Consider the following 144,179-nt stretch of genomic DNA (forward strand, 5'->3'; position numbering starts at 1 on the left):
CAACAGGGTCAGCGCCAGTGTCCTGCCCTTAAATGCACACATGTTGAACAAGACATAAAAACAGGCTCACGAATGCAAGTTAGTGGGCATATTAAAGTACATTTAGGTAGAAAGCAGTTTTTAAACAAGTGCATTTGTTTTCAGCTGATCCTTGTTTGTTTCCAAACGACTAACAAGGATCAGCTGAAAGCACAAGGGCTTTCAAAGTAAATTAGGATCGGATGAAAACAGAAAACTGTTTTCTACCCTAATCTGGTTTAATATGCCCACTAACTAGCATTCTATTTCGGCAGCTCGTAACTTCACAGGCTAGACACAAGTATTTTAACAAAGACAGCCTTTTTCCACTGTCTATAGTAATTATTTTGGGAACTGCTTTCCTAACCTGCATCCCGAGGAAACTCACGGATCCTGCCTCTGCCCCCTCCGCCTTGTCCATGACCTGCCTGCTTGCGAGGCTCAAAGTGGCAGAAGGCAGGTATTGGGCAGCAGCGGAGCACTGACTGCAACCGGAGAAGAGTCTGCTTACACAAAGGCTCACTTTCCCAGAATCTGGCCCGGTCGACTCAGGCTTTCATCATACTGAGGTCAATAAAAATGAATACTGTTGAATGTAGTGTCGGTAACACCAGATGCATTCATTTTGTAAGGGAACGAATACTCCAGCTCAATACTTTTAATTTTACACACATTTGAAATAGAAAAAGTTAGTGGAACTGATCAATTATGGTTTACTAGAATTTCAACTTGTCTAATGTATTCGGCTGTTAAGTGAAAGTACGCTCTATGGATTAAAAGAAAGGAAAATATGCTTATCATTTTTTGCTGCTCCTTCTCGTCTCTTTCCTCCTTCTAACCATTTTTATTTGATCATTTCACTTATGCCCTACTGCTTCTTTCCTTTACTTCCTGTCTCCACTCCCACAATGCCCTCTTTGAATGCAAGGAACCTGAAGACTGAAAAAATGTTGAATTAATATAAAACAATATTGAGGAAGAGGTTGTGGTCTGATTTTTTAAGAAATATAAGGATCCAACAGCTGCTGGTTCATACAGACCTACAACTCTTTTAAATATAGACTATACCATTTTTATGAAAATCTGGGCAGTAAGGTTGACTCCGGTTGCACAACAGATCAGTCAGCTTTTATTTGTAATAGATCTATGGCCTCCAATACATATTTTTTGACACAAGCCATTGATTACCTGTCAGTTAACAAGGTTAAGGCAGCAATCGTATGCTTGATGCAGAAAAAGCATTTGACCTTGTTGACTGGCAGGCTTTATATCTAAGTTTGGCTTCTCTGAACATCTGGTCAAAATGATAAAGGATGTGTACTCAGGATCAGAGGCGAGAATCCTGATTAACAGAGAATCGACGTGGGACGAGACAGGGATGCCCCCTGTACCCCCTGTTATTTGCACTTTTTATAGAGCCCCTAGCAATTTTTATAGAGCGCCTAGCAATTTAAATCCACAGTAATCTCCAGATAATGCCTCCAATAGTGGCTATGCCAAAAATGAAATCATTTGCAGATGATGGTATTTTACGTTTATCAGTAGAACCATCTAAAATCTTAAATGCATTCAAGGAAGTAGACGAGTTTACAAAAATAGGTGGGTATAGACTGAGGTGCTTTGGTTCAACGCCCCATCGGTGTCGCTGCCCTTTCTCCCTCAGCAGAATTCATCTAAACCTATTAGATATTTAGGTTTATATGAAAATTGTCATAATGAGCATCTTTTTAGGCTAAATTATGGAAGCACCCTGAAAAAAACTAACAGGCTATTAAATAGATGGTCTCTTCTTCCTTTAACTTTAATAGGCTGTGTATCATTGGTCAAAATGTCTATCTTGCATTATTTGTATTTTTATTTACTCATCTTCCGATTAAAATTCCTAAATCACACTCCTCGGAAGTACATGCATTAATTCGGAATTTTATATGGGCACAGAAACAGCCTAGAACCTTTTTAGCAATTTTACAACTAGATAAGTCTCAGGAGGGGCTCGCCCTCCCCGATCTCGAGCTTTATTTCAAACTGCTTTATTGAATTTATTGGTTCAACTCCCATTGGCAGCATCAAAATTTGAGAATTTCTTATTAAAAATTATGGTGCAGGAGAGTGCAAGCCAATTACCCATTTATTTACGTTTGCCAAAATGCCCTAAAAAATCGAGATACAAGGCATTAGCTGACTTGCTTGTCGCATACAGGTATTTTTTAATGTACATAAAATTCCTAGATACCATTTATATAAAAAAATTAGTGAGTGTCAGTCCTTTGGTTTGCAGCTTTCTTGGGGGTCTTTACAATTATGGCAAAGATGGTTAAGACATATATATAGGAGGAAGCATATGCCAAGCAAATAGGGTCTCTTAGAAGATTTGTAGCAATTTGGTCAGGGTTTTTCAACAATGCATGTTAATAAGTTGCTGCTGTCGTTATATTGCCTGACTTTGTGCTGTTAGCACTATATTTCTATAGCATTTGCACTTTATTGATGTATTCATGAACAGATGTTTTTATTGATTATATGTTGTGACGCATCTTATGTCATCGATATTTTGGGTGTTTCTTTTTCAGAACTCTATTGATATTCTATCAGCCCTTTTTTGGGTGGAATTTTCCATCCGGCATGGTTAGCACCTTAGTCCGATTGCACTAGCACAAAATCATTATAATTACGAACTAATTGTCAGTCTGGATATAAGCTGCTGAGTCGTTTTTGATATCTTCTGATGCACTTTTAGCACTTTATTGCCATCGCATTCTTGTTTCACTTATGTATGCAGGAATAGATGTTTTCATTGATCAAAGCTGTATCACGCAATTGAGATCGTTCTCTTTCTTGTTGCAATCCACTCGATAAAAAAATAAAAACAAAAAAGGAACCTGAACACCTGTTCTTAGTTGCCTGCATGCACAGAGACCTCATGTGGTCCAAGGTCAGATGCTGGCAACTAATAGAGTAAAGTTTTGTTTCCACTTTGTATCTCGGAACTCGCATTGTTGTCATCATTAATGCAAGGCTGCTAGAATAAAAATACACTGAAACACGGTCTGGAACCTTCCATCTAGAAAAAACTGGAAATGATGTAACCAAGTAAAGACTAACAACCCTTTAGAATCCTCTCCAGGTCATATCTGACGCTAACTCTAGGTTGCATCTCCCAGAAACCCTTCTGAAAGGGATGGTGCTGTGCTTGCGTAGGCAGACTACCTAGGTGGGCCCTTATGGAGGCAGCTGAGGCAAAAGGTAACCTAAAGAAATTAATCCTGTTAGAAATCACTGCTAGTAACTCATATTATCCAGATTCAATGGAGAGAAAGATCACTTCAGTCACTACTAAATATGACTTATACCCCCACAAGTTATTCCAACTTAATAAGATGAGTTAAAAAGAACAAATCCACACAAAAAGATTAACTGCTGCCCTCTTCACATAAAGGTGCCTCTAGTTCAAGACTAACAACCTAAAGAGATGATATCTTAACTCCAAACACAAAGAATTCTTAATTGAGATTTAGACTTCTGAATGTTTCAACTGTACAAATTGAGGTTACCTGGATAAATTATAAAAAGGAACAAACAATGTGGCGTTTATGAACCAGATGAAATAAACCTTGCAGAACATTATCTAAACTGCTACACATTAAAAAAATACTTAATTCAATTATTCACAGCTGCAAACATGAGAACTGTTACAGACATCCTTTCAAACCAATTTCAAAGACACACCAATGAGTTTATTGCTTGTTTAATTAAATTCCTCGGTATTTACATATAATTATCTATTAGTACAATGAGAATAAAGAATAACATTAGTTTACTTTTTTATCAATAGCCCCATAGCCTAAATTAATTTATCTTAATGTAATTTTCCCTAAAAAGATAAAAAGACAAAACCTTTAGTGATGCTTAAGCTTAAATCATACCATTACATCTTTATATCCTTTAAATTAAATGCTAATTTTAATGTGCAATCTGTGCAGTTACATGTATTGTGGTTAATTTTATTTTAAATCTACAATAAAACATTTAAGCTCGAAACAACTGCTTCCACCTTAAATACCCGCCTCTTTAAGTGGTCGTGCCAAAAGATCCTTAGTCCATAGTGGAGATCCTGGCGCGTCCCAGATTGGAGCAGACCAGCTTAAGTACGGAATTTTTAGAGCCCTTCTAATTATGTACCATGAGTCTGCCATCGACTTTAAAACCTTCAATCTAACATTCTTAAAATACTTCGGATCAGCAAATTTGAACATAAAACCCATTTCTGCTCCCTCTTCTTCTTTCAGCATTTCTCTAAACATCCTGCCTATCTCTGTATTTGTAGGGGAGACTAATAACATCCTACCATTCTTTAAGAAAAATGCCCAAGAATAAAATAACAGGTTGGGCAAAGCTAAACCCCCTTTAATAAGCCTCCTTCTCAGTTTTTTCCAGGAGAGACGTGGTCCTTTTGATGCCCAAATGAATTAACTGATTTCGCCTTGCAGTCTTGTGAACCACTCTTTATTGAAATGTTAGGGGGATTGTTTCAAACGAAAAAGTTATTTTTGGTAAAACCATCATCTTAACCAGGTTTACTCGACCACATAATGTGAGTGGAAGATGCATCCCTTCTTGTAAACTCATACTGACCTCCTTCTTAACTTTATCAAAATTCACCTTAGTAAGGTCTGTAATATTTTGAGTAATCCTGATCCCCAAGTATCTTATTTCCAGCCCTTCTGTCTCCATATTCCAGGCCATGATTTAAGTTTTCTGCTCATTTATACTATATCCCGAAATCTTTCCAAAGTCATTTGTTATACCCAGCAAACACTCCATCGACTGTTGTAGGTTCGTGGTGAAAATTAAAATGTCGTCAGCATAGAGCCCGATCTTTTTGTTCCAGCTGTGAAATTTAAAAGGCAATATATCTCGACTATTCCTAATTTTTCTGGCCAGGGGTTCTATATATAAATCAAACAAAAGAGGGAACAAAGGGCATCCCTGCCTAGTTCTCCGTTCAATCTGTACCGGTTATGTTAACATTCCATTAACTAACACTCTAACATTCGGATCTTTGTATATAGCTTTTAACATTTTACAAAAATGAGCACCCAACTTCAAATATTTTATCAATGGCTGCAGGTATATCCAATTTACGAGGTCAAATGCCTTAGCGCCGTCTAACGCTATTACTGCTAAGGGAAGGTCGTATGCCGTGGCCATATCTATAGATCCTATTAAAGAATATTTCAATTCCTTCAAGGTTCTTCCTTTAATAAAGCCCTTCTGATCCTTGTGGACTAATTTAGGCATTACCACATTTAACCTTATTGCCATCACCTTCGCAAAGAGCTTGTAATCAGCATTTACAAGAGAAATAGGCCAATATGATTCTACATTTTTTAATGGCTTTACAGGCTTTGGGATTAATGTTATGTAAGCCTCTTTCCAAGACTTCGGTACTTCAAAATCGAAAAGAAAAACCACATTAAAAAGCTGTCTTAGTATAGGTATTAATTCATTAGCCAGTACTTTGTACACCTCTGCTGGAAGGCCATCAGGCCCTGGAGCCTTCCCCTTTTTACCTGCCCCAATAGCCTCCTCCAGTTCCTCATCGGAGATCTCTTTATTCAATGCCCCCATTTCTTCTTCTGATAATGGGTCTATGTCATCTAACCAGGTCAAAACGTCATTCTACATAACAACCAAATCTTCCTTGTATACCTTTACGAAATATTCATAAAAGGCTAAAGCTATTCCATTACCATCACTTAGAACCACGTCTGACTCGTCACACCTTATTTCTTTAATCAAATTTCTAACCTGTTTGCTTTTTGCCTTCCAGGCTAGTAGCTTACTACAGCCCTCACTATATTCAAAATGTGCCAACTGACTAGTCTCTAATTTTTCCTTTACTCTATCCCTTAAAAGTCCTGACACACTTGCTTTCAAATCATCCCTCCCCTACCCTCAAACCTAACAGAATTGCCGAATGATCTGAAAGGTGTGCGCCAATATGCTCCACCTCCACAACCTTATCCTCTATTAGACGATCTACCAAAAAGTAGTCTATTCGCTACTTATGTTTATATTTTTTATTATGGTATGTGAAACCCTTTTTTTGGCTAGCCTTACATCTCCATACATCGCATAAGCCCCACTGCTGCATCATTAAGTGGACTCTTTCTGACATCTTGGGGTAACTTCCGCTCTACTATTTGACGATCTATCTAATTTATGATCCAATACCATATTAAAATCTCCTGCCTTAATAATCTGACCAGTGAACCCCAACAATTCATTTGCTATTTCCTCTAAGGGGTTAGTGTCATCTTGATTAGGACCATAATAGCCAACCAGTAAAATATTCTGCCCTTAAATCTTTACTTTAACAATTAACCATCTCACAGAAGTACTTGAGGCACTCCCTTCTATCACTATACTTGTACTATGCTTTACTAATATTGCTACACCCTTAGTAACTGCTGTTTGTCTCGTGTACCTTGCATGTGCAACCCATTTATATGCCTTAAAAATTACCCTACTTTCTTCTTCCGTCAAATGTGTCTCCTGTAAAATAATAATATGTGCCTTACAATCCTTCAAATATTGCATTATTCTATCTCTCCTATCCCTCACCCTAAGCCCATTCACATTCCACGTCAAAATTACCAGCTGCCTACTACTGTTCTCGATCATCTAAGACTTCACGTACACATCCCCACCCTGTGCAACCCTACAAAACAAATAAACCTGTGAAACCAAGACATATGAGCTATTTTTATATATTTTCCCCATTCCCCCTCCCTCCCCCTCCCTGCCTACACCCCACCCACTCACCCCTGGAAAACCTTAACCAATTTCCCATGGCAATAAGCCCTATGAGTGCTCCCTCAGCATGTGGCTAAAATAGAAACAAATAAATGTGTTTTTTTTGTTTTGTTTTTTATATCCTTTTTTCCCTGTTTTTTTTTCTTTTTATAACAAAGCTCTAAAGCAGACAGAGTTTTCTACATAATTTTCTAGATAGTTACTTACTCATTCCTCGCCTCAACTTGTTCAATAAACTTATCCACTTCTTCAGCAAAACAAAATGAGTACATCTTGTTATTTAGCATTACTTTGAGAAGGGCTGGAAACCTTAATTGAACTGACGCACCTAACTTCCATAATGACTCCATTCTTTTACCTAACTCACATTGCCTATTAGACGTTGCCACAGACAAATCCAATCTCACTTCGACCCTAACACCATCTACTTCGAGTATTTTTTCTTTAAAGCCTTCGCTAGTATCTTCTCTTTCAAGGTGTAGGTAAGAAAGTTCACTAGAATTTTCCTGGAATTAGTTCGGTTTGTAGTTAACCTGAAGGGGTCCCTATGAATCCTTTGAATGTTCCGGGCTATTTCTTCCTCTGTTTCTTCCAGCTGGAGCTCTCTTTTTAGCATCTGAATCACAAAACCTTTAATATCTCCACCTTCTTTTCCCTCTGGAAGTTTTAAGACTTTCAGGTTGTTTCTCCTTTGATAGTTCTCTAGCCTCTCAACTCTGTCTTCCTGCTCCCTCTCTCTGGCCCTGAGTTCCTCAATCTCTTTCCTGTTAACCTGCGCTATCTCTCTTAGGTCTCTAACTTCTGCTTGAAGCACGAGTATTCTCCCACTTAAATCATCGATCTTTTTTCCACCACCTCACATGCAGACTTAATATCCTTCTGGTTCAGCTCTGATGTCTCGAACCTGTCTCACATCTCTCTCTGAAAACAGCATACCTATAGAGGGGGCTCCACTCATTATCTGTTCCCTGAGCCGCCTGAAGCTGCACCTCAGTTTGCACCCCACCAGGATCCACACCAGGATCCACATCGACTGCATTATCCTCATGACTCTCTAAGGGGGCCTCCTCAAGTGAAGTTCCCCCAACTTCCACAGCTTCCCCTACAACTACCCCCATTTGTGTAGCTAGGACCTGAAAACGATTAGGGCTTAAAAGCACAGACCAATCCTCAAAGTGCCCTGGACATTCCACTAGCCCACCCTCCGTTTTATTGCTTTTTTTATTTCGTTGGGGCTCCACTTCCGCTATCATAGTATTATTTCTCAATACCAGAGTTTTTGGTAGCACCTTGAATTTTTGTTCTCAGAGACGGGGTCACCCTCACATTGTGTTCTAAGGATCCTCCCTTTGACTGTTTGTTCTGGCTTACAATGTATTTGCTAGATGAGCTACTCTTAGCCTTTGCCTCCTTCCTCTTAACTCCTCTGACCTTTTCACACTTGGAAGGAAATTCCCAGATTTCAGGGTACACTGCCCCCCCTTTCGCTTCACTTCTCAATGTGTATCTAGAAACTCCTCCCGGTCTCCCCCTAATACACTCAGGGGCGCTAGGGGCGCTAGGGGCGCTTTTCTCCCTCCTGTTTCTTCTCGCAGAGACCTCCGTATACTGCTTCTCTAGGCTCACTCCCCACTTCTTAGCTGAATCCGATAAAGACTGTGAATGTTCACCCGTTACCTCCGTAGTCCCAGGCTGCTCCTCCGGATTCCTGACATTCACCTCTCGACTTCCTCGTCCACTCCCCCGTCCATTACCTCGGAGCAGAAGCCTGGAAGCTGCCCGACGCCCACGACGCAGCTCCAGCACCGCTCTAACCCACGGCTGCTCCGCTGGGGATGCCCCTCCTCCTTCCAGCTCAAAGCTCCAACGCGGCTACAGGATTCCCTGCTGCTGGGTCCACAACGTACACGTTTCCGCGTACAAACAAATTTAAAAAAGCCTTCTCTTCTGTACTGCTCTAAATGCTCTCAGTAATTTAAATACTAGAATCGTATTATTTAATGCAAACTTCGCGTCATTTGCTACAACACGCCACATGACTTCGGAAGCTCCCGTGAACCGCCGCTAGCTGGCCGCCATGTTTTCCCCCTCCATTTGGTTTCTTGAGCCTGGTGCGAGCAAGAACTGGGATTGAGTTTCTCAAGATTTAAATCTCTCCAGATCCAGAGTTGGCATATAGCTTCGGGTGAAGAAATAGGGGGATCAAATGCATTGGAGGAAAAGCTTCTGTCTAGCTTTGTGTTTAAAAACGGAAATGGCTCTTTGGTATTGACTACTACTTGAGACGGAAGACGGTGCTTTCACGTTACCTGAAGATCTATGGGGAAGATGCTTGCCAGAGACTGCGATGAAAGACCAATGGCAAGTATCCATGACTATGCTTTATAAAATAGTTAAACCTGCGTATCTCAGGAGGAACCATTTATTTACTATGCACAGGGCCTGTTGGTCTCCACGAAGGCTGTCGAAATTTGGGGCACGAGAAGTGGTGATCTTTTCTAAGTGTGGCGGTCCTAATGAAGATGACATTCACATGTTTGTACGCTGCTCGAAGATTCAACCTTTTTGGGAGGCCATGAGTAATTGCCTGTCTAATATCCTGAAAATACAGAACAAGGTAAGCGTTGAACTGATAATATTTGGGAGACTGGATCTGCAAAGTAATAATTCTAAGGATGGTGAAAAGTTAGTATTTTACGCTATACTCTTGGCTCGCAGAGAGATATGTAAATTATGGGTATCCCCTGTCTCACCTATGGAATGTGACTGGCTTCAATCGATGAAATATATTGCAAAGCTGGATATTTCGGTTCAGACGAGAAAGAGATATGAATTCTGGACTCCCTTTCTGTCTTGGTATATTTGATGGTTGGGCAAATTCTTTTTTAATTGATTCAATGATTAAGCCTTTTATCTGCTTCTGCTGTTCTTTAATTCTTCCTGTGTAAGCGGGAGGATTTGGGGGTTGATAGGTGGCTGAATAGGGGATGAGGGCCCTGAGAAGGAATACAAGGGTGCATCAGTGGGGGGGCCTCCTCTTTGGGCTGTTGCCCCTCCCCCCCCCTATTTTTGTCCAGTATATATGAGGAATGAAACCCGGGGCTGGATAGGTTAGAAGAACGGTGAATAAAAAGGCATATGAGGAACAAGAAAAAAAAAACATTTAAGCTCAAACACACCATTTGATGTCTCTGCTCCTGACACCATACAACTTTTGGAAACCAAAACAGTACAACTCTCATGTAACATCTGACTGTTTACGGTCTCTGTTAGTTCCTTCCTCACGTGTCTTTTTTGTAACATGTTCAGTGTGTTTCATGTTCCTCTCTGGGTCCGCAGCTCATAACTCCATCTGTATGTGTCATGCCAAAATCAAGCTGTGCTCCCCAGCTTCTCCTTGGAGTCCCTTTTTAAGTCTTGCCTAGTGTTGCAGCGCAAACACGCTGCCATCGCTTTGCGAGGCATGCAGTATATACTTTAGGGGGGAAGCTTCGCATATGCTCCGCCCACTCTCCACCCATCTTTTTGTTTGGCTTACAGCCTAAATGCTGCCTTCTGATTGGCTTTTGACTTGTTAGTCCCTGATCCTGACGTCCATGTCGTCATTTGCATACTTCCGAGGCTATTGGCCCCTTTTCTGAAACACTATTTTGGTGCCGATTACGATCCGGTAAAAAATGTCCCCGTACGACTCGTATCCGGTATTTTTACCGTACGAATCGTACAAGTGCCGTACAAACTGCCAATTACGATTCGCATGGGAAAAAGACCATACGAATCGCATTGGGAATCATTCCCCACACGTCCTCGGGTCGGAAAATGTGTCCGACACGTCCCCGGACGATTTACCGTACAAATGTGAAAAGTGAAGTCCGACCGCGGAATCACGATCCATCCCGTGTGTCTGATGTTACAACCGTATGGAAAAAACACTGCCCGCACGAACACCCATAGCAAACATGGAGACATGTGCCCGCATACGCGCCGAACACCCCCCCCAGCCCCCGTACGTTCGAGTCATACCCTCCGTGTATGTACACCCCCACCCGTGTATGTACACCCGTGTACGTGTCATACCCCCGAGTATGTACACCCGTGTACGTTTGAGCCATACCCCCACCCGTGTATGTACACCAATGTATGTGTCGTACCCCTGTGTATGTACACCCGTGTACGTGTCGTACCCCCCGTGTATGTACACCCGTGTACGAGTCGTACCCCCCGTGTATGTACACCCGTGTACGTTCCAGTCGTACCCCCCGTGTATGTACACCCCCACCCGTGTATGTACACCCGTGTACGTGTCGTACCCCCCGTGTATGTACACCCGTGTACGAGTCGTACCCCCGTGTATGTACACCCGTGTATGTTCGAGTCGTACACCCCGTGTATGTACACCCCCACCCGTGTATGTACACCCGTGTACGTGTCGTACCCCCCGTGTATGTACACCCGAGTACATTCGAGTCGTACCCCCACCCATGTATGTACACCCGTGTACGTGTCATACCCCCCGTGTATGTACACCCATGTACGTGTCGTACCCTTGTGTATGTACACCCGTGTACATGTCGTACCCCCCGTGTATGTACACCCGTGTACGTGTCGTACCCCGTGTATGTACACCCGTGTACGTTCGAGTCGTACCCCCACCCGTGTATGTACACCCGTGTACGTGTCGTACCCCCGTGTATGTACACCCGTGTACGTTCGAGTCGTACCCCCACCCGTGTATGTACACCCGTGTACGTGTCGTACCCCCTGTGTATGTACACCCGTGTACGTTCGTGTCGTACCCCCCGTGTATGTACACCCGTGTACGTTAGAGTCGTACCCCCCTCGTGTATGTACACCCATGTACGTGTCGTACCCCCCGTGTATGTACACCCGTGTACGTGTCGTACCCCCGTGTATGTACACCCGTGTACGTTCGAGTCGTACCCCTACCCGTGTATGTACACCCGTGTACGTTAGAGTCGTACCCCCACCCGCGTATGCATGGAGCATACCCCCACCCCAACATTCTAAGTACGGAGCGCACCCCAGGCCCCAACATCACCACCTTCACACAACATCGCGCATGTACGAGTCGTACCAAGCCACACACAAGGACAGCACTGTACAACTAAATGGCCCATGTACACACCGTACACACGCTAAAAACTCACGTACACAACCAGGACAAACCAAAACAACACAAGAATACACCATTCGAATGGCACAAAGCCACAAAACATGTCCAACAACCACTAAAACAACACATTCACTGACCTGCAACTGCCAAAAACCAAAACAGAGGCCCAAAACACTACCACTCCTTATAACACACCCACCCAAAGTTCAAACACAGCCACACCCACCAATGGACCAATAAAAAGGGCCCACACACACAAACCATGAGCCTTTGCAACAGACTCACTGCTGCCAGACCCCACAGACAACCTACAGCACCATACTAGAACCTTTACTACACCTTACACTTGCACACCTTCACACGCACACCTTCACAAACACCCCCTCATCACATTCACACACACACCCAAACAACCACACCCACACACCCACAACCATCCACCCCCCCCACCATCCACACCCACACCCCTCACCATGCCCACTAACAAGAATCCAAAGTTCACTAGCCGAGAGTTGGAGGTCCTTGTCGATGAAATCCTCAGAGTCGAGCCACAGCTCTTTGGAACATTGGTCAGACAGACCAGCATTTCAGCAAAAACAGCCATGTGGCAGACGATCGTCGATGCTGTGAATGCTGTTGCGGACACCAGAAGGACCAAGCATGAATGCCAAGCCAGGTGGTACGATCTGCGGAGGAGGGTCCGAGCCAAAATGACTGACGAACACAACCAGGCCAACGTCACTGGAGGAGGGCCGCCCCGCAGACGCATTGAATACCATCCCTGGGAGGAGAGGGTGATGGCCATACTGCCGGTGGTGGCAGTGGACGGAGTAGATGGACTCCGAGAGCCGGGTGAGTACACAAACAACTCACCTCACATGGGGGGAACGTCATCCACAACCAAACTCACAAACAGGCACGCAACCACCCCAAGCTATCGCATGACTCAACCACACTCCATGAACACGCACATGCCACTGGCGCCACCATGCCCCATGCACCCAGCTGGACAATGTCAAGTCACAGGCCACAGAAAACACCAACACATGACACGGTAAGCCGGATGGCGGGAGGGTGGGCCCAAAAAATCACATAGTGCAACTCAGAAGCAGACAACAATGCCCCCTGCCCATATGGCCTAGGTCACAGCCAGACAAACAGTGTGTCCCAACACAGGAATGACTTGCCAGCAAATGGTGGATGCCTTGCATCAACACATGGGGGTGACGGCACGTTCTTGCACATGACAGCAGCTAATGAACAGCCAACACTGTGAAAGAGTGGCAGCACACACCACCACAGCAGCAGTGCAGACAAATACACTACACCCAATGGGTGCCTGGAGATCAGAAACAAACTCACATCAACAATCCAAGGGCCATTCAAAGATCTGCTAACAGTGTGTGCCCAGGAAGCTGGGCTGAGGTGACAGAGGGTGACACACAGAGGGAGGGAGAGGGGGACAGAGAGGGAGGGAGACACAGGGAGACGGACAGAGGGAGGAGGCTGACACACAGAGGGAGGGAGAGGGGGACAGAGAGGGAGGGAGACACAGGGAGACGGACAGAGGGAGGAGGCTGACACACAGAGGGAGGGAGAGGGGGACAGAGAGGGAGGGAGACACAGGGAGACGGACAGAGGGAGGAGGCTGACACACAGAGGGAGGGAGAGGGGGACAGAGAGGGAGGGAGACACAGGGAGACGGACAGAGGGAGGAGGCTGACACACAGAGGGAGGGAGAGGGGGACAGAGAGGGAGCGAGAAAGGGACACACAGGGAGAGCAAATCAGCCTTGTGGTGTGTGGGAATGTCTGCTCGTCAGCAGGTGGACTGCGTGCATGTAGACAAGGGTGGCCAGTGCCAGAACCCCCCCTCTTCTCCATGGCAAAACACAGGGCCATGTCACAACCTGTGCACGAGCACAACGACAGCTACCTGCATCATATAAGTGTGTGTAACAACTCCATGTGCCCACGTACAGTGCTACACGGAAGGCGCCAATGCATGGCTCGCCACACCTGCCCACTCCACTGCTGACTGCAGTCACACTTGACGCAGCAAGTAAGACTGTGCCACACATAGGTAAAGTCGCAAAAGCTGTGCCCAAGGGACATACCCATGCACAAGTGCACTGTGAGTGGAATGCAAGACATATCCAAATTCCCAGAGGAAATGTGCCAACTATGAAAGCAATGAAACATGGATGTTGCATGGAACAAAATTAACATTGTCTCTCTCACACACAGGTCAACGTCGTGGATCACCCCCCAACACTGGGGGGGAAGACTCACAGGACCCGGCTCGGCGGGATGACGGAGCCACCGGCAGCGACGACTCTCACCACTCTGTGGACGAACCCGACCCCGACCAACCTGGCCCCTCTGGTGTCCAACGACCTGCAGCACCTGCGTCAGGTACAACTGGGCCAACCACCACCCCCACTCCTGCCACATCCCAGGAGACACCCAGGATCCCTGCCCCACCACCACAATGCAGCCAGGCTGACCAGGAGGGACACGGTGTCCCGGGCACCCAGGAGGAGGCAGGCGACAACGCCAATGCCACCCCTCAGGGGTCCCGGAGACCCGATGTGCCCACAAGGGCAGGCCAGGTGCAAGTGGGCAGGGGTGGTGGGAGTGGAGGACGGCGGAGGCGCAAGCCTGACCAGTTGGCTGGGGAACCGGTATATTCCCATGTCCGAAACATCCTGGACACATACCGGCAGGACACCCCGGGCATGGCCCAGGTTGTGTCCATCCTCGAGGAGATCAAGACCCAGCAGGCCCAGCAACATGCGGAGCAACATGCCTGTCTACTGCAACACCAACGGCGGATGGAGGACAGACAGGCTGAGCTCGTGACGGTGTTCACGGGAATTCACAGTACACTCCGTCGGATGGCCGACAACATGGGCAACCCTCCCTGTGCCAGCAGGCGTAGAACATCACCACCCACAGGGAGGGATCAGGAGGAGGAGGAGGAAACATCCGATGGAGCATCCCAAACATCGTCACGGCCTGCTTCTGAGGGTCTCCGCAGGAGGGCGGGTCGTCCACGGAAAAGACCGTGAGGGTCGGCGCAACAGCACCATCTCCCAGGACACCTGGCCTGGCACCTGGCCCACTGGAGCAACAGCAGCACAGCATCAAAAGACATTCTCTGCCACATGGACTTGCTGGTCACTGTCTGACCAATGTTGACAAAGACTGTGGCATGGACTCTGAGGATTTCAAATGGCAAGGACACCAACTCCCCTAGTGAACTTTGGATTCCACACACCCGGAAAGCCCCTCATGTCATACCCCCCACGTACCCCAACAAAAATAAAAAGTTACACCATAAAGTGAAGATGCCTACATTTTGCATTATTACCTTACATGTGTCTTGTAAAGTCTAACCATGCCTGAGTTCTCATTTGACTTCAACCATCCACACCCTGGGGCCTGAGTCTGGCACAGGACACACATGGGTCACATTGTATTAGGCAAGACAGACACACCCGTGATGGGCCCAACCATCTGAGGGGGTGGCCGCACAACCGTGCCGACAGACATATTATTGAGTACAGCGACAGCCATGCGCAGAGGTCAGGGATCATGTGGAGTGTCCTGTGGGGCACCCAGGTATGTGTGGCCTGGTGGCAGAACCATGTCCTGCAAGCTTGAGTCAGGTGGATGCAGAGAATGGTGGCCTGGCCAACGTTGGATGCATGGGGATGGCACATGTCACAATACCCACACAGTCATGGACATCATGCACAATACACAGTCTAATCCCACACAAACAGCTTGCATCTTGCTACTCTACACATAGACACATAGCCACTATCACGGAAAACCATGCCAGACATGCCGTATGCCCCATGGCAACACACCAGCATTGACTGAGAAGAGGCACCTTGGAGGCATAGGGACACCTTTATTAGTCATGCATTTGGGATTGCAGAGGCAACTCGGAGTACACATGAACAGGTCATGTGGAGTAACATGTGGGTCCAACACTGGCACCCCCCTTCTGCAGCACAAATGCGTGATAGCCATGGAACTGGCACACAAGTGTCGGCTAACAGCTAAACACCCCCTGCTGCTCACGGAGAGCCTGCCATACACCATTGATCCGCTGATGTGGAAGTCCCACACCATGTCAAGCCAATGCAAACCGTATGTGTCCGAGGGCAGTGTAACACACATTGATGCCATCATCACATTCCACAATCCCATCACTGATGACTGTCAACAAGTCTGACCATCTATTCAGGTGTACCCAGCTGCATGTCATGTGTACCATGGTGATGCTATAACAACAAAAGAGGGGGGGACCGAAGAGCATATTACGGTCCAGTGTCCATGCTCCTCAAATAAAGTACTGAAACCAAAAAAGAGGACACTGTTCCAAAGGCAGGGCGCCGTAGGTCACCCACTAGCCTTACAACAAGAAAAGAGAGAAAAGGGTAAGAGATCTAGGTATGAAAAGGACCCCATCAAACAGAGGAGACACCAATCTTGCCTCTTGTTGCCCTCACACACCCTGGAAGGATGTCATGCTTCATCATCGGGCATTTGCTCCTCGCAGGGCCCGGCACTGCAATGCCCTGCGGGTCCCCCGAAGGGTCACTTTGTCGGAGATCTTTATCAAGAGAAATGCCGGATGGTGTCTGTGGGTGTCAATATAACGGGGTAGTCTATGGAGCCCTCGAAGTCTCCATCCATACATGCGAGTTATACAATCACGGGACTTACAAACGTACATACTCGTATCACGTGGTGTGCTTACCCAGCTCTGCCGGGGAGAGGGTTGCTAAGGCAAGAGACGCCGGGAGACCTACGGCGCCCTGCCTTTGGAACAGTGTCCTCTTTTTTGGTTTCAGTACTTTATTTGAGGAGCATGGACACTGGACCGTAATATGCTCTTCGGTCCCCCCCTCTTTTGTTGTTATAGTTTTGGCACGGCGGCTCAGCCGAGGGACTTCTGTCTATTTCCTTTTCTTTTTCTATTTTTCACACACATAACCTCACCACAAACACTCTGGGCAAGTCTTTGGAACGTTCTATTATGTCTATTACTGCTGATATCCTACACCTTTTTCCCAATCAGGGCATGCTGACGCATGCGCGAGGGAGTAGTTCCCCGCTCCGTGGGACTGCACATGCGCTTTTAGACCATTATTGCGCAAGCGCAGCATCCAATTAGGAGGTTGGACGTCCCCGGAAATGGGTGCCACCCATAGATCCTCAACTAGGCTATTTTACCATGCCCCGGGCTCCACCATGATTCTCGGGCAGACGCACGGACAGGGCAGGTAAACTGCAGCCCGCACCAGTCTTCTCTGTAAGTAATGTCGGAGCGCCCGTTCAACAGAACGAACACGACGAGCAACTGTTGCTCGACTTGTATAGTCCAGGGTGTTTATGGACTTTTTTCTCTCTTCCCTCGTTGCTCCAACATAGTCAGAGATGGTGCGGGATCCCGGCGTCTCTTGCCTTAGCAACCCTCTCCCCGGCAGAGCTGGGTAAGCACACCACGTGATACGAGTGTGTACGTTTGTAAGTCCCGTGATTGTATAACTCGCATGTATGGATGGAGACTTCGAGGGCTCCATAGACTACCCCGTTATATTGATCTCTGTGCATCTGTATGGGTTTTACTATGGGTGGATATAGACCCCTCTGATCACCTTTGAGGTGTTGAATTCCGGTATCATACTGGTGGTGTGGGGGGAACGTTTGCTTTGTCCCATTAGTGTGGTATGTGTGTCTTTTTCATTGTGGCAGGTCGTGCACACGATTGTGGCACGCGTTGATGCATCAAGTTGTACTGATGCACATACTGTTTGTACTCTATCCTGTGTTTCTTTTCTAGGTATCCATCAGGAGCAGTTACAACCTTTTGCCACCCTGTATGAACTACAGGAAGCTGGCCCACCCTGATCCATTATGAGGGTACACACTTTTTTGTATTCAATTCACTGCTATCACGTGCACTCCTTATATTTTATCTCCGATCCTGAAGAAGCGCCAATGACCTCTGTGGCGATAGGGGCGCGAAACATGTCGATCCATGATCTATCACAGGCATATAGAGCCTGTCAGGGCATTTTTTACCCATGGGGTACTAATTCTGGTTTCTGACTATCTGAATCCATTTCTATTTTGTTTGGTTTAGTAACCCCTGATTGTAATTTTAACTTGCACACACTCTGTTACCCTTAGCACTGGACCCACACCCCTCACACCCACAGACACCATCCGGCATTTCTCTTGATAAAGATCTCCGACAAAGTGACCCTTCGGGGGACCCGCAGGGCATTGCAGTGCCGGGCCCTGCGAGGAGCAAATGCCCGATGATGAAGCATGACATCCTTCCAGGGTGTGTGAGGGCAACAAGAGGCAAGATTGGTGTCTCCTCTGTTTGATGGGGTCCTTTTCATACCTAGATCTCTTACCCTTTTCTCTCTTTTCTTGTTGTAAGGCTAGTGGGTGACCTACGGCGCCCTGCCTTTGGAACAGTGTCCTCTTTTTTGGTTTCAGTACTTTATTTGAGGAGCATGGACACTGGACCGTAATATGCTCTTCGGTCCCCCCCTCTTTTGTTGTTATAGTTTTGGCACGGCGGCTCAGCCGAGGGACTTCTGTCTATTTCCTTTTCTTTTTCTATTTTTCACACACATAACCTCACCACAAACACTCTGGGCAAGTCTTTGGAACGTTCTATTATGTCTATTACTGCTGATATCCTACACCTTTTTCCCAATCAGGGCATGCTGACGCATGCGCGAGGGAGTAGTTCCCCGCTCCGTGGGACTGCACATGCGCTTTTAGACCATTATTGCGCAAGCGCAGCATCCAATTAGGAGGTTGGACGTCCCCGGAAATGGGTGCCACCCATAGATCCTCAACTAGGCTATTTTACCATGCCCCGGGCTCCACCATGATTCTCGGGCAGACGCACGGACAGGGCAGGTAAACTGCAGCCCGCACCAGTCTTCTCTGTAAGTAATGTCGGAGCGCCCGTTCAACAGAACGAACACGACGAGCAACTGTTGCTCGACTTGTATAGTCCAGGGTGTTTATGGACTTTTTTCTCTCTTCCCTCGTTGCTCCAACATAGTCAGAGATGGTGCGGGATCCCGGCGTCTCTTGCCTTAGCAACCCTCTCCCCGGCAGAGCTGGGTAAGCACACCACGTGATACGAGTGTGTACGTTTGTAAGTCCCGTGATTGTATAACTCGCATGTATGGATGGAGACTTCGAGGGCTCCATAGACTACCCCGTTATATTGATCTCTGTGCATCTGTATGGGTTTTACTATGGGTGGATATAGACCCCTCTGATCACCTTTGAGGTGTTGAATTCCGGTATCATACTGGTGGTGTGGGGGGAACGTTTGCTTTGTCCCATTAGTGTGGTATGTGTGTCTTTTTCATTGTGGCAGGTCGTGCACACGATTGTGGCACGCGTTGATGCATCAAGTTGTACTGATGCACATACTGTTTGTACTCTATCCTGTGTTTCTTTTCTAGGTATCCATCAGGAGCAGTTACAACCTTTTGCCACCCTGTATGAACTACAGGAAGCTGGCCCACCCTGATCCATTATGAGGGTACACACTTTTTTGTATTCAATTCACTGCTATCACGTGCACTCCTTATATTTTATCTCCGATCCTGAAGAAGCGCCAATGACCTCTGTGGCGATAGGGGCGCGAAACATGTCGATCCATGATCTATCACAGGCATATAGAGCCTGTCAGGGCATTTTTTACCCATGGGGTACTAATTCTGGTTTCTGACTATCTGAATCCATTTCTATTTTGTTTGGTTTAGTAACCCCTGATTGTAATTTTAACTTGCACACACTCTGTTACCCTTAGCACTGGACCCACACCCCTCACACCCACAGACACCATCCGGCATTTCTCTTGATAAAGATCTCCGACAAAGTGACCCTTCGGGGGACCCGCAGGGCATTGCAGTGCCGGGCCCTGCGAGGAGCAAATGCCCGATGATGAAGCATGACATCCTTCCAGGGTGTGTGAGGGCAACAAGAGGCAAGATTGGTGTCTCCTCTGTTTGATGGGGTCCTTTTCATACCTAGATCTCTTACCCTTTTCTCTCTTTTCTTGTTGTAAGGCTAGTGGGTGACCTACGGCGCCCTGCCTTTGGAACAGTGTCCTCTTTTTTGGTTTCAGTACTTTATTTGAGGAGCATGGACACTGGACCGTAATATGCTCTTCGGTCCCCCCCTCTTTTGTTGTTATAGTTTTGGCACGGCGGCTCAGCCGAGGGACTTCTGTCTATTTCCTTTTCTTTTTCTATTTTTCACACACATAACCTCACCACAAACACTCTGGGCAAGTCTTTGGAACGTTCTATTATGTCTATTACTGCTGATATCCTACACCTTTTTCCCAATCAGGGCATGCTGACGCATGCGCGAGGGAGTAGTTCCCCGCTCCGTGGGACTGCACATGCGCTTTTAGACCATTATTGCGCAAGCGCAGCATCCAATTAGGAGGTTGGACGTCCCCGGAAATGGGTGCCACCCATAGATCCTCAACTAGGCTATTTTACCATGCCCCGGGCTCCACCATGATTCTCGGGCAGACGCACGGACAGGGCAGGTAAACTGCAGCCCGCACCAGTCTTCTCTGTAAGTAATGTCGGAGCGCCCGTTCAACAGAACGAACACGACGAGCAACTGTTGCTCGACTTGTATAGTCCAGGGTGTTTATGGACTTTTTTCTCTCTTCCCTCGTTGCTCCAACATAGTCAGAGATGGTGCGGGATCCCGGCGTCTCTTGCCTTAGCAACCCTCTCCCCGGCAGAGCTGGGTAAGCACACCACGTGATACGAGTGTGTACGTTTGTAAGTCCCGTGATTGTATAACTCGCATGTATGGATGGAGACTTCGAGGGCTCCATAGACTACCCCGTTATATTGATCTCTGTGCATCTGTATGGGTTTTACTATGGGTGGATATAGACCCCTCTGATCACCTTTGAGGTGTTGAATTCCGGTATCATACTGGTGGTGTGGGGGGAACGTTTGCTTTGTCCCATTAGTGTGGTATGTGTGTCTTTTTCATTGTGGCAGGTCGTGCACACGATTGTGGCACGCGTTGATGCATCAAGTTGTACTGATGCACATACTGTTTGTACTCTATCCTGTGTTTCTTTTCTAGGTATCCATCAGGAGCAGTTACAACCTTTTGCCACCCTGTATGAACTACAGGAAGCTGGCCCACCCTGATCCATTATGAGGGTACACACTTTTTTGTATTCAATTCACTGCTATCACGTGCACTCCTTATATTTTATCTCCGATCCTGAAGAAGCGCCAATGACCTCTGTGGCGATAGGGGCGCGAAACATGTCGATCCATGATCTATCACAGGCATATAGAGCCTGTCAGGGCATTTTTTACCCATGGGGTACTAATTCTGGTTTCTGACTATCTGAATCCATTTCTATTTTGTTTGGTTTAGTAACCCCTGATTGTAATTTTAACTTGCACACACTCTGTTACCCTTAGCACTGGACCCACACCCCTCACACCCACAGACACCATCCGGCATTTCTCTTGATAAAGATCTCCGACAAAGTGACCCTTCGGGGGACCCGCAGGGCATTGCAGTGCCGGGCCCTGCGAGGAGCAAATGCCCGATGATGAAGCATGACATCCTTCCAGGGTGTGTGAGGGCAACAAGAGGCAAGATTGGTGTCTCCTCTGTTTGATGGGGTCCTTTTCATACCTAGATCTCTTACCCTTTTCTCTCTTTTCTTGTTGTAAGGCTAGTGGGTGACCTACGGCGCCCTGCCTTTGGAACAGTGTCCTCTTTTTTGGTTTCAGTACTTTATTTGAGGAGCATGGACACTGGACCGTAATATGCTCTTCGGTCCCCCCCTCTTTTGTTGTTATAGTTTTGGCACGGCGGCTCAGCCGAGGGACTTCTGTCTATTTCCTTTTCTTTTTCTATTTTTCACACACATAACCTCACCACAAACACTCTGGGCAAGTCTTTGGAACGTTCTATTATGTCTATTACTGCTGATATCCTACACCTTTTTCCCAATCAGGGCATGCTGACGCATGCGCGAGGGAGTAGTTCCCCGCTCCGTGGGACTGCACATGCGCTTTTAGACCATTATTGCGCAAGCGCAGCATCCAATTAGGAGGTTGGACGTCCCCGGAAATGGGTGCCACCCATAGATCCTCAACTAGGCTATTTTACCATGCCCCGGGCTCCACCATGATTCTCGGGCAGACGCACGGACAGGGCAGGTAAACTGCAGCCCGCACCAGTCTTCTCTGTAAGTAATGTCGGAGCGCCCGTTCAACAGAACGAACACGACGAGCAACTGTTGCTCGACTTGTATAGTCCAGGGTGTTTATGGACTTTTTTCTCTCTTCCCTCGTTGCTCCAACATAGTCAGAGATGGTGCGGGATCCCGGCGTCTCTTGCCTTAGCAACCCTCTCCCCGGCAGAGCTGGGTAAGCACACCACGTGATACGAGTGTGTACGTTTGTAAGTCCCGTGATTGTATAACTCGCATGTATGGATGGAGACTTCGAGGGCTCCATAGACTACCCCGTTATATTGATCTCTGTGCATCTGTATGGGTTTTACTATGGGTGGATATAGACCCCTCTGATCACCTTTGAGGTGTTGAATTCCGATATCATACTGGTGGTGTGGGGGGAACGTTTGCTTTGTCCCATTAGTGTGGTATGTGTGTCTTTTTCATTGTGGCAGGTCGTGCACACGATTGTGGCACGCGTTGATGCATCAAGTTGTACTGATGCACATACTGTTTGTACTCTATCCTGTGTTTCTTTTCTAGGTATCCATCAGGAGCAGTTACAACCTTTTGCCACCCTGTATGAACTACAGGAAGCTGGCCCACCCTGATCCATTATGAGGGTACACACTTTTTTGTATTCAATTCACTGCTATCACGTGCACTCCTTATATTTTATCTCCGATCCTGAAGAAGCGCCAATGACCTCTGTGGCGATAGGGGCGCGAAACATGTCGATCCATGATCTATCACAGGCATATAGAGCCTGTCAGGGCATTTTTTACCCATGGGGTACTAATTCTGGTTTCTGACTATCTGAATCCATTTCTATTTTGTTTGGTTTAGTAACCCCTGATTGTAATTTTAACTTGCACACACTCTGTTACCCTTAGCACTGGACCCACACCCCTCACACCCACAGACACCATCCGGCATTTCTCTTGATAAAGATCTCCGACAAAGTGACCCTTCGGGGGACCCGCAGGGCATTGCAGTGCCGGGCCCTGCGAGGAGCAAATGCCCGATGATGAAGCATGACATCCTTCCAGGGTGTGTGAGGGCAACAAGAGGCAAGATTGGTGTCTCCTCTGTTTGATGGGGTCCTTTTCATACCTAGATCTCTTACCCTTTTCTCTCTTTTCTTGTTGTAAGGCTAGTGGGTGACCTACGGCGCCCTGCCTTTGGAACAGTGTCCTCTTTTTTGGTTTCAGTACTTTATTTGAGGAGCATGGACACTGGACCGTAATATGCTCTTCGGTCCCCCCCTCTTTTGTTGTTATAGTTTTGGCACGGCGGCTCAGCCGAGGGACTTCTGTCTATTTCCTTTTCTTTTTCTATTTTTCACACACATAACCTCACCACAAACACTCTGGGCAAGTCTTTGGAACGTTCTATTATGTCTATTACTGCTGATATCCTACACCTTTTTCCCAATCAGGGCATGCTGACGCATGCGCGAGGGAGTAGTTCCCCGCTCCGTGGGACTGCACATGCGCTTTTAGACCATTATTGCGCAAGCGCAGCATCCAATTAGGAGGTTGGACGTCCCCGGAAATGGGTGCCACCCATAGATCCTCAACTAGGCTATTTTACCATGCCCCGGGCTCCACCATGATTCTCGGGCAGACGCACGGACAGGGCAGGTAAACTGCAGCCCGCACCAGTCTTCTCTGTAAGTAATGTCGGAGCGCCCGTTCAACAGAACGAACACGACGAGCAACTGTTGCTCGACTTGTATAGTCCAGGGTGTTTATGGACTTTTTTCTCTCTTCCCTCGTTGCTCCAACATAGTCAGAGATGGTGCGGGATCCCGGCGTCTCTTGCCTTAGCAACCCTCTCCCCGGCAGAGCTGGGTAAGCACACCACGTGATACGAGTGTGTACGTTTGTAAGTCCCGTGATTGTATAACTCGCATGTATGGATGGAGACTTCGAGGGCTCCATAGACTACCCCGTTATATTGATCTCTGTGCATCTGTATGGGTTTTACTATGGGTGGATATAGACCCCTCTGATCACCTTTGAGGTGTTGAATTCCGGTATCATACTGGTGGTGTGGGGGGAACGTTTGCTTTGTCCCATTAGTGTGGTATGTGTGTCTTTTTCATTGTGGCAGGTCGTGCACACGATTGTGGCACGCGTTGATGCATCAAGTTGTACTGATGCACATACTGTTTGTACTCTATCCTGTGTTTCTTTTCTAGGTATCCATCAGGAGCAGTTACAACCTTTTGCCACCCTGTATGAACTACAGGAAGCTGGCCCACCCTGATCCATTATGAGGGTACACACTTTTTTGTATTCAATTCACTGCTATCACGTGCACTCCTTATATTTTATCTCCGATCCTGAAGAAGCGCCAATGACCTCTGTGGCGATAGGGGCGCGAAACATGTCGATCCATGATCTATCACAGGCATATAGAGCCTGTCAGGGCATTTTTTACCCATGGGGTACTAATTCTGGTTTCTGACTATCTGAATCCATTTCTATTTTGTTTGGTTTAGTAACCCCTGATTGTAATTTTAACTTGCACACACTCTGTTACCCTTAGCACTGGACCCACACCCCTCACACCCACAGACACCATCCGGCATTTCTCTTGATAAAGATCTCCGACAAAGTGACCCTTCGGGGGACCCGCAGGGCATTGCAGTGCCGGGCCCTGCGAGGAGCAAATGCCCGATGATGAAGCATGACATCCTTCCAGGGTGTGTGAGGGCAACAAGAGGCAAGATTGGTGTCTCCTCTGTTTGATGGGGTCCTTTTCATACCTAGATCTCTTACCCTTTTCTCTCTTTTCTTGTTGTAAGGCTAGTGGGTGACCTACGGCGCCCTGCCTTTGGAACAGTGTCCTCTTTTTTGGTTTCAGTACCATGGTGATGCGACATGTCTGCAGAGGAACCAAACATCGACAGGGGCAGTGTGCATACATCGTAAACAACTGCCACACCCAATACACCCCTGATGCATTCCTTACCCTAAGGAGACTTCCAAACTTGTCCGTGCGTGTAACGCTGAGTCAGCACACGATGACTTGTCCATGAGGAATAGCAGTGCCACAACAATGCAAGCAGCAGACGGCATGCGCAAGTACCTGGGGAAGAGAGACACACAAGAAGTCAGCCACAAAAAGCACAGCCACTTGCATGTGCATGTACTCGACACATGTAAGGATGACAACATGCTAGGTCACAATTATGACTGGGGAAATACACATCACTGGCACCATCACTCCAGTGACACATCCACACACACCTCTGACTCACGTGGCATACATGCAGATGGACACACACATCGCAACACATGCCACACGGGGACCAATGCGTGCACACACAGACACTGGTACTCACCTAAGCAAAGAAGTCGCGTATGAGCCGAGTCCGGATGTCCTCTTGCGGCTCCACATCCTCCACATCACTAGCCCCATTGCCAAGCCCTTCGTCCTCCACGGGTGGATGGTCCTGATCATCTTGATCCAGGATGAGTGGCACAGCTTTCTAAACTGCCATGTTGTGCAGCATGCAGCAGACCATGAAGATTTTGCAGACCTTTGCCGGGGCATATGGGAGGGCGCCGCCGGTCTTGTGGAGGCATCGGAATCGGCTCTTCAGGAGGCCAAATGTCCTCTCTATCACTCGCCTTGTCCGGCCATGGGCGGTGTTGTAGCGGAGTTGGGCCGGCGTGATGGGGTTGCGGAGAGGTGTGATCAGCCATGGCATGTTGGGATAGCCAGCGTCCCCTACATGGAAAGCACATGGACATAAGTAGGACAGGAGAAGCGGTCATGCTGGAAGTCTACGCAAAATACAGGACAGACAGAGTGTACCCACCAACAACACATGCTCGTTCGTTGCGCAGCTGCGTCATCATTTCAGGCACCCTGCTACGCCTCATGATGTAGGCATTGTGTGCTGATCCTGGAAAACGAGCACAGACATGTGAAATCACCATGTTGGACAGACACACCACAAGGGCATTGATGGAGTGGTAGTGCTTGCGATTCCTGTACGCTACCTCCTGTGCCTGTGGTGGTACCAAAGCCACATGTGTCCCATCTATGGACCCAATGACATGGGGCATCCCTCCCAGGGCATAGAATCCACGCTTGACCCCAGTCAACATTTCAGGGGTTGGGAAATGGATGAACTCATCCAGGTGAAGCAACATGGCCTCTAAGAAATCATGCAGCACACGGCAGAACATGCTCTGGGACATGCCACCAACATGAGCTATGGTATTTTGAAAGGTACCCGTGCCAAGAAAATGTAGGGCTGCCATTACCTTCAGCCTGGGTGTCAGTGCCGTAGGATACCTGTGCAGTGGTTGCAGGTGTGCTGCCAGTCTCACCGTCAACTCCAGAATCAACGGTTGGGGGAAGCGGTAGCACCGGATACAGTCATTCTCCCGCATGGCAGCCAAGTCCGGAATTGGTCGGGGAAGAGGCGGCGCTCTGCAGTAATTTGGAAGTGACAAGGAAGAGTGAGTGCACTACAACAACAATTTATATGTACTGAGCACATGTTAATCTGTCAATACACATATGCGACATACGGAGTCAGGTATGTGCCACATGCCCTGGAGACGTATGGCTGGCAGGTGACACTCCTACCAAGACCCAGCTACACACGGAGATTGTGAACCTCCACATGCCATGGCATGGGATTAGCTGTGTCCCAGTGTAAGTGAACAGCCAGACGCAACACAGGAGTGACATACATCCACACATCAGCAGAAGTAGGATGTCGATTTCAGAGACTGGTAGCGGAACAATAGAAGCACAGGTCACATGACATTACACTAGGACAGCCCACACACCTTGCCATGAAGGTGTACATGTGATGACTCACCACACATTCATAGAGAGGATGCAGACATGTCCTTGTTACGCTACTCTGTGTCCCATGCATACATACGCACCTCACATCCGATACCACATGTGGCCTGGTGTGCGGAACAGTGTGCCATGTCAATCTACACACAGACCCATGTTGGTTGCTGCAACAGCTGATGCTTTGGAGGGAGCTCCAACATCAACCTAATGGGAACCTCCCACACATACATGACATAGTCACATCGTGCACCGTGGGTAGTGACCTGTCTGGTGTGGTAACCCCTGTAGCGGGCATCAGGGGACACTTGCGTGTGTTGTTGACCGTGCCATGCCAGTGACGCTCATCCCAAGTGTGCAGTACGACATGCACACATGTCAAAGGAGTCAAGGGCATGCTTGGCACACATTGCACGTCACACATAACATCTGTACACATCTCATCATACATCTGGTGCCTTCTCCACTCAGGAGTAATGTGCCACATCACAGCCTTTCACACCTGTGCCCCACACATGTAGTACTGGCCAGACAATGCCTTGATGTCCATCCATGGACAAGTATGTCAGCCCTATTCCTTCCTGTGTGCTGCCTGTCACCACTGTGATGTGTGAAAGGCACCGTACTTTCGCTAAGAGGGCCTGTGTACGTTCCCTATCACTATGGGAGTGATGCCATATGTGTACCCATAGTGATAGTGAGCGTACGCACGCGTGTACGGTCCGTCTCACTATGGGTGTTCTCGCGTATGCGTACCCATAGTGATAGTGAGCGTACAGGCGTGTGTACGGTCCGTCTCACTATGGGTGTTCTCGCGTATGCGTACCCATAGTGATAGTGAGCGTACAGGCGTGTGTACGGTCCGTCTCACTATGGGTGTTCTCGCGTATGCGTACTCATAGTGGTACGGACCGTACACACGCCTGTACGTTCACTATCACTATGGGTGTTCTCGCGTATGCGTACTCATAGTGGTACGGACCGTACACACGCCTGTACGCTCACTATCACTATGGGTGTACTCGCGTATGCGTACTCATAGTGGTACGGACCGTACACACGCCTGTACGCTCACTATCACTATGGGTGTTCTCGCATATGCGTACTCATAGTGATAGTGAGCGTACAGGCGTGTGTATGGTCCGTACCACTATGAGTACGCATACGCGAGAACACCCATAGTGATAGTGAGCGTACAGGCGTGTGTACGGTCCGTACCACTATGAGTACGCATACGCGAGAACACCCATAGTGATAGTGAGCGTACAGTCGTTTGTACGGTCCGTACCACTATGAGTACGCATACGCGAGTACACCCATAGTGATAGTGAGCGTACAGGCGTGTGTACGGTCCGTACCACTATGAGTACGCATACGCGAGAACACCCATAGTGATAGTGAGCGTACAGTCGTTTGTACGGTCCGTACCACTATGAGTACGCATACGCGAGTACACCCATAGTGATAGTGAGCGTACAGGCGTGTGTACGGTCCGTACCACTATGAGTACGCATACGCGAGAACACCCATAGTGAGACGGACCGTACACACGCCTGTACGGGCCGTTGCTATGCCTTTGGGGTGTCCTAGGGCCCCGGAACGCACCGTACCTGTGTGTGAAGCTCCAAATTACATAGGGGACACATGAGGGACAAGTATAAAGGCCTACATGCATGCTGGTTGTCATGGAGACCAAGTTTAAAGTTTGAATTTTTTGAAGCAGGTGCACAGCAGTAGTCAGTTTGAATGAATCTACTTTGTTGCAATGTGCTTCTGGAGTTGACATCATGCTCAAGAAAAAAAACAATTTAAACCCACTGACTGTGCTAGGTTTGAAGGGATTGGAGGAAACATAGGATGCAAATGTGAGTGACCAATCACTCTGTACTCCTGTGCATGAAACAGGCCAGCAAGGCAGATATAAGGCAGCCAGGTCCCATGAGGGAGCACTTGCCTGCACATCTTTGTATTCGACGACCCAGCTGCTGCTACTGATTCCCTGGAACCATGTCAAGGTCTGTGGAGAGGTCACAGCCTTTCACCCTGGAGGAGAACCTGGCTTTGCTGGATGTGATCCTCCCACAGTACCCCATGCTGTATGGGCGACCAGGGTATCAGGTGAGTGCAGAGTCCACCAGCACAGACTGTGTCCCTTTTTTGTGAGTGTGACTTCTGGCATTGTGTCCAGGTGTGGCACACATGCTATGTACTGTAGGGGGGGTCCCGGGGGGGGGAATGCCTGATGTCTCCCAGCCAGTGCATGCTGTGGTGCATGTCTGCCGTCCTCACTTGCATTGTGTTTACTGTGACAATCACTGCATGGTGCATGCCACATTCTGCCTGTCTTGTCCTCCTGGGAATGTAGCCTCTACAGTCCTCATGTGATTATGTGGTCAGCCCAGTGTGACAGGTGACTGTACCCACAGATGTGTGTTAGTTCTGTGTACCTGTGCTAGGAGTGTCCACATGATGTGTTCGTACCCTGGACATCGGTGTGTGTGTAAGTCCCCTGTCATGTGGGTGGGTGCATATGTGGAGTGTAGAAGCCGGGCTGCATGAGGGATGGATATACCCTGCCCATGTGATGTGAGCAGGGAGCAGTGCTGTGTGTCTGACGTGCAGAGCCAGCCCCACACCTGTGAGCCCCCCCCCGTCTAGTGGCACATGTGCAGAGTGTGTTTTGTCGCAGCATTTGGCTATGGCAGGTGAATGTCCTGTGCCTGTGTGTGTCTGTGTACTCAGCTGCGGTGGCGTCAGTGGCCTGTGGCATGTGACTGCTTAGAGGTGCTGCACATTATCCTGGTGTAGCTTGTGATGCACAGTGTGAGCCTGGATCATTGATTGTGTCGTTGCCCTCATTCCACCTGTGTACTTTCAATGGCACGTACTGCTTTTGCCCTTCCCCAGAAGATCATGTCCCTATGACAAAGGTGCAATGCGTTGGATGCATACTATGCCTTGTTGTAAACAGCACATTTGTTCTAATATGTCTCTCTGTGACATGTGCCTGGTGTATTGATGTAGTGTCACTTGTTCATCCTCACAGGTAGGCGCCTCAGCCAAGAAGCAGATATGGCTGACCGCCGTCAGTGCCGTGAGGAGTGCGGATGGTCGCAAGCGGCGCCTGGCCCAGGTGAAGAAACGCTGGCAGGATATCCGGTGCTGGACGCAGAGGATCGCACGGGTCCTGCTGGGGGACTCACCTGAGACCCATAAGAACCGGGGGCGCCGCCGTCTGACCCACATCCACAAGCGTGTGCTGGCGGTGGTATTTCCAGACTTGGAGAGGCGCTTACAGGAGAAGCAGCAGCAGGAAGGGGGTAGGTACATGTGTGTTTGTTGTGTGTCACCAGCATTTGTGAGTGCACAGTTGCATGGATACACTGCCAGGGTTTAAAGGTGCTGTGCAGATCCAGTCACCCACAGTATAGCTGTGCTCTCCTGCCTCCCTTCCCCTCCTTGCAATGTGTTCCCTGGTCTGTGTGTAGTCACTCCTTCACAAGGTAGTGTAGGCTGGCGCTTTCTCCACGTGAACTATGCCTGTAGCATCATGTGTGGGGGTGGTGTGTAACAGGTTTGGGGACCTTGCCTGTGCCCTGTCCAGTTTAGTACATGTGGGTTCCATGTCAGTTGGCACTGATGCTGAGTCCAGACATGGGAGTTAGTCTCTCAAGTGTCATGCCTTACAGCGCGCATGTCCTATGTTGTGGCCTGTGACATGATGTGCATGAGTGTGCGATACGCATAGTGCAGGGATGGTGGCGTGTGTTGCAGTCATTCCCCTTCAGGACCATGGAGTTGTGTGGCCACTGCTGTCCCCTGGGGCATATGTTCATAGGTGTCATGTGTGTCATCACAAAACGTGGACACTCTCAGTGTCTACAGCATAGGTTGTGCTCTGTGCCATTGTCCCCTGGCACCATGTATATTGACGTGAAATGTAGTACAAGTGTCCACTGTACAGCCTGACCTGATTTTCATTGTTCATAGTCACAGTGGCCATTACCTGTGTGTCTTGTTACAATCATCTGATGATGACCATTTGTACATGATTATTTGGACAGGCGCACCTTGGGAATTTGGCGTCCAATCTTGCATTTATGCAGCCCCTGTGTTTTTTACCCAGACTAAGAGATGTAAGTGCCACCTGTGTCTCAACTAATTGTCTCATGTAGGGGGTGGTTGGTGCGGGCCAAGCCTACATGTCAAACCCAGAATTCACCTTGCTAGGTCTGGCCAGTGTGTGATGTTTGTCTGGACATACACTCAAGGTGCAGTGAGCCAGTCATGGTGGGCATGTTTTCAGTATTACCTATGCAGCATCTGCCTCAAGTTCATGGATATGGTCCCTCCTCATCCCTATTTTCGGCAACGCTGTGTGGTGCAGATGCAGTGCTGGATTGTCCCCAGGGCCTGGCTCCTATGTCAAACTCCATTTCATGTCATTTGCTATTGTGTCATGCTCTCCATGGATTTTCTTTGGCATGGTAGGTCAACCAACTGTGTGTTGCATGCCCTACATCTGTACCTTGTTTTGTAGATGTTACTGATCTTTCTTTGCAGGCTATGCACTGTAACCTATGTAGATTGGACTCATGTGACATATGTATACAGATGTGTGATTAATTGCTGTCTCTTCACCTTGCCCACAGCATCGTCGGGGGACACGGAGGGAGACATGAGCACAGACGGAGCGGAGGGACCGAGCACCAGTGCCAGCGTTGACATCGGGGCTGGCACATCAAGTGGTACTGAGGCGGAGGAGAGTGAGGCCGAGGACCTGTCCACTGGCACGACAGAATATGAAGCTGACGGGTCCGAGGATGATCTCTCCGAGTGGGCGGAGGCTGCACCACCAGCTGACAGCGGCACAACATCGCACCCCGCCCCCTCCATTGCCATCAGCCGCCTCCCACTTGCTCGTGTCCCTTCCCAGCATGCCCGGTCACCACATGTCTCCTTCCTGCCAGGCACCGCACCCCCTGCCCCTGTCTCCACTGCTGCCGCCAATGCCGAGTCTGTGGACATCCAGCGGCAGTTGCAGGTTGGTCAGGCTGCGATCCTTAATGTCCTCCATGGCCACAGCCAAGTGCTGCACAACATGGAGGCATACTTGGAGGGCATTTTTTCATCGCAGGCTGACCAACGCCAGTTGCTGAGGTCCATCGACTCGACACTGACTGCAGCAGTGGGTCTTCTGCAGCGCTACGTCCCACCCCCTACCCCTGCCCCATCCACACTTCCCACTCCCATGCCTGTCCCACGTACACCCAGACGTCAGCATGCACCCACCACAACAGACACAGGCACCACACCAGCAGGGAAGACCATACGCACACCTCCTGGCACGCACACACAGGGTGAAGTAGGCACACCCACTGGGTCGGGGGGCAAACGTAAGTCATGCAGCCAGAGTGGGAGTCCGCATTCCACCCAATCCACTCCCTCCAAATCCCCTCCCCTCAGCTCTCCTGGCCACATATCCGACAAGGACTCCTTCATGGCCGCTCTGTCCCTGAGCCCCACTGTGACACCACCCCGCAAGTGGTCAAGGGAGTCCCCGGTCAGGGTGGTTGAGTCCCCCCCCTGTCCGCACCCTCCCCCAGTGGCGCTGCGACCCATCCCTCCGCCCCCCCCCCCTCCTTGGGGCCTGTGGTTCCTTCGGGTGCAGGGGAGACGCTGGAGGACCTTGCTAAGGTGTGCAGCGACATCCTGGCCTCCGCCTTTGGCCCTGCCCCACCCCCTGTGGTGGAGTCCTCCATCCCTGCACCCACGACGCCTACCCTTTGCCCTCATGTCCCTGCGGTGCCTGGTCCTTCCCCCACACATGATGCCCTCCCCGCTGTGGAAGACGAAGGGGTCTGACTGTGCAGGCAAGCTAGGGGACACGCGTCCCACTGTGTCCCCCATCCAGCTGTGACTCATGGACTGCCCTATGGGCTTTGTAAATATTGAACTTGATCCACACACACATTATTTGGAAATGCTGAATAAAGCCTTTTTTTTTTCCTTAGAACACTACTGCTTTTGTGGTGTTGCTGTTGGTGGGGCTGCTATGTGATTTTGGGTGGTGATCATGTGTTGGGTGTGTGGGAAATGTAGTAGTGTGCTGGTCATAGGGGGGACCCCGGTATCTGTGTGCCAGCACAAGGTGTTAGCTAGGTTTCTCTGTTCATGTAAGCAGTTACTGCATGGTGAAATTGTCCCAAGGTGTATTCCTTCCTCTGTGTGCCCTGACATCTTCCCTGCAGGGTGTTCCCAATATTTAGCGCTGAGCTGTGTCTACATTAGCTGGGTGTGTGACGGACCCCTTCAACTTTGGCCATGCATTCAGAGCGATGTCTCCACCTGCATCATTCGTGGCATCCTTGGTGATCACTGTACTTGTGTATGTAGTCTGTTGACATGATTTCATGTGGACATGTTCCCTTTTAGGCTGTATGCAGGTGTGTACTCTGTGGTAAATATTTCGTTACCGGTACTATTTTTTATGCGGTAAAGTCTTAGTGAGAATAACTCAGTAAAAATAAGAGGCAGAATCCGTGGTATTAGAGGTTTTAAAGGGCTTTATTCCTATACAAAGGAATCCAATTCGAATTGTGGGCCTTCTATTCCATCACCACGAAAGTTCAGGAAGGAAGGGAGCATATATTATTGACAGTTAAGCAGTTTTATAGAAAATGCATTACATTGAAACAGATGCAAGAGGCGTGACAGCTGATAATACAGAAAAACTGTGCATACGTAACTAATAGAGGCGTAAACATGGGTGTAACTAAAATACGTCATTAAACATGATGTCACAAGTGGGTGGATCCATAGAAGAATCCTGCAATGTCAGCAGAAATATTTGGCAGAGATGCGCGCGCAGCCGCATGACGTGTGATTGACGTGCAACTAGAGAGTGAAGGGGACTTGACATTTAGCTCTACATGTGGAGACAGAAGTCTGGGGTTATGTCAACCTAATCCCAAATCATATCTAATATCCTATGTTTAAAGAACTGTGTTATCCAAAAGGAAAGGTCTCTTAGGATAGAATCTTATTCTATACTGACTATACTGACTGTTAGTGCGTGTACAAGCGTCTAAGTGTCTACACTAGATGCGAGGGGGTAGGAATATTCCATGGTAACGGGGCTATGAATTACTTGCATGAGGACAGCGAGGCCTGGCCCCTTTGCACGGTAGCTGGAGGAATGTTTACCTAAACTGCTAGACAGGAATGCATCGGATGAGGAGCGAAGGAGATAATCTCGAAGGTGAAATACAGTTTTTGGCAGGCGATAGGCTGGATCAGGCACCGTTAGCCGCGCAGGGAGTAGGACAAAGTTCATGGTCACAGATGCAGGCTCAGACTGGAGCTTTCAGAGGCAGAAGGCAGGAAAGGCTTGATGACAGAATTCGGGCCTACTCGCCTGAGTCTGTAAAATGTGGAAAGTGAACCATATAAAGTCGGTGGCCTTTCATACTTAGGAATGGAATATCTGACCCATTCATGGCGGGTCTGAAAGAGGACATGTTGACGGTGGACGCACATATATTTGCGTCTTCAAAACTGGAGTAGGAGGGAACATACATGTACTTATAGCATGTACATGGAGCCGTTGGGGTCTACGATAGGGGACATAACTGATCACAAAATTCATATTTCCTCATTCCCTCCTTGTCCCCTACGGACCCTCAGGAGATATCGATCTTCATCAATCCATCGATCTGTTCATATAGCATCATTTGTTCTTCTTTCTTCTTCCGGGATCTTGAATGAAAACGTAGATGTGGGATACACGATGTGGCACACAGACCACAAATCGCTGGCCCACATTGTAGACATAAGCAGCAACTGAATAGTATGAGAAAGCCAATACCTAGGAAGGATAGGATTCTCCATCCCCAGGCTGACAACACGCCCCAGAACCAACCGGACCAAGTCCAGGTGCCTGGACTCTGGTGTATCTGGCTTATAATCTTATGAAGGCGGGTTATGGCTTTATATACTGACGGCGAATTTTCTGGTATGAAAATGCAACAACTTGATCCGATAACCCTACAAGCTCCGCCCCTATCGGCCAGGATGACGTCAAGGACAAGACGATTTTGAAGCACAACAATCCGCATAGCAGACTGCTCTTCTGTTAAATTGCCTAAGGCGGAAATAGTTTCGTTCACTACTGCTTCAAGGGTTCTGGTTAATCTACGTATCAGCTTACTATTAGTGACTGTACCTATATAGGGAAAGAATCCTTTATTGAAATCTGTGTATTTTTCCCATGCTGTTTCAGTGTAATCGACAATTGGGAGATCTCTCTGTTGTCTATTGTGTACTAAATGGGTATTTCTATGATAATCAGGAGGAGCTAGGAAAACAGGTGGCAGAAGGAATGCTATGTAACAAGTACCATCCCAATCTAGAGGTAGACATATATATGTGGTCTGGCCACATATGAAGTAGGAATGATGGGAAGCTCTAAATGTAGACTTGCCTTGATCACTGAATTTTATTACAGTGGTGCATTTACTGTGGCCCATGTGTATGGAACCATTCTTTTTTATACATAATTCCCCTTTTACTGGGAATACTGACATGGCGGGCAAGATTGGTGTAGCTTCAGATTCAACGTTCAGGATCATGAGGTTAAGTGTAAAATTACCTAATCCATATACTTCATTTTCTAGATCAGTTCCTGTTCTTTTGGGGAGTCCCTCCTTGTTAGGGTAGCAGACCTTAAGTAAAACTAGGTTCAGGTTTCCCCAAACCCAGTTGTCTTGATAAACTGCGGAATTTGAATCTAGGGAATTAATCAAACTAAACCATGCTCCACAGGAGCCATTGTGTGTGAACGGATATGGAAAGAGGGGCAAAACTCCCTTATAGTTTTGATAGGGAGGGAGTCGGCCACATATCCAACAATTTGTGGCATTGCTGGTCTGATGGGAATGATGTAACATACTAATGAATGTGTTGTTGCGCAGCGCAAATCTATATGACAACTCATGCGGAGGAAATTCGCTAAAAGAATGTTCTGCAGTTATATTGTAAGCATGTTTAAGAATAGGGTAATACATATGCAGTAGTATGCTGAAAAAAATAATCAGAAGACTTAGAAAAAACAAAATTAATAATGTTACTGTGCAGTGACTACGAAGCGATTTACAATACGCATGCTTTTTCAGCTGCATTCGCTGATTTCTTTCTCTATTCCGGTCTAGAGGATACATGTCAGAGACAAATTCAACCGATTCACCTTGGAGAGGACTTAAACAATCAAATTGTCTGACTTACTAGACCTCAATTTTAGTTTATAAAGTTCTGGTTTGGTTAATTCAACCAAGGGGAGCTTTGAGTCTGTCTTTGAGGGAATACAGGGTTGAGTATTTATACTGGATGGTAGTCCATAAAATTTCTTGATATGACTCGAGTGCAACCACCCTTTGCGACCTTCAATCTTCACGGCAGTCCTTGTAGTCAGTAGAACCAACTTAGGCGACTTCCACCTAGGATCCAGTTGGGTCTTCCGGTCGAAATTCCTGACCAAAACCAGGTCACCAGGAACCACGTCATGGGGCTTCACCTCAGTATTATCGGGAAAAGCTGCGGCTACCTGTGAACGACAAGATTGTAGTGCAGACATCAAGGAAGCCAGGTAATCTGTCAGCATATTACAGTCAACATCAGTTATTTTGCGAGGTATAGGCGTCCCCCACATATTTGGTGGTCTACCGAAGATCACCTCGTACGGGGATAGCCCAGTTCGAGAATGTGCTACCATTCTCATGTAAAAGAGCGCAACTGGTAAGGCTACTATCCAGTCGACACCTTTTTCCCTACATATTTTGGACAATCTAATTTTCAGAGTTTGATTATGGCGTTCCACGAGACCTGCGGCCTCGGGATGCCGGACACAGTGAAATTTCCATTGGTAGCCTAACAAAAGGGAAACGTGTTTCATTAGTTCGGATGAGAACGGCTGGCCGTTATCTGAGTAGACAACACGTGGTAAACCGTACCGTGGGAAGAATTCTCGAACTAACTGTTTGGCAGTAGTCGGAGCAGTGTAATCTGAAACCGGGTATGCTTCTGTCCAACGGGAAAGAGCACAGACAACTACGAGAACATATTTGAATCCTCGACATCGTTCCATCTGGATATAATCCATCTGGAGGACTTCAAAAGCATGATCGGGAAGTTGAAATCCACCCTGCTCTACTGGGATGCTTTTACCTGGATTAAACTGACAACATATCATACAGGTACGAACTTTTTGTTTAGCTGCTGCTCGTAAGTGTTTGTTGAACCAAATGTGTTGAATGCTGTCTAGCATAGCTTTCTCTCCTAGGTGCGCTGGACTATGTATTGTGTTAATGATGACTTGGACCATAGAGTCGGGAAGAAACCATATAGATTTTTCCTTCGTCATCCATCCTTGATCCGTTTGGATCCCTCCTAATTCAGTCCATTTCTTTATTTCTTCTGGTGTAGCATGTGTCTGTATGTCAATTACATCAAGGGCGGGATCCTTAACTGTCATGCAATGTGTTAGTGTCGGGACTATTGTCTTTGTCATGTCAGTTGTGAGAGTCTGATTCTGAGCAGTCTGTTTAGCTGTTCTGTCAGCTAGGTCATTACCCTGAGAAATGATATCGGCAACTTTTGTATGGGCTTTGCATTTCATAATCGATATTGCAGTAGGTAGATGAATCGCGTCTAATAGGGTTTGAATGAGGGGTCCGTGCTGGATGTGGGCACCGTGAGAAGTTAAATAACCTCTCTCTCGCCACAGTACGCCGAAGTCATGGACGACTCCGAATGCATAACGTGAATCTGTGTATATGTTGACTTTCTTATCTTTGGCTTGAATACAGGCTTGTGTCAGAGCGATGAGCTCTGCTGCTTGAGCTGACAAAGTGTTAATACGATTTGTTTCAATGACTTCAGTGTCTGTTGTGACTGCGTAAGCAGCCACTAACTCTCCTGTACTTGTTCTCATACATGACCCATCTACATACAATGTCAAGTCTGGATCTGACAAAGGGATATCTGTCAAATCTTGTCTGGGTTTCGTCGTGATAGTAATAATTTCGACACAATCATGTGCCAATGGATCTGTTCCGCTCACTGGTAACAGTGTGGCAGGATTTAACGTATTGCAACGTCTGATTTCTATGTGTGGCTGAAACAATGTCAGTTCGTAACCGGTGAGTCTCGCTATAGTCAAGTGTTGTGTTTGTGTGCGGTTCAAGAGAACCTCTACTGCATGTGGTACTTGTACTGTCAATTGATGTCCTAACACTATGGCATCGCTTTGTCTGATTGCTAAAGCTGTTGCTGCCACCGATTTCAGGCACGCAGGAAGAGCCTGAGCTACTGGATCTAATGTACTAGAGAAATAAGCACATGGTTTGTGTGATCCTGCTTGTTCCTGAGTGAGTACTGACAAAGCAGTACCTTCGCGTTCTGTAACAAAGAGTGTAAACTGTTTGCTGTAACATGGTGTTGCTAAAACAGGTGCTTGGCATAAAGCTTTCTTTAAGCTTTCAAAGGCGTGTGTATGTTCTTGAGTCCAAGGGAGGACAGTCGATGTGGCTGCCTCCTGTGTTGTCAACTGGATGAGTGGTTTTGCTAGAAATGCATATTGAGGGATCCACTGCCTACAGTATGAAGTGAGGCCTATAAAAGCCCGCACCTCCTTTTGTGTCTTGGGTGGTGGCATGTTAGCGATTAACTGGATGCGGTCGGGTGTAAGCTGCCTTCCCTCCTTGGACAGCGAGTGCCCAAGGTAAACAACTCGCGGGACACAGAATTGCAGCTTAGAAGGGGACACCTTGTGCCCTTTGTCGGCCAGAAATTTCAAAACCGTCAGTGACGCTTTTTCACATTCAGGTTCGCTTCGGGCGGTGATCAGCAGATCATCGACATATTGAAGCAAGGCAGTGTTAACTGGCATGTGGATACTGTCAAGTTCTCGTTTCAGTGCTTGGCTATAGATGCTGGGGCTTTCTGTAAATCCTTGAGGTGCGCGTGTGAATTTAAAACTTCGTCCATTTAAACTGAACCCGAACAAGTATTGACTTTCCGGATCGATAGGGACGCTAAAGAAAGCATTCTTGAGATCAATTACAGTGAAGAACGTTGCTTCTGAGTCAATAGCTGTTAGTAATGAAGAGATATCTGGGACCACGGGGTATTGTGGTACAATACATTTATTTAATTCGCGCAGATCAATAACTAATCGATATACTGGTGGTGCCTTTGGATCCGTTCTTTTAAGAATCGGAATTATCGGGGAATTACATACATTGGAGTCTGTTTCGACAACCACTCCTTGTGCAATGAGCTCGTCAATGATTTGCAGCAAAGCCACAACAGCATCGTGTGGTAACTTGTATTGTCGCATTCGTGGTAGTATTACTCCTGTTTTTAGTGTGACACGATATGGTGTAATATTCATGCAACCAACATCAGTGGGGCCTTGTGCCCATAAATGTGTAGGTAAATTCTGCAGTCGGTGATCCATGTCTCTGGACACATAGTGACCTTTAAAATCACGTAAAAATAGTCGTACTCCTTCCGGAGAACAACATATTATAGCTCCTAGAGCTTTCAATGTTTTTATACCTAACAAGTTTTCTGGACATGATTTAGTGAGCAATAAATCTGTAGTACGTGTCAATGGACCGACTGTGAGTGGAAGAGGTTGTGTTACGTCATTTATTATAGGTTTTCCTGAGAATCCAAGGGAAATATTTTGTGAGCCTGAGAGGGGTGCCCCTGGAACTTCACTGCGTCTTATAGTTGTTCTGCTTGCCCCTGTATCAAGTAAAAACTTTCTGTCTTCCCCTAATAGTTCACTATGTACATAAGGTCCCTCTTGGTCTACAGGAACCTCAATAAGGGGTAAGCCAACTTCCCTCTCTAGGCTATCTCATGAGTATCGCTGATAATCGGGATAATCTGCTTGTGCATACTGATACATCTGTTGTGTTGTCGCTTGTGTTGCAGCAATAGGCTGCGCTTGTGGTGGTGCTACGGTCTGTTGTGGAGCTCCCTGTTGCGGTGCTAATTGTTGCGGAGCTAACCTAGGTTGTGCATGCTGAGGGATTTGTTGTTGATTCTGATCCTGTCTAGGTGGACGTGGTCTCTCCTGAGTTCTACCTGTAGCAATATTATGTTTCAGGACTGGACAATCGTGTATATAATGACCTAGTTGTTTACAATAGTTGCATGTCCCTTTCGCAGGGCCTGCGGAATCACCCTTTTGATGACTGTCGGCTGGAACTGACTGTGCAACAAGCATTTTCATTTTTGTATCTTTCATACGTCTTTGTTCGTGTTCTTGTTCTTCTCTAATTCTATTGTGGTGATATTGTAACATCTGTAGCATCTGTGATGGGGTATTACCTTGCCAGGTACTTTCGAATTTCAATACTCTATTCTTAACTTGTAGCAGAGAATTTTCAACTAATTTTGTCACGAACAGATGTGGATATGACTCACTACTGGCTTTTATGCCACTATTTATACCAAAACATTTTTCAAATCGGGAATAGAAATCACTAGTGTCTTCATCTGGTTTTTGTTTACAGGCTGATATTGCACCCCAGTCTTCCTTTTTCGTAGTTAATAAACGTGGCAGTACCTGTACTAGTAGTCCTGCTAGTGCTGTAGTCTTTTCCCCAAGCCCTAATCCTGCAGCTCGGGCCTTTTCTTCGTTTTCTAATGCTGTCCAATCTATCTTTTGGTCTCCCACCTCCCATTCCTTTTCTTTGAGTTTCTCATAAACACCGGAGGGTAATAGGACTTTTAATATTTTCATAATATCGGGGTAGGTATACTCTCCCATGAGTAACATGTCCTTTATTTCACGGTGGAAACCTGCTGGATCCTTGTCATGGCTGGGTACTACTTTCTTCATTTCTAATAATTCCAGTTTAGTTATAGGCGTGTACACAAACACGCGTGTAAAGTTATTACCGTCACCTCTGATTGGGTGTACTTCGCGTAACGGATTCTGTCTATCTATGTGATACATTTTTCTTCCCATAATGGGAACTGGAACGTGTTCTGGGCATACGAAATTTAAATATTGGTTCCGGAATTCTAGAATTTCTTTAATCAAATCAGTACTTGACCCTCTCCATATGTTCGTGAGTAGTTCTGTCAATATGTCAGGTAAGGGTCCTGGATCGGAGTGTTGGCTTTTATATAATATAAGGAGGTGTTGAATCATGTATATACTAGCTAAACGCTGTTCGTATGGGTCAAGATTCAGAAACGTGTGTGCAAGTACATCATCATTGTATTCGCTGGGACTGTCAGCCCATTGTACTGCTGACCTAGCTAATTCTTGTTCGTCCATGGAATCGAGCACATGGTACCCTCTTCGATCTCGGAGTAATTTATCAACGGCTTGGAATAGGTGTTCGGGGGATTTTGTATTTGACATAGGGTTTGGAAAATGTCTATTATATTCTGGACGTATTGGACGTATCGGGTCATTAAAGTCTCTAGTATTTTTATGGGGTCTTCCTCTACCTACATAAGCTATTGTTTCGACTTGTTCTGATTCTTGCTCCTCCTCCTCTTCTGATTCTACTCTATCTGTCTCTCGTCTTTCTTTATGTATTCGTTCTACTTCCTTGCGGATCTTTCGACTCATGGCGATTATACACGCCTGTCTATCGTGTTTCTCTTCTGATATGTTCTGACCCCATTTGACAAGTCTTTGCATGGTATCATGATCTGCCCCGGGCCTGTCTTGATTCCTAATTACACAATTTATGAAAAAACGTAGTAGTTGTCTTTGGACATCCACTTTCTGATATTCCATAGCTTCGTTAATACTTTCTGGACCTCGCCCTGTGTGGACAAAGCGATATATTTCGTCTAGGTGTTCACCCATTCCTGGTATCGTCATTAAATATAATGTAGCACGTCTTATACGTAGTGATGATATGAGCAATTTATCCTGTCTACCTGGCACTGGGTCGTATCTACAATCCACAAGCTGTTCTTTAAACATGTCGGATGTCGCTAATTGGGGTGTACGTTGGAGTGCTAAATCTCTAAGGGTCTGTTTATTTCGCGGCGGGGTGGCAAACATGTCTGTCGTACCTCCTGTAGCACCATCTGAGGCGCTAGGCACAAAAGGATTCGTTGGGCGTAGGATAGAGATTGTGGATGCGGGAAAAACTGTAGAAACGGACGGACCTGTGGGAACTTGTGTAGGAGTTTGTAGTTGTGGGGGTACAGACGGATGCTCTTGGTGTTGAACACCATCGGCAAGCGGTGAGTGTGGTATGGCATTAGCATACTCGGGAGCTACGTCATCTAAATAAGAGGAAAGGAAAACGTCCTTTGCTGTTTTGGGATGTGTTTTGGGATGTGCTTTTATCGGAAGCAATGGAGGAGTTAAATCTTTTGGTATTTCCGGGGTAGCCTTAGGTAACCCTTCGGCCAAAAGAGGATACATACCATTCATAAGAGTGTTTCTTTGTCTATCTACTTGTTCTGAGTTTACTCGGGTACCTTCCTCAAGTAATAGATTTTCTCGAGTTTTATTTGAATTCTCTCTACCTTTCTCTTCCTGTCTGTGTGCTTTTTCTGTACGTCTGTATGATTCTTTACGCCATAATTCAATGGCATCTTTCTGTGACTGTCTGGCTTTCTTTTTCCATAATTCTTCTTCTACTCTCATGATGCAATCTGCGTCCCAGGTCCCCGTTGCGGGCCATCTCTGACTCTCTGGTAATTCTTTGGTGTAGTCCACCCATAAATCAAGAAAAAATACGGCATCTAGACCATGCTTATGATACATAAAGTATCCTGGAGTGTCCCTAGGTGGGATGGGAACAGCTTCTTCGAGTACCCCTTTTCTAGTTTTGATCTGTCTTAGTTTCGAAAAGAGCGGCATTTTTAGATCTTGTTTCTAGAACACACTTTATACGATGAACACAATAATGAACAGTCATTCACACCACAATGTATAGAACGTATTAAAACATTTAACATTTAACAGTTTTAACGAACAATGATAACTAATAGAAAACTAGTTACTGACATAATACTGACACTAGATAATACTTATTTATATGCAAGACATACTATATATACTGCTAAACAGTACAGATACACTGCTGAAACAGTGCAGACCGGATTTGTGTACCCAAACCCGTCTTGACCGGCACAGACTGTGTGCACGTTAAGTGCCTCCCCGGTAATGGTACTCACCGGGTAGCTCGGAACGGAAGGCCTCGGAACGGAACTGAAACTGGACCGGACTGGACTCGACTCGACTGGACTCGGAACTTCGGAACCTGGTGGGCCTCTGTATACCTCGGATCTTGCTCTCTCAGCTAGGCTCTGGTTGGGATACTTCGCACTTCTCACCGCCTCGTCTGGGTGTTGATCGCAGCCTCAGTCACTCCCGCTTGGCCGGAGGGAGATACAGGAAATCCTGCAGGTACGCGTTTTTGTCCGTTCAGCTGTGGCAGGAGACCGGGCCTGCAACGCACCGCCGGCGCGTGAGATGAGAAAGTGTCCCTATTCGGGCGCCAATTTATGTGGTAAATATTTCGTTACCGGTACTATTTTTTATGCGGTAAAGTCTTAGTGAGAATAACTCAGTAAAAATAAGAGGCAGAATCCGTGGTATTAGAGGTTTTAAAGGGCTTTATTCCTATACAAAGGAATCCAATTCGAATTGTGGGCCTTCTATTCCATCACCACGAAAGTTCAGGAAGGAAGGGAGCATATATTATTGACAGTTAAGCAGTTTTATAGAAAATGCATTACATTGAAACAGATGCAAGAGGCGTGACAGCTGATAATACAGAAAAACTGTGCATACGTAACTAATAGAGGCGTAAACATGGGTGTAACTAAAATACGTCATTAAACATGATGTCACAAGTGGGTGGATCCATAGAAGAATCCTGCAATGTCAGCAGAAATATTTGGCAGAGATGCGCGCGCAGCCGCATGACGTGTGATTGACGTGCAACTAGAGAGTGAAGGGGACTTGACATTTAGCTCTACATGTGGAGACAGAAGTCTGGGGTTATGTCAACCTAATCCCAAATCATATCTAATATCCTATGTTTAAAGAACTGTGTTATCCAAAAGGAAAGGTCTCTTAGGATAGAATCTTATTCTATACTGACTATACTGACTGTTAGTGCGTGTACAAGCGTCTAAGTGTCTACACTAGATGCGAGGGGGTAGGAATATTCCATGGTAACGGGGCTATGAATTACTTGCATGAGGACAGCGAGGCCTGGCCCCTTTGCACGGTAGCTGGAGGAATGTTTACCTAAACTGCTAGACAGGAATGCATCGGATGAGGAGCGAAGGAGATAATCTCGAAGGTGAAATACAGTTTTTGGCAGGCGATAGGCTGGATCAGGCACCGTTAGCCGCGCAGGGAGTAGGACAAAGTTCATGGTCACAGATGCAGGCTCAGACTGGAGCTTTCAGAGGCAGAAGGCAGGAAAGGCTTGATGACAGAATTCGGGCCTACTCGCCTGAGTCTGTAAAATGTGGAAAGTGAACCATATAAAGTCGGTGGCCTTTCATACTTAGGAATGGAATATCTGACCCATTCATGGCGGGTCTGAATTGAAAGAGGACATGTTGACGGTGGACGCACATATATTTGCGTCTTCAAAACTGGAGTAGGAGGGAACATACATGTACTTATAGCATGTACATGGAGCCGTTGGGGTCTACGATAGGGGACATAACTGATCACAAAATTCATATTTCCTCAACTCCCAGCCTCGCACACATGTGTTACATCTACTGCAGGGTCTTTGTGCACCTGACTGACAATTGTGGGAATTGGATCTGTGGGTACTCTACCCTTATTTTTTTCCATGGGCAATGCTGGGAGGACTCTGCACCCACCCATCCTGTGTCTGGGCACTGCGGGGAGTGATAGGCACACACCCCTCCTGTCTCTGGGCACTGCAGGGAGGACTCTGCACACACCCCTCCTGTGTCTGGGCACTGTTGGTAGGACTCTGCACACACCCCTCCTGTGTCTGGGCACTGCTGGGAAGACTCTGCAGCCACCCCTCCTGTCTCTGGGCACTGCTGGGAGGACTCTACACCCACCCCTCCTGTCTCTGGGCACTGCTGGGAGGACTCTGCACACACCATTCCTGTGTCTGGGCACTGCTGGGAGGACTCTGCACACACCCCTCCTGTCTCTAGGCACTGCTGGGAGGACTCTGCACACACCCCTCCTGTGTCTGGGCACTGCTGGGAGGACTCTGCACACACCCCTCCTGTGTCTGGGCACTGCTGGGAGGACTCTGCACACACCCCTCCTGTGTCTGGGCACTGCTGGGAGGACTCTGCACCCACCCCTCCTGTCTCTGGGCACTGCTGGGAGGACTCTACACCCACCCCTCCTGTCTCTGGGCACTGCTGGGAGGACTCTGCACACACCCCTCCTGTCTCTGGGCACTGCTGGGAGGACTCTGCACACACCCCTCCTGTGTCTGGGCACTGCTGGGAGGACTCTGCACACACCCCTCCTGTGTCTGGGCACTGCTGGGAGTGATAGGCACACACCCCTCCTGTCTCTGGGCACTGCTGGGAGGACTCTGCACCCACCCCTCCTGTCTCTGGGCACTGCTGGGAGGACTCTACACCCACCCCTCCTGTCTCTGGGCACTGCTGGGAGGACTCTGCACACACCCCTCCTGTCACTGGGCACTGCTGGGAGGACTCTGCACACACCCCTCCTGTGTCTGGGCACTGCTGGGAGGACTCTGCACACACCCCTCCTGTGTCTGGGCACTGCTGGGAGTGATAGGCACACACCCCTCCTGTCTCTGGGCACTGCTGGGAGGACTCTACACCCACCCCTCCTGTCTCTGGGCACTGCTGGGAGGACTCTGCACACACCCCTCCTGTGTCTGGGCACTGCTGGGAGGACTCTGCACACACCCCTCCTGTGTCTGTAACTGCTGGGAGTGATAGGCACACACCCCTCCTGTGTCTGGGCACTGCTGGGAGTACTCTGCACCCACCCCTCCTGTCTCTGGGCACTGCTGGGAGGACTCTGCACTCACCCCTCCTGTCTCTGGGCACTGCTGGGAGGACTCTGCACACACCCCTCCTGTGTCTGGGCACTGCTGGGAGGACACTGCACACACCCCTCCTGTCTCTGGGCACTGCTGGGAGGACTCTGCACACGCGCTTCCTGTGTCTGTGCACTGCTGGGAGGACTCTGCACCCACCCCTCCTGTCTCTGGGCACTGCTGGGAGGACTCTGCACACACCCCTCCTGTGTCTGGGCACTGCTGGGAGGACTCTGCACACACCCCTCCTGTCTCTGGGCACTGCTGGGAGGACTCTGCACCCACCCCTCCTATTTCACGATATGTACGCTTAGAACATACACGTGTGTGGGTTCGCTCCATGCATACGAGGTGGGGGTACGTGTCGTACATACACGGTTGGGGTGGGGGTACGCTCCATACATACGCGGGTGAGGGTACGGGTCGTACTTACACTGTTGGGGCGGGGGTACGCTCCATACGTCCGCGGGTGAGGGTACGGGTCGTACTTACACTGTTGGGGCGGGGGTACGCTCCATACGTACGCGGGTGGGGGTACGGGTCGTACTTACACTGTTGGGGCGGGGGTACGCTCAATACGTACGCGGGTGAGGGTACGGGTCGTACTTACACTGATGGGGTGGGGCGTATACATCCGCGGGTAGGGTACGGGTCATACTTACACTGTTGGGGCGGGGGTACGCTCCATACGTACGCGGGTGAGGGTACGGGTCGTACTTACACTGTTGGGGCGGGGGTACGCTCCATACGTACGCGGGTGGGGGTACAGGTCGTACTTACACTGTTGGGGTGGGGGGTACGCTCCATGCATACGCTGATGAGGGTACGGGTCGTACTTACACTGTTGCGGATGGGGGTACGCTCCATACGTACGCGGGTGAGGGTACGGGTCGTACTTACACTGTTGGGGTGGGGGTACGCTCCATACATACGTGGGTGAGGGTACGGGTCGTACTTACACTGTTGGGGCGGAGGTACGCTCCATACGTCCGCGGGTGAGGGTACGGGTCGTACTTACACTGTTGGGGCGGGGGTACGCTCCATACGTACGCGGGTGAGGGTACGGGTCGTACTTACACTGTTGGGGCGGGGGGGTACGCTCCATACGTACGCGGGAGGGGGTACGGGTCGTACTTACACTGTTGGGGCGGGGGTACGCTCCATACGTACGCGGGTGAGGGTACGGGTCGTACTTACACTGTTGGGGTGGGACGTATACGTCCGCGGGTGAGGGTATGGGTCGTACTTACACTGATGGGGTGGGACGTATACGTACGCGGGTGAGGGTAGGGGTCGTACTTACACTGTTGGGGCGGGGGTACGCTCCATACGTACACGGGTGAGGGTACAGGTCGTACTTACACTGTTGGGGCGGGGGTACGCTCCATACGTACGCGGGTGGGGGTACGGGTCGTACTTACACTGTTGGGGCGGGGGTACGCTCCATACGTACGCATGTGAGGGTACGGGTCATACTTACACTGTTGGGGTGGGGGGTACGCTCCATGCATACGCGGGTGAGGGTACGGGTCGTACTTACACTGTTGCGGTTGGGGGTACGCTCCATACGTACGTGGGTGAGGGTACGGGTCGTACTTACACTGTTGGGGTGGGACGTATATGTCCGCGGGTGAGGGTACGGGTCGTACTTACACTGTTGGGGTGGGGGGTACGCTCCATGCATACGCGGGTGAGGGTACGGGTCGTACTTACACTGTTGCAGTTGGGGGTACGCTCCATACGTATGCGGGTGAGGGTACGGGTCGTACTTACACTGTTGGGGTGGGGGTTACGCTCCATGCATACGCGGGTGAGGGTACGGGTCGTACTTACACTGTTGCGGTTGGGGGTACGCTCCATACGTCCGCGGGTGAGGGTACGGGTCGTACTTACACTGTTGGGGTGGGGGGACGCTCCATGCATACGCGGGTGAGGGTATGGGTCGTACTTACACTGTTGCGGTTGGGTGTACGCTCCATGCATATGGGGGTGGGGGTACGGTCCGTACATATGCGTCCCCACGCCATGTGATGCTTGTGCGGGCCGTACCCAGGCCTTTGCCACGTGGGTACAGCCGTCCCGCCATTGTTGGGATGACGTAGGTGTGGGCGGGGTACGACTCGTACCCACGCTCTTAAGGCATGGGTACGGGACGTACCTGTATTGTTGTGTTGCCGGTTCGCGTCGTCAAGCACTTCCGTTGTGGCGGTCGCTGGCTTTGCTGGACACGCCCCCACCCCCTCGTAGTGACCAGGGCCTGGGGGTCAGGTATGTCCAGGGCATGTGTGCTGTGTGACTTTGGTGGGGTTTTTGTGGCCGGCCCCTGGTCCTGCCCCCCCCTTTCCCCCCTCCCTTTGTTGTTCTGACCTTCTGCGGCGTCTGCGTCCGAACCTGTAGAGGAGGTCGACTGCTATGAGGGCCGGGATGACACGTAGGTTCGGGTCCATGTCTGTCCGTCGCGTACAGGTACTCCTTGTTCGCGTCGTCCTGATTTCCCGGCAGTTTTTGGCAGCCGAAAAATATTCACCGTGCGGGATGACGTCGGTGCGAATCGTGATTCCTGGTTCGTGAATGGCAGGCTGCGTGCGTCCCGACGTCACGTCGGCGCTTTCCCGGATCGCATTTGTATGTTTATTTTCGTCGGTCGGGGTTTTGTACGATTCGTACGGAAATGGTGTTTCCGTGCGAATCGTAATTCCATGTTTGTATATTTTGACGACCGGGTACGCGTCGGACGGAGAATATGCTCCGTCCGACGGTTCGTACCCGGTTTTTACAGGATCGTGATCGGCACCCTTGTGTCCTGTGTCCCCTCCGCACCCTCCTGCAGTTCGTAACAGGAAGCTGTAGTGTACCGTTGCTACCCTCATTCCTTATGTAATTTAATTTGATCTATTGTAAAGCGCTCTAATACTCTGGGTAAAATTTGCACTTTATACAAATGCACAAATAAATAAATCTTCATCCGAATCCAAAACTATAATAAGATAGGGTGAAAACTTGTTTGCATCTTTCAGAACATATAGGGCCCTTAAATACTTTAAAAAATCATAGAGAAAAGTTTCCGTCCACAAGTCAGCGCTGACCCCTTCCCCCCTACAGCGTGCTGTCGAAGACTAACATGATTTACCCTCCTCGTTGTTGTGCCCTGAAAACATCATTATAGTAAAGCCCCACTCAGCCCCTCATTTCCCTCTGAGAACAGTGTCAGGGGGGCTCTTGGGTTGAGTCTCCACCCTTGGTATCCCGTGCAGTTTGTAAATCCTGCCATTAGTTCCGCTGGTAGGACTGCTCGTTAGGCACATGTACCTGCTGCGCAGATCGTCACATCTTGCAACCACGCTGAGGCCTACTCGCCAGTCATCCTTCTAAGCTTGATGAAACGAAAACCATTGAGAGCATAATGGCAAAGTTTGCTGTTAATTAAGACTTTTTTATGTTGATGGGTTAAACTCAAATTTCTTGGTCTTTTCTACCCCTGGATCCCAGAGGCTCTGATCACCATCGGCCACCTTGATGACACTTATTTATCAGGATTATGGAAGGGTGAGTCGATGCTACCAGGACCTGGATTTATGGACATGATTTTATATTCTCATTTCTGAAGCATGCACAAAAGCACACACCAGCGCACAATGCTTTCAAAAACACATCCGGCCCTGATGACGAGTTGGGTCGAATTCTACGGAAGCTCCAGCGGCTGGAGCTACCTCTTCATGGAATCCGCTTATTACGAGATGAAACCGTCCAAATAGGAAATAACTGGAATTACACGTGGAATTCTACAGGGTATTCTCTACTCCATATATTTGTCCCCATTTACCACCTGCTGTGAGTAGGATGTAAATGGGTGCAGTGACCTACCTGTGGGGCAGACGTGGAGGGAAGGGGCAGGAAATGCAGGGGGTGGAAAAAGAAAAATAGCAGTGCTTCATTTGAAAAAATGAGGTGTGTGGCCATCCTCGAAAGGCCACTGCAGTCTGCATCCCCCATAGCTCCTTCAAGGTCTGTCAATGGCAGTACCAACAAAACACTCAACCATCACACTCCTACAAGTGTGACAATTCAGACTATTTCAGGCCACACAGTGCTAAAATAATGGTGTGATAGGCTGCTATTATTCATTTTCAAAGCAAATTGACTTAATAAACATAGTTGTTGTGCTCCTTTCAAACTTAAAAAGGACAGTACCACCATTTGGTGGACTGTCACTAGGGCCGGTGCTGACAATTATGTGCTGGTGCGAGCACCGGAAACCACTGGCTCAAATTAAACACTGAAATAGGTTTGGCATGCATGCTCCTTCTTTGCCGAAGAAAATGTTTCCCGAGGATTGGAGCATGAGGCAGGACTGCAGAGACAGCAAAGTAACAGGCAATTTTACCAGCTATAATCACAAGTGGGTAAAATTGAGTAAGGTGCTCCCAAACCCCGTAATCTAGGTGCGGGGACACTGTGTTAGTCACAGACGAATCCTAATTGGTTATTCTGCCCTGCCTGACTCATTATAATCATAACCCTAGTAAAGAAACCAGCCTATTAATCTAGTGTGGTACTGTTGGGCTTTCCAATGACTAACCTGAAAAAAAGCTCACAAAAGAAGATTTGAAGAAAGATAAAAGCTCAAAAACTGTTTTCTCCTTTAAATGTATATATCTTCATGTTTTTGACAATTTTATATATTTGTGTTTGCTGGTGCTTGTTTGTTATATTTACATTGGACCAGCCAATGTCTAGTTTAATGTAAAAAATCCTAATTTAAATATAAAGTGATTTTTTATTTTTTTATTGTAGTGGATTTTAATGAAAATGCTACTTTTTTACTTATCAATGTCCAACTCCCTATTCTAAACCCTCAATTTTATTTCATAAACTCTTCCCCCCCCAGCCTTCACAATTCAGGGGCATATTCTCAAGGATTTATCGCTGAGTTATCAACACTTTATCACAGCCAAAGTGGCGATAAATGTATCTCCCCATTCACAAGCTGGTGCTAAGAGCCCATATTACCAGTTTACCTGCGAAAGCAGCCTAAAAAAACATCGCCACAGGTGTCCCCGGCAACTATCGCCAATGAGATGTAGAGTAGGCGTTCCCGAGCAAAACCTGCGACAACACCACTTTGCAACATTCTCAACCACCAGCCAGATCGGCGAAAAGATCACAAAACAGGCGATAAGGCGTGTTAGCAGCAGGTAACTAACACCTGCTCTTACCTGGTGTAAAGTCAGATGACAACCGGCACCAGACAAGGGAGCACAGCCCAGAGCCACTCATGAAGAACAACAGATGCCCAGGAGCAACTGAACATGCAGCCCGGAGCCCCAATCGGGCAACAACACCCACCGCCACCACCCCAGGACCCCCCCGGGTTCCCCCCCATTTGGACAAAAATATTGCACATCAACTCCACGAAATCATGAACCACACAATTCGCCTGTAGTCGCACAATCACAACACCTAACATACATGTGTGGTCAGAAAAAGGAGAATCATACATTCATCTTAGAATATCCAAATAATCTCTGTTTATTATAGAGTAAACCAAAACAACAATTCAGAAGAGTCATGTCGGGGCTTCTCAGGACATTCTGTAAGTCACTGCCGGTAAGACAAAAACCTAGATAAGAAGGTGTTTCATGCGCTCATCAAAGTACAGAGAGAGAGAGAGAGCGAAAGAGAGAGAGAGCTAAAGAGAGAAAGAGAGAGAGAGAGGGAGAGAGAGAGGGAGAGCGGGAGGAAGAAAGAGAGGGGGAGAGAGAGAAAGAGAGAGAGGAAGGGAGGGAGAGAGAAAGTGAGGCGAGAGAGAGGGAGGGAGAGAGCGAGAGAGAAAGAGAGGGAGAGACAAAGAGAGGGAGGGAGAGAGAGAGAGAGGTAGGGAGAGAAAAAGAGAGGGAGAGAGAGAGAGAAAGAGAGGGAGAGACAAAGAGGGAGAGAGAGGGAGGGAGAGAGAGAGGGAGAGAGAGAGGGGGAGAGAAAGAGAGGGCAAGACAAAGAGAGGGTGAGAGAGAGAGAGAGAGGGAGAGAGAGAGGGAGAGAGAAAGAGAGGGAGAGAGGGAGAGAAAGAGGGAGAGAGGGAGAGAGAAAGAGAGAGAGTGAGGGAGAGAGAGAGGGAGAGCGGGAGGAAGAAAGAGAGGGGGAGAGAGAGAAAGAGAGAGAGGAAGGGAGGGAGAGAGAAAGTGAGGCGAGAGAGAGGGAGGGAGAGAGCGAGAGAGAAAGAGAGGGAGAGACAAAGAGAGGGAGGGAGAGAGAGAGAGAGGTAGGGAGAGAAAAAGAGAGGGAGAGAGAGAGAGAAAGAGAGGGAGAGACAAAGAGGGAGAGAGAGGGAGGGAGAGAAAAAGAGAGGGAGAGAGAGAGGGGGAGGGAAAGAGAGGGCAAGACAAAGAGAGGGTGAGAGAGAGAGAGAGAGGGAGAGAGAGAGGGAGAGAGAAAGAGAGGGAGAGAGGGAGAGAAAGAGGGAGAGAGGGAGAGAGAAAGAGAGGGAGAGTGCCGACACTGCGGACCCAGGCCTCACTGCTCACCTTCTGCTACCGATGTGTCTTCAACCACATGCCAGTACACACTGCAGTCTCCCAGGTCCCTCATCTGAAACAGTTTCCATAGACATGAATGGCAGAGTCTATACAGTAGAACATGCAATCATCGCCTGCCCGCCCCTGTGCACACAGGCTGATGCACCCCAGCCCCTCCCGCCACCCAGCGGTGATTGCCCGCCACTGCGCAACCAGGCCTCACTGCTCACCTCCGCCACCGGCGTGTCTCCAAGAGGGCCCACCACATGCCGGTGGGAGCTCCAAGCCCAGGGCCCCCGACCTTGGCACCCTCCATATCGTGCAGCCCGCACCGCAGACCACCAGGTCACACACTTGATTCTGGGTCTTGTTTTCGCTATGGCAGAGAACATAGTGCACACAGCATCATCGCACGCTGCACACCCACTCAGCTCTTGAGGTGCTACTAACTCTGTGAACCGCGAGGCGACACCACGTGTCGGTAGGCCCGCACTGCCCGCTGGCTCAGGCCTACACTGCAGTCCAGCAGGGCTCACACTAATCCTACCAGTCTGGATAGCCAGGACAGCACATCATCGCAGGCTGCATTCCCGCTCAGCACTTAAGGTGCCCCTACCTCCATGCACCGAAAGACAACATCCTGTGGCAGTGTGCCTGTGCCTGCCGCAGTGTATCCGGTGCCACCAAGTCTGTGCACTGGGAGCCATGGACCCATTATGATTGAGTCTCGTTGTGCCGATGCCATCATGTCACCCCCGGCACTGGGCAATGTGCTGTGGCAGGGCCTTAGGCCCTCCTGCATATATGATAACCACACGGAGACACCCAGTTACAGAGTGGAAATGGCATCCAGCACGGGTGGAATGCCCTTTTTATTGGCAGGGTCACATGTCCTGTGACGGCTGGGCTGGATGGGTGTGGTGTGGGTGTAAACCCGCCATGAGGGAGTGGCTGTGGCATGCTGACAACTAGACCTGTGAGCAGCAGATCCCTACAGGGAAGACCTGGGACATGTAGCATTGTCGTCCCCCCTGTGAGCGTAAGCAGAGTGGGCTTCCCTGGCATATGCCAGTCCAGCATAAGGGTGTGAACAATGACCCCCGGGCTCTGGGCGTGGTTACGTTCTGGGCTGGACAAGGAAGTAACTAATGTGTGTGTCTCCGTTCTAGTGTTGGCACCATCCGGACCGCAACCGGCAATGTGCCACCCTGTGACCCAAGTCCCACAACATGAGCAACATGGATGTAAGAGAGAATCATTGACCCTACATTCATCCATACCTCCACACTGGCAAGATCATAGACATGACACATCGGTGTGAAAATGAATGTTTAATGCACATTCAGTGGAGCGTTGTAGCTGGAGCAGTACAGGGCCATGCAAACCCCACCTTGCATTGTTGGCCCGTGGAGGGCCAGCCAGAGTCCTTCAGGGAATGACAAGTACATCAGAAGAGGAGGAGTTCAGTCCTCAGTCTGATAGCTGTGTCATTGGTGACCAAACAGAATATGGCAGTCCATGTTGAGGTCCAAGGTGAGCCGCAGAGTGCATCGGGGGACAGTGGAAGGTGATGATGCAGAGGGCAGAACCAAGCAGAAACAGGCCATACGGCGGAGATGCATGCTACTGCATCCTTCTGACCACGGAGGCAGATTCATCCGCATCTTCGTCCTCTGCTGTTGCATGTGCCTCACATGTGGGTGGTGGTGTTCTGACTCCAGCACTGTATGGCAGTGACCCCTCAGGGACCGGAGGTGGAATGTCCACCGGATTGTGTGGCACTGACACATCAGGGGCCGGAGATGTCGATGGAGTGGTAGCAGCAGCATTCATCAGCACCAGGCCTTGTGGCAGCAATGCCATGAGGATAGTCTTTAGGGCATTGAGGGACCCAGCTACCTCTCGCTGGTGTGCAGCCATGGCAGCAGCTCTTTCTGCCCGTGTCCACTCCATGTTCTCCATGAGCCTCCGCATGAGTCCCAACTCCCGGGCGAGCTCGCTGGCGCCACTTTGACTAGACAGTTGTTCTTGTCTCAGAGTCAGGACTCTGGTGATGTCAGCCATGGTTCGTTGTAGAGGATGGAGTGGACTGTGGGTGTCCGTTAGGGAATGTGAGTGGTCCCTAATGGGACTTAGACACCCACGTATGGCGTCTAGTTTGTCTGCCATGCGATCGAACCCCACCTGCACCTGTTCAGCCAGCTTCTCCTGGCACCCCAACACACGGCGTTGGAATGCCATGGGTTCGTTGTGGGGGTCCTTGGAGGCAGCAGTGGTGATGTGTGCTGTCTGCTGTGTGTTCTGTACAGGGGTGGAGTCTGCTCGTAGCAGCTGGGCTGCCCTGCTGCTGGAAGTGGGCTGCGGAGGCTCTCCACAAGTTGTTGGAGGGCTTCGGACTCAAAGGTATGGTGGTCCTCTTCATCATCGGAGAAGAGAGGTTTGGGCTGCTCTGCAGGAGGTGTTGGATTTTCCCCTGCAATTTGAAGGGGAGATGCAGTTTAACATTGTGTTCACATGTGTGTTAAGGCATTGTACATGTTTACATTCAGACTGCATGACAATGTACATTGAGACTGTTTGGGGGGAGCTGCCTATTTGATGTGGGACAGTGGACATTTCGACAACATCACGGATGTGTGTTTGTACTTGTACATCATCATCTCACATTTCCCTGCTATGCCAAATGTGATTGGCCAGTTTCTGCACACAAACTGCACCAGTTGTGTCCTCTGTTCTATTGTGGACGTGTTGCGGTTTGTACCACATTGTTGTCAATGTTGCTGTGCTCTGCATGGTGAGCAGTCAAAATATCGAAAATGAAATATCGACCTACACTAATATCGAGTTGACAATATCGAAGGGACAGAATATCGATGTTAAGAATATCTATGGACAGAATATCGACCCTAAGGTAAGTAATATCGATTTTTTTTATATCGATGTTAATAATATCGAAGTTAGTAATATCGATATCGAATATATCGATGTTACTAATATTGATGTTACTAATATCGATATTTATATTATTGGTATGTATTTTAATATGTATTTAATATGTATGTGTTATATGTTTTTTGTTAAGTGTTCTGCTGGTTTTAAAATAAATGTATACATTTTTTTTATATTTTAATAATGGTTTTTTAAGTCAATTTTGTGTTTTAGAACCGTAGTGGGTTGTGGGTTTATAGGGGAATAGGGGGGAAGTAATTTAATTATATGAAATTAATTATACATTTTTAGGAATTATTAATTAATTGTAATTAATTTTTGCGTTTAAGTTCTATAGCGGGATGTGGGTTTATAGGGGAATAGCGTGGGAAGTAATTTATTTGCAATTAAGTAATAATTTATTTTCATTTATTGGTATTGATAATTATGTTATTGTTAATTAATTATTAATTGGTAATTAATTTGTATTAATTGGTAATTCGTTTTTATTAATTGATTAATTGATAATTATGTTAAGTGTATTATTTTATTATTGGAGTGTGTACAGCGTTTATAGGGGAATAGTGTTGGAAGTAATTGAAATCTAATTAAGTAATTATTACATTTGTTGTTGGGTATTGATAATTAATTTATTGGACATTAATTATTAATTGGTAAATATTTTAAATTATATAATATGTGGTTATGAAAAATAATTGATTGCTTATTAATAATTAATTGGTAATTAAATATGATTCAATATTATTTATTGAAATTTCTAATTAATATATTAATAAGTAATTATTAATTGATAATTCATGTTTAATAATTAACATTTTTTGGTATAAAAATATTTATTTGTTCAATATTTTTTAATTGGTAATTAATGTTTAATAATTATTATTTTTGGGTATAACACATATTTAATTGTTCAGTATATTTTTAATTGGTAATTACTTTTTAATAATTAATATGTTTTTGTTATGAAAATATTTTATTGTTCAATAGTTATGTTGTAATTAATGTTTATTAATTATTATTTATTGGTATTTATTATTAATTTATTGCTAATTAATTAATCATTGGTAGTTGTGTTTGTAATAATTATTTATTGGTATTTGTAAATAATTTAGAGTTATTTAATAATTAAATCAATAATTATTTAAAATAATTAGTTTATTTATCAGTATGTTATTTTTAACTTCTACGCTATCCAACACTTTCCCTGCTGTTGCACTCTCTGCAGTTGGAATAGTAATTTTTACCCCTACGCTATCCAACACTTTCCCTACTGTTGCACTCTCTGGAGTTGGAATAGTAATTTTGACCCTTACGCTATCCAACACTTTCCCTACTGTTGCACTCTCTGGAGTTGGATTAGTAATTTTTACCCCTACGCTATCCAACACTTTCCCTACTGTTGCACTCTCTTGCGTGGGAATAGTAATTGTTATCCCTACGCTATCCAACACTTTCCCTACTGTTGCACACTCTGGAGTTGGATTAGTAATTTTTACCCCTACGCTATCCAACACTTTCCCTACTGTTGCACTCTCTGGAGTGGGAATAGTAATTTTTACCCCTACGCTATCCAACACTTTCTCTACTATTGCACTCTCTGGAGTTGGAATAGTAATTTTTACCCCTACGCTATCCAGCACTTTCCCTACTGTTGCACTGTCTGGAGTGGGAATAGTAATTTTTACCCCTACGCTATCCAACACTTTCACTACTGTTGCACTCTCTGGAGTGGGAATAGTAATTTTACCCTTACGCTATCCAACACTTTCCCTACTGTTGCACTCTGTGGGAATAGTGATTTTTACCCCTACGCTATCCAACACTTTCCTTACTGTTGCACTCTTTGGAGTTGGAATAGTAATTTTTACCCCTACGCTATCCAACACTTTCCCTACTGTTGCACTCTCTGGAGTTGGAATAGTCATTTTTACCCCTACGCTATCCAACACTTTCCCTACTGTTGCACTCTTTGGAGTTGGAATAGTCATTTTTACCCCTACGCTATCCAACACTTTCCCTACTGTTACACTCTCTGGAGTGGAAATAGTAATTTTTAGCCCTACGCTATCCAACATTTTCCTTACTGTTGTTTTTGTTGGAGTTGGAGTAGTAGTTTTATTCTCTCTGATATTTAATATGTTTTGTATAATTTTAGCTAATGTAATATATAATTAATAATTAAAAATATTCAAATTAAATGTAATTTTTTTATTTGTTATACGTAATTATTTAATTTTTATTCATGTTATTGTTTTATGTGTATAGATGTACTGGTAATGTATAATATTTTTTTAATAATTCATAAGTCATTAAAATAATTAAAACTAATTATTAAGTAACTATATATATTATATATTATGTATATATGTTTAATTAATGTTTTATTAAATTATATATATATGAAATATTAATTTTAAACATTATAAAATATATTTAATTGTGTTTATTATATTTATAAGTATTACTTGGTTTATTTTACATATTTTTTTAAACTAAAGAAAAAATGATATTTGTTAATAACAATATTTTTGACATCGATATTTTATTTTCGATATATTTGTACTTACCATGTTGTAGATAGGATGTCGATATTCTTGACATATTTTTGCTCCGATATTTTTGTAGGTCGATTTTTTGACCTTCGATTTTTTGTCAGTGATCCGCTCTGCATGTTATGTGTGTGTGCTGCATTTTAGGAGAGTCACCCCTGCAGCTCTGATTTGGATGCCCCTTATCCCTTTTATGCGGTGTGCCTTTGACTTCTGTGCTTATACAGTGCTGGGATGTTGCGCACTAGGGTACATTGGGTTCTTGATGGGAGATGGGACTCTGGGGCATGGTTTGTCCGCAGCTGGTCTATGCTTAATTGTGCTTGTGTGCCATTGTGGCCATCTCCCCCCAGTCCATGGTCGTTACTCACCCTGTTGCTGTTGTGTCCGGTTATGTTGAGCAGTGTGCAGGCCCCCAACTCCTGCCACCGTCTGCCCACTGATGATTGTGGACACCATTTCCTCAATGTCGTCCAGCTCCTCCTGTGGCGCTGGACTCCCACCTCCAGTCTGAATTGCTGCCTTCCGGTTGTTTGCAAGTTTCTGCATGGTTTTGCGCTTGACATCATTCCAGCGCCTCTTGCCCTCTTCCATTGTCCTCTTCAGCACTATGACTGCATTCACCTTGTCCATGATGGTCTGCCATATTCCTTTTTTAGTTGCCAGTGACGCAGTGGAGGTGACGAACAGTAGTTGATGGTTTTTTATCACCTCCGTTATCAGGATCCTGTTTTCCTGCGGACTGAACCTTTTCTTCCTACTCTTCTTGTACTTCCCTGACCATGAGGTCCCAGGCTGGTCATCCTGGGGGCTTGTGGGGTTCTGGTTGTCCTCTGCACCTGCACACTTCCACCTCCATTGTGCTTCGCTGTTGTTTGACTTTTGTATGTATTGTTTTTTACAACTTTTATAGTGCATTTTCCCGGTTGAAGCGTGGGGATTGCAGGCCTGTGGCTGGTTTTCGCAGATTTTTGTATCGCGATTGGCGTCATTGTTACTATTTTCGCGTTTGTGTTTGGTGCTTTTGCGGCGTTGTGTTGATTTTATTGCGTTCATTTGACGCGTTATCATGGGTCTATTGCATGGTGCCGCCGTGTTTAGAATACCACGTTAACACGGAGTTATTTTCCCGCTATAGACTGTGATGTGGAGAGTTGCGTTAAGCTACTTTTGCGGTAGTTATCACACATTCTTGAGAATATCCCTCTCGGTTTCATATTTTTTTTATACACCTAAGCCCACCCCATCACGTCTTGTGTCGCAAAATATTACTCTCACCAGTCTCACACTGAGACTTTTTTCTCCTGGAATTCCCCCTCCCCCTAATTTAGCTTAATATTATGGCCTTGTGTAATAAATGTTACCGTCTTTTCCCACAGCACACCATTTACTAATTATGTGCCATATTGGCACTTCTGAGAGTCTATCTGTTCAGACTGTCATCTGAAATGTTGGTGGTTCATTCCCAGCAGCGATGTGGGAGGGGTAGAGGGTGAGGGTGACAGAGAATGTTGCATTTATATTAAAATATTGAGTTGCCTGAATGTCATGGAAGTTTACATTTAAAACAGCAAATACAAACAAGAAATATAGGCCAAACTAGTTTAGAGCTTAGCCTCTCAGTAGCCCCGTTGTTGGCACTGAAGGGTGTAGGGCAGGGCGAGTGGTGGAAACTACTGGCAATAAACAGGGCTCGCAGAGCACATTCAGCTCCTTTATGACTAGGGTGACCAGATGGCCCCATATACCCACTGGCCACCACTATTTTCATTCCTGGTCTTTTCTTTTACATACTTTTGTTATCAAATGCTGAGGTCCAATTTCCTCAAATTAAATTTACCAAGACCACAACTCCCATAATGCACTGCTATGTATGTTACCCTACTCTTAACTCTGCAGAAGTAGCAAGTGTAGAAAAAATACTATCTAAGGAACACATAGCTGGCTGATCAAACCTTGTAATTAATAATTGCCAAAAGAGAGAGTTTTTGAAAATCAATCAAGATTAGGTAGCCCATGAATTCAAAATGATTTATAGTGATTAGAATTTTGTTGAATATACTTAAATACTGATTTTTACCTAGCATTATTTTAATCACTTATTTATGTCTGTCGAGTGGTAATTGTGAAGTAACTAGCTCCAAAGTCTCAGGACGAGCCATAAGAAATGCTATGATTTTCAGTTATGGCGATCAGGGTGCACAGTTAAGGCCTCAGATGGTGTATATGGCATGTCACAGACCACTCTAGTCAGATATGACGATGATGTCATATCTCTTACTGCAGTGCTTAATTTGAGCCATTGGTTGCAGCACCCAGGATAATGTGTTGCATGGATAAACACTTATAAGGTCCCACAGGCGAGACCAATTGGATTGCAAATGCTTGTTTGATTCTGTCTGCGATAGCACATGAGATAGTGCATGTGCTCTCGCTTGCAAGACATATGGGAGCCAGCACACTGCTTACCATTAGTTGACTTCATTTTCACTCTTACTTGCTGGCTCATAATTGGTAAGTGCATCCAATCCACCTCACTCCAATTCACCTTACTTCAATCCAATACACCCACTGCAATACAATCTATTTCACTCCAAACCACCCCACCTCACCCCCTCTATTCCAGTCCACCCCATGTAACCCACCCTACTCTAATCTATTCCAGTCAACCCCCTCCAATCCACCCCACTGCACTCCCATCTACCCCACCCCACCCACTCTAATCCAAACCACCCCACTCTACCCCAAACCAGTCCACCTCAGGTCAGTCCATCCCACTCAATACATTCCATTCAGCCCGCGACACTTCAATCCACCACATCCCACTCCAGTCCACACCACTCCAATCCATTCCCACCTCACTCCATTCCGCGCCACATATCAAAGTTAATTAATGTTTAGACACTTTCCTTTAAAACATAATACAATAATCCACATTAAAATGATTGATTGAAAATAACCCCACCCTCCATCAATCCAATTCTACTGAATCTGTTATTGAGTCCCACAGATCCACAATAACAAATTGATCTTAAAAGAACTTGTATCACTATATATCCATTCTTGCACTCAATTCTAAAATGTACCATTGAGAGTCCTAACAAATCTTGGAACTGCAAATATCGCACTGTTAGCTCAAACTTATTTTTAAAAAGTTTGATAAGGCACAAGCTACATCTAATTCCATATTTACCAAAACTGCTTCATTCCCTTCACTACAATGCACCCCCTCCAGTCCAGTCCAATTCAGCCCCCTCCACTCTAATTCACCCAACTCCAAATCATCCTACTCTATCTGCCCCACCCGACCCCGAATCAATATAATACATCCCATCTCCCAATTCACACCATTTCAATCTGCCCCACTTCAATCCACTCCATTAAGTCCACCCACTCCAATTCACCCCATCCAATCAGTCCAACCCACAGTTCACCAATCCAATCCACCTCACTGCCTCAATCCACTCCAACCTACTGCACCCTACTCCACTCTCTGCCACTTCACTCTGCACCACTCTACTCTACCTCACGCCACTGTAAAACACTCTACGACACTGAACTCTATAACAATGAACTCTACGACACTCTGCCACTGAACTCTACTACCCTCTACTGAACTCTCCAACACTCTACTCCCCCTATTCCACTCTCACACTCCACTCCCACAAATCCTGTCTACTACACTCTACTCCCCCTACTCCAATCTGACACTGCTTGAACAAATCCAGGCTACAACACTCTACTCTCCCCACTCCACTCTAGGACACTCCGTGCCACTAAATTTTAGTCATGCTGAACAGCAGCCACACTGGTGTACAACATGGGAAAATCACATTACCTCATATAGGTGAGACCTATTGGCTTGGCCAATGCTTGTTTAGAAAAAAAGTGCGCTACTTCAGCCTCCGAAGACTCTGTTGGGTTTGCGATCAATTTTAGGATTTCTAAGTTTTGGCAGAACATACATTCTGGAGTACGCAAAGAGGGTTAAACCTTTCTACGACCTAATCGGACCTGATTTCACAGCTCATCAGTGGACACAAAAACATACATTCTTCGTTCCATTCAGGCTGACATGATTGCATTCAAACACTTACACACATATGTGAATTCGACTAACCTGGTGATCCGGGTGGCTGCGGGTCATTCAGGAAATACTTACGTCACTTTCAATGAAGGTGAATCAGTCCCAATTGCATACTAATCACATTTTTACACAAATGCTGAAATGTGGTTTGCGGCCACAGAATAAATTCTGACAGCAGTACAGTGCTGTAGTGAGAGAAAGAGCACTAGCAGAGGAGAAATACATAATCGTTGCAACCGCAGTACCAACTTTAGAAGCTGTTACCAAAGCCAGCATTCCAAATGCAAAGCCACTGCATCCACGATGGATACAATGGGCTAACTGTCTCGGTGCAACAGACGTAAAGTACAAATATGACATTTCACTAAAAACACAAGCATTCCTGCAATACGAACAAGAATCCAATCTACCAAATTAAATCTTGCCTCTAGAAAGATATGAATACATAATTTACACTGTCAGTTCTGCTCAGCCTGCTGTAGGAAGTAAACAACAGTATAGCGCAGTATGTGCTATAGTGAAGGGACATATGCGAGATGGTAAGTTCCATCCAAGCAATAGGGCTATACAATCTCTAGGAGATCTGCCATTCCAAAAGGCTTTCCACTCAAGTACTCTTACAAGTTGGATGTGCAAAAAACATACCTTATGCTCAAATTCCTGGAGTGGGGGAAAGGGTTATACCAAACATGGATCACAGATTTGGTTTAATTCTAGCTGCACATGAGGGTCTGGGCTCAGCACACGCAGGAGTCACTGCAACAGTTTCACTATTGAAGCAGCATTACTGGTGGCCAGGTTTGTCCTAAAGTGTGACATCTGCCAGCAGATGAAAGATTCCAAAGTAGCAAGGCTACCACAAACACCACTTTTGATTTCAGACAGACCTCTCGCATGTGTTTATTTGGACCACTGCAGCCCCTAAATTCAGACGAGGCTTACAAGTACATCTTGATGGTGGATTCATTCTCTAGATTCCTATGGGTTTGGCCTCAGCGCTCCAGCTGACGCCCCAAACTGTTATAGAAGATTTTAAAGTCGTCATCAGGACATATGCACTTGGTACATTACATTCCGACCATGGCCCTGCATTTAGCTCACAAGCTCACAAGGAGGCCATGGGAAGTATGGGCGCGGCTTTGCGGTACTCCTCCCCCTACCATCCCGAGGGAAATTTAGTGTTGGAGAGGACAAACTGGGACCTAAAGCAGTCCTTAATGCCAGGGTATTAGGTGCGGGTGGCAGTTGGTTCAATCACCTGTATGGGATCCAGAGGGCACTTAACAACATGCCAAGAAAATCCTTGGGAGGCCGTACCCCCTTTGAGATCCTGTTTCGGAAAAGAATGTGGGTACCTGACCTCGATTGTGCCAGTACAATGGCAGATGCTAAACCATTTGAATTGAATGATCGTTTGGCTGTTTTACAGGAACAATATGAATTCCGGGCATTACAAAGCAATGTCCAAGTAAAACGCACCGCCACTGGGGAGGTGAAATCAGTTCCGGCAAGACCTGCCAGGGTCCCGAAGATTGGGGGTTCTGCTCAGAGAAAAGATCGTGGACAAGAAAGAATTTGGGCCATCTTACAGAACACCTGTACCTGTTCTGGCAGTGGTAGAAACGAGAACAGTGCTTCTTCTGCCTCTTGCTGGTAAACATGGTAAAAGATTTGTCTCCATTGATCTGATCAAATCACACTATGTGGCCGATTCTCAATAGTAGGCCGTGTGGGGTCCTGAGTAGCCATATATCTCCTCTTACTACTATACAAGAAGTTCAGATGGAAAGACTAATAACCTTTCAAGACTCCACTGCACAAAATGAAGGAGTAAAAATAACACCAGTTGAAATCGAACAACTTCCAAATATAACTGAAATGCAAATTGCAATTAGGCCCAACAATAACAGTTACATCAATGTGTTTCCACAAGAGTCACTTGCCAGTACCACAAAACCTGCGTCTGGCTACTTCTTCAACTTCAATGACTTTTCTTTAGATCCCAGTGAAACTGAGCAAACGCCACCCATTTCAAAGAAAGAAAATTTTTGACTCTGGCTGAAAAAGACTTACTTTGCATCCCCTTGATTGCATGCTTGGTTTGTAATATATGGATCATGTTCCTGTTAATTTGGCTTGGTATAGTAACCATCTTTTTCCTACTACTGAATGAACATTATCTTCCACGAGGCTCAGCAGTACAACCTTTGAACTTGGTCCTGAAACCTCATACGTCATCACATCGTGAACAGAGAGAGACCTGTCCCTAGTGAACATTACAGGAGTTCCTAAACCTGACGGCATAGTTTGGGGTAGGGTTTCATATGATGTTTTTGTCGTGCTGAACATTTAAAACTTCCACATGTATTCAAAATTTCATTGAATGATTTCATTACCCCGAGTACACTCTCTGAAGATTGGGACATTGAGGTGCCAATTCCGATCCGGTAAAAAAATTCCCCGTCCGACTCGTATCCGGATTTTTTTCCGTCCGAATCGTCAAAGTAGCGTACAAACTGCCAAGTACGATTCGAACGGAAAAAAGTCCATACGAATCGCATTGGGAAGATTTCCCCACACGTCCTCGGGTCGGGAAAAGTCACCGGCACGTCCCCGGGCGAGAAACCCACCGTGCGGAAAAATAAAGTCCGACTGCGCAAGTACGATCCCTCCCGTCCTCCCCATTTCACAACCGTACGCAAAAAACACCGTCCGAACCGAACTCCCATAGCAACCATGGAGACATGTGCCCGCATACGCGCCGAACACCCCACCACCCCCCGCCCGCGTATGTACGCCCCGAACCCCCCCCAGCCGTGTATGTACGCACCGAACCACCAGCCGTGTATGTACGCACCAAACACCCACCCGTGTATGTACGCCCCCGAATCCCCCCCCCAGCCGTGTATGTACGCACCGAACCACCAGCCGTGTATGTACGCACCAAACACCCACCCGTGTATGTACGCCCCCGAACCCCCCCCCAGCCGTGTATGTACGCACCGAACCACCAGCCGTGTATGTACGCCCCCGAACCCCCCCCAGCCGTGTATGTACGCACCGAACCACCAGCCGTGTATGTACGCACCAAACCCCCCCCCCAGCCCTGTATGTACGCACCGAACCACCAGCCGTGTATGTACGCCCCCGAACCCCCCCCCAGCCGTGTATGTACGCACCGAACCACCAGCCGTGTATGTACGCACCGAACCACCAGCCGTGTATGTACGCACCAAACCCCCCCCCCAGCCCTGTATGTACGCACCGAACCACCAGCCGTGTATGTACGCACCAAACACCCACCCGTGTATGTACGCCCCCGAATCCCCCCCCCAGCCGTGTATGTACGCACCGAACCACCAGCCGTGTATGTACGCACCAAACACCCACCCGTGTATGTACGCCCCCGAACCCCCCCCAGCCGTGTATGTACGCACCGAACCACCAGCCGTGTATGTACGCCCCCGAACCCCCCCCAGCCGTGTATGTACGCACCGAACCACCAGCCGTGTATGTACGCCCCCGAACCCCCCCCAGCCGTGTATGTACGCACCGAACCACCAGCCGTGTATGTACGCACCAAACCCCCCCCCCAGCCCTGTATGTACGCACCGAACCACCAGCCGTGTATGTACGCCCCCGAACCCCCCCCAGCCGTGTATGTACGCACCGAACCACCAGCCGTGTATGTACGCACCGAACCACCAGCCGTGTATGTACGCACCAAACCCCCCCCCCAGCCCTGTATGTACGCACCGAACCACCAGCCGTGTATGTACGCACCAAACACCCACCCGTGTATGTACGCCCCCGAATCCCCCCCCCAGCCGTGTATGTACGCACCGAACCACCAGCCGTGTATGTACGCACCAAACACCCACCCGTGTATGTACGCCCCCGAACCCCCCCCAGCCGTGTATGTACGCACCGAACCACCAGCCGTGTATGTACGCCCCCGAACCCCCCCCAGCCGTGTATGTACGCACCGAACCACCAGCCGTGTATGTACGCACCAAACCCCCCCCCCAGCCCTGTATGTACGCACCGAACCAGCAGCCGTGTATGTACGCCCCCGAACCCCCCCCAGCCGTGTATGTACGGACCGAACCACCAGCCGTGTATGTACGCACCAAACACCCACCCGTGTATGTACGCCCCCGAACCCCCCCCAGCCGTGTATGTACGCACCGAACCACCAGCCGTGTATGTACGCACCAAACACCCACCCGTGTATGTACGCCCCCGAACCCCCCCCCAGCCGTGTATGTACGCACCGAACCACCAGCCGTGTATGTACGCCCCCGAACCCCCCCCCAGCCGTGTATGTACGCACCGAACCACCAGCCGTGTATGTACGCACCAAACCCCCACCCCAGCCGTGTATGTACGCACCGAACCACCAGCCGTGTATGTACGCACCAAACACCCACCCGTGTATGTACGCCCCCGAATCCCCCCCCCAGCCGTGTATGTACGCACCGAACCACCAGCCGTGTATGTACGCACCAAACACCCACCCGTGTATGTACGCCCCCGAACCCCCCCCAGCCGTGTATGTACGCACCGAACCACCAGCCGTGTATGTACGCCCCCGAACCCCCCCCAGCCGTGTATGTACGCACCGAACCACCAGCCGTGTATGTACGCACCAAACCCCCACCCCAGCCGTGTATGTACGCACCGAACCACCAGCCGTGTATGTACGCACCAAACACCCACCCGTGTATGTACGCCCCCGAACCCCCCCCAGCCGTGTATGTACGCACCGAACCACCAGCCGTGTATGTACGCACCAAACCCCCACCCCAGCCGTGTATGTACGCACCGAACCACCAGCCGTGTATGTACGCACCAAACACCCACCCGTGTATGTACGCCCCCGAACCCCCCCCCAGCCGTGTATGTACGCACCGAACCACCAGCCGTGTATGTACGCCCCCGAACCCCCCCCAGCCGTGTATGTACGCACCGAACCACCAGCCGTGTATGTACGCACCAAACCCCCACCCCAGCCGTGTATGTACGCACCTAACCACCACCCCACCAGGGAATGTACGGACCGCACCCCCACCAGTGCATGTACGGACCGTACTGACGCCAAAAAAACACGTACTGAACCCGGACAAACCATATTTACACAAGGAGAGTCAAGTAGAGTTTCCCCACACCACCAAACAGGCCCAACAACCCCACAAACATCACATACACTCACCTGCAACTGCCAAACTGCCAAACAGAGGCCCAAAACTCAATCACTCCTCATAACACACCCACACAAATTTCAAACACAGCCACACCCACAAATGGACCAATAAAAATGGACCACACACACAAACCATGAGCCTTTGCAACAGACCCACTGCTGCCAGAGCCCACAGACGACCCACACCACCATACTTGAACCTCACACTTGCATACCTTCACACAACCACCTACACAAACACCCCCTCATCACATTCACACACACACCTCCACTACCACACCCACACACCCACAGCCATCCACACCCACACCCCCACAACCACACCCCACGCCATGTCCACCACCAAGAATCCAAAGTTCACAAAGGAGGAGCTGGAGATCCTTGTCGACGAAATCCTCAGAGTCGAGCCACAGCTCTTTGGGACATTGGTCAGACAGACCAGCATATCCGAAAAAACCGCCATGTGGCAGAGGATCGTCGATTCTGTGAATGCTGTTGGGACAACCAGAAGGACCAGGCACGAGTGCCAATCCAGGTGGTACGATCTGCGGAGGACGGTCAAGAGGAAGATGACTGACAATCACAACCAGGGGAACATCACTGGAGGAGGGCCGCCCCCCAGACCGGTACAATACCATCCCTGGGAGGAGAAGGTGATGTCCACGCTGGCGGTGGAGGGACTACACGGACTGCCAGGACTCCCAGACCCTGGTGAGTACACAAACAACTCACCTCACATGGGGGGGATGCCATACACAATCAATCATGCATGCCACCCCCCCCAAGCCACCACCGGACACAACAACACTCCACAAACACACACATGCCACTGGCACCTCCATGCCCCATGCATCAATCAGGGCCATGCCAAGTCACAGGCCACACAAAACACCAACACAACACAGGATGTGGTCGATGCTGGGAGTGGGGGCAGCAAAACTAACATTGAGCAACTCACAAGCACACAACAATGCCCTCAGCCCATATGGCCCAGGGCACAGCCATACAAACTGTGTGTACCCACACAGTACTGTCTTGCCTGCAAATGATGGCTGCCATGCAGGATGCCATGGGTCTGAAGGCACAATTTGCACATAACAGCAGACAATGAAGATGCATCGCTCTGATAGAGTCTCAGCACACACCGCCACAGCAGCAGCCTACACTCAGACACACTGCCCAATGGGTGCCCGGAGAACAGGGACTAACTCACATGAACAAGCCAATGGCCATTCAAAGACCGGCTAACTGTGTGTGCCCAGGAAGCTGGCCTGAGGTGACAGAGAGTGACAAAGAGAGGGAGGGAGAGGGGGAATGAGAGGGAAGGAGACAGAGGGGGGACACAGGGAGACAGACAGAGGGAGGGAGTAGGGTGACAGAGGGAGACCGACAGAGGGAGGGAGGAGGGTGACAGAGGGAGGGAGGAAGGGAGACACAGGGAGACTAAATCACCCTTGGGTGGTGTGGCCATGTCCACTCGTCAGCCGGTGGACTGTGTGCATGCAGACCAGGTCTGGCAGTGCCTCAACCCCCCCTTCCGTAGATGAAGACCGGTCCATGTGTCAATCTGTGCACGAGTCCATCCGTGCTGCAGGCACCGACCTAACCACACACCCAGTATACCCACCCACCGTGTCGGTAAGAACCCTGTCACAAATGCTTCAGTCCCCTACCTGCAACATCAAATTGCCTTGCCAAAACACCATTTGGCCACGTACAGTGCAACACGTAAGGCGCCTCTGCATGGCTCGCTACGCCCGCACACCACACTGCTGACTGTGTACCCAAATAGATGCATCAACTAAGATTGTGTCTCACACATGCGTAAAGCCCTGACAGCTGTGGCCAAGGGACATAGCCATGCACAAGTGCACTGTGAGAGGAATGCAGGACAGATCCAACTACCCAGAGGAAGAGTGCCAAATCAGAAATGCATGCAACATGGATGCCACATGTGACACTGTTAACATTGTCTCTCTCACACACAGGTCAACGTCGACGAACACCCCCCAACACTGGGGGGGAAGTCACACAGGACCAGGCTCCGCGGGATGATGACCCCACCGCCAGCGATGACTCTCACCACTCCGTGGATGACCCAGACCAACCTGGCCCCTCTGGTGTCCAACCACCTGCAGCACCTGCGTCAGGTACAACTGTGCCAACCACCACCCCCATTCCTGCCACATCCCAGGAGACGTCCAGGAGCCCTGCCCGCACACGACCACCCAGCCAGTCTGCCCAGGAGGGACACGGTCCTCCGGGCACCCAGGAGGAGGCAGGCGGCAACGCAGATGCCATCCCTCAGGGGTCCCGGAGACCCGATGCACCCACAACGGCAGGCCAGGTGCACGTGGGCAGGGGTGGCGGGAGTGGAGGACGGCGGAGGCGCGAACCTGACCAGGCAGCTCAGGACCCGGTAGTGTCCCAGGTCAGCAACATCCTGGATACATACCGGCGTGACACCAGGGGCATGGACCAGATTGCGTCCACCCTCAATGACATCAAGGGGACCCTCCAGGAGATGAAGACCCTGCAGTCCCAGCAACATGCCTGTCAACTGCAACACCAAGGAAGGATGGAGGATAGACAGGCTGAGCTCGTGGCGGTGCAAACCCAAATGACCGGTGTACTCCGTCGGATTGCCGACAACATGGGCAACCCTCCCTGTGGCACCAGGCGAAGGCCATTACCAGACACAGGGAGGGATCAGGAGGAGGAGGATTCATCCGACGGAGCGTCACAGACATCGTCACGGACTGCTTCCGAGGGTCCCCGCAGGAAGGTGGGTCGTCCACGAAAAAGACTGTGAGAGTCAGCAGAACATCACCATCTCCCAGGTCACCTGGCCTGGCACCTGGCCCTCTGGCCCAATAGCAGCACATGACATTCTCTGCCACATGGACTTGCTGGTCACTGTCTGACCTATGTTGACGAAGACTGTGGCATGGACTCTGACATTTTGCTACGACAAGGATACCAACTCCCCCAGTGAACTTTGGATTCTACACTCCCGCTGTGCACCTCTTGTCATCCCCACAAACCCGTACCCCACCACAAATAAATTAATCACACTTACAAGATGATGCCGTGATTCTACATTATTACAATACATGTGTGTGTCGTACAGTCAAAGCATGCCTGATCTCAGAATTAACTCCAACCATCCAAACCGTGGGGTCGCAGTCTTGCCCAGGACACACATGGGTCCCAATGTCTCATCTGATACAGACATGGAGTACCAAACTCACCTGTGCTGGGCCCAACCAGCTGAGTGGTTCCCGCACAACTGTGGCTACAGACACATTCAGGGGAGCAACAGTCATGCGCAGAGGTCAGGGATCATGTGGAGTGACCTGGCTTGCCGCTCCCAGGTATGTCTAGACATGTGTCCCTACAATGTGCAGCATGCTTGCGTCAGGCGGATGTTGAGAATGGTGGCTAGGCCAAGGTTGGATGCATGGAGATGCCAGAATGCAGTTTAGGATCACTGTGCCACATGGTTGTGTTGGGGTTGTGGGCTGCATCATGAGTGTGGGCGTGGATCTAGAAGGTCATCCTGCAGCTGGCTGTGAAACATTCCCCCCATCCCGTTAGGACGTTGATGTGGCCTGGTTGCCCGACGCAGTAGCAGAGCTGTGCAGATGCACTCCGGATATGGACAAGTACCATGGGAGTCGTGAGGCACATGTCCGTAGACTGCAGGGTAGGATTCTACACAGATGTTGTAGTTTCCCTGGGGGATGGTCTCTCTTGCCTTGAGGTGGATGGAACTGTGCATCTTGTGCATAATACAGTTCCCACTCCCTGACAAACCCCTAGCATCTTGTCACTCTACACATAGACACATATGCACCACCTATGAAAACTATGCCAGACCTGCGGCACGCACAGTGGCAACAGGGCACCATTGACAGGGAAGAGGCACCTTGGAGACAGAGGGACAAATTTATTAGTCATGTGTGTTGGAATGACAATGATACTCTGTCAACACATACACAGGTCATGTGGATGTACATGTGGGAGCAACACTGGCACCCCCCATTGCAACACAGATGCTGGCATCCCATTGACCTGGCACACAAGTGACGGATAACAGCTAAACACCCCCTGCTGCCACGGAGAGGCCGCTATACACCATTGAGGCCCTGATGGGGCAATCACACACCATGTCAACCCGGTGCAACCTGTATGTTTCCGAGGCCAGTGTTACACACAATGATGGCCTCATCACAATCCCCAATCCCCTGCCACATGACAGTCACCAAGTCTGAGCATGGCTCCAGGTGAAGCCTGCCCCATGTCATGTTCCCCATGTAGGATCACCATGTATGCAAATGGAACACACATGAACCGGAGAAGTGCACACAGACTACAAACAATTCACACACCCAAAACGACGTGAGGCATCCCTTACCCTGAGGAGATTTCAACACTTGCCCGTGCATGTGACGCTGAATCAGCACATGTCGCTGTGTTCATGAGGAGTAGCAGGAGCACAACAATGCCACCAGCAGACAGCATGCACATGGACCTGTGGAAGAGAGACACACAAGGATTCAGCACAAAGGAGCACATCCGCAAGCATGTACTTAACACGTATCATGTTGTTAACATGACAGGTGACAATGATGACCCTCAGACAACATCCTTCCATTGCGCCATCACTTGAGTGACACTTCAATACACACCACTGACTCACTTGGCAGACATGCAGATGGACACACACATTGCAACACATGCCACACACGGCCCAATGCGTGCACACTCAGACACTGGAACTCACCACTAAGCAAAGAAGTTGCGTATGAGCCGACTCCGCATGTCCTCCACAGCCTCCTCCTCCTCCACATCACTTGCCCCGTCACCAAGCCCTTCATCCTCCACGGGTGGATGGTCCTGGTCATCTTGATCCAGTATGAGTGGAACAGCTTCCTCCACTGCCATGTTGTGCAGCATGCAGCAGACGATGATGATCTTGCACACCTTCACCGGGGCATATGGGAGTGCTCCGCCGGTCTTGTGGAGGCACCGGAATCGGCTCTTCAGAAGTCCAAACGTCCTCTCAATGACTCTCCTGGTCCGCCCATGTGCGTTGTTGTAGAGGTGCTCGGCAGCCGTGCTGGGGTTGCGGACAGGCGTCATCAGCCATGGCATGTTGGGATAGCCAGCGTCCCCTACAAGGAAACATCATGGACAGAAGTGTGTCAGCACAGGCAGTGAGATTGGAAGATGACGCCAAACACTGAACTGCCAGAGTCTACCCACCAACAATACATGCTCGCTCGTTCCGCAGCTGCAGCATCATTTCTGGCACCCTGCTACGCCTCATGATGAAGGCATCGTGTGCTGATCCTGGAAAGCGAACACAGACATGTGAAATCACCATGTTGGACAGACACACCACAAGGGCATTAATGGAGTGATAATGTTTGCGATTCCTATACACCACCTCCTGTGCCTGTGGTGGTACCAACGCAACATGTGTCCCATCTATGGACCCAATGACATGGGGCATCCCTCCCAGGGCATAGAACTCACGCTTGACATCTGTCAACTGCTCACGATTTGGGAATTTAATGTACTCATCCAGGTGAACCAACATGGCCTCTAAGAAATCATGCAGAACACGGCTGAACATCGTCTGGGACATGCCCCCGACATCAGCAATGGTATGTTGGAACGTACCCGTGGCAAGGAAATGTAGGGCTGCCATCACCTTCAACTTGGGTGTCAGTGCACTTGGATACCTGTGGCGCGGGAGGAGTTGTGCTTCCAGCCGGCCAGTCAACTCATCAATCAACCGTTGGCTGAATCTGTAGCGGCGTATACAGTCCCGTTCATGCAGGGCAGCAATGTCTGGCATACGTCGAGGGAGAGGCGGAGCCCTGCAGTGAAATGGAAGGAACACCTAAGAGTGAGCACTGTACAACAACATCGTCAATGCACTGAGCACATGTTACACAGCCAATACACATATGCCACGTTGTGAGTCAGGTCTGTGCCACAGTTCCTGGACACGAACGCCAGTCAGGTTACACTCCTACCAAGGGACAGCCACTAACGGAGGGGGGCAAGATCACGATGACATGGCATGAGACTAGCTGTGGGCCAGTGTAAGTGAACATGCACACGCATCACAGGATTCACAGACATCCACACATGTGCAGAAGTAGTATGCGTATGGTACAGACAGGTAGTTGGATGCGATATGCACTGGTCACATGTCATAGGAATAGGACAGGCCACACACATTGCCTTTGAGGAGTACATGTCGAGACAGAACATACATAGGGAGCATGTGGATATGTACTTGTGTTGATACTCCGTGTAGTTGGATACATACACACCTCATGGCAAATCACATATGTGGGCTGGTGTGCGGAACAGTGTGCCATGCCCATCGACACACAGACACATGTTGGCAGCAGCAACTGCTGACACATTGAATCACACACCTACAGCAAAATCATGGAAAGACATGCCACACACATGACATGGTTGCAGCATGCAACGCAGCCATACACGTGTCATATGTAATATTCCGTGTACCTGGCATCAGGGGACAGGTGCGGGTGTCCGTGACTGGGACATGCAAGTGACTCATGGCTCCACTAGTGTGTACGACATGCACACATGTCAAAGGAGTGCAGGGGATGTGTGGTACAATGCGCACCATCACACACGACATGTGTACACAGCTCATCGTACATGTGCTTTGCCCACACCTCAGGGGTAAAGTGCCACATCACATCCTGACACACCTGTGTCACACACAGGTGGTATTGCACAGACAATGCATTGGTGTCCACCCTTGGCAATACCTGTCCGCTCCATTCCTGTCTGTGTGCCGCCTGTCACCACTGACAGTTGTTATACGCACCGTACATACGCTCGGAGCGCGTGTATAGGGTCCCTGGGCCAATATTGCCGCTGGCGTATGCGTACGCCACAGTAGTACGGACTGTACACGCGCTTGTGCGGTCCGGATCACAATATGGGCGCTGGCGTATGCGTACGCCACAGTAGTACGGACTGTACACGCGCTTGTACGGTCCGGATCACAATATGGGCGCTGGCGTATGCGTACGCCACAGTAGTACGGACTGTACACGCGCTTGTACGGTCCGGATCACAATATGGGCGCTGGCGTATGCGTACGCCACAGTAGTACGGACTGTACACGCGCTTGTACGGTCCGGATCACAATATGGGCGCTGGCGTATGCGTACGCCACAGTAGTACGGACTGTACACGCGCTTGTACGGTCCGGATCACAATATGGGCGCTGGCGTATGCGTACGCCACAGTAGTACGGACTGTACACGCGCTTGTACGGTCCGGATCACAATATGGGCGCTGGCGTATGCGTACGCCACAGTAGTACGGACTGTACACGCGCTTGTACGGTCCGGATCACAATATGGGCGCTGGCGTATGCGTACGCCACAGTAGTACGGACTGTACACGCGCTTGTACGGTCCGTACTACTGTGGCGTACGCATACGCCAGCGCCCTTATTGTGATCCGGACCGTACAAGCGCGTGTACAGTCCGTACTACTGTGGCGTACGCATACGCCAGCGCCCATATTGTGATCCGGACCGTACAAGCGCGTGTACAGTCCGTACTACTGTGGCGTACGCATACGCCAGCGCCCATATTGTGATCCGGACCGTACAAGCGCGTGTACAGTCCGTACTACTGTGGCGTACGCATACGCCAGCGCCCATATTGTGATCCGGACCGTACAAGCGCGTGTACAGTCCGTACTACTGTGGCGTACGCATACGCCAGCGGCAATATTGTGATCCGGACCGTACAAGCGCATGTACGGTCGGTATCACTGCTTGTGGGGTGCCCTAGGGCGTGGAACGCACCGTACCTGTGTGTAAATGTATGAAAACACATAGGGGACACATGAGGGACAAGTATAAGGGCCGAAATGCCTGATGGTTGCCATGGAGACTGAGTTAAATTTTTGAATTTGAGCACCAGGTGCACAGCAGAAGTCAGTTTGAAAGAATCTACATTGTTGCAATGTGGATGTTGACTTGACATCATTATCAAAACTGAAACCATGCAAAGCCACACACTGGGGTAGGTTTGAAGGGATTGGATGAAACGTAGGATGCTAATGTGACTGACCAATCAATCTGTACTCCTATACATGAACAGGCCAGCCAGGCATATATAAGGCAGCCAGGTCCCATGAGAGAGCACTTGCCTGCACATCCATTCATCCATGACCACTGCTGCTGATAGTGATTCCTCTGGCACCATGTCCAGGACTGTGGAGAGGTCACAGCCATTCACCCAGGAGGAGAACCTTGCCCTGATAGATGTGATCCTCCCACAGTTCCAGAGCCTGTATGGTCGACCAGGGGTTCAGGTGAGTGCAGACTCCACTAGCTTAGACTGTGCCCCTTTTGTGTGACAGTGACTTCTGGCATTGTGTCCATGTGTGACAGACATGCACTGTTGTTTGGAGTGGGTCCCAGGGTGTGGAAGGCCTCATGACACCCATGCAGAGCATGCTGTGTTTCCTGTGTGCACTCCTCACTTGCATAGTGCCTACTGTGACAATGAATGCAAGGTGCATGGCACATTCTGCCTGCATACTCCTCCTGGGGATGTTGTTTCCACAGTCCTGATGTGATCCTGTGTTCCCCCCAGTGTGACAGGTGTCAGTACCCATGGATGTGTGTTTGTTCAGTGTACCTGTGCTGTGAGTGTCCAAAGGCCGTGTTCGTCCCCTGCACATTGGTGTGTGTGTTAGTCCCCTGTCATGTGGGTGAGTGCATATGGGGAGTGTTGCACACAAGCAGCATGAGGGATGGATATGGCCTGGCCATCGGATGTGAGCAGGGAGCAGTGCTGTGTGCATGCCGTGCTGAGCCAGCCCCACACCTGTGACACCCCCGTCTACTGGCACATGGGCAGAGTGAGGTGTGTACCCGCAGTTGGCAATGCCATGTGATTGTCCTGTACCTGTGTGTGTCTGTGTACTCTGCTGAGGTAGCATCAGTGTGCTGGGGCAGGTGACTGCTGTGAGGTGCTGTACATAATCCTGGTGTAGCCTGTGAGGCACAGTGTGATCCCTGGTCAGTGAGTGTGTGGTACCCCTCATGCCACCCGTGTGCTTCCACTGGCACGTAGTGCATTTGGCCTTCCACAGTGGATAATGTCCCTATGACAAAGGTGCAATTAGTTGCATGCATACCATGGCCTGTTCATAATGAGGATTGTTCTATATGTGTGTCTCTGTGTCTTTGCTCATGTGGATTAATGTATTCTCTCTTTTGCATCCTCACAGGTAGGCGCCATTGCCAAGGGGGAGATCTGGAGGGAAGCCGTCAGTGCCGTGAGGGGTACAGAGGGTCGGAGGCGGAGCCTGTCTCAGGTGAGGAAACGCTGGCAGGACATCCGGTGCTGGACGAGGAGGATTGCACGGCTCCTGCTGGGGGACTCACCTGAGAGCCGTAAGAACCGTGGCCGCCGTCGTCTGACCCACATCCAGAAGCGTGTGCTGGCGGTGGTCTTCCCCGATATGGACAGGCGCCTACAGGAGAGGCAGCAGCAGGAAGGGGGTAGGTACATGTGTGTCAGTTGTGTGTCCCCAGCCAATGTAAGTGTGCAGTTGCATGGATACACTGCCAGGGTTTGATTGTGCAGTGCGTCAACTTCTCCACAAAGTAGCACAGTGCTGTTCTCACTCCCTCCCTTCCCCTCCTTGCAATGTGTTCCCTGGTCTGTCGCCACTCTTGCACAAGGTTATTTATGCAGGCAGTTCATGCAGGTGCCCTATGCTATCAGCATCATGTGTGGGGGTGATGTGCCACAGGTATGGGGACCTTGCGTGTGCCATGGCCAATTTCAGTCATTGTGGTGTCCATGTCACTTGGCACTGATTGTGAATCACGACATAGGGGTGTGTCTCCAAAATGTACAGCCTTCCAGCATGCATGTCCAATTGTGTGCCCTCTGACATGATGTGCCTGAGTGGGAGGCCTGCTAAGTGCAGGGACGGTTGCTTAATTTGCAGTCATGTCCATCCTGGACCATGGAGGAGTGTGGGCACTACTGTGCCCTGGGGCACCTCTTCCTAGGTATCATGTGCGTCATCCAACAATATGGCCATTCACTGTGTCTTTGCCATGGGTTGCGTAGGGTGGCATTGTACCCTGGGCTCAACTGTTAGGACCTACAGGTTGCTACATGTGTCCACTGTACAGGGGGACCCATTTTGCTTGTGCATACTCACAGTGGGCATTACCTGTGTGTGTTGTTGAGACAATCTGATGATGTTTGCCTGTCAATGATGTGTGGACATGGCCACCAGGGGCTGTGTGTTTACAGTCATGAATTAGTGGAGGCCATGTGTTTCCATCCCAGAGTAAGAGGTGTACATACTTTCTCCGTCTCAATGAGATTGTCTCAGGTGTGGGTGGTTTGTGCGTACAAGGCCTACATGTCAGAAGCTTCATCCTCCTTGCTGGGTTTAGCCTGTGTGTGATGTTTGACTGGACATACGCTCAAGGTGCAGTGACCCTGTCATGTGTGGCCTGGTTTCATGTATTGCCTTTGCAGCATGCGGCAAGAGTAAATGGATATGATTCATGCTCATCCCTTTTTGACGACGCAGTGTGGTGCAGGTGCTGTGCACATTTGTCCCCAGAGGCTGACTCCTCTCTAAAATTTCAGGTGCAGTGATTTGCTGTTGTGTCATGATCTCCATTGTGTCTCAGTGGCATGGTGGGTAGAAAAACTGTGTGTTCCATGGCCTACATGTGTACATTGTTTTGTAGGTGTTACTCCTGTTGCTTTTCAGGCTATGCAATGTGACCTATGTATATTTGACTCATGTGACATAAGTGTACAGGTGTCTGATTTTCTCCTGTCTCTTCACCTTGCCCACAGCATCGCCGGGGGACACGGAAGGAGACACTAGCACGGACCGGGAGGAGAGATTGAGCACCAGTACCAGCAGTGCTGTCCTGTCTGGCACATGGAGTGGCACGGAGGCCGAAGGGAGTGAGGCGGAGGACCTGTTGACTGCCAACACAGACTATGACGCAGACGGGTCCGAGGCTGAGCTCCCAGAGGTGGCGGAGTCTGCCCCCCCAGCTGATGGCAGCCCTCCACATCCCCCCGCCACCTCAGGTTCCATCACCGGCCTCCCACATGCTCGTGGCCCTTCCCTCCGTGCTCGGTCCCCACATGTCTCCTTCCTGCCAGGCACCGCACCCCCTGCCCCTGTCACCACTGCTGCGGTGAGTGCGGAGTCTGTGGACATCCTGAGGCAGTTGCAGGTTGGTCAGACTGCGATGCTAAATGTCCTCCATGCCCACACCCAGGTGCTGACCCAGATGGAGGCATACATGGAGGGCATGTCGGCTGCGCAGTCTGACCAACGGCAGTTGCTGAGGTCCATAGACTCCACACTGACTGCAGCACTGGATCTCCTGCAGCGCTGCGTAACACCCCCTACCCCTGCCCCATCCACAATTCCCACTCCCGTGCCTGTCCCACGCACATCCAGACGTCAGCGTGCACGCACCCCAACAGACACAGGCACCACACCACCAGGGAAGTCGAAGCGCACACCTCCTGTCACGCACACACAGGGTGAGGAAGGCACACCCACTGGGTCGGGGGGGAAACGTAGAACACGCAGCCACAGTGGGAGTCCGCATTCCACACAACCCACTCCCTCCAAATCCACTCCCCTTAGCTCTCCTGGCCAACAGTCAGTGACAGCATCATCCACTGCGAGTGTGCCCCCCAGCCCCAGGATGACACCACCCCGCAAGCGGTGGAGGCGGGACCCGGCCAGGGGAGTTGAGTCCCCCACCCTGTCCACACCCTCCCCCAGTGGCGCTGCGACCCATCCCTTTGCCCCCCCCCCCTCCTTGGGGCCTGTGGTTGGATTGGGTACGGGGGAGTCGCTGGGGGAACTTGCCGACGTGTGCAGCGCCATTCTGTCCTCCACCTTTGGCGCTGGCACCCCCCCTGTGGCAGATTCATCCCTCCCTGCACCCACAACACCTACCCTTTCCCCTCCTGTCCCTGCGGTGCCTGTTTCCACCCTCCCCCCTGATGCCCCCTCTTCTGTGGATGAAATGGACTTGTGAACTGTGCAGGCAAGCTAGGGGACACACGTCCCGATGTGTACCCCCCCCCCCGGACATTGCTGCTGGGCTGGCCCATGGCCCTTGTACATAGTGGACATTTTCTCTGATATATTTTCCTGCTGAATAAAGCCTTTTCTTTTTGTTTTGCACACTGATGCTTTCCTGGACTTGCTGTTGGTGCTGGTGCTCCCTGCGTTGGGGTGGTGATAATGTGTTAGGGGTCTGTGAAATGTTGGAGTGTGCTGCTCATGGGGTGTACCCTGCCATCTGCGTGCCATCACAAAGGTCTCTGCAAATGGTATTTGGTCATGTTTGCTCTCACTGTATGGTGACATTGTCCCAAGGTGTGTTCCGTCCTCTGTGGCCCAGGCCATTTTTCCTGCAGGGTGTCTCCCAAATGCTGTGCTGTGCTGTGTCTACATTTCCTGGATGTGTGAGGGTTGCCTTTCAATATAGCCATGCTGGCTCAGCGATGGCTCCGCCTGCATCTGGGGTATCACCCTTGTAGGTCACTGAACTTGTTGATGGGGTATATTGTCCGATGTCTGGGCACTGCTGGGAGTGATAGGTACACACCCCTCCTGTGTCTGGGCACTGCTGGGAGTGATAGGCACACACCCCTCCTGTGTCTGGGCACTGCTGGGAGGACCCTGCACCCACCCCTCCTGTGTCTGGGCACTGCTGGGGGTGTTTTGCACACCCCATTCTTATAGCAGGTTCGGTGCGTACATGCACGGGTGGGGGTTTGGTGCGTACATACACGGGTGGGGGTTCGGTCCGTACATACACGGGTGGGGGTTCGGGGCGTACATACTCTGCTGGGGTGGGGGTTCGGTGCGTACATACACGGGTGGTGGTTCGGTGCGTACATACACGGCTGGGGTGGGGGTTTGGTGCGTACATACACGGGTGGGGGTTTGGTGCGTACATACACGGCTGGGGGGGGTTCGGGGGCGTACATACACGGGTGGTGGTTCGGTGCGTACATACACGGGTGGTGGTTCGGTGCGTACATACACGGCTGGGGTGGGGGTTTGGTGCGTACATACACGGCTGGTGGTTCGGTGCGTACATACACGGCTGGGGGGGGGTTCGGGGGCGTACATACACGGGTGGTGGTTTGGTGCGTACATACACGGCTGGGGTGGGGGTTCGGTCCGTACATACACGGGTGGGGGTTCGGGGCGTACATACTCTGCTGGGGTGGGGGTTCGGTCCGTACATACACGGGTGGGGGTTCGGGGCGTACATACACGGCTGGGGTGGGTGTTAGGTGCGTACATACACGGGTGGGGGTTTGGTGCGTACATACACGGCTGGTGGTTCGGTGCGTACATACACGGCTGGGGGGGGGTTCGGTCCGTACATACACGGGTGGGGGTTCGGGGCGTACATACTCTGCTGGGGTGGGGGTTCGGTGCGTACATACACGGGTGGTGGTTCGGTGCGTACATACACGGCTGGGGTGGGGGTTTGGTGCGTACATACACGGCTGGTGTGGTGGTTTGGTGCGTACATACACGGGTGGGCGTTTGGTGCGTACATACACGGGTGGTGGTTTGGTGCGTACATACACGGCTGGGGTGGTGGTTTGGTGCGTACATACACGGGTGGGGGTTTGGTGCGTACATACACGGGTGGTGGTTTGGTGCGTACATACACGGCTGGGGTGGGGGTTCGGTCCGTACATACACGGGTGGGGGTTCGGGGCGTACATACTCTGCTGGGGTGGGGGTTCGGTCCGTACATACACGGGTGGTGGTTCGGTGCGTACATACACGGCTGGGGTGGGTGTTAGGTGCGTACATACACGGGTGGGGGTTTGGTGCGTACATACACGGCTGGGGGGGGTTCGGGGGCGTACATACACGGGTGGTGGTTCGGTGCGTACATACACGGGTGGTGGTTCGGTGCGTACATACACGGCTGGGGTGGTGGTTTGGTGCGTACATACACGGGTGGGGGTTCGGGGGCGTACATACACGGGTGGTGGTTTGGTGCGTACATACACGGCTGGGGTGGGGGTTCGGTGCGTACATACACGGGTGGGGGTTCGGTGCGTACATACACGGCTGGGGTGGTGGTTTGGTGCGTACATACACGGGTGGGGGTTCGGGGGCGTACATACACGGGTGGTGGTTTGGTGCGTACATACACGGCTGGGGTGGGGGTTCGGTCCGTACATACACGGGTGGGGGTTCGGGGCGTACATACACGGCTGGGGTGGGGGTTCGGTCCGTACATACACGGGTGGGGGTTCGGGGCGTACATACTCTGCTGGGGTGGGGGTTCGGGGGCGTACATACACGGGTGGTGGTTCGGTGCGTACATACACGGGTGGTGGTTCGGTGCGTACATACACGGCTGGGGTGGGGGTTTGGTGCGTACATACACGGCTGGTGTGGTGGTTTGGTGCGTACATACACGGGTGGGGGTTTGGTGCGTACATACACGGCTGGGGGTTCGGGGCGTACATACCAGGGTGGGGTGGGGGTTCGGGGCGTACATGCACGGGTGGCGCTTGGGTGCGTACATACACGGGTGGGGGTTCGGGGCGTACATACCAGGGTGGGGTGGGGGTTCGGGGCGTACATACACGGGTGGCGCTTGGGTGCGTACATACACGGGTGGCGGTTCGGGGCGTACATACACGGGTGGGGGTTCGGGGCGTACATACACGAGTGGGGGTTCGGGGCGTACATGCACGGGTGGGGGTACGGGCCGTACTTCCACGGGTGGGGGTACGGTCCGTACATACCCCTGCCCACGCTCTGCGTGCCTGGGTACGGGCCGTACCCATGCCTTTGGTGTGTGGGTACGGTGCGTCCCACCATTGTTGCGGGCCGTGGGGTCCGCACCGTACACAGGCCTTGGGGGCGTGGCTACGGGTCGTACCACGCGTACCCCTACATGACCCCAGCAATGCTGGTACGAGCTGTACCAAGGCCTTTCTGACGTGGGTACGGGCCGTACCGCTATTGTTGGAGTGACGTAGGGGGACGCGTGGTACGTTCCGTACCCACGCTCTTGCGGCCTGGGTAGGGTACGTACCGGTTCGCGTGACCATCCACTTCCGTTGTGGCGGACGCTTGCGTTGCTGGCCTTGCCCCCACCCCCTGGAAGTGACCAGGCCCTGATGGTCAGGTATGTCCAGGCCATGTGTGATTTGGTACCATGTGTTGGTGTTGTGTGTCCTGCCCCTGCCCCCCCCTTTGCCCCTGGTTGTTGTGCTGACCTTCTGCGGCGTCTGCGTCGGTTCCTGTACGCCAGGTGGACTGCTAGGAGGGCAGGGATGGCACGTAGGTTCGGGTCCATGTCTGTTCGTCGCGTCCAGCTGCTCCTTGCGTGTGTCGTCCTGATTTCCCGGCAGTTTTTGGCAGCCGGTAAATATTTTCCGTGCGGGATGACGTCGGTTCGAATCGTACTTCCTGGTTCGTGAAACGTAGGCTGGATGCGTACCGACGTCACGTCGGCTCCTTTCAGGATCGGAATTGTGTTTAGTTTCTGTTCGGTCGGTGTTTTGTTCGAATCGTACGGAAATGGTGTTTCCGTATGAATCGTACTTGCATTTTCGGATGGATTTCGCACCGGGTACGAGTCGGACGGAGAAAAGGCTCCGTCCGACGGTTCGTACCCGGTTTTTACCGGATCGGAATTGGCACCTGAGAGTGTAAATACTATGCTTTCAGATTTAGAACAATCTGCTGCATTTTCTTACGGGGAATTGTATGATGATACATCTTACTTTGACACCATAAACTGTTACCAGCATTTTGATCATTACTTTTTGCACAAAGTAAGAGTCCCACACACTAATAATGCCTACCATCAATGGGAACATTGCCCGACACCATTAAAAGGTAGTTCTGCCACATTGGAACAGAAATGTACATCATTTTCAGGGTTCAAAATATCAGACCCAGAGTCATACTATTACAAACTTGCACATACAAGTGCGACAGCGAAGACAATTATGCTGATAAACACCAGGCTGACATACTCAGCACCTTTTATCTCCCAACTGACTATACAGGGTTTGTATTATTAGAGAGCACGATAGACATAAAGCCCATCTGGGGACAAAAGAATGGCATGTTCAGGGAACAGAGGCTTTATTTAGAGGTTGCCTCATACCATTACAGAAAATGTTCTTTAACAGAACAGTGCAACAGCCTACCTGCTACGGGTTTGCGAAAGTAAAAGACCTGAAAATACCACGCATCCCCTCATCTGCATCTTTTGAAGATATATCAAATTATACTTTGACAAGTGTGGAGACATTCGGTACAACGATAGAGATTGAAACATAGAATTCATCAGCAACCCATTTGGAAGGGATGGTTGGTTTGGCCCACCGACATAAATAGGTGACAATCAAGATTCAAGGGTACCACCGGAGGGTTTAGTATCCATAGGCCTGACCCAATCTATGTACACACAGATGACCCGGGGGTAGTGACTTCTTATAGTGTTGGGAAGTTATGCCTAGAGTGTCTAAAAATCTCAACATTATTACAGATGAAGCAACACTTGTCCCTTCTATCAGACAACATGGATATTAGGGATTTCTTGCTAGGTCCCAAGAAACCACATAGAAAACCTTTCTTATATGCTATTTACAAAGAACTATGGAAAGTCTCCCAACAGAAAGCTGCTGAGAGATTGCGTGAAATTGATAGGATTAACCTAGAAAAGGCTTTAGCTGTGGTAGATAATGGAATGACCACACTCTCTTCACACATTTATTCACTGGGTAACATTGTGTCCTCGGCTATTGACATAATGGAACATGATTTGTTTATTCTACACATGGGCAATCTCAAATGCGCTCTATTATGCTTTTAAGCTGGATGCTACAATCATTGCGTTCTGGCCACGTGCCATGGCGGTACATTAATGGAAGAAGTCTGTTTTCAGCTTATGATCTTACCGACAGACAGATGTGGTCCGCCGGCTAGATTGCCGACTTTGGTGCTGGAAACCAAGGTTTGAGCCTCGGGGTCGCATCCACATCCTGTGATTCTGGGCAAATCACTTAATCTCGCCGTGCCTGAATGTGTCCTTGTGTAATGTAACTGGTGCTCATGTGAAGCGCTCCAATACCTTCGGGTCAAGTTCACACTATATAAATCAGCAAATTATATAGTAGGTTGTTTTTTCTGATTCTGTTTTGCATTGGCCGGGCCGGGTCACCCCCTTGCTCCTCCTGCCGCCTCCTGCTCCTGCCTGCCAGCCTTGCTGCAGAGCCGCCCGCTCGCCAGTTTCCCGCCGCAGCTCGCCACAGGCCCCGCCCACCACCGGCCCATTGGCAGAGCCGCTCCCGCCGCCCAGCTGACCCGCCCTCTCGTCCCCCTTCTTATGACGCCCCCAGAGCGACCGCGCAGCGGGAGCGCCGACTGAGCGCCGAAGGTGCGCCAAAGGTAAGCCTGTCTGCGCCCGTCCGTGCCTGGCCCGCGCCCAGCGCCAGGACCCCTGGCCCCCGCAGACCCCAGCCCACCCGCCGGACGTACGACGCCGCCACCCTCAACGCACTCAACGCCGGCCGAATCCCAGGATGCTACCGAGCCACCCCGAGACGCACCCACGGACCCTTCTGCTGCAACGCCTGCAAGTTTACCTGCATCCGGACCAGCACTACTCCAGCACCAACCAAGACCAAGACGAGCAACAGCAGCAGCCACCTGAAATGCATCCTGCTCAACACCCGCTCCGTCCACAGACACGCCATCGAGCTCTGGAACCTGCTCGACACAACCTCACCAGACGTCGCCTTCCTCACTGAAACCTGGATGAACGCCTCTTCAGCGCCCGACATCGCCATCGCCATCCCAGAGGGCTACAAGATCATCCGAAGGGACCGCATCAACCAGACTGGAGGAGGCATCGCGATCATCCACAGGAACACCATCCGCATCACGACCAACACCAACGACACCCTCGCACCCGCCGAGTACCTGCACTTCCAGGTCCACATCAACCCCAAGACCACCCTCAGAGGCACCCTCATCTACAGACCCCCGGGACCACGCACACAATTCAGCGAAGAAATCGCCGACTTCATCAGCCCGCACGCCCTCCTCTCCGCTGACTACATCCTCCTCGGGGACCTCAACTTCCACCTGGAGAACAACAACGACCGCAACACCACCACCCTGCTGGACAACCTCGCAAACCTGGGACTCAAGCAGCTGGTCACCACCCCCACCCACTACGCCGGACACACACTCGACCCCGTCTTCTCATCCAGCAAGGACATCGCCTTCAGCCACGCCACCGGACTCCACTGGACGGACCACAGCTGCGTCCACTTCAGCTTCAGAAGGACCACGATCCACCACCACCAGCAACAGGTTGCACGCAGAAGCTGGAACAAGATCACAGCCGACCAGCTCGCGACCTCCCTGAGCATGAACCCTCCCACCAGCGCAACGAACCCAAGCCAGGTGGCCACCAACCTCGCGAAGTGGATCAGCAACTGCGCAGACGACCTCGCCCCTCTGAAGACCCCGCCGAGCAGACCCGGTAGCAAGAAAGCCCCATGGTTCACCGACGAACTCAAGAGCTCCAAGAAGAACTGCCGAGCCCTCGAGAGAACATGGCGCAGAGACCCAACACCGGACAACATGACTGCCCTCAAGCTCGCCACCCGAAAACACCACCAACTCATCCACGCCACCAAGAAAACCGCTTCCAAGGAACGACTGGACAACAACGCACACAACAGCAAGGAACTCTTCAACATCGTTAAAGAGCTCTCCAACCCCAACGCCGGAAACAACGACATCACCCCTTCGCAAGACCTCTGCAACTCCCTCGCCTCCTACTTCCACAACAAGATCGCGGACATACACAACAGCTTCAGCACTCAACTGACGCACGCCACAACCGAACCACCGCCCCCCACCAACACCCTCCGCGCCTGGACCCCAATCAGCACCGAAGACACCGTCCGCACGATGAACTCCATCCACTCCGGATCTCCTACCGACCCCTGCCCTCACCACGTCTTCAACAAGGCCGACGCTGTCATCGCACCCCACCTGCGGGACATCATCAACACCTCCTTCGACACCGCTACCTTCCCGGAGAGCTGGAAGCACGCCGAACTCAGCGCTTTACTTAAGAAGCCATCAGCCGACCCCACCGACCTCAAGAACTACCGCCCCATCTCGTTGCTCCCGTTTCCTGCAAAAGTCATCGAGAAGACCGTCAACAAGCAGCTGGCCGCCTTCCTCGAGACGATCGGTTCCCTCGACCTCTCGCAGTCTGGCTTCCGGGCCAACCACAGCACCGAGACCGCCCTGATCGCAGCCACCGATGACATCCGAGCACTGCTTGACAATGGAGAAACAGCAGCCCTTATCCTCCTAGACCTCTCCGCGGCCTTCGACACTGTCTGCCACCGTACACTAGTGCAGCGACTCAGCAACGTCGGAATCCAGGAGAAGGCACTGGAGTGGATCATCTCCTTCCTCGCCGGAAGGACACAGAGAGTCCGCCTCCCCCCGTTCAGATCTGAAGCCACCGAAGTCATCTGCGGCGTTCCTCAAGGCTCCTCGCTCAGTCCAACCCTCTTCAACGTCTACATGAGCCCCCTCGCAGACATCGCACGCCAGCACAACCTCAACATCATCTCCTACGCCGACGACACCCAGCTGATTCTCTCCCTCACCAAAGACCCCGCCACCGCCAGAGTCAACCTTCACGAATGGATGAAAGAGGTAGCCGAATGGATGAAGAACAGCCGCCTGAAACTGAACTCGGACAAGACGGAAGTCCTCATCCTGGGATCCCCACCCTCTGCCTGGGACGACTCCTGGTGGCCCCCCGCCCTAGGCAGCGCACCCAAACCAACAGACCACGCACGCAACCTGGGCTTCATCCTGGACTCCTCCCTCTCCATGACCAGACAAGTCAACGCCGTCTCCTCGTCGTGCTTCAACATCCTGCGCATGCTACGTAAGATCTTCCGGTGGATCCCCACTGAGACCAGGAAGACGGTCACCCAGGCCCTCGTCACCAGCCGTCTGGACTACGGCAACTCCCTCTACGCCGGAACCACCACCAAACTCCAGAAGAGACTCCAGCGAATCCAGAACGCCTCAGCACGACTCATCCTGGACATCCCCCGTCGCAGCCACATCCCCGGACACCTGAGAGACCTGCACTGGCTCCCGGTCAACAAGAGAATCACCTTCCGACTCCTCACCCACGCACACAAAGCCCTACACAACCAAGGCCCAGGATACCTCAACAGCCGCCTCAACTTCTACGCTCCCAAACGCCAGCTTCGATCGACCGGCCACGCCCTCGCCGCCGTCCCCCGCATCCGAAGAGCCACCACAGGGGGACGGTCCTTCTCCTACCTCGCCGCCAAGACATGGAACTCCCTCCCGACCCACCTCCGCCTGACCCAGGATCACCTCGCCTTCAGGAAGCAACTCAAGACCTGGCTGTTCGAGCAGTAGCGGACCCCCCTCCCCCAGCGCCTTGAGACCCTCTGGGTGAGTAGTGCGCTATATAAATGCTTTGATTGATTGATTTATTGGTTAAAAAGAAAAAGCTGATAATTTGCTGATGTGGAGCAGCATGACTAAACCCCCCCAGCTGCCCAAAAAAAACTTATGATGAACACATGTGCAGGAGTAATTGCATATGTGCACGAGTAGCTTTGGTATATTATCAAAGTGCATTAGGTATTAATATAAAGGTGTCTAATTTAAGACAGCAACCCTATTAATAGATGGTGGGAACAGATGTGCCACGAAGCATCTTAGAGAAGCGTAAACAGTCAAAACATAGAGAATACCAACCCGAAGGACACAACATGTGTTATTAACACGAAACAGATATGACTCATTTCAGTTATACCTGTCAGTGCTGCTTGAGATCCCTTAAGGGACATACTTAAAATTCCTCACTTTTAACACATCTGTCTAATTCACCTTTTGCAGCTCTTGTTTTTCTAATTCAGAGAAGTCTAAAAACCTACTCTGATCCTTCAATGGCACCTCATCATTAACACCTGCGTGCCCAACGGGTGACTCATTGACTATGGTGGCCTCACAGAAAATACAGACTGTCCCCATTGACAGTAGGCTTGAGGTTGTTAAGCATCCATTGCAACAAATACTTCAGTCAATACTATTGTTTGGTGTTTTTGAGACAGAGGAATTTCAGGGGAGGAAAAGAAGGAGATCAAAAATTTCCATGAAGCGAGAGTGACGCTTTCATTTTACGGAGTTTTATATAGCGCAAACTTGACCTGAAGGTATTGGGTATCAGAGCACTTTACATAGCACCAGTTGCGTTACATGAGGACACATTCTTTTTTTTGTTAGGCATGGGGAGATTAAGTGATTTGCCCAGAACCACAGGATGTTCAGCGTCATTGCTGAGACTCGAACCCAGTTTCCCAGATTCGAAGTCAACCGCCTTAGACGTTAGGCCAACTCCTCTCCCCTCTTGAACTCATATCTCAATTCTCTGACATTTCTAGTGTGGAAAGTGTTTGGGAAATATTTCCCTGAATCACTGTTCCCACACTGTGCCGAATTTTGAGTGAAAGTCTGCTTCGCTCCTCTTTGTTGAAGAGGCCAGCCTGGCTACCCTGATCTTGGCCTTGATATGAACATAAGGTCCAAGCTCAGGCAGCAAAAAAGCATGTGGAATATCCTCTTGTTCACAAGAGGGCGCTACTTCCCAATATCCACGTTCCAAGGGTCTCAGGCTATATTGGATTTTCCAGGGAACCGAGTCAATGGTCCAGGGAGTTTAGGGTCAAGGAAGTCATCTCGTTTTGCACTTCCACTGTGAGCCTTTGAAAGCCTTTTCATTTAACATGAAAAAGAGCATAGAGCACTCCCCTTTCTGAAGGCTTGCTTGGACATATGTTGCTGTGAAGAATACAATGAGTCCCATGCATTTCAGACTTATGGTACTATTCTCAAAATAACCCCCCCCCCCCAAGCCATCAATATATTAATAATGGCATGATGTCCGAGCTGTCCAACCTGAATGTCGTTTGGGGCATATTTATGATAGTTCTACTTCGCCCAAGCAACGGGACGCAAGGGCGATGCAAAGCCTAAGTCCCAAGCCCTGCATGGCTTCATAAATCCAGAGTAAAGTAATGCAGCATGAATCAATACGTTGCGTTCCTCTGGCCCAGGGAGGCGTTCCATGGGTGGACCGTCGGTGTTCCCACACATCCACCCATGGACTTAGGCCCATTCCCAGATTTACAATTACTGGTAAACCTGAGGAATGGTCAAAAGGCTACTCCTCCCCAAGGAAAGAGTAACAAGGAGAAATATTTTTATTTCACCTCATTTATCCCTTTTTCTATGTGTGCTGCATTTAGCACACATAGAAAGAGGAAGAAGCTAGAGAGGATTGTTTTTGTGCAGGAAGGTGTCCTTTCCTGCACAAAAGCAATCCTGTGTGCAACGAATGCACCCTTGCACCATGTGCAAGGGTGTCTGCATTGGCAAGGAAAGGACAGGGATGTGTCATATTATCTTGAATGCGGAGCCTTCCTGCCCTTTTCCTTTCACACAGGACCGCACGGCAAGGTGGCTCGCTGTGCTGCGTGAAAGTTGAATAAATCTGCTCCTTAATTTCTGCCACTGGCTTGCCTTGTATCGCGATACTCCAGGAAGTTAATGTTAGACTGCACTCACTCTGCTGGCACTGAAGCAGTCATTATGCTATGCTGACACTGCTTTCCAGGATAGTACTCAATCCTTTCGGTGTACGTTTTGAAATTCATTGCTAAAAATCTCACATTTACCCATCTCAAGAATTACACTCTATTCAAAACCTTTTTAGGGCTACATATTTCACCTCCTTAGTATTTGTGCTTTAGCCTACAATCACTCATGTGGCTATTTTGGGGAAGTGGATTCACACAGGATCAGCAAACTCAGTTGGGCAAGTAGGGACTGAGCCAGTAGTGTAGCCAATGTGTCATGAGCCCTAGTGCAGGGAAGGGAATGGGCCCCCTGGCTGCTGTTTGAATGACGAAATACAGCAATAATCAGGGCTCAGTGGGCCCCTCAGGCACCTGGGCACATATGCTGCACCAGTGGAAGCTATGCCCCTGCACTCAGCCTGAAGGGATTGGACCTTTTTATTAAGCTAGCAGCAGCACCACCCAAAAAGCTGAGACCACTGACTGAGGGAGCCAGGACTCTTGTATAGCTGTGCTTATTTAATGCTTTTGGTGTTCTGACAAGTGTCTTCATCAAAATGTTGCTTTTTGCAAAGTGTATCTTGAACTGTACGGAATAAGTTTTTAAGCCGTAGATAGTACTTTGACACTTTCAAGATCACTCTGAAATTTTCAAATTCAGTCCATAAAACCAGGAACTGTGGGGCCTATTTACAAGCCGCTGGCGCCACCGGAATGTCACTTTTTCCGGTGGCGCTGTGTACATATTTACCAGGCCAGGCAAAGCCACCCTGCGTGGCTTTTTATGGCATTGTAAATACGCCCTCTTTTCACGCATCACTTTGCATGAAAGAGGCGTATAATAGGTGTTGTTTTGGGAGTTTGACAGCAGCACCCATTGCTTTCTTGACGCTGCCCGAGATTTACAAGGATCTGTAAATCTGAGGCAGCACCAAAAACTAATGCCATTGAAAAGCAGGCGTTAGAGTGGCACAACAAGGAGAAATACTTTTATTTCTCCTTGTTTTTTGATCTTACTATGTGTGCTGCAGGACACATGGAAGGAGCAAATTGCCTTTACTGATTGTTTATGTGCAGGTGCAGGAAGGGACATCATCCCTGCAATGCACAATACTGTATACCAGCTGGCTGTCATATATCATAGGAGATAATAATGTGAGCCAGAAGCGATAATTATCCCCCTCAGGTAGATATTGCTTAGGCCTCGAGTCTTTGTATGAAGCCTTGGGACCCACATTGTGTAGAAAGGGCCGGTCATTAGCAAAGGTCATTATTGGGAAAGTTCCAGACCCGTTGCCTCCAAAACCGTGATTTGTATTCATGCCCCCTACTCCCTCCCTCCCCCGCTTCATTTTGAGAAATCAAGGATTAGACAACTATATGCCTACACATCTTTGTTAAATGCTATCATACAGTATAAGCAGATGTAACAATTATGGCGATAATAACTATTACTTTAGCAACGTATTAGCAACATAAACTAGAGGCAAATATGTACATCCGTAACTAGGGACTATACAAACCTAGAGGTCTGATAGGATGGCGGTCGGAAAAGCACTCCGACCGCCATGCTAGCGGGAAAACACCGCCTGCTAGGACAGCGGCATAACCGCCGGTCCAATTAGTATGCTCCGCAGTCGAAATCCGACCGCGGCTTTTAACATTGCGGCGGTTGCTGCTGCCAGCTGCACCGCCGCGATGTCCAAAAAGGTATGTCCAGCATATCCCTGCACTGCATGGCAGGCACTGCACAGTGCCTGCCACCTGGTACAGGGACATGTAGGGGGGTACCATGGGTACGCCCCAGTGCACGCACACCCCCCCCATGGTGCCGCAATGGCCCCCGGAGACATTCTCTGCATGCCTTTCCATGGCGGTTCATTATAATCAGGCCGGCGGAGCCTGGCCCTGCACCGGCCCCATTTTAGCGGTCCAGCTCCGCACGCTAGGCAAGCGTGCGGAGTGCTACTGGTGGAAAAGTGGCAGGCGGAAAATCTCACCACGGCGGTCGTCACCGCCATGCTAATGGGACCGGCGGTTTTCTGGGTTGCGATCATGGGTGGATGACGGACTTACACCCGCCATCCTAATAGACCCCCTAGTGTTTTATTCTTTCCGATTATAAGAAAAGTTCTAAAACCCCGGCATCTCTTACTTCTGGCAGTCTGGGAGGAGAGAGGCCTCACGGTGTCTGAGGTCCAAGTACTTGAGGTAAATTTCTCACAAGGTTAACAGAGTGCCTTCCAGCACTTTCTGGCGAGTACTAAAATCTGGGGGTTTATACGCTGTTGTACAAGGGGGAAACGTGTTAACAATTGTTTCTGTGCTACAAGAAAAGATGCTGCTTCCCATGCTGATTGTGGGAATGTGGTGTGCGACGGTACATGTAAAGAAGTGAGTGTCGCATGTGAATTACACATTACATGAAAAACAATACATACCTATTTTTACCATTGACAAATAAAGGCATTAAAATAACATATATGTCATATGTGTAAGCAAATAAAAACACCATGAAGCAATTACACTATCATAATGTAAGACATATTAGTAAAAATCCACATCACTGATGGTCATAGTTCAAAACCCACAACAAATCTTTGAAACCTGTGACTTCCCCATTGATGGTTTTGGAAGGTGAGAAAGGTTGAAAATAGATCATTAGTTAAATTGTATTTTGAATAAACAACACAATGCCATATCAAATTTATTAACCTTTGCATATCTTTGGAAAGAGTAAAGAGCTTAATGTTTTCCAATTGGTATGCTTTCAAAAAAAAAAAATTATTTGATTGAACCATGGCCAACAAGGAGCATTGCCCAGATGCAAAACTCAGAAATGCTTAACAAAATGGTGTGGCAGCCAGTGAAAGAATAATTATCTCACATTGACCTCATCATCGTGTGACAAAGCTCTGGGCACTAAGATACATTCAGTCACATGGAGAGTGCATCAAAAATCAAAGGGCTATTCCCCAGAAGAAATACCCAGATCCAGCAGGGATGGAAATAAAGTGAAGTAAGTAGACACTGGAGTGATTGAAGAGTAAGTATCATTTTTATCGTATGGTGCCCTCCCCCAGAATATCAGACATAGAATATTGAGATATACAAATATCAAGGACAAAATCTTGAATTCAAAATAGCAAAGGACAAGTAAGTGTAGATTTTCTACACCCAACTCCACATTTATGTACCTTGAAGATATATATATAGAGGTGGAATTAGGATTAGTACATGTATACTTCCTCTATATGCACATATCTTTTGATATTTTGGTCTCCCATATTTCGTCTATGATATTCGATATTCAGTAGTACAATCACCTTTATAGTGGAAGCTCTAGCCTTCAATGTCATCTAAGTCATTTGTGGGCTGAGCGCAAGTCTCCATCTTCTATGATGAAACTTGAGGTTCTTCAATCACTAATGGTGGTGGGGAATTCAGTGGTTTCTGTCACTGATGGTGCTATTCAGTCTAGGCAATATCCACTGTCCAGTGTGATATTCAATTCAACAGGTGTTGCAGTAAACATCAAGTAGGTAGCTGCTATAAATTTTAACACCTCACATTCATCACAATCGGTGGCGAGGGTAGACACCAGAATGTAGCAGTTGACACACAGACTTTCACACTTACTGAGCAACGAAGAACTATCTGAATGAGACACAGCCTTCAATTGAGGACTGGTATTATTAGTTGCCCAAGTCGTAGCTTTTATAAAATGCTAAGGTGTGGTGCTGATGGATATCTCTGGGGAGATCTAAACCAATGTACCTGACAAGCATGGTCAGGCAATGCCATGCTCACTGATCTAATTCACTCATCTGTTAATAAATTATATCTCACAGCAGCACCAAAGCCATCTTTCTAACGAACACATTGGGTTTGCCAGGAGCCTGAGAAGCTTTGCTAGATTATCAAAGTGCTTGTGGTATATGTATAGAACAGTGTAGTGTAGTATGAATTGCAGTATTTCTATCTAATTTGTTTAAAAGAATGCATCTTAGACTAACATCTTGGTGCTCACTGATTATACTAGACATTCCTTGTGGAATGGAAATTCACTGTTAGATATGCTATGGTATAAAAGAGCTTACACTGTACCACATGTCGGGTGAGATCCTTCACCAAAGATTATTGTGCAAGATGCTGCCAGAGAAGATCTTAATACTAAATATGCTGCTGTATCAGTATTTCTTCTGAAAGCTGATATTGAGCCCGACTAAAGGAGGAGCTGATGCTGATGTGGCGCATGTTTGCCTTTCGAAGGGAACACGGCTTCCCAGACTATTGATAATTACAGCACTTTCTTGTAAACAGGCATGCAATGTGCAGATTCTCCCAAAGAAAATATGGATGCAAGTTATATTAATCCATGTTCTTCTAGCATAGGGCATAGAAGCAGGCTTTAGTGGTAGGTTTTTAGATGACATTTTAACCATAGTAGAAATGTTTATTTTAATCTTGTTGTTCACAACATACCTTTGTGCGGTTGTAATTATAATCTGTGTGGTTGTGTTTGATGTGCTAAGCAACAGAGTGTTCCTGTTGAAATAAACATGCTTTTCAGTTAAAGAGTATTATTGTTAGTGTAGTTTGTTTGTGAGGTATTGAGAAAAATGAAATATGTTTTGTTTTCAGTCACCAGGGTGACCCTAGTTTCATGTTTAGGGACTGTTAGTAACCCAATAGCATTGATGCCACTTCAACTATGTATTGGGTGGGATTCTGTGGGCCATAAAAACCTGTCTTTCACATTCAAGTGGTGTTGGTGCATTGAACTAAGTTCACTCGTGGGTGTGAAAACAAACCTTTTAGAGCTGAGCCAGAGACTCAGTTTATGCAACATTAGCTCCCAGCGCTGGGCTTGGACAGTTTTTTCGTGGTTTCTTTTTTATATACACACACACACATATGAACCATTATTAAGTCACTATGGAGATGTTTGTAGTAATCATTGCTACCTCCGACAGGGAATAAATGAGTACCTATTGCTGTAGGTATTGCAAGCAGCACTTTTAAAAGGATAATCCCCATTCTTCGGGCTTTCTAATTCTTTGAATCTATTCCTCATGAATCCGTTCACCTTCAAGGCATTCTCTATTGTGATAGAAGGCATTCCCTTTTGTGATAGGAGCTGAATTACAGGAAAGCAGTTATACAGCAGCTCAGACTTTGAGGTGTTCCCGATATGGGGGTGGGGCAGTTACTTTTGTAATACCTGCTCAGCGACGTATGCCTTTGAGACGTTTTACTCATGGTTTGAGTCTGATGCTATAGGCGTGACCTCCTGGCAGTTTCAGGCCTATAAGGCTCTAACACCGCCTGCACAGTAAGGAGCTTACCAAGATTTCGAAATCCCTATATCTTACCAGGAACACCAGGTTAGTTATCACACATTCACAGAAATGTCCGTCTGGGACCCCTGAGCAATGAAGAGGCAATGTGACCAGTACCAGCTGGTTGCACACCTGTTCCTCGTCCACACACATTAGCACTCACTGATGTTATAGATATTACAAATTCACCTTAAACATGGGACCTGTACAGTTTGTACTACGTACCATAGAGTCTAGACCTCCTCTTACAGCCGAATCAGAAGTTCAGGCACAGAAACAAGCCATTAGTCCACAGACTATTACTGCTGTCATGGTAAAAGCGACCAAGAAACACAATGAGATTGCCTTCTGAGTTGCTCAAAAGACCAACCAGTTGGAAGCAGTTAATCAACACATGTCACCCCAAAACAAACACAGTATACTGACTTTGTGCCTTCCTCTTGGGATGGGTGCCACCCAGAGGGGAATGTAACACCTGGGTATGCATATTTGCATGCATTTACACCAGCATGCATGGCATGTCTTTATTTGCAGTTCTCTTGAGGTACTGAAACAAGTGCAGAATCAGCACTGGGCTGCACCAGCTCTGGACTTTGGAATTAAGTTAATGGGGAACTTTTCTACAGTTTCCTCGATTATCCTGAGCAATATTAAGGGAGAAGCTTTGGTTCTGCTAGAGACTCAAAGTGGTTCCAGTTACAGATCATGAAAAGGAGCTATCAAAAATAATCACAGACGTGCACACGTCTATGGACCGTGATACCTTGGTTACGCAAGCTGTTAAGCAGCTTTTAAACCTAAACTGATGTTAAGGGTTCTGTTAAGGAAAAATCTTCAACAGACAGCAGAAAGAAACAGAGGGGTAGAGAGCATAGGCAAACTGGATCTCTTGCATCTTGGTAATACAGTAGGGGTGGTTATAATTTGAGGGAGCGAAAACGTTTCTTAAAGAAAAACTTTATCAGTATTCCGATATCCGCTCTCAGCGTTCTTTCAGGACTCTAATAATAAACGAGCAGAGAGAGGGAGTTGATTCGAGTTCCGAAGAAAGGAGGACTATAGCAGAAAAATTGAAATAGAATGAAAGGCAGAAGTCAGGATGAAGACGGATGAGAAAGGATAAAACTCTAACACTCCTGTTAAGAAGAAGAAAGTAGCAGGACTTCCTAAAAAAGCATGCCGATACAACTTCAAGCATTAGTGATCTCAAAGCTGGTCTATGGTAGTGCAACACTTTGTGGCCTGCCCAAGGTGAGGACCGCTCCTCTTAGGGCTACCCTCAACTCCGCTGCGAGGCTCTTAACTGGCACAAACAAATACCACCACATCTCCCCGGACTTGCGGGAACTGAATTGGCTGCCATATGAAGTTTGGATACAGTTAAAAATTGCATGCATGGCTCACAAAGTCATCCACTTCAAGACAACGTTGTACCTTGCCCAGAAACTGGAACTCTACTGTGGTTCTAGAGCCTTCAGAAGCGCCTGCTCCCTTTTGCTTAAACCTCAAAAATTAAAAAAAAAGACTTATAACCGAGCCTTCTCAGGGGTGGCTCCGAGGAGCTGGAATTCCCTTCCCCCTGAAGTCAGGGTGAACCCGTCTACTGCCTTCTTCAAAAAAGAAGTCAAAGGGCTCCTGATGAAGACATTTCTGCCTTAGCCTGGCACCTTCCTCTGATTCTGGGTCCATACCCGTTGACTCTTGCCCAGTCATCTTGTTCACGAGTTTGTCGGACAATTCTAGACTGTGATCTTTTTTCTCCCTCTGTTGTTTATGATGTGTTTTGCTGTGCTTTCACGAGAATACAGGACAATTTTCACTTTCTATTTGTTGTTTTGGTTATTCTGTTTTGTATGCCTATCACCTTGTGATGCATAATCTGTAAAGCGCTCTGATACCCTCGGTGGTCATGTTCTCGCTATATATAACGTTCCAAATAAATTAAAATAAACTACTTATTCTCCTTCAAAACAGGGCTTTAGTGAAAGAGCTTCTGGACAGCACAGCAGAAACCACAATACGATTTCAGACACATCAGAGGTTTCTGATGGGAAGTCCAACTGATGAGTTTATATGAGTTGAAACTCCAGATAAGCATTTAAATTCTCCCAATAGGGTTTATGGTTTAGAAGTACAAATTGAAAGAGATATAAAATGTACTTTTCAAGCTGTCTTCTGGTTGCATTTATCTGGAGATTATGACCTCTTATTATTAGGTGAAGTAGACTAGCCTCCAGTCTTTATTAATGAAGCACCCTAGCGGAAGAAGTATTAAAAGTAGCTTTTTCTCCCATAATATTTGAAGACATCAGGAAACTGACACCAGTGAATAGGCTTAGGCTCTGGCCTTATACCGAAACCAAGCTGGGTGGGATAAACATTCTATTCCACATATCTTTCTCTTACACGGTGAACCTTAAGTGCAAGCTCAATATGCTCTGTTAGACCTGGCATCATTGGCATGAGTCTCTCCTCCATTTTTTTCTGTTTGCCTCCTCTGTTTACGATGTTTTTGCTGGATTATTGCTTTGGGCACTGTGCCACTGCTGATCAGTGCCACAGTGCAAGTGCTCCCTATGTTAAATTGTTACGTTGATTGGTGTTACCATGATTGGCTTGGTTGACTTACTGTTCAGACCCTAGTCTAGTGCACTGCGCGTGCCAAGGGCGTGTAAGTTAACTGCTGCTGGTGGGCTTGCAGCACTGGTTGTGCCACCCACAGAAGCAGCGTGCAAAATGTGTCTCAGGCCTGCCACCGCGGCGCCTGCGTGCAGTCCCTGACTGCCATGTCGACTTGGTAAGGAAACCTACCTACCAGTCTCTAAACCTTCCCTTTGCCACATTTCAGACACCTCTATGGTAGGCCCTAGGGCAGGGTGCATTGTTGGTAAAAGGTAGGTCATGCCCTGATGTGTGTGGCATGACCTAATAGTGAATTACAGCCATTTTCGTTTTTCACTATTGAAGGGCTACCTGCCTCCAATAGGCCAGACTGGGCAGACAGATTATTAACTCCATTATGATCTATCTGACTCAGGGAGCATGGTAGCAAGTCGAGTTTAGTATCCCTGAACTCAGAATTTAATAACACACCCTTTAGGATGGATGGTTTTTAAATTCTATGTTTGAAAATAGCACTTTTAGAAAGTGGCTATTTTCTTGTCCAACTATCTACCGGTCTCTGCTGGTTTGGTGTGTGTGTCAGGGGCTGGGTGGCTCCAGAGGTCTGAGTGAGTCAGTGTGGGGTGAATGGGGCGTTTACACGTAGAGTGAGGGAAGAGTAGCCTGCCCTGCCTGACACAATACTGGCCCCGCCTCCTGCTGGGCGACTGATAGCCCTGCTCCTACCAGTGACAATACTGGCTCCGCCTCCTGCTGGGCGGCTGAGGACTCTGCCCTGCTCAGTGAATAGGCCAGGTGCCTCTGCCTGGCAACACCCACAACAAACCTGAGATGGTGGGAATCGCCCTGCTTGGACAAAGGGAACACAGGGAAAAAGGGGTATAAGAGAAGGACCCCTGAACCAAGAACTCAGATCACTTCTGACAAGGAAACCTGTACCAAGGACAAGAAGCCTGCTGATCTAAGGACTTGCCTCCCCTTTCTGCCAGAGTGCTGTTTTGCTGTGGAGGAACCTGAAAGCTGCTTCTTTATTTTTGCCAAGGAACAAGGAGAGAGGAACTTGGTGTGTACTCTCTGAACACTTGCTAGGAAATCTCCAAGGACTGGAAGAGTGCCAGTCTCCTGTTGAAGTCACAGGGCCAAAGGACTTCACCATCTACTGAATTGCTGAATTGCTGGAAAGTGTTGTTTCCAGTACACAAGGGAAAATCTGCAGTCTCGACGCCAGCAGCAACGCCAGTGAGCAGTGGGTAGCGGCCCCGGCTCCAAGTGACCCCGTCTCGACGCCGGTATCGACGCCAGTGAGGAGTGAGTATCGGCTCTGCCTCCAAGCGACCCCGTCCCGACGCCGCTGCTGATCGCATCGACTCGACGCCCGTCTCGACGCCGTGAGCGCTGCTCCGGCCCGACATCCCTCGACGCCGCTGCGGATTGACCCGACTCCGAGGCACGATCGACGCCGACCTCGACGCCGACATCTCGACGCCGTGGATCATCGTTTTCTTCGTTTCTCAAGGTACTGTACTTGTGGGGTCTGTTGCAACTCCAGGCTCGACGTAGCGCTCCTCGCGGTCGACGCCGAACCTTGGGAATCTTGTAGACTCGACGTCGTGTGACTCCTGTGGGGGTTACATTGTTGCCAAAGAACTGTGCTCAGAAGAATACTTTGCTAAAGAACTATTTGCCAAGAAGAAACCTTACTTGAACTATTATTTTTCCTTCCGAAGAGTATTTATTAAGACTGTGGTATATTTTTGTCGTTATTTGGTCTTGTGCTAAGCCTTATATAAAAATACTATTTTTATAATAACTTCTGTGTCGTGTCCATCTGTAGTGCATCCACTTTATTACTGTATGTGGTCATAAATGCTTAACACACTGCCTCTGAGATAAGCCTGTCTGCTCTGCCAAGCTACCAAGGGGGTAGCAGGGGTTATCTGAGTGTGTAATCCCCTTTCCCTGACTAGAGTTGGTTGGTCCCTATTTGTCAGAAGTGTATACCTCTGCCAACTAGAGACCGCCGGTTCTAACATTGGTGGTCAGCGGTGAGGATTTGAACTTTGCATTTATGACTCATGTGCAGTGATTAGTGTACGCTACATAGTGAAAGCAGACCATAACGCAGCCACAGTCTGTTTGGTAGGATTGCCTATTTGTGTTCTCCGCTTTCCTGGAGCTTATTTTCTTAAACACTGCCAGTTTTGACCATGGAGAATGCCGGAGCTGCTACACCTGTGGAGAATGTTGTGGGGGAATTCGATAAGGAGAAGATAGATTCCTACACGCTAAAAGATCTAAAAGGATTTTGCAAGCAGTTTAAAGTTCCTACCACAGGTGTCTCCAAGAAAGAGGGCTTCCTCAAAGCGCTGAAGGCCTGGTTAGAGGCCAGAAATCCCTCTGATCCGGTGGTGGTACCGGAAGAGGAAGAAGAAGAGGAAGAGGAAGAGCCCACAGGTGGGCCAGTGTCATCTCCAGGCAGTAGTGCGTCCTCTAGGAGCCTTTCCCCCGAAGAATTAGAAGACAGGGAGAAGGAGAGAGGGTACAAGCTAGAAATGGCAAAACTTAAATTAGGAGGGCAGTTGGAATTAGAGAATGCGAGAAGCAAGAGAGAAGCTGAAATGGAGAGCAAAAGATTAGATTTTGAGAGAGAGAAATTAGCGTTTGAACGTGAGAAGATGGTGAGGGAGATGGAGCTTAAAACCAAGAGTTTAGAGTTGAATCCCTCTGGTGGCAGCACTCCATCTGTGCCTGCAGAAAGTAGGTTTTATTTTCCTAAGGATGTGATCAAAGATTACAGTAAGAATGAAGATATTAGCCAATGGTTTAAAGCGTATGAGTTAGCATTGTTGGCCCACCGGGTCCCTGAGAAGGATTGGGGAACGGGGTTGTGGAGCCGCTTTACAAACGAGGGGAGAGATACCTTGTTGAGCCTTCCTGCTGAGGATAGGATGTCTTATACTCATATGAAAGATGCTTTAATGCTGAGATATGGCTTAACCCCAGAAAGGTACCGACAAACCTTTAGAGAATGTAAGAAGTTGCCTGGTACTACGTGGGTTGAATATGTGTCTTTTTTCTGCAGAACCATGGATGGTTGGATAAAGGGTAGCAAGGTTGATAGTTACGATGCTCTTTATGATTTGTTCGCTTGGGAGCACTTGTCTAATAACTGTTTTCCAGAGCTACGCCAGCACCTTGTTGATAGCAAGCTATCTAACCCTAGAAAACTTGCTGAGGAGGCGGACCGCTGGGTCAGTACCAGGGTCCACAAGGGTCCAGTGGGAGACTCAGCCAAAGGTGGGCAGGGTCCCCAGCAGAAGAGTGGGGGGGACAGGGGTAAACAGAGGGAGTTTCAGAAAGGACCCCAAAGTAGTCCCCAAGGGAACCAAGGGAAGGGTTCCCAGCCTCCCCCTGTAAAGAAGCCAGAGGCCCCGACAGGTAAACCTGTTCACAGGGGCCCCATGACCTGCTATGCCTGTAAGCAGGTGGGACACCGTTATTATGATCCCCAGTGTCCCATGAAGGATTCGAATGCACCGCCGCGTGCACCCCCTCGTCAGGTAGCGAGTGTAGCCCTGGGAGGGGATGAGATGGGTGCCCCCGGTGGGTGGGGTCCCGCAGAAATGTCCCTGGTCTCTTTAGGAGACGTGGAAATGGTCCCTCCAACCCCTCTGCCTAGTAACACTAAGAAATATAGGCAGTGGGTGACCATTAATGGCCATAGGGTGGAAGCTCTCAGAGACACCGGAGCGAGTGTGACAGCTGTCAAGTGTCACTTGGTGTCCAGAGAGCAGGTGGTCCCTCATGCATTCTACCCTGTTGTAGCTGCTGACAACTCACAGAGTCAGTGTGAGGTAGCTCAAGTTCCCTTTGAGTGGGGGGGGGTCTCAGGTACTCTTCAGGTTGCTGTGAGGCCCGCCATGCCTGTTGATTGTCTCTTGGGCAATGATTTGGAGGACTCCCCTTGGGCTAAGGTGGAGAGAAAAGCGCATCTGGAAATGTTGGGTCTGCCTGAGTGGGTGTGTGCGACCACCCGGTCCATGTCAGTCAGTAAGGGTGTTGATGGGGGCCCGGAGCCTGAAAGTATGGCCCAGGTCCCAACCGTGAAGAGAAGAGGCAGGGGGCGCGGGAAACCGTCCCCCATCGTTCCCGCGGTCCAGGAGGGAGCAGACCCTGAGGGGGATGCCCTGGAACCGACAGGAGAACAAGTGGCCGAACTGGGAGACCTGCCCGAGCTGACCCATTGGCAGCAGGATGGTGGTCCCTCCAGGGAGGAATTTTGTGCTGAACAGAAAGTGTGCCCTTCTCTTGTGGGTATGAGGCAGCAGGCCTCAGCCCAAACGACAGGTGATCAGTCAGGATCACATTGGGTCTACTGGGAGAACGACCTCCTGTATAGCGAGCCTAAGGCTGCTGAACCTGGGTCAGCCCGTGTGCTGGTGGTACCCCAGCGCTTCAGAGCCTTCCTACTGGGGTTGGCTCATGACGTTCCGTTAGCTGGACATCTGGGGCAGGACAAGACCTATGACAGGCTTGTCACCCATTTTTATTGGCCCCAGATGAGAAGGGATTCAGATATCCATTGTAGGACCTGTCAGACTTGCCAGGCAAGTGGGAAAAGTGGGCGGAAGCAGAAGGCTCCCCTCCAACCTTTTCCCGTCGTCAGTACCCCCTTTGAGCGAGTGGGAATTGACATTGTGGGGCCACTGGACCCCAAGACAGCCATGGGCAACAGGTTTATCCTGGTCTTGGTGGACCATGCCACCCGGTACCCGGAAGCCATCCCTCTCCGAACAGTGACGGCCCCCGTGGTGGGACGGGCACTGATGGGTGTTTTCTCCCGCATGGGGTTCCCCAGAGAGGTGGTGTCAGACCGGGGCACCAACTTCATTTCGAATTATATGAAGTCTCTGTGGAAGGAGTGTGGGGTAACCTACAAGTTTACCACTCCTTACCACCCTCAAGGTAATGGGCTGGTTGAGAGATTCAACCGGACCCTAAAAGGCATGATCATGGGTCTTGAAGAACCAATGAGGCGTAAATGGGACGTCCTCTTGCCATGCCTGCTGTTTGCTTACCGTGAGGTGCCACAGAAGTCTCTAGGGTTCAGCCCCTTTGAGCTTTTGTATGGTCACCCGGTAAGAGGACCTTTGAGTCTGGTCAAAGAAGGCTGGGAGCAATCTCCCAGGAAACCTCCCCAGGATGTATATAGTTACATGCTGGCCTTTAGGAACCAGACTCGGCGCTTCAGAGATCTTGCTCAGGCAAATCTGGAGGCCAGCCAGGAAGAGATGAAGCGGTGGTACGATCAGAATGCCACTCTGGTTGAGCTTCAACCTGGTCAGAAAGTTTGGGTCATGGCCCCTGTGGAACCTTGTGCGCTCAAGGACAGGTGGACTGGACCATTTGAGGTTGTGGAGAAAAAGAGCGATGTCACCTACTTGGTGGACTTGAAGTCTCCCAGGAACCCCTTAAGGGTCCTGCATGTCAACCGGTTAAAGCCCCACTTAGAAAGGTCCGAAGTGGGCATGCTCCTTGCCACAGATGCTGGGATGGAGGAGGAGAGTGAGCCTCTTCCTGACCTCCTGTGTGCAAAAGAAAAAGATGGGTCAGTGGATGGTGTTGTCCTCTCTGACACACTGACCCCTGAGCAGCAGCAAGATTGTCGCCATCTGTTGGTACAATTCCCTGATCTGTTCTCCTTAATCCCTGGTGTCACTCAGTGGTGTGTCCATGATGTGGACACTGGGGACAGCACTCCTGTGAGGCACAAGGCCTACAGGGTGACTGACAAGGTCAGAGCATACATCAAGGAGGAGGTCTCCAAGATGTTCGCCTTAGGGGTGGTTGAGTCCTCTAGCAGTCCTTGGGCCAGCCCAGTGGTCTTGGTCCCAAAGGCTGCAGCGCCTGGTGCTTCACCAGAACTTCGGTTCTGTGTGGATTACCGAGGACTCAATTCGGTCACCAAGACTGACGCGCACCCCATCCCCAGAGCTGATGAGCTCATCGATCGGTTGGGGGCTGCCCGGTACCTTAGTACGTTTGATCTAACGTCTGGGTACTGGCAGATCGCCTTGACTGATGGGGCAAAAGAGAGGTCTGCATTCTCCACACCAGATGGGCACTACCAGTTCCGTGTGATGCCCTTTGGGATGAAGAATGCCCCTGCCACATTCCAGAGGTTGGTTAACCAGGTATTGGCCGGGCTGGAAGATTTCAGCGCCGCCTACCTGGACGATATAGCAGTGTTCAGCGCCAGCTGGGAGGAACACTTGCGCCACCTCCAGGAAGTGTTGTTGGCCCTGCGCAGAGCAGGCCTCACAATCAAGGCTAGTAAGTGCCAGATTGGGCAGGGTTCAGTGGTGTACTTGGGGCACCAAGTAGGGAGCGGCAAGGTGGCCCCCCTGCAACCCAAGATAGATACCATCCTGGCTTGGGAACCGCCCAAAACCCAGACTCAGGTGAGAGCCTTCTTGGGTCTCACGGGTTACTACAGGAGGTTTGTCAAGGGGTATGGCAACATTGTGCACCCCTTGACCTCGCTGACTTCCAGGAAGCAGCCGAGACTTGTGATCTGGACTGACGCCTGTCAGAAAGCCTTTGACACCCTGAAAACTGCAATGTGTACAGCACCGGTCCTCCAGGCACCCGACTTTTCAAAAGAATTCATTGTCCAGACGGACGCTTCAGAGCATGGTGTGGGGGCTGTTCTAGCACAGATGAATGAGGAGGGCCGAGACTTACCTGTAGCCTTCATCAGCCGGAGGTTACTTCCCAGGGAACAAAGGTGGAGTGCGATAGAGCGTGAGGCATTTGCTGTGGTCTGGGCGCTGAAGAAGCTAAGACCCTACTTGTTTGGGTCTCACTTCCGGGTTCAGACGGACCACAGGCCCCTCAGATGGTTAATGCAGATGAGGGGTGAGAACCCAAAGCTGTTGAGGTGGTCCATTTCCCTACAGGGGATGGACTTTACGGTGGAACACCGCCCTGGTACAGATCACGCCAATGCTGATGGTCTGTCCAGATTTTTCCGCCTTAGTGATGAGGACTCCCTGGGTGAAGGGTAGTTCTCCCCACATTTCAGCTGGAGGGGACACGTGTTAGACCTGGCATCATTGGCATGAGTCTCTCCTCCATTTTTTTCTGTTTGCCTCCTCTGTTTACGATGTTTTTGCTGGATTATTGCTTTGGGCACTGTGCCACTGCTGATCAGTGCCACAGTGCAAGTGCTCCCTATGTTAAATTGTTACGTTGATTGGTGTTACCATGATTGGCTTGGTTGACTTACTGTTCAGACCCTAGTCTAGTGCACTGCGCGTGCCAAGGGCGTGTAAGTTAACTGCTGCTGGTGGGCTTGCAGCACTGGTTGTGCCACCCACAGAAGCAGCGTGCAAAATGTGTCTCAGGCCTGCCACCGCGGCGCCTGCGTGCAGTCCCTGACTGCCATGTCGACTTGGTAAGGAAACCTACCTACCAGTCTCTAAACCTTCCCTTTGCCACATTTCAGACACCTCTATGGTAGGCCCTAGGGCAGGGTGCATTGTTGGTAAAAGGTAGGTCATGCCCTGATGTGTGTGGCATGACCTAATAGTGAATTACAGCCATTTTCGTTTTTCACTATTGAAGGGCTACCTGCCTCCAATAGGCCAGACTGGGCAGACAGATTATTAACTCCATTATGATCTATCTGACTCAGGGAGCATGGTAGCAAGTCGAGTTTAGTATCCCTGAACTCAGAATTTAATAACACACCCTTTAGGATGGATGGTTTTTAAATTCTATGTTTGAAAATAGCACTTTTAGAAAGTGGCTATTTTCTTGTCCAACTATCTACCGGTCTCTGCTGGTTTGGTGTGTGTGTCAGGGGCTGGGTGGCTCCAGAGGTCTGAGTGAGTCAGTGTGGGGTGAATGGGGCGTTTACACGTAGAGTGAGGGAAGAGTAGCCTGCCCTGCCTGACACAATACTGGCCCCGCCTCCTGCTGGGCGACTGATAGCCCTGCTCCTACCAGTGACAATACTGGCTCCGCCTCCTGCTGGGCGGCTGAGGACTCTGCCCTGCTCAGTGAATAGGCCAGGTGCCTCTGCCTGGCAACACCCACAACAAACCTGAGATGGTGGGAATCGCCCTGCTTGGACAAAGGGAACACAGGGAAAAAGGGGTATAAGAGAAGGACCCCTGAACCAAGAACTCAGATCACTTCTGACAAGGAAACCTGTACCAAGGACAAGAAGCCTGCTGATCTAAGGACTTGCCTCCCCTTTCTGCCAGAGTGCTGTTTTGCTGTGGAGGAACCTGAAAGCTGCTTCTTTATTTTTGCCAAGGAACAAGGAGAGAGGAACTTGGTGTGTACTCTCTGAACACTTGCTAGGAAATCTCCAAGGACTGGAAGAGTGCCAGTCTCCTGTTGAAGTCACAGGGCCAAAGGACTTCACCATCTACTGAATTGCTGAATTGCTGGAAAGTGTTGTTTCCAGTACACAAGGGAAAATCTGCAGTCTCGACGCCAGCAGCAACGCCAGTGAGCAGTGGGTAGCGGCCCCGGCTCCAAGTGACCCCGTCTCGACGCCGGTATCGACGCCAGTGAGGAGTGAGTATCGGCTCTGCCTCCAAGCGACCCCGTCCCGACGCCGCTGCTGATCGCATCGACTCGACGCCCGTCTCGACGCCGTGAGCGCTGCTCCGGCCCGACATCCCTCGACGCCGCTGCGGATTGACCCGACTCCGAGGCACGATCGACGCCGACCTCGACGCCGACATCTCGACGCCGTGGATCATCGTTTTCTTCGTTTCTCAAGGTACTGTACTTGTGGGGTCTGTTGCAACTCCAGGCTCGACGTAGCGCTCCTCGCGGTCGACGCCGAACCTTGGGAATCTTGTAGACTCGACGTCGTGTGACTTCTGTGGGGGTTACATTGTTGCCAAAGAACTGTGCTCAGAAGAATACTTTGCTAAAGAACTATTTGCCAAGAAGAAACCTTACTTGAACTATTATTTTTCCTTCCGAAGAGTATTTATTAAGACTGTGGTATATTTTTGTCGTTATTTGGTCTTGTGCTAAGCCTTATATAAAAATACTATTTTTATAATAACTTCTGTGTCGTGTCCATCTGTAGTGCATCCACTTTATTACTGTATGTGGTCATAAATGCTTAACACACTGCCTCTGAGATAAGCCTGTCTGCTCTGCCAAGCTACCAAGGGGGTAGCAGGGGTTATCTGAGTGTGTAATCCCCTTTCCCTGACTAGAGTTGGTTGGTCCCTATTTGTCAGAAGTGTATACCTCTGCCAACTAGAGACCGCCGGTTCTAACATGCTCTAAAACCAGAAGCAAATTATGGCATAAAAGCGTCAATACATCAGTTGCAATATAAGGGCATATTAGCACTTTTTTTTCACCTACAAACACACCCCATTTTTCTGTCTCTAAACCAGACAGATCCTATAGGATATTTTTAGGCTATAGGAATGCAAAGACACATACATGAACATATGCGGTGCATAATGCATATAACGGTGGTTTAATGATGAACCTAGTGCAGAAAAAATACAACCCTAGACATATCTAATGGGTTTTAAGTCAAAATATACGGTTTGAAAGCAAGTACCTAACTTCCTTTAGTTTCAACTGGGTGTAGTTCTCATTCTGACGATTGTCTATGGGCTATAGGAACAGACCTGGCTTATTCTCAGCACGCATTATGGAGATTTTGCAACCAGATCCCAAGGTATTGTCATACATTGACTATACCTATCCTACTGATAACGGCTTGGATGTACACCTGACTAGGGTGGACAGAGTTGTAACACTATTAACATCAAATAGTTACAGTATTAAATAAAAGAAATTGAAGATTGTCTACCGTAGGGTTACTTTCCTCGGATACGAGTTATCCAGTATGGGTAAGGGTTTACCTTCAGGTTTTTTTCCAAAGTGTTCTACCTTGCAGCCTCCTAACACACTAAAAAAGTTGCAATTCCTTCAGGGATTCCTTATCTTTCAACAAACTTACTTTGTGCACTATGATGAGCGAGTGAAGCCCTTGTATGACTTGATTTCGCCTACATTTTGAGCAAAACAGTGGACAAGCAGGCATGCTGATATTTCAAGTAGTTGGTGGAGGTTTGTACCCCTTAATCCTGATATGATTGAGGAGAATAATATCTAATGATTGTGTGCCGGTGAACAATGGTTGCTACTTTTTTATGGCTTCTGGGTGTAGCCATTTGTGGGGCACGGACCATCACCATATTGGGTCAGTACAAGAGTAGTGTGAATTCCAGTCTTTACCAACACCCTGGTTTTCCTCCATTTAGGCATGCTGATATATTGCATGCTCTGCAAGCAAACATTCTAGAGATAACACATTTACTAACTAGGGACAATAAGATCAACCTAGTTCTCAGAGTCATACTAAGCTACTCTGGCTATATCTACATACCCTACAATTAGGGACAGACTTTTCCTATAGCAGACAAGTTTCACTTTTATTCCCGGCTAAAGCACATTTTGCTTTTATTGAAAAAATTCTTGCAGCTATGCAAACGGCTATCTTGAAGGAGCGCCCATTAATGTAGGGAAAACTAATGATTGTGGTTTCTCCAGCTCCAGCAGTAGGGGAAACCACTAAGGAAAGCATTCCTAATGCTCATGCCTTACAACTTAGGTGGGTGCAATGAGCCTCTTCTTTAAGCGCAGTGGATGTAAAGTTTCAGTAAGATGCCACTCTTCGTATACAGGCTTTTCTCCACGATGAACAACATGTTACTCCAACTCTGAAAGACTTGCCCATTGAGTCTTATCGGAGCATATTCTACACAAATGGCTCTGCTTATACAGATGTAGGAACAATGTATCAATCAATCAATCAATCATAGGCATTTGTATAGCGCACTGCTCACCCGGAGGGTCTCAAGGCGCTGGGGGGTGGGGGGGGGGGGGGAACGCTACTGCTCGAACAGCCAGGTCTTGAGTTGCTTCCTGAAGGCGAGATGGTCTTGCGTTGTCCGGAGGTGGATGGGGAGGGAGTTCCATGTCTTGGCTGCCGGGTAGGAGAAGGATCTTCCTCCGGCGGTGGCTATGCGGATGCGGGGGACGGTGGCGAGAGTGAGGCTGGCGGAGCGGAGCTGGCGGGTGGGCTTGTGGAAGGTCAGGCGGCTGTTGAGGAACTTGGGGCCCAGGTCGTGGAGGGCCTTGTGTGCGTGGGTGAGGAGTCGGAACGTGATTCTTTTGTTGACGGGGAGCCAGTGCAGGTCTCTCAGGTGTCCGGAGATGTGGCTGTGTCGGGGGATGTCCAGGATGAGTCGTGCTGAGGCGTTCTGGATCCGTTGGAGTTTCTTCTGGAGTTTGGCGGCGGTGCCGGCGTAGAGGGCGTTCCTGTAGTCCAGCCGACTGGTGACAAGGGCCTGGGTGACCGTCTTCCTGGTCTCGGTGGGGATCCACCGGAAGATCTTTCGAAGCATGCGCAGGGTGTTGAAGCATGAAGACGAGACGGCGTTGACTTGTCTGGTCATCAAGAGGGAGGAGTCCAGGATGAAGCCTCGGTTGCGTGCATGGTCCGTTGGCTTGGGGGTGGCTCCCAGGGCGGGGGGTCACCAGGAGTCGTCCCAGGCGGAGGGTGATGATCCCAGGATGAGGACCTCCGTCTTGTCTGAGTTCAGTTTCAGGCGGCTGTTCTTCATCCATTCGGTGACGTCTTTCATCCCTTCATGTAGGCTGGCTCTGGCGGCGTCAGGGTCGCTGGTGAGGGAGAGGATCAGCTGGGTGTCGTCGGCGTAGGTGATGATCTTGAGGTTGGGTTGACATGCGATGGTTGCGAGGGGGTTCATGTAGACGTTGTAGAGGGTGGGGCTGAGCGATGACCCTTGTGGAACGCCGTAGATGACTTCGGTGGCCGCTGACCGGAACGGGGGGAGGCGGACTCTCTGGGTTCTTCCGGCGAGGAATGAGGTGATCCACTCCAGGGCCTTCTCCTGGATGCCGGTGTTGTTCAGGCGCTGTACCAGGGTGCGGTGGCATACAGTGTCGAACGCTGCGGAGAGGTCCAGGAGGATGAGGGCCGCAGTTTCCCCGTTGTCCATTAGGGATCTGATGTCATCTGTGGCTGCGATGAGGGCGGTCTCCGTGCTGTGGTTGGCTCGGAAGCCGGATTGCGAGTGGTCGAGGGATCCGTTGGTCTCGAGGAAGGCGGCTAGCTGTCTGTTGACGGTCTTCTCGATGACTTTGGCAGGAAACGGGAGGAGCGAGATGGGGCGGTAGTTCTTGAGGCCGGAGGGGTCTGCAGTTGGTTTCTTCAGCAGGGCACTGATCTCGACGTGTTTCCAGCACTCCGGGAAGGTGGCGGTGTTGAAGGAGGCGTTGATGATGTCGCGGAGGTGGGGTGTGATGATGTGGTCGGCCATGTTGAAGATGTGGTGTGGGCAGGGGTCCGTAGGGGATCCGGAGTGGATGGTGTTCATTGTGCGTGTTGTGTCTTCGGTGCTGACTGGGGTCCAGGTGCGGAGGGTGGCAGTGGGGGGCATCGGTTCGGTGGTGGGTTTCGTGGTTGGTGGGCCGAAGCTGTTGTGAATGTTGGCGATCTTGTTGTGGAAGAAGGCTGCGAGTGAGTCGCAGAGGTCTTGCTAGGGAGTGATGTCATTGTTTACGGCGTCGGGGTTGGAGAGCTCTTTGACGATGCTGAAGAGTTCCTTGCTGTTGTGGGTGTTGTTGTCCAGTCGTTCCTTGAAGGCTGTCTTCTTTGTGGCGCGGATCAGTTGGTGGTGTTTGCGGGTGGCGTGTTTGAGGGCCGTCATGTTGTCTGTGGTCTGGTTAGTGCGCCAGGTGTTCTCCAGGGAGCGGCAGTTCTTCTTGGAGGTGATGAGCTCGTCGGTGAACCAGGAGGCTTTCTTGCTGCCGCGTCTGCTGGGGGGGTTCTTCTTCAGTGGTGCGAGGGCATCTGCGCAGTTGGTGATCCACTGTGTGAGGTTGTTGGCGGCTTCGTTGGGGTCCGTTGAGCTGGTGGGGGGTTCTGGCTGAGGAAGGTGGTGAGCTAGTCGCCGGTGATCTTGTTCCAGCTCCTGCGGGGGGCTTGTTGAGGGTGGAGGTGGGTCGTCGTTTTACTGAAGCTGAAGTGGACGCAGCTGTGGTCAGTCCACTGGAGATTGGTGGAGTGGCTGAAGGTGACGTATTTGCTGGATGAGAAGACTGGGTCAAGCGTGTGGCCGGCGTAGTGGGTGGGGGTGGTTACCAGTTGCTTGAGTCCAAGGTTGGCCAGGTTGTCCAGCAGAGCAGTGGTGTTGCGGTCCTTGTTGTCCTCCAGGTGGAAGTTGAGGTCCCCCAGGAGGATGTAGTCAGTGAAATTGATGGCGTGCGGGCTGACGAAGTCTGTGATGTCTTCGCTGAACTGTGTGCGTGGTCCCGGTGGTCTGTAGACGAGGGTGCCTCTGAGCGTGGTCTTGGGGTCGGTGTGTATCTGGAAGTGGAGGTGTTCGGCGGAGGTGAAGGTGTCATCGGAGTTGGTCGTGATGCGGATGGTGTTCTTGTGGATGATGGCGATGCCTCCTCCTGTCTGGTTGACGCGGTCCTTCCTGGTGATTTTGTAGCCTTCCGGGACAGCGATGGCGACGTCGGGCGCTGAGGAGGCGTTCATCCAGGTTTCCGTCAGGAAGGCGATGTCTGGTGCTGTCGAGTCGTGGAGGTTCCAGAGTTCGACGGCATGCCTGTGAATGGAGCGGGTGTTGAGCAGGATGCACATCAGGTGTTTGCTGCTGGGGCTCGGTTTAGCAGGTGCGGTGTTGGGTCGGAGGCCGGTGAAGCGGCAGGTCAGGCAGGTGAAGGGTCCGTGGGTGCGTCTCGGGGTGGCTCGGTAGCAGGCGGTGTTTCGGCCGGCGTTGAGTGCGTGGAGGGTTTTGGCGTCATAGATGTGCAGGGTGTGCTGGCGAGGGTGAGGACCAGGGTGTCTGGCGCTGGGCGCGGCCCAGGCGCGGACGGGCGCAGACGGGCTTACCTTTGGCGCACCTTCGGCGCTCAATCGGCGCTCCCGCTGCACGCGTCCGCTGCGCGGTCACTCTGGGGGCGTCATAAGTAAGGAGCCGGGAGGGAGGAGCAGCTGGGTGGCGGGAGCGGGGCCGCAAATGGAATCACAGGGGGGCGGGGCCGCAGGGAGGCAGCGGCGGGAAATTCCAAGAAGCAGCGGGCAGCGGGAAATTCCCAGGAGCAGCGGGAAATTCCCAGGAGCAGCGGGCAGCGAGCGAAGGAATCTGCAGGCAGGAGGCGGCAAAGGCAGGCAGGAGCGGCAGCAGTGAGTGGGGCGACCAAGCCCTGTGGAGGGCTGAGCGGTGTGTAAGTACTCTGCAGCCTGCACGGCAGTGCAAGGTGTAGTGAGAGATAGTGACTTCCGTTCGCAACACACCTGAACTAAAATCTTAGGTGACAGCACTGCGCAACATGCAGATCTTCATGTCCTGTTACTTGAATTACAGAAAAGTAATCCATCAGCACCCACACACACAGCGCCTGATTCATCCATATGTGTGCAAGAGTAAAATGTTGACTCACAGCATTGGTGCCTGAATAGATTCAAGGATTGAAAGGGAAACCTACCAAGAATTAACAGATTTGGGGAAAGGTAGCTGTCCTACAAGATAAGCTTCCGTTGGTACATGTGAGGCACATGTTGAGCCATCAGCATGATGGATTTCATGCCAAAAGGAAGTCTGCAGCTGACTTAGCTGCCAAAGCTGCAATTCAGACTGTTAGAGTAGCATCCTTTACTACATCTCAGACGTAGATCGACACATATTTTAACAGCCATACATGCAAGCAAACAAGGCAGAAAGCCTCCAGCAAGCTTTCCTTTTAAATAATTGTATGCCCTTACTTCAGACTATATTCCTGCAGTCATTCTACTAGGAGTGGGAGATAGGATGATTCCAAATAAACTTTCCAGATTAGATTTAATGAGGGAAGCTCATTAGTGAGTGGCATCTGCTTCTGCTAAGTTCAATGCAACCGCGGCAATGCTACATCAGCACTATTGGTAGCCTTGTTCATATAAACAGACCAGAAGATATGTTAGAAAATGTGAACTTTATCAACAGATGAAAACATTTACTGTCAAGAGACTCTTGCCAACTCCCCTTAGAGTCTCCAGTATCCTCTTATGGTAATTTATTTGGACCATAATCCATTAACCAATATAGGTATATATTGGTAGCTATAGATGTGTGTTCTTGATGCTCATGGGTGTGGCCAAAAAGAAATGCAAGAGCCTCAGCTGTTGTAAAAGACTTGCAGTGTCTGGTAATGATGGGAACAATACATTAATTTCACTCAGATAATGGTTCTGTGTTCGCCCCTAAGGCTTATGGGGATACCATGTCTGTACTGAGAGTTTACCTGCAATTCAGTAACCCAGATAGAGCAGAATCCAACAGGTTAGTTGAGCATGCTAACAGCATGATTAAATAAGCCTTGACTGTTGGTATACTAAGCTATGGTCTTATTTGGTGCTATAATCTGTATGGAGTCCTGAGAGCATTAACTAAATTGCCTGGACAAGTATTTGGGGGGCACTCCTAACAAGTTTGCTTTGGAGGCCCTAATTACGCGTCCGAAATAATCCTTTGGAAGCTAGTGGATGAAGGTTAACCTGGAAAATTGTTTGAATGTCTTGCAGGGTATGCAAGATGTCTCAGACAAGCTGTCTAATATGAACCAGTCTGAGGCCACCACCAGTGAAGAGATGATTGTAACTATTGCTGATGGGTGGATGCCTGAATAAGGGCAACTGGTTTGTGAAATAATCCATGATGATAATCTTTTGGACCAGCTTACAGACCACCCGGTAAAGTTCTTGGGGTAAAAGGCAATATAACTGTCAATCTGCCTTCTCTTCGTGGTTCAAGGAGAAGAAGACAGGTGTCCATCAACTATGTGCATAAGCATTTGCAATGCAATAGGTCTTGCACATGCGATAGTTTAAGCTATTGGCCTTCTAAATGACAATGCATTTATTTATCTGTTTCAATTATTAACACAGAAATTAAAGACATTGTTATTTACAATGCCAATAGTGCAAACTCTTGTAAATGCGAGACCTATTGCATTTCAAAGAAGCAGCTGCCATTGTCCCGGGCTGCTTGGAAAGCGAAAGCACGCATGGTGTGCAGAATGTTGTAGGAAAGCATATGTCGTGCCTGCGGTAGGTGAAACTCATTAAAGAAAATAGTGCTTATAGACTAAATAAGACGTATCGTGTAACAACAAAAGTAAAAGGACCAGTCCTCATGGGAGGTTACAAATGAATTCAAGGCGGTACTAAGGAGGGACTAAGAAAGCCTATGAACGAATCAGAAGCCAGCATTTACAAAGGTCAATGACACAAGCCAATGACAAATAAGGGCAGAGAGTAGGCGGGGCTTCAAGTACAGACTCGAATACAGCATTCCTCGCAGAGCAGTACATGTGCTGGCCAGGCTCGACCTGAAAAGCACTGTGCAGCTGATTCTGTACAGCAGACCATCACAGACACCAAGAAGGATTCAGAGAAGAACCTTTCGGCCTCTACCTGCTATGAGTGAAATACCCCTTAATGATAGCAGTAATATTGCAAGCTTGAGTTCCCAGTCGAAGATTTTCTGGCCCACTGTTTCTCCAATGTTAGAGAGCATTTAACGAATCTGATGCTGTGATCACTACAGTTGCCAATGGTTCAAGTAACTCCATGATGTATTATGAAGTACAATCTGAGTCCACTTCAATCGAAATTATGCCTTTCAAAAAACAACTACTTAATGAGATTGACTCTGGGCTTTGCACAGAGGACTTTTCGACCATGCTCCAAAGTCACACTATTCCATAAACCGCTTCTTGCTTATAATTGGTTTCATGACAGATATTAAATACTACCTTGGTTCTAAGTCTGAACCACTCTAGGAGTGTTTTTTCTTATTATATGGCTATCAACCATGATCACCATTCTACTACTCCTGAATGGACATTACATTTCAGAAAGAGCAAGTGCACAACATGTGGTTCGTTTACACAGCTACATCTTTAATTTCATACAGATTGAAGAAATCTCTATGCCGCAAACATCACAGCTTATCCTGTGCCTGAGGACATAGCTTGAGAAAAAGGTTCCTTATCAAATTATGGTACCTACTGAGACACTGCAATTTCCTTATGCTTTGAAGGATTCAATGAACAATGTAATAATTCCTGGTTCTCTTTTAGATTTGAATTTGAATTTGAATTTAAAAATATTTATTGAGCGCTCGGACACCAAGCGGTTTCATGGCGCTGTAGAGGAAATGATACCTGAGTAAGAGGGTGATGCGGCTTAGATTGTAAAAACCTGTGCAAACAAATTGGTTTTCAGGGTGCTCCGGAACTCCAGGTACGAGGGTGTTGATCTCATTTGGAAAGGTAGAGAATTCCAAAATTGTGGAGCAAGAACGGAGAACATTGAGCCTCCCATTCTGCTCTTCTTGAATCTGGGCACCTCCAGTAGGGACAGAGAGGAGGATCGGAGTTGTCTGCTGGGGATGTAGGGGACGATTTTTGACGTGATAAAAGATGGGGCTTTTCCTGCAAGAGCCTGGAACGTGATACATCCCATCTTAAAGAGGGCCCTTTCTCTAATTGGGAGCCAATGGAGGGATCTGAGAAGGGGAGTGGTATGATGTGACTTGGGTAAACCATAGGCCAGGCGGGCAGCTTGGTTTTGCACCAGTTGGAGCCTCCGGATGGCGTAAGCGGGGGCGCCGTTGTGTAGGGCATTCCCATAATCCAGCCGGGAAAGGACCATAGCCATCAAGATCAATTTAAGGGCTGAAAAGGAAACAAAACATGAGATCTTGCGAATGGTGCGCAAAGTAAAAAAACAGGAAGAGACCACTGTGCTGATCTGAGAGTGTAGGGTCAGTTGTTGGTTGAGGGTGATTCCCAATGTCTTAACGGCGGGAGAGGGAGAAGGGGGGGGACCAAAGGAGGGGGGCCAGAAGAAGGGGGACCAAGGGTTGAGTTTGCCGCCAGTGAGAAGAAGCTTGGTCTTATCAGGGTTGAGCTTGAGGTGGATAAAGCACATTCAATCCCTGATAAAGACCATCACCGACTGGAATTAGAAATAGAATCGGGGGAGTTAGAGAGGTTAAAAATGAGTTGGAGGTCATCGGCGTAGTTAAACACAGTGACCTCCATCCTCTGCAGAGCACAAATGAGCGGGCAGACGTATAAATTAAAAAGAAGGGGGGAGAGAGAGGAGCCCTGAGGGACGCCACATAGCACTTTGCGGGCCTCGGAGGAAAAATTTGCCAGGTGGACTGCCTGTGAGCAGTCGCTCAGGAACGAGCTGATCCAGGCCAGGGTAGAACCCCCAATGCCTGCCGCCTCGACACGGGAAAGGAGGATGGTGTGATCGACCGTGTCGAAGGCGGCCGACAAATCGAGGAGAACCAATGCCTGAGGGAGATTAGCATCTTGCCCCGCTCTGAGTGTGTCAATGACAGAGAGCACCACTTTTTCGGTGGAATGGAGAGGGCGGAACCCTGCTTGGCATGGTGATAGATAGCCGCTGTCCTCTATAAAAGAGCTAAGGACTTTGGTTACGTGGCATTCGAGGACTTTAGCCAGGTAGGGGAGGAGGGAAATGGGCCGATAGTTTACTAGCGCTGTGGAGTCTGCGCCTGGTTTTTTCAAGATTGGAATGATGGTGGCTGATTTATGACATGAAGGGACAGTGCCTGATTTGAGGGTCTCATTGAGAAAGGTGAGGGGGGGAGATGGGCAAGTGAGGAAGATATCGCGCAAGATGTAGGCCGGGCAGATGTCAGCGGGGGATCCCGACTTGATGCATGGGAGCAAGGAGAGGAAGGTTTCTAGACAGTGGGGCTATGAAGTCGAGGTGGCAGGTGTTGGGTTGTGGGTCGGGGTTTAGGAAAGCTTGGGAGGGTGGAGGTATATTGGCCTTAATGTCTGCAATTTTATTGATGAAGAAGTTGTTCAGCGAGTCGCACAAGTGCTGGGAAGGTACCGGCTTGGATGAAGTCCTGTCCGAAGAGGCTAATTCGAAGACTGTGGCCAAGATTTCTCTGGGTTGGTTCTCTGCCCGGAGGATCTTGTTTGAAAAGTAGCAGGTTTTGGCATCAAGGATGGCTTTCTTGTACTCTGCCTGGGTGGAGGAGTACAGTGATTTGGAGGCTGTGTAGTAAGTGCGTCTCCACGCACGTTCTGCGCGGCGGGCGGCCAGTTTTTTCTCCTTAAGTTCTGGGGTGAACCATTTGTTGACGTCATGGGCGCGTCTTACCCTAATGCGTCTTAGGGGTGCCACCTGATCGCAGGTGTTGGACAGCCAATTATTTAGTATTGCTGCCTGAAGGGGTGGGGCCTGTTCCTCTATAGCTGGACTGGAGGATAGTAAAGAAGAACACAGCAATGGGATGTCAACTTTGCCCCAGTTGCGAGCCCAGGTGTTTTTGGGCAGGGGGGGTTTTGTGGTCGAACTTGAGTCCAGGAAGAAGGAGATCAAGTGGTGGTCTGACCACAAGCAGGGGGTAACAGTAGGCTCAAGGATAGGGATGTTAAGGGACCAAACTTGATCTAATATGTGGCCCTGAAACATGGGTGGGAGTGTGAATATGGGATATAAAATTCAGGTTTTGAAGTGATTCCGTGAAATCTGGGCTGACTGGGATACAGATACAGAGACAGTAAAGCGAATGATGTCTGATTTACAAGCATATGGCACACTAAACAATGAAGATTCCTATTTGAATTCGGTAAATAAAAATAAAAAAAATTGTTATCATCACTATGTACACTGATACATACATAGAACTATCGATCCTAGGTCAATGTACAGCTACACACAGTGGAGGCATCGTGAAACTCCGCCTCCTAATAGTCACCCAAATTTATTGAAGAAATGTCCTTACTTCCAGAGTGATGACAGGTCACATCCCTTAGGTTTCTAAAGTCCCCAATGATTTCAGAAGAATCTAATCACCACTAACAAACTGATTTATTCAAATGAATTCAGTAAGAAACTAGCCATTCAAGGATATGAACATTGAAAAGAAAATAGCAATGAAAAAGCATTTGTGGAACACGTTTTGGTAGATTTAACACAAAAAGATAATAGGTTGAGCATACATTATACTTAAAAAAATTATTTATTTGAGCAAAACTATCCAGCAGACTCCTTGTTCTGGATTTGGTACTATGAAATACCTTAAAAAACCTTCAATACCAAAAGCTAATTTGACACTGTTTAATAATTAGCAAACACAAATGAACAATGAAGGTTTAGCCTGTTGGCCCTATGATTCCAATACCTGAATGCGTTGTTTTATTTCCAACACCCTAGGCTTTTAAGCTAATCAGCCGGATCCTTGATATAGCACTCATACACCTGTAATAATCACCATATACAGTGTGGGCAAACTGTGTCAATGCTGGCTTGTACATGCCAGTCCTTCACCTGTGGAAGAACATTTGTACTCAATCAAAGAAAACGCTAATTTTTCTGACTTCCTTTTGGAACAACATTCCACTAGAAATAAACAATTCAGAGTGACAGAAATATTTGCCATTCATATTTAATGGAACAACTACTCAGAAAAAGAAGCTGCAGAAAGAATTAGTCAAATAGATCAAGAAAACCTGCAGTTTTTAAAGTTATTGGTAATGTCATGTATATGCTCTCTAAGAAAGTGTACTTATTAAACCACATCCTGTCCTCAGCCTTAGGCCTCCTTAAAGGAGACTTGGGTTCGTTACAACATGGTCAGGCTCCATTAAGCGCTATTATCTAAATTAGTCTTTAAAAGTACTCAGATCCGGTTTCGTGTCCTGGTAACTTCTAAATGAGACAGCTATTTTTGAGGATCATAATTTCACAATTCAATTTAACAGAGAAAACAATAGTGAAAAAAGAATCTACATATACTTTGTGACTATACATCTATTACCTAGCTAATACATGGTATTATTTCTTTTCTAGTTGCAACTTTATACGTTCATGATTGCCAGAAGTACAGATCATTAGGCTGGTACAAAACATTGCCCAATTCACATCTGTTGCACTTGTGGAAGTTTCAATTTTCTTATGTGTGCTTGAATGTAGATGACCATGTGGTTATTAGCAGAAACAGCTGTAGAAATCTGTTAGGCCACTCCCTTCTGACTGATACTATTTCCTTGCATGGACTGTGTAGCACTTTGATGCCAGGGTTAAGCTGTGTTTTATCAGTTACTTCTATTATATCCATCCCCACACACCATAAACTACTGTACAATGGTTTCTATTTAATGTTAACTAATGTCACTTGTTCTAACTATATCTGATTACGGTTTCTAAAACAATACCCACTGCCTCAAAAATGTCCCTTGGATCGAGTATTGTTATAAGAAGCATGAATTTTGACAAAAGTAGCAAATCAGTCACAGTGGTATTACAAAAAGAAGCATATTTGACTTCTGTGGCTGAAGGGTAAACCTGCAGAAAGACAGAACTACTTTGGAGATTCAGAGAGTGTTACAAATGCAATACCCTACTCACTTTGCAGATAACGAGCATATATAGGATTTTTAATTCATCAACAATACCTGGTATTGTACATCCTTTTAAGAACATTGCATCTTGCCTGGACACGATTTAAGCAGTATTTGGACTGATTCCATTGTTTTTTCACCCTTTGTTCTCCAGTTGTTTTGAGCATTTCCAACCAGTCTACTGCTAGTTGGCTGTGGGATTATAATCTTATGATTCGACCACAGGTTTCCAACCTGCCACAGAGAATGTGCCTTGAAGCTGAAGATTTTCAACTATTTTTTTCTTTTTTCGTTTTAAAGCTGTATAATATTACTTGGCATATCCAGTATCAAGTCTGATCTGTTTAATCACCAACACGCATCCCTCTAACTGACCTATTGCTTTTATGATAATGACTTCTTTATAATGCTTTTTCATACATTCTAACATCTAATGTTATTGCTTGAAATATGTATGGCTTAAGAAACAAATTCATGCATGGGGTATTACATATTTTTACTATTTTATGTAATCATGCTTTTATTAAGTATTTTATGCGTTATATGTGCATAATAGATATTATGAGATTATTGAATTTGGTATCTATTTCACTATACCCAAAGCATGGATTTTGCTACGAATCGCATAGATTGCTATATATCTCTCTGCCTATATGACTTCACAATTCAGACATACAGGCTGTCAATAACGTAAAGACTATAGGGGCCGACTCCATTTTAAGCAGGCGGAAGCTCCATTTTCTGTATTACTGCATAATCATCAACATATCTGCCTTTGACACAGATGCCGTCTATTCTTATCTTTCCAAGAACCTGTGAAAAAGTCAATTCACTCAGACATAGACATCCACAAGACATGTGATGCAACATCAGTCTGGAGCAAGTGCCTTGCTATCTCATCTTCAAGGTTCAACAAGAACAAGAGCCAAAACAGTGTAGTCTGAATTAGATCAGATAGATTATAAAAAGGCTGTCACTTGTCAGTAGAGGTCCTTCGCCACAGATTATCACGCAAGATACTGCTAGAGAAGATCTTGATTGCCAAAATTATACTGAATGACATTTTCTACTGAAAGCCATATCAAGCCAAAGTCCAGGAGGAGCTGATACGATGCTTCTTTGTCTTTCGCTGGGAACACGGCCACCCTGACTACATATAATTACAGTGCTTGGCTGTAAACAGGTATGCAATGTGCTGATTCTCCCTAAAAAAAATCTAGATGCGAGTTATACTACTCCTTGCTCTCCTAGCGTAGTGCATACAAGTCGGTTTTGGGGTGTTAGGTTTTTGAGATATTGGTTTAACCATGGTAGACATTTTCATTTTATTCTTGTTGTTCACAACATGCATTTGTGCTGTTTTAATTATATTCTTTGTGTTTGTTTTCAATATGCTAAGCAGCAAGGCACACCTGTTGTTGAAATCAACATGCTTTTTAGTTAAAGTGTCTTTCTCTTGGTGCAGTTTGTGTGTGTGGTATTGAGAAAAACAAAATAGTTTTGTTTCCAATCACCACGGCATCCCTGGATCACTGATTAGGGAGTGTTAGTGACCCAAAAGCATTGACACCACGTCAACTATGTATTGGGTGGGGTTTTGCAGGGCTAAAAAAACTTGTCTTTCACATTCAGACATTGGTGCATTGAAATAAGATAACTAGTGTAACCCATAGGTGTGAAAACAAACCTTGTAGAGCTGAGCCAGAGACTCAGTTTATGCAACATCTTTTCTTCTACACATGCTGCTCCTAATGTCTGTAGATGACTTCAACTCCCCCCAGTCTGCTGCCTGTCCTCTTTTATAAGTTCTCTTTTTACTGGTCCCTTGCTCGTTTCTCACCCCCCCCCCCACCAAAATTAGCTGTTTCCCTCCTGTCTTCCCTATGCGCAGTGAAACATTGCACATTTTCACCCAGGGCACTGTTGCATCAAGTGCGGTACATCGTAGGCCAAGTCTCTAGTGAGCCAGTCCCTATTTTCTACAAACTCCCTTAGGTTCAGGGTGATGGTGAAGAATGAAGTGGTGGCAAAGTTGGGGTGCAGTGGAGTCAGGTGTAGGTTCTGTTGTGCAACAGTACTTCATTTGCAGTGTATAAAGTGACATGGTGGTTGAACGTTGAAGCTAGAATTAGAGGGGACCAAAAAGCACATTGTAGGAATTGGAAGCATATGTGGCAATAACCTCCTCTAGTAATTTTGTCTAAGGTGGAATGCAGTGCCTCGTTGATCGTGGTTGCCTGGAGGGAGCCTGCAGCAGAGCGGGGAGGCTCATAAGAGCTTGAAGCATGAACATAAGAAACCCCACAAGCTTGTGCATGCCACAAGAAGGGTAATAGTGTACTGATGCCCTTTACCAGGGTCATGTCCAAGGGTCCTGCTCCCATCCACTGTGTCTGTCTCTTACCAGCTCAAGAGAGTGGGGAGAATTTCAACAAAGAAGAAAATGCTTGCCAATGGGAGCCTGCCATACAGAAAAGCACCTTTCGGCTGCTCCCCAAACTGCCTTGGCCTGAGGATCTGAAGTCCTACTTTCCTTCATAGTCATAAAGTGTACATGGACGGAGGCGCCATAACTAGATGTCAGAAAGGTCTATGTACATGGATGTCTGAGGACCCCATTTCAGGGGTTAAAGTATTTTTGAGGAAAAATCCAATCAGAGTATATAAGAAGAAAGTATTATGAAGCTACACAAGTGGAAATGGCAAAACAGTATGAGTGAAGAGGAGGGAAATTAACAGATGAGCTGTGAAATAAGACCTGGGTTCGCTATGTTCTGTTATGTTAATTCGATTTGTTAAGCACACGTATACCCAGAGGTGTCTTGGCGCTGTCTGCATCTGAGCAGGGAGAAACCTAGTTGTTCAAGATCCAGGTTTTTAGCTCTATTCTGAATGAAATGAGGGTGGGGAGAGCCCTGATGTGGGAAGGTAAGTTGTTCCAAAGCTAAGTCGTTCCAAAACAAAGCTCTTGCCTCCCCCATTCGCTTTGGAGATTCTGGGCATGGTCAAAAGGTTTGCCACTCGCGATCGCAGCTGTCTGCCAGGAGTATATATCAGCAAGGAGTGTTCCGAAAACCCAAGGCCAATATTGTGTAGCGGCTTACAGACTATGCACAGAGCCTTACATTTTATGCAGCTTCTAACTGGCAGCCAGTGCAACTGCCCAATTACTTCGGTTACCGAATTAAATTTAGGAGTCCCTGTGCTATGAGCACAAGTGGGATCCCCCGATTTAGCAGCAAGCCCGTAGGTCCTTGCTCATTAGTGTTCGGTGAGTGTCTGAACAGCAAGTGCTGATCCAGGAGAGAGGCCTAGACCAAACTGTAGAAGTGTTGCAGGTTGTGTCACACTCTGGAAGGAGTAAAAGAGAATTATTTGCTGCAAAGAAACCTTATATCAGTACTTAATTTGTCCCGGTGGTTACAGCTGGTAGGCACTCACTTGTGAGTGCAGGATTTGTAGTTAGTCATCATACTGACCACAAGGGAGAGGAAGAAAGAAAAGGTACAAAGAAGGAGAAAGACAAAACTAGGAAAGCTGTGATAAAAGGAGACAGCAGAGATGAGAAAGAACCTGCAGATAAAGCTAGGAAGACATTTTTTTTCATCTTTTTACACTTTCTTCCTTCATTGAAAAAAAGCTAATAAACACATGTATTCATATATTTGTTTTTATTTAAAATGTACAATTCTGGTACGTTACACATGGAAACACCATAATAAAGCAAGCAGTTAATACAGAGCATGATAAAAAAATCCCATTCAAATCTAACTGAGTTAATAACATGATAGCGAGGGCGGTCTCAAGGAATATGTGCACTGTCAGCAAAATGCTCCCTCTAATGATCAAACCTAACTCCTATTAATTTAATCTACCACAAACAAACTGGAACAAATGCATGGCATGGTTCAAAGAGAGTACCAATAGCCAACAATAAGCAATAACCTCTGGAGTAACATTTAACCTTGGGTTCCGAAGCAGCATGTTGCTTGGTGTAAAGTGCGTTATCGCTTCATGAGGAGGAGTAAGTGAAAATATATGTGCAATGAACATACTATGCCCCTTCTCCCTGACCCGTCACCTATTTTTATCACCAATGTAGTGACTCGTTTATAAGTGACACTCGTCGGCGCAGGACACCACAGGTAACTGCTTTTGTATGGCCCATGCATTGAAACAACCTTGGTAAGAAAGACACAAAAATCAACACTGATTTTTCCTTCGCTAAAGATTGGTACTTAGTCAAAGATTTTTTTTTTTTTAAATCATCACACCTTTATTTAAGAAAAATTGCTAAATTATTCAGCAGGCCTGTGCATCAGGGAATTTGACAATTTACAGAAGACGAGGTGTTTGCAGTCAGTTCAGGCTTTATGGGTATGTCGTTTAACCTACTGAAAAGTAGTCTTCGAGATTTTTCAACATAAAATTAAAATAATTGTTTCATTCTTCATAAAAATCTAAGCGGTTGTCGCCCGACAATTTTGTGGGTGCCTCTTGTGGGCGAATATATAAGGCCATATCAGTAGGAATAAGTCGGTTTATAAACATGAGCATGTTTTCTTTCGAGCCCAGTCATGGAATCGGATGTGGCTAATTACCAACATTCCTGATAAAGATAGGTTTGTTATACTTGAGATTAAGGATTTGAATTTAGGAAGATAATCTGGCTCCCTGTTAACTTTCCTTATTCCCCTTTTGGTAATATACATAACTCCTAGGAAGAACATGCAAAATAACAGTAAAAAGCATGGCTGTCATTTGTGGTTTTAGCACCAACAGTCTTCAAGATCATTGCAGTCACAGTTTGAGCTTTTTGTTCCACATAATTGGCATTAAGAATCATTTCTGAAAAAAAGAGAAAAATATTGAGTTAAGTAAAAAGTTCATTTGAGATCAACAGATTCGCACATTGTAAATAAACACAGTGCTTGCGTTCACCAATAAAACAAACAATCACATATAAAAGTATAATTCTTTTGGACCAGGCCCTTTTCCTAATGGCACAGTCAATGTAAGGATGATGCAATGGAATGTTACCCAGAAGCATATTCAGGGGCAGATTTACAAACCCATTGCGCCACCTGTGCGTCACTTTTAACTTGGGAAAAGTGACGCAAAAGTGGCGCAACAGGCTTGTAAATCTGCCCCTCAGTATTTAAAAAATGACTTGGCCAAACAATTCTATCCACCTGGTTTTTGTTTTCTTTGAATCTCTCCAGGGGGAGATGGAGGTGTCCCCAGATGTTATTCGTGACATCAGAATGCCTAGGGACCCAAACTGCACTCCACCATTAAGAACACTGTCGAATAGTCGAAATGTTTGGGTTGTATTTGTGGAGCACTCCCTACCCCCGTCTTGCTAGGAACTGGAACCAACTGGGGTGGTTTGTGTCTAACTTTTAAACACATCTTTTGGACAGGGGATGTGGATCTACTCTGAAATTTCAGAACCAGTTTGGGGCACTTCTAGACACAATCTTTTTTAAAGTGATGATTTTCACAGCAAGTAGCACTGGGCCTGTCTCCAAACTGGAGCACCCACAACACAGGCACAATGAAGTTTGAGGCTTCTGAACCTGGGTGTGTCAGCCCAATTGAAAAAGTAATCAGGTGTGGACAAATGGGGCAGACCTAACCTAGCATCTTCTTCACCTTGCACAGCAGAAACTGCAGTCCTTCCCCTCCCTGCACCATTAATCAAATGGCGGTACTGGGGAAGACTAATCAGCAGACCCTCGCGAACAAAAGTCCTCCCGGAATTTCTGAAAGTAGCACTCTCTTCATCCTTCTCACTTCAGTGTCTGGATCTCCATTCCCCAGCCACAGGAATGCAGGCAATACACATCCACTCTCTGGAATAGTTGTCCTCATTCTTTATCTTGTTCTATGCCAGCAAAGTTATCCCAAAAAGGACCCACAGGACTCAGTACTCAGGCTCATTCACACACATTCCCCTATCACTGTACATGCATTGCATACACAATCAACCTATATGCAAAATGCCAGCGCAATGTTGTGGGCATATATATAACACCAGAACTTTACAAAAGAAGGGTTGGTAGATTCATACTCAGTTCCACAGGAATAAAGGTCTTTTCACACTATGAGTCAACCAAAAAAAGGCATGCTGTCATCACCGCTTAATGTGCTATATTCATAAAAGGGACTTCAGTTCTCTGCTCACAGTGAGGGCTGTGGCCCTCCAGGTCTCTGGGAAAGTCCAGGATCTTGCAGAGCGGTGGCAAGCCTAGTCCTATTCGCACACACTTAGATTAGTGTGACACTGACACCAGGGTCAAAATAAAAGTTAGGATACTAGATATATATGTAGTTGGGAGCTCCCTGGACGGGGGCGTCTGTACACCATGCAGGGGACACTCCCGTCTCAACATAGCATATGTCTATAAATGAGTTATTTTTACATTTTTAGGTTGCACCTCATCTATGAGATTCAGTAATGACAAAATGCTTCTCAGCGGCTGGTCTTCTTTGCAGGGGGCTAATGCTCTATTAGTTTGGCTAGACCACTCCTTTGGGTCTTATCAGTATGGTTTGCATACAGTTGGCCAAATTCTGTAATTGTACAGACGGCACAAATAATTCCATACTGGAATGCCACCCAGGGCGATTTGCAGTGGTTAAGCATAGAGAGGCTCATGGTTTGCCATCCTTAACTTTCATGTTATCTGATTGAGTGATTCTAAGCGGGAGGGCTAGGCACAGTTGTTGGCAGGACTCACTGTGCCAGGGAACTCCAGCGGAACCTCACTAGTTAGGTATATTAAGGCTGAAGCATAAATTGCATAGGATGCTGTGCAGTTGGTATGTGGCCTAACAGTTCACTTGTCCTGGCCCTTCCGGGCGGCATCAAGAATGATTTGCATGTTGTCCCTTCACTACTTTAATGTCACAAGTGAGCTAGGAACAATAGAATGGAATTTTCCCCAATTGCATCCCTATGGATTGAGAGGTTTTGGTTTAAGCATCATCGCCTTGTCTCAGATGTGTGAGATGGAAGTCAGAAACATGATGCTGACTTCACAGAGGAAACCTGTGTGTCTTTTGTAAACTTACTTAAATAACTTTATTTCGGTCAAGAGACCATAAAAGCACAGAATAAAAATACTGCAATATACAGTTCAGTGCAAACAGGCAAGGACTGCCGCCAGTTACATAAAAAATAGTGCACATTTTTGTTGACCAGAAACAAAATCATTAGTTAATTGTAAACGTTTGTTACAAAAGAATTACACAGATATAAATGCTAACAGAATTTCTTGGTAATATACATAGATAGTAGGACACCAAGGACCACATAAGTCTAAGGATACTGCAAGATGGGCTATGCAGAGAATCCATCATTTATAGCACATGCCCTTACTATATCTACAATGTGAAAAGAGCCTGATTTAACTAATTCATCTCGTGTCAAAAAGACATTATATTCAACGTGTACATCTTATAAACAGGAAAAAAAAGTCAGTTTAAAAAATGTCATAAAATAGGATAAAAACACTCAAAAAAGTTAAAACCTAGATCCAAGTTAGAAATTTACAAAGTATACACAGAGATTCACATGTCACTTTACAAGGGCCCTACGTAGATACCACATCCAGTTTAAAAATCGAGAAACAGCAAAAACTATTGGGGGATGGGTATCATATTTTAGTATCCTAAAAGCCTCTAGATATAGCTTAAACCCAAGATTGCGGCATATTGGTATTATCCAGCATTTGCGTGGGAGGTTGTATGCCGGGCAAAAGAATAATACATGTACTTCCGACTCTTCCCTGTAGGTACATGCGGGACAGGTCCTCTTATTCCCTAGAGCCCATTTGCTAGTGAGGGCATTTAGAGGGAGATTCCCCACTCTAAATTGCATGTAGAGTTTCCTGGCCTGCAAAGGATAAATCAAGTCCAGGAACTCTTCTTTCCTATATTCAGCCTTAACTAGCAAAAACTCTGCAGTCATCCAACCCCCTATGGCACTTCCCTGGATAGCCAGAAAGTTAACCTGTCTATAAAGAAGCACTAGGTCTTGTCTAGATATTGATCTACATGATGTCTCTGGGGTTAACCAGTGATCCGGCCTACCTAGCCTAGCCGAGAGATCCCTAATATACAACAACCACGGGATCTTTTTTGCTGTTTTAATGGCATTTAGGATCTCCCCCAGCTTGTCTCTGTAGGCGGAAAGTTCTGAGGTCACCCACACCATCTGCTAGAATATGATGGGCCTCAGGGCAATTACTTCATTTATGGGCAGCAGGCCCAGGTCCATACGAAGAGGAAATAAGGGGGTACTGGGTGGGAGGCCTACAATCTGTCTCATAAAATTATTCTCTATTCTTGTAAAATTGGCAGCAGACATATGGCCCCACATTTCAGCCCCATACAAGGCGGCTCCTCTTGCCTGGGTTTTATATATTTCTAGTGCAGGTGCCACTTACCTATATGTGGTTGACCTAAACTAATAAAAGACAAGGAACTGAAGGTAGAATGATAAGTCGTTCTCAGGCCAGAGAAGAACTATGCATGCAAAGTAGATATATAATAAAAAAGTCTGCCAAGTTTGGCTGCAGATATGAAGGAAAGGTAGGCAGCACCGCACACAGTTGCACTAGGAAAATTCTGCTCAGACAACATCCTAAAGCAGTTACCCTTACAAGAGAAAAGAAAACAAACTGAATGAGGACAGTAATAAATACAAGCATTTGCAATGCAATATATCTTGCATTTCTTAGAGCTATTGGCGTTGTAAAAGATAAGCCCTTTCCGCCGTCTCCTTGTCACCATCCTGCAGCCGCCTCTGAGCCTGACACCGAGGCTGGGACTACAGGAGCCAGCAGCCGCCGCGCAACCTGCACGTCACCGTGTAGCGCCAGGAGGAGCTACTAAAGCCAACGCGGACTCCCGCAGTTCGGGAAGCCCTTTCCACCGTCTCCTTGTCATCATCTGCAGCCGCCTCTGAGCCTGACACCGAGGCTGGGACTACAGGAGCCAGCAGCCCCCGCGCAAACCTGCACGTCACCCTGTAGCGCCAGGAGGCCCTAAAACAGCCAACGCGGACTCCCGCAGCAAGGGAAGCCCTTTCCGCCGTCTCCTTGTCACCATCCTGCAGCTGCCTCTGAGCCTGACACCGAGGCTGGAACTACAGGAGCCAGCAGCCGCCGCACAACCTCCACGTCACCCTGTAGTGCCAGGAGGCGCTACAAAAGTCAACGCAGACTCCCGCAGCGCAGGAAGCCCTTTCCGCCGTCTCCTTGTCACCATCCTGCAGCCGCCTCTGAGCCTTGTGGTAACGGAGCCACCCGGCCCGTTCCAGCACGCTGGTCACGCACCCGGAGGGCGGGCACGCCCGAAGGTATAAATAAACGGGCGCGAGACCGCTCGTGGTCTTTGGCCCACCACAGTGACCCTGGCTGTTGTGTCCTGCTTGTGTCCTTATCACCCCCTGCCCCTAGGCCTCCCCGACACCAGTGTTCCCCACAAACACTACATTGGCGACGAGGGCGGAGCCTATCCGCGCCTTGCCCCTCCGGCGCACTACGAACTTGCCTGGTGGTGCCCGGCGCTCTCCGCGGAGGCGGAACGAAGCGGACCTCGCCGAGCGCGTCCTCGCGCTGTGGATCCCGAGGCGGGCGCTCTGCAGGTGAGCTCTGTTCGGAGGGGGGAGTCGGCCCTCGTGAGCTGCGTGAGCGTCTGAAAGGACTGAGCTGGCTTTGGCTCTGCCGGTGAAGGCCCCGAGGCAGTTTGGGGCAGAGGGCGTCCTCAGCGGTGCCTGCGGGGGAGAGGGAACAATAAAGCTTCAAAAAAAAAAAAACGGAAGAAGAGCAGGTCTCGCCCACGCGCAGCACCAGCAGAAAAGGGCAGGTCTCGCCCACGCGCAGCAGCGCAGCACCAGCAGAAGAAAAGGTCTCGCCTGCGCGCAGCGACAGGCAGGTGGCCTGCATCGGCCCGATTCAAGTGCAAAGGTGGTCTCGCCTGGACACCAGCCAAGCAGCCACGGTCTGGGAGGGGAGCAGTGAGGAGTGACGAGTATGACCACCCCTGGCCCCAGCGGAAGTGGCACGGCGCAGCAGCCTCAGCCGGCAGCTGCCGCACAGCCCGCGGCCGCCGCGCCTGGGCACAGCGCGGTGGCCCCGCTGCCACCGTTCAGCAAATTGTCGGACCCCTCCACGGCGGCCGTGCGGTGGCGCTCATGGATCGGACGGCTGGAGCACTACTTTGTCGGAGTGCGGGAGACGGACAACACGGTCAAGAGGTCTCTCCTCATGTGCTACGGTGGTGAAGAACTGTACGACCTCTTCGAAACTCTACCGGACAGGGGGAATGACGACGACTATGCGGGCGCCATAAGGGCCCTGAACCGCCATTTTGACCCCCAAACCAACCCCGATTTTGAGTGGTTTAAGCTTCGCCAGGCGCGACAAGAAGAAACAGAAAGCATCGACGTCTTCTATGCACGCCTGCGGAAACTCTCGCTGTCCTGTGAGCTGCCTGACCAGAGGGCAGAGATTCAGGCTCAGCTCATACAAGGGTGCAGGTCGGTCCCGTTGCGGCGTCTCATCCTACGGGAGCCAGGCATCTCCCTAGATAACATCCTGGTCCTAGGCCGGTCTCACGAGCTATCCAATGCTCGGGCGGATGCGATGGAGGCGGCCCTCAATCGGCCAGCGACTGCCCCGAAAACGCCAGCAATCAAGGAAGAGAGAGTGGACGCGCTGCAGAAGCGACCGAACCAGCAGCAAGGAGCCGCGAGGGCTCCACAGGGCAGCACATGTGGCAACTGCGGCCTAGGTCACCCACCTGGCGGCCGGTGCGTCGCAATGGGACAAACATGTCTGAAGTGCGGTCGGGCGAACCATTTTGCGAAGGTCTGCAGAGGTGGCCGAAGGGGGCGCGGAGGTGCTTCCGGCCCACGTGGCGCTGCGGCGCGCGTGCACCAACTGACAGTGGAGGAATCCGCCGCCCTGCGCGAAAACTCCAAGCCAGAGTTCGATGAAGAGGGGGAAGAAGAGGAAGTATTCTTCGTTTCGTTCGTGGGCCGGGAAGGCACGAGGAGAAGACCGCCCACCATGTGTGACATCATGGTGGCCGGGTCCCCGGTGAGTGCGCTCATCGACACGGGGGCGTCGGTGAACGTCATGGACAGCTGCCAGTATGAGAGGTTGTCGCCACGACCACCCCTGAGACCCTCCAAAGCCCAAATCTTCACGTATGACAGTGACCGGCCACTGTCCCTGCGAGGGGTGATTGACGTTGAAGTCGTCAGCGATGGCAGGAAGCTGGCCACGACATTCCACGTGGCGGAAGGCAAGAGGGGCACCCTGCTGAGCTGCCACACCGCCGAAGATCTGGCGCTGGTATTCTTCGCGAATCAGGTGCACGACCTGCACGCAAGGGAGATACTGAAGGACTTTCCGATGTTGTTTCAAGGTCTAGGATGCCTCCGCGGGAAGCAGTTCAAACTACACGTGGACCCGACGGTCCGGCCCATGGCGCTGCGTCACCGGAGAATACCATTCCTCCTGCGACCACGGGTAGAGGAGGAGTTGCAAAAGTTGGAAGACCTGGGGGTGATTGAGAAGGTATCGGGTCCGACCCCGTGGGTGTCCCCCCTGGTCGTGGCACCCAAACCCAAGCAGCCCGGCGCCATCCGGTTGTGCGTGGACATGCGCCTCCCAAACAAGGCAGTCAAGCGCGAAAGGCACCTCACGCCCACAATGGACGATATTGTGGCCGACCTCAACGGCGCGCAGTGGTTCACGAAACTGGATCTCAACGCGGGGTACCACCAGCTTGAACTCCACCCCGATAGCCGCAACATAACCACTTTCTCCACCCACGTCGGCCTGCGGAGATATAAGCGGTTGAGCTTCGGAATCTCGTCAGCGGCCGAAGTGTTCCAAAATGCCATAAGGGAGACTCTCTCGGGTCTCCAGGGAGTCATCAATTTAAGTGACGACATTCTGGTGTTCTCACGAACTCTGGAAGAACACCATCGGCATCTGCGAGACACGCTGCAGCGGTTAGCGGATAGCGGCCTCACCCTGCACGAGGCCAAGTGCTCCTTCTACCAGGAGTCGGTCGAGTTCTTCGGCTACATCTTCTCGAGGGAAGGCCTGAGAGTGGATCCGAAGAAAGCGGTGGCGATCCGCGCTGCCCCGAGGCCCACATCCGCCACCGAGGTCAGGAGCTTCCTAGGGATGGCAACCTACTGTGGGAGGTTTATTCCCAATCTGGCGTCCCTGTCGGAGCCGCTCCGGCTTCTCACGAAGAGTGGTCAACCTTGGACCTGGGCGGCTAAGGAAGATCTGGCGTTCCAAGCGGTCAAGGACGCGCTGATCGACGACAAGGTGATGGCGTACTTCAGACCCCACCGGCGGACAGAGGTGGTGGTGGACGCGAGCCCCGTGGGGCTGGGCGCGGTCCTGATGCAGGAGACGGAGGCGAAAGAATGGGTCCCGACCGCGTATGCCAGCAGGGCTCTGACGGCCACGGAGATGAGGTACGCGCAGATCGAGCGGGAGGCGCTGGCCATCAAGTGGGCCTGTCAACATTTTCATCTCTACCTTTATGGTCACGACTTCCGGGTGGTCACCGACCACAAGCCCCTTGTTCCGCTCTTCGCCGGCACGGCGAGGCTAGGGCCCCCGAGGATAGAGAGATGGGCGGTCCAGTTACAAGCGTACCGATTTGAGGTCGTGTTCCGACCCGGGGCCAGCAACCCAGCGGACTTCCTGTCCCGACACCCGGAGCCGGTGCACCCTGATCAGTCGGATGAGGCGGGAACGGAGGAGTTCGTCCGCCTGGTGTCGCAAGCTGCATGCCCGGTGGCACTCACGTTGGAAGACATCGGCAAGGCCACGGAGCTGGACGATTGCCTCGTGAAAGTGAAGCGCACGCTGGCGACCCACCACTGGCGGAATTTCCTGGATGGAGTGCAAGCCCTCACTGAAGAGGAGAGAGTGTATCGACAGCAGGTGTGGAACGCGCGGAGTGAACTCAGCGAGGGGCCGCATGGCGTGGTCCTGCGAGGAGCAACACTCGTCATTCCGAGGAGTCTCCAAGGAGAGGTGGTGAGGTTGGCGCATCAAGGGCATCAAGGCGTCTCCAAGACCAAGGCAAGGCTGCGGAGCAAGGTGTGGTTCCCTCGGATGGACGCGTTGGTTGAGGAAGCCATCCGCAACTGCCACTCGTGCAACATCACAGGGGGAGAGCCGACACCTCACCCAGTGATCACGGAGGACCCATGTCTGGAACCCTGGTCCAAGTTGAGTGTAGACTTTGGTTCGTTCCCGGACGGGCGACACACCTTAGTGGTGGTGGATTCACACTCCAAGTTCCCGGTGGTGGAAGTGGTGTCATCCACGGCATTCAACCAGGTGCGAGCGGCGCTGGACCGCATATTTGCCATGATGGGCCTACCTGAGGAAGTCCGGTCGGACAACGGGCCACCGTTCCAAGGGCGGGAGTTCCAGGACTACTAGCGGCTCGAGGGGTCAGGCACAGGAAGATCACCCCGCAGTGGCCCCAGGCGAATGGCGAGGTGGAGCGATTTATGCGCACGATGAACCGGGCGCTGAGAATCGGAGTCGAGCAAGGAGAAGATGCGGATCAATGCCTCTCGCAGTTCCTAAGTGCTTACCGCCGGACACCCCACTGTACGACCCGGTGTGCGCCAGCGCACCTTCTGTTCAAGTAGGCCCCCAGGGACAATATCCCGGCGAGTCATGTGTGGCAGCCTAGGCCGCTAGACCAAGAGGCGGCGCAAGGGAGAAGGCGGACCTCCAACGAGAAGGCCAGTCTGAAGAGAAGAGCCCGGGCGAGGAGTCTCCAGGTGGGAGACGGGGTCATCCTGAAAGACCGGTACCCGAATTGGAAATATCGTACCCCGTTTGAACCGGAAGTGTGGGAAGTGACCGGGGTGCAGGGCACCATGGTGTCCGCCAGGAGAGGGACGCGGACGGTAACGCGAAATGCATCTTGGTTCAAACGAATAACATCCGTCTTCCCGGAGACTGACCAAGAGGAGGAAGAGTTTGAGGCCCCGGAAGGGTGCGGCTCACCAGGAGTGCAGGCGAGCCCATCGCGGAGCGCACCCCCACTGCCCGGGGCGGGCGATCGAGAAGACGGGCCCTCTGCAGAGGCCGAGGCACCCAATGGCCGAGGGGTAGGAGGAACAGGCCGAGGAGATGTTCCACGGAGTCAGCCGTATGGACTTCGGCCAAACCCGGCCCCAAGTAAGAGACTCAGAGACTTTGCATGGTGTGCGCGAGAACCGAACTGTTCCGTGATAAATGATCTCTGTATCTGAAAGATTGGAGGGATGTGGTAACGGAGCCACCCGGCCCGTTCCAGCACGCTGGTCACGCACCCACGCACCCGGAGGGCGGGCACGCCCGAAGGTATAAATAAACGGGCGCGAGACCGCTCGTGGTCTTTGGCCCACCACAGTGACCCTGGCTGTTGTGTCCTGCTTGTGTCCTTATCACCCCCTGCCCCTAGGCCTCCCCGACACCAGTGTTCCCCACAAACACTACAAGCCTGACACCGAGGCTGGCACTACAGGAGCTAGCAGCCACTGCGCAACCTGCACATCACCCTGTAGCGCAAGGAGGTGCTACAAAAGCCAACGCAGACTCCCACAGTGCAGGGAGCCCTTTCCGCCGTCTCCTTGTCACCATTTTGCAGCCGCCTCTCTGAGCCTGACACCGAAGCTGGGACTACAGGAGCCAGCAGCCGCCGCACAACCTGCACGTCACCCTGTAGCGCCAGGAGGCACTACAAAAGCCAACGCGGACTCCCGCAGCGCAGGAAGCCCATTCGCCACCTCCTTGCCACCATCGTGCAGCCGCCTCTGAGCCTGACACCGAGGCTGGGACTACAGGAGCCAGCAGCCGCCGCGCATCCTGCACGTCACACTGTAGTGCCAGGAGGCGCTACAAAAGCCAACGCGGACTCCCGCTGCACGGGACGCGCGCGGGCTGACCCGTCCTTGCCCGTCATTGCCCGTAAGAGGCTGGGCCAGGGCTCGTTGTTCTGCCCTCCGCTGCATTTGCCGGGACATTGTGATCAACTATCAATATCAATCTTGCTGCTTGGATGAGTCCTTTGAACTATCCCGCTTTGTATTTGCACTTGTGCCTTTGGAGCTGGAAATATTTCTCTTTGACAGCTGGAGCAAAGGATGTCCTGTGTATCGGCTCTCTAATAGAACTAAAAGCTATTTGTTTCTGACTTTTCTCTATGTTGGGTCAGTGATTAAGACAGTGATTAAGAAGGAACACAAACATTGTAGCACGAGACTCAGAGGTTACCCATCCCAAAAGGTCAAGCATGGGGAAAAGCACAACAATGGATCGGAATTAGGGAGCTCCTGGAGGGGGGGGAAGCGGCAGAGAACGTAGCAGGAAAAGGGTGAGGAAAACGCTAAAACAGAAGGTACTAGGTTATAATTGTACCATGGATAGAATAGATATGTTTATCACTAAATGTGAGGACATTATAGCAAATGATACACCCACCCATGCTACTAGCATAGAACAACCCACAGGGGAGGTGCTTTGGAAGCCCAAATGGAGAGTCCGGCGGCCATTGCAGCTTCAGTGAAAGGAAAGATTAGCAACCCCGAGGTTGGAGAAACAGTGGTTGCCTACACTAATAGAGCTGCGCCCCTTATAGATCTGCAAGAGGAGGAGAGGATGGAGGATCATTTGAATAATCCTCCATTGCCACTCTGTAGCCCACCCCTTACATCTAACAGACGGTTGAATTCACATACCACCACCGACCTCCAGGGAATACCTTCTCTCATCTGGGAACTTAAAGCAGAGGTGGCACGTATGCGAACAAAGCTAGTAGAATTGACATCTATGGTTGAATTTTTATCACAAAGGATTCCTGTTCACCAAGAAACTCCCAACCCCAGGGTAAGGCAGCCTGAACAACCTAAGCAGGTAAAATGTCAGGAAAGTTATCTGATTACTATAACAAAGAGCGCCTGGAGTAAGGTTAACACTCAGCTCTGTCATAACATGTGGGGAGAAAATAGATCTAATAAGGAGCTAATATCATCGGGGCGTTCCGTTCAAGCACACATTTTAAAATTAGACCCATCACAGATGCAAACTAGGCGCCCTGTCATACCAGGTCCAGGGAATGCTCTTAATAATTTTATACAACAAAGCATTGCACCGGTAGGTACAAACTTGCCACAGGCGCCAAAAATCTATATGGTCAATGTCCCAAAATATGACAGCAGAAACAGTAGAGAAAGTGCAGATTCTGTCACCAATAAAGCAATCCATTGGATTTGCCAAGTTAGAGGTTGTCGCTCATCATCAGAGAAGATATCCTTAGAGCGTGCAGACTCTCTTCCGGAACAAACCAGATAGATTTTATTGAGTTAACACTAAAAGGTCACGATCTTGCCGAAAACCTGCTAGCCCCTGGAATTTCGTACGTCTGAGGAAGCCCATTCTTCAATACAGTTTAGACGGTTCCCTTTTGTAACTGGTCAGGGCTGTGCTACAGGGCAAGGTGACTTTCCTCTAGATGGATCCTCAAAGCTAGAATCTAACGACTGACTGATGAACGTGTCCCAGAAGGACGCAGGCACCAATGATTCCATTCCATTAAGTAGAGAATCCAGTATTTCTTTCCCCCACTCTATAGAGGCGGAACATATAAAGAGTATCTTACCCTCTTACAATAATATATTGACAACTAAGGGAAACATAGAGCTAGCTAATCATCAAGGCAATTTGCCGCATAACGCGACAGCCCTGAGCCTAGGAAAAAGTTTACCGTCAGGTTTGTCCGTGTTATCATGGAATGTAGCTGGGATAAAATCCAAGATAACATCTCCAGAATGCCAATCATTTGTTGCACAACATGATGTCTGCCTTTTCCAGGAAACCTGGTCGACGAATCCAACTCACTGTGTAGGCTACCTAAGTTACTGCAATCAATGGTGGGAAAGGTCGACCTTCATGAGGGTTAACTATCTGGCTCCGCCAATATATTGGCTTTGTTGTGCAAGTCCTCAAGTCCCACAATAAGGATATATTAGCGCTTAGGTTGAAGTGGGGAGAGGGTGAAAAGCTTGTTATTTTTAATATCTATGCGAGGGGGACAAGGGGTAGAAAATCTGAGGTTCTAGCAGCTTCGGACACATTACTTGACCAGTACTCCAGGGGTATAGATGTAATAATAGCGGGGCATTTTAATATAACCTTTGAACCCCTTTTAAATGGAAATTCAAATTTTACTGATGAGGAAGATGATCTGTGGAGAATTCCCAAATTAGATTTACCTCCAGTAAATAAATTGACCGGAATGGTAGTTCAGATGAATTCCCTGTGTATGGAGAAAGGATTAAGGGCTGCAAATGGTAGAACACACTCAGACAGAGACGGCGTATGCACTTTTAACAATGGCTCTAGTTCTAGCCTGTTGGACCCGGCCTCGTGGCGTGGTCCCGAACCCTCCTACCAGACCAAACGGGGGCAACCCCAACCCTTCGAAGCCCCCCGAGATTGTACCCCGCTACCCACATCAGCCTTCGCGACGCGGCCCGCCCAGGCCTCGGTCCCCGCGAAGCCCCAACATCGAGGCGCCAAGACCCGACCCAAGGCGGTCGAGTGGCCACTCCACAGATCCCGGAGGAGGGGAGTTTCGATGGGGCCTCCCTGGGCGATGGCTCCACCCCCGCTCGGCGTCTGTACTCTCTCATCCCGGCCCCTCCGGCCCCCCTCGGCGCGAGGGTCCAGACATCAAAGGGCTCCAGCCATATATCTGGGGCAACCTACAACCAGGACAGTAGTTGTATCCTGGAGTCGAGAGCCCTGCTGATCGGATCGCGGCTGACCCTACGGAGAGAGACTCATTGCCTGGAACTTGGAACTCGAGCCCTGCTGACTGCGTCGCGGCTCCCCCTTGCTGAGAAGAAGACCCTCAAGGAACCATCGGAGCCCTGCTGACCTCGTCGCGGCTCGACCTCGAAGAAGTAACCATCGGAGCCCTGCTGACCTCGTCGCGGCTCGACCTCGCAGAAGTAACCATCGGAGCCCTGCTGACCTCGTCGCGGCTCGACCTCATCGAGGCAACCCTCCGAGCCCTGTGGACGACGTCTCGGCTCCCGGAACCCCCCAGCTCGAGGATTGAGAGCTGAGCGCAGGGTGTTCCCGTACCAGGCTGGTACTGAGACTGTCCCGCTACCCCGTCCCTGAACGACCCCGAGACTCTTTGGGATCCCTCGATCCGCCTGTAAATATTGCCACAGAAACCTGCCTTTTACAACCGAGAAAGACTTGTGAGATTTGATACCCTTGTTGTGTCCCTTTGTGGTGGGGGGGATTACTTGGCTGTACGATCCTAGGAGAAGGACCTCGCCCAGGAGGCTTCTCAGCGGCGCTCGGCTACTTCCTTACGGAACGGTGCCTCTCGGGGTGGTCAGTCTGACACCATCTGACTCCCCGGAGGTCGCCCTTCTAACATTGGTGGCCAGCGGTGCGATCCGAGCCCGACGCAAATCGCACAGCGAGTAATTCACCCACTACCTACCCAGACACAGAGTAACTATGAGCAACCAAGAGACAACCCCAACCGCGGAGTTCCAACAAGAACGGTTGGAGGAATATACCCATAAGGAACTAAAACAGTTTTGTAAAGACAAAGGCATCGCGACCACCGGATTAAACACAAAAGAAGACCTGCAAAAAGCCCTAAGAGTCTGGGTAGAGCCCGAAGCGGCTTCCCCCCAAACCGAAGAAAACCCGGTGCCAAGCGTGCACCAGCAACCAGCCGCAGCCCCAGCAGATGGGAGAAGAACTAGCATGGAGACCGGCCTCTCCCCGGAAGAGATGCGAGAATGGGAGAGGGTCCGGACCCACGAGTTAGAGCTTGCCCGACTCCGCCTGGACGGCGAACTCCTACTAGCAGAAAATAAATTGGCCCTAGAGCAACTGCGGTTGCAAGAAGAAATAGAGGAGAAAAAGCGGCACCGAGAACTGGAAGAGAGGAGGCTAACCCTCGAGCATGAGCGGGGACTTAAAGAACTTGAAATTAAGTCCAAAAATGGAGAGACCGGCGCCCCCGGAAACAGGGACAACCCTCCGACGGCCGAGGCGAAAGTACATATCCCCAAGGATGTCGTCAAAGAGTACTACAAGAACGACGATATCCAACAATGGTTCAAGGCCTACGAGGTAGCCATGACCGCCCATCGGGTACCCCGGAAAGATTGGGGTGCCGGCCTATGGGGACGGTTCCTCAGCGAAGGCAGAGACACCCTGCTACAGCTCCCAGATGCAGGGATGACCTCTTATGACCATATGAAGGAGGCCCTGCTCACCCGCTATGGTCTCACCTCAGAGATGTACCGCCAGCGTTTCCGGGACTGCACGAAGCTCCCCGGTACCACCTGGGTGGAATACGTAGACTTTTTCAGCAGAGCCCTGGAAGGGTGGATCAAGGGCAGCAAAGTCACCTCATACGAACAGCTGTTCGACCTCATTGTATGTGTCAAGAATTCCTGTCATACAAGGGAAACACGCCCTTATGTAAACAGGAGAGCTGTTACATAACTCAAGGGAAACACGCCCTTATGTAAACAGGAGAGCTGTTACATAACTCAAGGGAAACACGCCCTTATGTAAACAGGAGAGCTGTTACATAACTCAAGGAAAACACGCCCTATAAAGGGAGGAACCGGGAGGTACAAGGCTGTCGGATATTGTGTTTACACCGACGTACCTGCTTCGTGAAGAGCAGTGTTCCGGAGTGGTGCTCCAGTAAGGCAAGAACGGAGGTAGGTCGAGTCGTTACTCCCTGGGCCGTGTCTTGCCCCATCGTCACCTGTGAAGGACCCGGAAGCTCTACCGGTCAACCATTGAGCTTCGCTTTTTGACTCGGCTGAGTCCAAGCGCAGTGGCGCTTTTGCTGGTTGGAGTCGTAACTCCCAGCCCGACCAGAGACACAGGGACTGCCAGCTGTAACGCCCACCAGGAGGTGTTTGCCGCGTTACAGACTCGGAAGTCCACAGGATCGATCGAGCGGCTGCTCTCGGTTCAGTCTTCTTGCTTGTGATTGGGGTATCGGTGACGCATCACCAGGAGGTGACTCCGCGTCCCGGTGCAGTCTGAGGAAGAGGTTGAGCGGCTGCTCCCTTCAGGTAGAGACCCCGGCTGGGTGTTTCCCTGACTCCTCGATTCTCCCCAACACTCTTCGTGCCCCTCACAGCCTACCGATTGGCATTGTCGGCCATTTCATTTCTGCCCTCTGTTGGCATACGCCGGGATCGGCGTATATGCAGAGGACGGTTAGGACCATCCGTGCTGTGGGCTGGTAACGTACTTAGCCTGGAGGATTCCAGTGACTATACCTTTTGTTTGTTCTTTGTATTTTATTTGCCTTCATTAAAAGAACTAACCCTTCACAAGTGGTTGCGTCCTCATTGTCGTGTCTGTTAAACGATCCTGAGACGTTCAGGGCGTTACAAAATATCCGACCTTAACCCCTTCCATGCGGGGCGGATTCCCCCGCGGTGCTGACTGCTGCTTGCGCGGGCGGGCTCATGACGGAACGGTTCCGTCATGAGCACAGCTCAACCGACGCTCATGACGGAACCGTTCCGTCATGAGCGTCGAAGGGGTTAATAACACTAACTGTCTCCCGGTCGATAACAGACATGGCAACACTTGATGATGTGCTGGCTGCTTTAGCGGCCATGCAAGTTGAAGTGGCTGCCTCTAGGCAAGAAACAGCCGATGTAAAAGCCAGACTGGATGCTATCCAATTGGACCCGCTCACGCCCAGCACCTCCCTCACGAACCAGACCCCTGCGGTAGTAGTGGAAATGCCGGTAGCCATCCCCTTGGCAACACCAGAGAGGTACAGTGGGGATCCTAACACAGTGCAGGTATTCCTCACACAAGTGGCGCTACATTTATCGTGCAAACCAAAGGCGTTCCCCACGAGTCAGGCTCGTGTGGCTTTCCTTATATCCTATTTGGCTGGAAACGCGGCACAATGGGCCGTACCTCTGGTGAGCAGGGACGACCCCCTCTTATGTGATTGGGGTGCTTTTCGCGAGGAATTCCTGAAGGTATTCGACAGAAGGGCTGACTCGTACACGGCGGACCGTGAAATGCTTGAGTTGAGACAGGGATCCAACGACCTGGTGCAGTATCTCAACGCGTTCCGAAGGCTGGTTGCGGAAACCAAGTGGCCTGTTGCTAAACAGACGACGCTCTTCCATCAAGGGCTGTGCGATGAGCTCAAGGACGCCGTGGCTCATATTGACCCTCAACCCAAGACATGTGAGGGCCTTATCAACCTGGTATTACGGCTGGAACATAGGCTCAGTGAAAGAAAGGGGGATCATGGGAGAAAAGGAAAATCCCTTCCATCCTATGTGACGGTGGGAAGTCCTGAAACTTCCACCGCATCCAAGGGAGAACCCATGGACATCAGCGCAATACGAGCGAGCCTCACAGCCACGGAGAAAGAGTCACGCCGTAAACAAGGATTGTGCCTATATTGTGGCAAAAAAGGCCACTACGTACGTGAATGCCCTGCCAAACCGAAGACGTCACGTTATCGGGCCAACCGGTCGGTAACAGCCGTGGTGGACATACCGGCGGAAAACTAGAGGACTCCAAGACCAGAGAAGGGGCATCTCGGAGTCACTCATCCATCCCTTCACTTTCCAACTCGGTCACTAAGGGACAACGACACCTGTTTATCACGGTGCACGTGGGAGTGCATGACCAGTGGATACCCGTTGTGGCCATGGTGGATTCAGGGGCCACTGGCATGTTTATGGACCACAACGAGGCATGCAGGCTAGGGCTAGTGCTTCTTCCCAAAGCAGTACCCGAAGACGTCTATGCGGTAGACGGAAGGCGATTGGTGACGGGGCCCATCGGACAGCACACGGGGGTCCTTCCGATGAGATATGGGAGGAACCATTTGGAACAAATCGATTTTAACATCATCCGAGCGCCCCAATATGGCGTCATATTGGGATTGCCGTGGCTACAGAAACACAACCCCTCTGTGGATTGGCCAACACATCGCATCGAACTGACGTCACCGTATTGCATCCTGCATTGTGGAATAAGAACGGAATCCCTTGACGCAGATGAGAGCGGGAGTCAGACGGTGGCTACAGCGGCAGAAAAAGATGTGGCTCTCCCCCAGGCTTATCACAGTTTTGAGGATGTATTTGATGAGGTGAAGGCGGAAGTGCTACCACCACATAGACAGTTTGACTGCCAGATCGACCTGGTGCCAGGAGCCAGCGTTCCCAGCGGCAGGCTGTATGCCCTGACGGAGCCTGAAAACGTGCATCTCCGGGGGTACCTGGATAAACTCCTCAAGCTAGGATTCATCCGCCCGTCCAAGTCTCCGGCCGCCTCGCCACTCTTCTTCATCCCGAAGGCTAATGGGGAGCTGAGAGCCTGTGTGGACTTTAGGGCATTGAATGCGATAACCATAAAAAATCGGTACCCCTTGCCTCTCATCAGTGTACTTCTGGAACAGGTCAAGAAAGCTCGTATCTACACCAAGTTGGATTTGAAAGGGGCATACCATCTGGTGCGCATGAGGGACGGAGACGAGTGGAAGACCGCCTTTAAGACCAGGTTCGGCCTTTTTGAGTACCTCGTCATGCCGTTCGGTCTGTGCAACGCCCCAGCAGCCTTTCAGTACTTTTTGAATGAGGTATTCAGAGAGGAGTTGGATATCTACGTGGTCGTATATATCGACGACATCCTCATCTATTCGTCCAGTGTGGAGGAGCACGTACACCACGTCAAAGCTGTGCTCCAAAAGCTGAGGGAAAACATGCTGTTTTGTAAACTCAGCAAGTGTGACTTCCACGTCACATCCGTGGAATTCCTCGGAGTGATGCTGAGTCCAGAGGGACAGGAGATGGCAGAACGAAAGATCAAGGCGGTGAAAGAATGGCCGGTGCCCCAAAGCGTGAAGGACGTCCAAAGTTTCATTGGCTTCGCCAACTTTTACAGGCGGTTTATAGATGGATTTTCAGGAGTGGTGGCCCCAATCACACAGCTACTGAGGAAGTCCAAGGAGTTTGTCTGGTCCCCTGAAGCGAACAAAGCCTTTGAGGCCCTGAAAAGCGCCTTTGGTAAGGCGCCGGTGTTGGCTCACCCCGATCCGGATCTCCCCTACGTGGTGGAAGCGGACGCGTCGGATGTGGCGCTGGGGGCTATCTTGTCCCAACGCAACCACGACACAGGGGTGCTTCATCCCGTTGCGTACATGTCCCGCAAACTCAACGACGCCGAACGCAACTACCATATTGCGGAGAAGGAGCTTCTCGCAATCAAGGACGCCTTCACCGAATGGAGGCATTGGTTGATGGGGGCAAGACATGTGGTATTGGTGTACACGGACCATCGGAACCTACAGTTCATGACGGCCACTAGACACCTTTCTCCCAGGCAGCTGCGGTGGATGATCTTCTTTGCGGGGTTCAACTTCCGCATCACATATCGGCCGGGGACGGAAAACCGGAAGGCGGACGCCCTGTCCCGTCAATCTGCAGTTAAGGAACCATTGCCTGCAACCGAGCGTTCCATCATTTCCCCGAGGATGGTATTGGGGGTTATCCAACCGGATACTTTCCTGAGGGGAATAAAGAGAGGGATCAGGTCATTCGCATGGCGGAGGTGGCTCCTCAGTCACAGAGAATGGCAGCTGAAGGACGGGATACCCCTGAAGGGCAGGTGCCTATTGATACCCACGCCTAGGCTAAGGAAACAAGCATTCATCTGGTGCCATGACTCTCCATGCGCAGGTCATTTGGGCTTTGAAAAAACGGTGGCTAGCATGGGACGGCATTTCTGGTGGCCAACCATGGGAGTGGATGTCAGGAGGTGGGGACAGGAGTGTCCTACGTGTGCTACCATGAAGGCCGACCATGGCCGAACCCAAGGGCTCTTACATCCACTTCCGACCCCGGATAGACCATGGGATAGCATATCACTGGACTTCGTGGTGGGCCTACCGGTAGACCAGGGGATGACGGCAATACTGGTGGTGGTGGATTACTTGACGAAAATGGGGCACTTCATCCCCTGCAAGAGAGTCCCTACGGCCGGGGAATTGGCGTCACTACTCCTAAAGAATGTGGTACGACTGCATGGATTACCTGGGGTGATCGTGTCGGACCGGGGGTCGCAGTTTACTGCGCAATTCTGGAAGACTTGGTGCACTGCGCTGCATGTTAAGACCGCCCTGTCCACCAGCTACCACCCTCAAACGGACGGCCAAACCGAGCGCCTGAACCAAACGCTCAAACAGTATCTGCGATGTTTTGTGGACCAGGGCAGGGAAGAATGGG

The sequence above is a fragment of the Triturus cristatus genome, chromosome 4_2 (genome assembly GCF_964204655.1).
Source record: "Triturus cristatus chromosome 4_2, aTriCri1.1, whole genome shotgun sequence".
NCBI classification, from domain to species: domain Eukaryota; kingdom Metazoa; phylum Chordata; class Amphibia; order Caudata; family Salamandridae; genus Triturus; species Triturus cristatus.